At 41.7% G+C, this 144,179-nt stretch overlaps 1 protein-coding gene and 1 long non-coding RNA gene across 4 annotated transcripts in view; both read left to right on the forward strand.

Annotated features, from left to right (window-relative positions):
• The first annotated feature begins 23,991 nt into the window (after positions 1-23,991).
• Positions 23,992-90,692, forward strand: NDFIP2 (Nedd4 family interacting protein 2). 3 transcript variants are annotated; one of them, XM_084652563.1, is made up of 9 exons: positions 23,992-24,222; positions 49,634-49,787; positions 51,011-51,138; positions 52,000-52,059; positions 59,646-59,733; positions 77,131-77,255; positions 80,550-80,616; positions 85,879-85,984; positions 86,889-88,081. In XM_084652563.1, exons 1-8 carry the CDS (start codon positions 24,187-24,189, stop codon positions 85,980-85,982), a joined length of 762 nt encoding a protein of 253 aa, XP_084508689.1. In that variant the 5' UTR covers positions 23,992-24,186; the 3' UTR covers positions 85,983-85,984; positions 86,889-88,081. The 3 variants fall into 3 exon arrangements, with proteins under 3 accessions (XP_084508689.1, XP_084508688.1, XP_084508690.1); XM_084652562.1 differs by having other exon boundaries at positions 23,993-24,222; positions 88,041-90,692; XM_084652564.1 differs by lacking the exon at positions 52,000-52,059 and having other exon boundaries at positions 23,999-24,222; positions 88,041-90,692.
• Positions 90,693-116,499: 25,807 nt separating this feature from the next.
• LOC311521606 overlaps positions 116,500-144,179 on the forward strand; it is a 29,563-nt gene continuing 1,883 nt past the window's right edge. Inside the window, exons 1-2 of the long non-coding RNA XR_014711930.1 lie at positions 116,500-116,824; positions 119,730-119,862. This is a non-coding gene — a long non-coding RNA (uncharacterized lncRNA). The remainder of the gene's footprint in view (positions 116,825-119,729; positions 119,863-144,179) is intronic.

Consider the following 144,179-nt stretch of genomic DNA (forward strand, 5'->3'; position numbering starts at 1 on the left):
GAACAGAATGTTGGGAATCATTAAGACAGGGATAGATAATAAGACAGAAAATATCACATTGCCTCTATATAAATCCATGGTATGCCCATATCTTGAATACTGCCTGCAGATGTGGTCGCCCCATCTCAGAAAAGATATATTGAAATTGGAAAAGGTTCAGAAAAGGGCAACAAAAATTATTAGGGGTGTGGGACGGCTTCCGAACAGGGAGAGATTAATAAGACTGGGACTTTTCAGCTTGGAAAAGAAACGACTAAGGGGGGATATGATAGCGGTCTATAAAATCATGACTGTTTTGGAGAAAGTAAATAAAGAAGTGTTATTTACTTCTTCTCATAACATAAGAACTAGGGGTCACCAAATGAAATTAATAGGCAGCAGGTTTAAAACAAACAAAAGGAAGTATTTTTTTCACACAATGCACAGTCAACCTGTGGAACTCTTTGCCAGGGGATGTTGTGAAGGCCAAGACTATAACAGGATTCAAAAAAAACAACTAGCTAAGTTCATGGAGGATAGGTCCATCAATGGCTATGAGCCAGGATGGGCAGGGATGGTGTCCCTAGCCTCTGTTTGCCAGAAGATGGGAATGGGCAACAGGGAATGGATCACTTGATGATTACCTGTTCTGTTCATTCCCTGTGGGGTACCTGGCATTGGCCATTGTCGGAAGACAGGATACTGGGCTAGATGGACCTTTGGTCTGACCCAGTATGGCCATTCTCATGGTTTCCTCTTTCCACATCAATCAGCCACCTTATTTTCCTGTATTCTAGACAAACCCACATACAACCAGGAAGGAAGAACGTTTGCATACCTTGGACACCAGAATAGCCTTCATGTTTTACATGGACAGAATCAGTCACTTTTGTAAGTCCTCCCAGCAGTTGGTAGCAGTGATAGACAGAGGTGAATGAGTCTCCACCCAGAGAATGTCTTCTTGGATCTCATTCCTGCATGTATATGTGCTATGACTTGGTTAATGTCACTCCATCCAGCTGAGTCACAGCTCATTCAACTAGGTCACAATCGGCCTTCCAGCCTTTCTGGCACAAGTTCCAATTGCAGACATTTGTTGAGTGGCAGCCTGGTCCTCTATCCACACATTTGCCTCCCATTATGTTGTGGCTCAAGATTGCAGAGATGATGCCAGAGTGGAATGAGTTGTTTTCCAATCTTTATTGAAATGGACTCCAATCCTGCCTCCCGTCCTGTGGCTTGTGAATCACCAAGAGTGGAATGCACATGTGCAATCACTTGAAGAAAAAAACTGTTACTAGCCTGTTCCATAATGGTTGTTTTTTGAGGTGTGTTGCACATGTCCATTCAACAACTCATCCTCCTTCCCCTCTCTATCAGAGTTACAGCAAGAAGGAACTGAATGGGGGATAGAGGCAGCTCTGCTCTGCCCTTTATACCCATGCACAGTAGCAAGCAATAGCTGAGGGAACTCTAGCTGCCCAACAGGTACCACTGAGGGGAAAAGTTTCCAATGGCCATGCAGTGGGCACACCAACACCAAGAATGAAATGGACATGTGCAACAAATCTCAAACAACAGTTACAGAACCGGTTAGTAACCGTTTTCACTGGGGGACAGGGGTGGTTTGTTTGTATCTGACTGTCTGCCTGACTTGTACATTTCATTGCAGAAAGGTAGTCAGCTAAACTGAAGTGTATGTGCAGGGATCTACAGTAATCTAGTGTATATTAATGTTATTCCTACGATGCTACATGCGGGAGAAGTGGACGGGTTACGTTTTGATACAGGTGAGGTTTTTCTGCCATGTAGCGGGGTGGTCACCCGCTCGAGCCTTAAACCGCTTAAAACAGCCCAGGAGAGGGCTATGGCTGGGAGCAAGCAGTTCCCAGGCTGACTGGGAGGGAAGTAGGCTCAGCTGTGGCCATGCCCCAATCAGGGGTCAGCTGGCCCTTATAAGAGGGCAGTGGGCCAAGGGTAGAGAGTCTCCTCTAGCTTTGGAGGGAGACAGGCCTGGCTGCTGGGGAGCATACCAGAGTACCTGAGGTAGAGTAGGGCTGGGGGAAGGCTAGAGGAGCTGGGAAGCTCTGGCCTGGAAACCCCCAAGGCTGCAGGCCTAGTGTAAGGCTGGATAGGTACTGGAGTTGCAGGGGGCTGCCCAAAGGTAGGCAGAGGCAGCAGGTCCAAAGCCCCCCTTGTCTGTGATGAGTGGCTTATATACTGCAGTCTGCCCCAGTGTGCCAGGGCTCAATGGTGACTGGCAGTAGCCAAAGACTGAGGTGAGGTAGGGATAGTGGGTGGGGGTTCCCTGCAGAGGGGAGACCCAGAGACTGTGGGGGTATTGCCGGGGGCAGCCCCCTAGGTAAAGGGGCACTGGGGTCTGGGAGGGACACGGGGGGCCAGCAGTGAGCGGACACCAGCCTACAGAGGGTGCCCCAAGGCTGGAAAAGCTAATTCCTTGGATGACCAGCAGGAGGCGCTGCAGGGTAAGTCACTGCCCTGCTACACCCCCCTATTCTACATTTGGGAAAACACTTCAAAAATATTCCATTTGTATTTATTCAAATTTAAAAATACATTTGCTTTGTCCATGCTTGTGTGCCTTTTGTATTTGCTTGACACAAACATCTGAGCAATCATGTTTTACTGACATGAATGCTTGCAGAAAGAAGTTTTAAACCCAGATGTTAGTCTTAAGGATAGCAAATTTAAAACTTGCCCATCCATGTATTTATACATATCTGCAGTAGCAATTAATTCAGTACTAACTTCTCCCATCTCTACAATGGAATGCATACTACATTTTTTTTGCACTGTCGAAGCAAGATGCTAGGCACTGTACTACTGTTAAGCCCTTTTTCTTGTCCACTTCTAGAACATTCTGTGATACTCTGCATCAACAGCAACTTGCTCTTCCTTCTCATGTATAATAACCCTGAAATATGCCATCCTCAGATCAACCCTCTTCTCCAGACTGACATTATCTGCCTCAGACTTTAATTAGACAAACTGGACTATGTCCTGTGGATTCAAAAATGGTGCCTAGTCCCTGAAATTGTCAAAACATTGAATTCCCCATGGGACCTTGCTATGCTGTTTCTTGCAGAAATGCCAGACTGTAATGTAACTGGTGCTAATGTGAGGACTGGCTCCTTGCATTTTCCTGAAACCCAGCCATATCTGTTGGCAGACACATTTCTCCTTCCTGTTCTTCTATGATGATTTCTTTAAACTGTGTGCTGATGGTATATGGCTAGGGTCTCTCTCTCTTTTCATAAATAAAAATTTATTTTTTATAAATAAAAAATAAAAATTTATAATTTTTATTTATGAAAAGAGAGAGAGACCCTAGCCATATACCATCAGCACACAGTTTAAAGAAATCATCATTTCATAAATTTATGAACATTTATCTTTTCATAAATTAAATTGAAACCCTGCTAGTAAATCTTACAGTAGCCCAGCTTCCTAGCAATGATGGCTCTGGCAAGGTCTGTATGGCCTAGGGGGGAAATAAATATAAAACTTTCTAAAACAGTCTAGTCTTTATTTGTTTAATCTCTTCCTGAGAAATTCAAAGCCGCAGTTGCTTCTTCAAGTCCCCTTCCTGATAACAGTAGTTCTGATGTTCAAATCAGATACCAGAACCAATACAAGACTTGCATAACCAATGGCAAGTAGCTACCACAGCTCAAATTTCAAGTTAAAATATTTTTACAAATACATTCAAATAAGTACTTTCAGAGAAATCATGACCTGCTTTAAAACATTCCATGGGTAAATTAGTTAAATAGATCTAGCAAATTATTTATTTCTCAGTTGTATTACATATTTCAATAATAAGTCTGAATAGCAACATACTTAGGATGCAAAATGAAGCTATGAAGAATGGAATGTTTTTTCACCTTTATTTTTGTGATCGTTCAGTGTTTGGGGATGGAAGAAGAAATGTGTGTTGCTTTTTGCTCTCTCTAGGTACTTATATTGAGATGGTAAAAAAGTATAGTATTCTTTCTTTATTGGAAGAGAACTGATTTAGTTCTGCTCTCCAGCCATTTCAGAAGAGCTGTGATAAAACAGCATTAAAGATCTGAATTAAATTTACACAGACAAGGAAATGTAGACCTAAGGCTTTGAGCAGGGGGTTGGACTAGATAACCTCCTGAAGTCTCTTCCAACCCTGATCTTCCATGATTTTAAGGTTAGCATGTCTTTCTTTACTCACCATTGACATAGCAGTAGAGACCAAAGACATGTTTGCTGTTGGGAAAGAAAAGTATGTGGATAATGGAATTAAAGACTGTATCATACTGCATTTGCACAAGGGGGAGGAATTAAGGTTGCACAGGCAACCTTAATACTGGAATTTCCTAACTTTTGAGTGAGTCAGTTGGGTACTATAACTTTCTTTTAATGTAGGTGAGGTGTTTTTTTTTAAAGTAATAGTGAAATAGAATGAAAGCCCCAGATTGTTTCAGTGCACTTCCAATCTGCAAACAACAATTCTCCTTAGAGGTGACTTCCTGTTACAATCCAGTTTCTCTGCAGAATCAATGACATCACTTATAAAATTTTCCACTATATATTTCTGTTGCTACAGCAATATGCAAGGCACCAGAATGGTGTCCATAAGTCAACTGCATTTAGAACACACACCCCTCTTAACAGTAATACTGAATTTGCAATAACTATTTCTATCAATAGTCAGAAAAACATGCCAACCAATGAGTAAGAGCTAAGTTCAAAAGTAATAATCTTGCCAGCAAAAAGCAAAGTAAAATCTCCTTATTCTGTCCTAAAACAATCATAGGACTGGAAGGGACCTCAAAAGGTTATGTAGTCCAGTCCCCTGCACTTACGGCAGGACTAAGTATTATCTAGACAATCCCTGGTGGGTGTTTGTCTAACCTGCTCTTAAAAATCTCCAGTGATGGAGATTCCACAGCCTCCCTACACAAATTATTCCAGTGCTTAATTACCATGACAGTTAAGAAGTTTTTCCTAATGTCCAACCTAAACTACCCTTGCTGCAATTTAAGTCCATTGCTTCTTCTCCTATCCTAAGAGGTTAAGGAGACCATTTTTTTTCTCCCCCCTCCTTGTAACAACCTTTTATGTACTTGAAAACTAATATGACTCTCATTAAAATATATTGTTGACACTTTGTTTTAATTTTACGCTGAACACAAACAGATGTCTGCTTAAAGTAAACACTAATATGATCAAAAAGACAATGGTAACTCATGCTGGTAGTGTAGGCCCCTGATTCAGGAGTTTGTGACAATCAGCTGGTGTGGAATCACAGAGATCATCATGTAGAAAACAATAATTCCTCAATGTCCCTAACCATAATAGCAACCGATCGAAATGTGCCACCTCATCTACACCTACATTTAGCAATGATTTGTCTGTTTAATACAGTAAAAAATTTCCAATTGCAACATCAAATTGTGTCAGAAGATTGGAAAATCAATGCAAGTAACTATTACTCTGATGTCCACTGCAATTGTTTGACTGAGATGCAACAGGTATGTGGATTAACATGGTGGGGGGAAAAAGGAATCTCTTTTGCCCTGGGCACCTGGCATATTAAGTCACACACAAATAGTTAAGCCTTGAAAACAAAGTGACTTTAAAAAAATTGAACAAACATGATAAATTATTCTAGGAGAGAGAAAAACAAAAACAAACCACTAAAAATTATTTCATTTGTTTAAGAATTGAAGCATGATAGTCCTCTCACCTTCAGCATCTACTCAACTAATTATACATTAATATTATCATTAGTGCTTACCAATTATACATACCCCCAATGCGCTTAAGATCAGTACTTTCCAACCAGCTCTAGCACTAACATTACTGTGGGACTCTACATTGTCAGTCAAATCCCCACTAATAGAGGTTAATTTGGACCTATTGGAAGACCTATTCACAAGTGGAGCTACAACTGAGGGGTTAATTGGGGGGAAGCCAAGAGTCAGAATGGAGGGGGTAGGGGGATGGGCTCACTCCTCCACGCCATAATTGGAGGATGTGGTAGGGCCTTGTAAATAGCACTGCAGGTGGAGGCCTGCTGCAATAACAACATAAAACATGGTGGTGGTGAAGGAGACCTGAAGTGGTGTGGTCTGCAGTTAAGGCATGACAAGACTTAGCAGGGGACTAGCCCATTACATGCTGTAAAAATGTATGGAAGGGTAAAAAGCAAAAGCAAAGGGACATATAAACCAGACAGTGGTGCTCATATGTATAGACACAAAAATATTTTGAAAATAAAAGCTAACTTGGCAGAATCACATGACACTTCCTTTTACCCTTTAGGATATCAGTGCACTAAAAGGGCTAGCCAGCTGTACAGCCTTAAAATGGAAGAGCTCAGTATGTCAGAAGGACCAAGGGCTGAAAAGGAAGTTTTGCTTTTTGTTTTTTAAGAACCTGTCTGTGATTAAAATGCTGCAGTGGCACAGCTGTGCTGTGCTTCACCTATGCTGACAAGAAGGGTTCTCCTGTAATCCACCTTCCTGAGCGGTAGTGGCTAGCTCAATGGATGAATTCTTCTGTTGATTTAGTGCTGTCTAAATGGGGATGTAGTCCTCTTAATTGTACCACTGAGGGCTGGGGATTTTTCAACCCCCTGACATGTTGTTTAAACAGATATAATTGTCTAGTGTAGACCAGGCCTAACAGTTTGGAAGTCTTTAAAAGCACAGTGCATTGATTAAGGATCAATCACATAAATACATTGTTCTTCTTAATGGACAAAAGGATGAATTAGCTGTTTTTAGACGTGGCAATTAATTTCACTAGGATTAGGTTCAGAACCCCTATCTATTCAAAGGCGTTACAGATGTTTGCAACACTTTGCATCCGTCCACATCAGCTCTGGAGAGGTTTTGATAACAGTTAATTGTGCTGGTTGGCAGCAGTACCTGGGCCTATGGACCAGATCCTCAGATGGTATAGATGATTGTAGTGATGTTAACTTCAGTGGTGCTATCCTGGTTTACATTAGGTGAGGATCTGGCTGAAGTTCTTTTAAGAACAAGTTGGGCTGAACCATTGCAATATGTGATGACTTCTCAGTGGTGCTAGGAAACATCAGCATTACAGCGTCACTGGTTCCACGGGTCCTTCTGGTTCCATCCCATAATTCAGTCCCTCTCCTCTGGCAATTTTTTGAAAAATCCATGCTCCAAACAACACTCGGACTCTATGGCATAGCTGTGTCAGGAGTCTCAGAATGTGCCAGTATAACCATGGTTGTAAGACGTACTATGTAGGGAAGCAACAAAATCATTCTGGAAGGGGCAGAAATAGCTCTGTGGATCTGCAAAAACACTGAAAAGCCATTTAATATATGTCCGGGCAACTTGCTTCTTGCAGTGGAAAAACCCACACAGTATGTTACAGTAGTTGGATACAAAAGGTTAAGTGATTTACCAAGAAACAGCCTGGAGTTGAAGCTTTGACTCTGAATTTTCCTTGCTTTTGTAGCTTCACTAAAAACAAGTTGAATAATACTTTTTAAATAATCAAAACAAAAGAAGTCTCAGGGGAAAAACACCTTCCATGTTATAGATAACTTGCCTGAAAAAATTCTGTCACCTAACAAACATGGCTTGTACTACAAATGGTGACGGAGCCTTAATTAAAAAGCTTTAAGAGATACTACTTTGAGAACATAAATCCTTTATAATAATACTCAGTTGTCTGTTTGGTTTCTATGAGCAGCAGGTGCCTTCTACAATTTGGATCCAATCTAGAGGAGTGGCATGTCTTTTGTACTGCATTCCTCATAGCGTCCATAAAAATAAACAAATGTTGTAACCTAGTCTGGCAGCCCTGCTCCTTGTTTCTCAGTGACCTTCGCTAACATCCTCACAGCATCATAGAGAATTCTTTTTGTCCTTTTATTACTTGTTGTTACATGACTTGTACATACTCTTGACTCGGCATCCTCTGAAATTTAGGTACAATTTTCTTCCCTCTGGGGTGCCAAAAGGATAACTCTGTCACAAGTCATCACATCCAAATAGAGTTATCTTTAAGAGAAACAAAGTGTGTGGGAGGGGGCGGGGGGGTTGGCAGGCAGCAGAAACAAAAAAGAAAAATCAACACAGTAAACATTAAGCAGAGTGTAAACTTTAGTAGGGCAAATAATCCCTACTATAACTCAATATACTTCTCTGGAGTTACTCCTTAGCCCATCTCATTTAATGACTATGAAACATCTAGCTAGGTAAGCTATATGTTGAGTTACTTGGTATGGTATATATGAAAAGGGTTGGTTCTGACTCAATATACAGGCTATCTATGTGAGCCATGTACTTCTTTCTCCTCTCTTTGGCTATAGTCTCTTCCCTTTCTGATGCAATAATAGTCCAAAATTCAGTATACCACAGCATAAGTCACAACTCTTATTTTCCACTGCATGCATCCAATGAAGTGAGCTGTAGCTCACGAAAGCTTATCCTCAAATAAATTTGTTAGTATAGGTGCCACAAGTACTCCTTTTCTTTTTGCGAATACATACTAACACAGCTGCTACTCTGAAACCTGTGTTCTTTGAGTCAGTTCCCTTCTAGAATAATTTCCTCCTGTTTCATCCTAAATTAATTTTGAATGTAGTGGAGTTACATCAGAGGTTAATTTGGCTCTGTTGTGTAACAGCCACCTCTCATGAGTCAGCAGCAAGGTTTGAATTCAGGAACTTTGGTACTAATGCACAGAGCTAAAAGAGTAATGCCATTCTCTTCCATATTGGAAGAGAAGATTGAAGGTCTGGAGCAACAGATAACAACCCTGCGTTGCATACGAGAAACTGAGGATTTTCTGGACAAAACTCAGGATAGGCTTCTAGGGGCACAAAGCTCTACAGATATAGAGCATGTTGCACAGAGAAGCCAAGAGGCCAGTGAAGAAGCTTGGCAACATGTGACCTCCAGAAGAGGTAAGCAGAATGTCCGGGTTCCAGTAACACAGACACAGGTAACTAACCGCTTTCATGTTCTCTCCACAGGTATCGTTGCGGAGAGTGGACCAGAAGATATGTCTGGGGCGAGAAAGCAGAAGGAGACTCCGCTGGTTGGAAGGCATGAGATGCTATGTCCTGAGGTTGGGGGTTCCACGACCACCACTCCCAAGAGGAGAAGGCGGGTGGTGGTGGTCGGGGACTCTCTCCTCCGGGGGACTGAGTCATCTATCTGCCGCCCTGACCGGGAAAACTGAGAAGTCTGCTGCTTGCCAGGGGCTAAGATTCGCGATGTGACGGAGAGACTGCCGAGACTCATCAAGCCCTCGGATCGCTACCCCTTCCTGCTTCTTCACGTGGGCACCAATGATACTGCCAAGAATGACCTTGAGCGGATCACTGCGGACTATGTGGCTCTAGGAAGAAGGATAAAGGAGTTGGAGGCGCAAGTGGTGTTCTCGTCCATCCTCCCCGTGGAAGGAAAAGGCCTAGGTAGGGAGCGTCGAATCGTGGAAGTCAACGAATGGCTACGCAGGTGGTGTCGGAAACAAGGCTTTGGTTTCTTTGACCATGGGATGGTGTTCCATGAAGGAGGAGTGCTGGGCAGAGACGGGCTCCATCTCACGAAGAGAGAGGGAAGAGCATCTTTGCCAGCAGGCTGGCTAACCTAGTGAGGAGGGCTTTAAACTAGGTTCACCGGGGGAAGGAGACCAAAGCCCTGAGGTAAGTGGGAAAGCGGGATACCGGGAGGAAGCACAGGCAGCAATGTCTGTGAGGGGAGGGCTCCTGCCTCCTACTGGGAATGAGGGGCGATCAACAGGTTATCTCAAGTGCTTATATACAAATGCACAAAGCCTTGGAAACAAGCAGGGAGAACTGGAGGTCCTGGTGATGTCAAGGAACTATGACGTGATTGGAATAACAGAGACTTGGTGGGATAACTCACATGACTGGAGTACTGTCATGGATGGTTATAAACTGTTCAGGAAGGACAGGCAGGGCAGAAAAGGTGGGGGAGTAGCACTGTATGTAAGGGATCAGTATGACTGCTCAGAGCTCCGGTACGAAACTGCAGAAAAACCTGAGTGTCTCTGGATTAAGTTTAGAAGTGTGTGCAACAAGAGTGATGTAGTGGTGGGAGTCTGCTATAGACCACCAGACCAGGGGGATGAGGTGGATGAGGCTTTCTGCCGGCAGCTCACAGAAGCTACTAGATCGCATGCCCTGATTCTCATGGGTGACTTTAATTTTCCTGATATCTGCTGGGAGAGCAATACAGCGGTGCATAGACAATCCAGGAAGTTTTTGGAAAGCGTAGGGGACAATTTCCTGGCGCAGGTGCTAGAGGAGCCAACTAGGGGGGGCGCTTTTCTTGACCTGCTGCTCACAAACCGGGTAGGATTAGTGGGGGAAGCAAAAGTGGATGGGAATCTGGGAGGCAGTGACCATGAGTTGGTTGAGTTCAGGATCCTGACGCAGGGAAGAAAGGTAAGCAGCAGGATACGGACCCTGGACTTCAGGAAAGCAGACTTCGACTCGCTCAGGGGACGGATGGCCAGGATCCCCTGGGGGACTAACTTGAAGGGGAAAGGAGTCCAGGAGAGCTGGCTGTATTTCAAGGAATCCCTGTTGAGGTTACAGGGACAAACCATCCCAATGAGTCGAAAGAATAGTAAATATGGCAGGCGACCAGCTTGGCTTAATGGTGAAATCCTAGCGGATCTTAAACATAAAGAAGCTTACAAGAAGTGGAAGGTTGGACATATGACCAGGGAAGAGTATAAAAATATTGCGCGGGCATGTAGGAATGATATCAGGAGGGCCAAATCGCACCTGGAGCTGCAGCTAGCCAGAGATGTCAAGAGTAACAAGAAGGGTTTCTTCAGGTATGTTGGCAACAAGAAGAAAGCCAAGGAATGTGTGGGCCCCTTACTGAATGAGGGAGGCAACCTAGTGACAGAGGATGTGGAAAAAGCTAATGTACTCAATGCATTTTTTGCCTCTGTTTTCACTAACAAGGTCAGCTCCCAGACTGCTGCGCTGGGCATCACAAAATGGGGAAGAGATGGCCAGCCCTCTGTGGAGATACAGGTGGTTAGGGACTATTTAGAAAAGCTGGACGTGCACAAGTCCATGGGGCCGGACGAGTTGCATCCGAGAGTGCTGAAGGAATTGGCGGCTGTGATTGCAGAGCCATTGGCCATTATCTTTGAAAACTCGTGGCGAACCGGGGAAGTCCCGGATGACTGGAAAAAGGCTAATGTAGTGCCCATCTTTAAAAAAGGGAAGAAGGAGGATCCTGGGAACTACAGGCCAGTCAGCCTCACTTCAGTCCCTGGAAAAATCATGGAGCAGGTCCTCAAAGAATCAATCCTGAAGCACTTGCATGAGAGGAAAGTGATCAGGAACAGCCAGCATGGATTCACCAAGGGAAGGTCATGCCTGACTAATCTAATCGCCTTTTATGATGAGATTACTGGTTCTGTGGATGAAGGGAAAGCGGTGGATGTATTGTTTCTTGACTTTAGCAAAGCTTTTGACACGGTCTCCCACAGTATTCTTGTCAGCAAGTTAAGGAAGTATGGGCTGGATGAATGCACTACAAGGTGGGTAGAAAGCTGGCTAGATTGTCGGGCTCAACGGGTAGTGATCAATGGCTCCATATCTAGTTGGCAGCCGGTATCAAGTGGAGTACCCCAAGGGTCGGTCCTGGGGCCAGTTTTGTTCAATATCTTCATAAATGATCTGGAGGATGGTGTGGATTGCACTCTCAGCAAATTTGCGGATGATACTAAACTGGGAGGAGTGGTAGATACGCTGGAGGGGAGGGATAGGATACAGAAGGACCTAGACAAATTGGAGGATTGGGCCAAAAGAAATCTGATGAGGTTCAATAAGGATAAGTGCAGGACCCTGCACTTAGGACGGAAGAACCCAATGCACAGCTACAGACTAGGGACCGAATGGCTAGGCAGCAGTTCTGCGGAAAAGGACCTAGGGGTGACAGTGGACGAGAAGCTGGATATGAGTCAGCAGTGTGCCCTTGTTGCCAAGAAGGCCAATGGCATTTTGGGATGTATAAGTAGGGGCATAGCGAGCAGATCGAGGGACGTGATCGTTCCCCTCTATTCGACATTGGTGAGGCCTCATCTGGAGTACTGTGTCCAGTTTTGGGCCCCACACTACAAGAAGGATGTGGATAAATTGGAGAGAGTCCAGCGAAGGGCAACAAAAATGATTTAGGGGTCTAGAACACATGAGTTATGAGGAGAGGCTGAGGGAGCTGGGATTGTTTAGCCTGCAGAAGAGAAGAATGAGGGGGGATTTGATAGCTGCTTTCAACTACCTGAAAGGGGGTTCCAAAGAGGATGGCTCTAGACTGTTCTCAATGGTAGCAGATGACAGAACGAGGAGTAATGGTCTCAAGTTGCAGTGGGGGAGGTTTAGATTGGATATTAGGAAAAACTTTTTCACTAAGAGGGTGGTGAAACACTGGAATGCGTTACCTAGGGAGGTGGTAGAATCTCCTTCCTTAGAGGTTTTTAAGGTCAGGCTTGACAAAGCCCTGGCTGGGATGATTTAACTGGGAAATGGTCCTGCTTTGAGCAGGGGGTTGGACTAGATGACCTTCTGGGGTCCCTTCCAACCCTGATATTCTATGATTCTATGATTCTAACCCCCTGCTTGAAGCAGGACCAATTCCCAGTTAAATCATCCCAGCCAGGGCTTTGTCAAGCCTGACTTAAAAACCTCTAAGGAAGGAGATTCTACCACCTCGTCCACTGTCACCCCTAGGTCCTTTTCCGCAGAACTGCTGCCTAGCCATTCGGTCCCTAGTCTGTAGCTGTGCATTGGGTTCTTCCGTCCTAAGTGCAGGGTCCTGCACTTATCCTTATTGAACCTCATCAGATTTCTTTTGGCCCAATCCTCCAATTTGTCTAGGTCCTTCTGTATCCTATCCCTCCCCTCCAGCGTATCTACCACTCCTCCCAGTTTAGTATCATCCGCAAATTTGCTGAGAGTGCAATCCACACCATCCTCCAGATCATTTATGAAGATATTGAACAAAACTGGCCCCAGGACCGACCCTTGGGGTACTCCACTTGATACCGGCTGCCAACTAGATATGGAGCCATTGATCACTACCCGTTGAGCCCGACAATCTAGCCAGCTTTCTACCCACCTTGTAGTGCATTCATCCAGCCCATACTTCCTTAACTTGCTGACAAGAATACTGTGGGAGACCGTGTCAAAAGCTTTGCTAAAGTCAAGAAACAATACATCCACCGCTTTCCCTTCATCCACAGAACCAGTAATCTCATCATAAAAGGCGATTAGATTAGTCAGGCATGACCTTCCCTTGGTGAATCCATGCTGGCTGTTCCTGATCACTTTCCTCTCATGCAAGTGCTTCAGGATTGATTCTTTGAGGACCTGCTCCATGATTTTTCCAGGGACTGAAGTGAGGCTGACTGGCCTGTAGTTCCCAGGATCCTCCTTCTTCCCTTTTTTAAAGATGGGCACTACATTAGCCTTTTTCCAGTCATCCGGGACTTCCCCGGTTCGCCACGAGTTTTCAAAGATAATGGCCAATGGCTCTGCAATCACAGCCGCCAATTCCTTCAGCACTCTCGGATGCAACTCGTCCGGCCCCATGGACTTGTGCACGTCCAGCTTTTCTAAATAGTCCCTAACCACCTGTATCTCCACAGAGGGCTGGCCATCTCTTCCCCATTTTGTGATGCCCAGCGCAGCAGTCTGGGAGCTGACCTTGTTAGTGAAAACAGAGGCAAAAAATGCATTGAGTACATTAGCTTTTTCCACATCCTCTGTCACTAGGTTGCCTCCCTCATTCAGTAAGGGGCCCACACATTCCTTGGCTTTCTTCTTGTTGCCAACATACCTGAAGAAACCCTTCTTGTTACTCTTGACATCTCTGGCTAGCTGCAGCTCCAGGTGCGATTTGGCCCTCCTGATATCATTCCTACATGCCCGCGCAATATTTTTATACTCTTCCCTGGTCATATGTCCAACCTTCCACTTCTTGTAAGCTTCTTTATGTTTAAGATCCGCTAGGATTTCACCATTAAGCCAAGCTGGTCGCCTGCCATATTTACTATTCTTTCGACTCATTGGGATGGTTTGTCCCTGTAACCTCAACAGGGATTCCTTGAAATACAGCCAGCTCTCCTGGACTCCTTTCCCCTTCAAGTTAGTCCCCCAGGGGATCCTGGCCATCCGTCCCCTGAGCGAGTCGAAGTCTGCTTTCCTGAAGTCCAGGGTCCGTATCCTGCTGCTTACCTTTCTTCCCTGCGTCAGGATCCTGAACTCAACCAACTCATGGTCACTGCCTCCCAGATTCCCATCCACTTTTGCTTCCCCCACTAATCCTACCCGGTTTGTGAGCAGCAGGTCAAGAAAAGCGCCCCCCCTAGTTGGCTCCTCTAGCACCTGCGCCAGGAAATTGTCCCCTACGCTTTCCAAAAACTTCCTGGATTGTCTATGCACCGCTGTATTGCTCTCCCAGCAGATATCAGGAAAATTAAAGTCACCCATGAGAATCAGGGCATGCGATCTAGTAGCTTCTGTGAGCTGCCGGCAGAAAGCCTCATCCACCTCATCCCCCTGGTCTGGTGGTCTATAGCAGACTCCCACCACTACATCACTCTTGTTGCACACACTTCTAAACTTAATCCAGAGACACTCAGGTTTTTCTGCAGTTTCGTACCGGAGCTCTGAGCAGTCATACTGATCCCTTACATACAGTGCTACTCCCCCACCTTTTCTGCCCTGCCTGTCCTTCCTGAACAGTTTATAACCATCCATGACAGTACTCCAGTCATGTGAGTTATCCCACCAAGTCTCTGTTATTCCAATCACGTCATAGTTCCTTGACATCACCAGGACCTCCAGTTCTCCCTGCTTGTTTCCAAGGCTTTGTGCATTTGTATATAAGCACTTGAGATAACCTGTTGATCGCCCCTCATTCCCAGTAGGAGGCAGGAGCCCTCCCCTCACAGACATTGCTGCCTGTGCTTCCTCCCGGTATCCCGCTTTCCCACTTACCTCAGGGCTTTGGTCTCCTTCCCCCGGTGAACCTAGTTTAAAGCCCTCCTCACTAGGTTAGCCAGCCTGCTGGCAAAGATGCTCTTCCCTCTCTCTTCGTGAGATGGAGCCCGTCTCTGCCCAGCACTCCTCCTTCATGGAACACCATCCCATGGTCAAAGAAACCAAAGCCTTGTTTCCGACACCACCTGCGTAGCCATTCGTTGACTTCCACGATTCGACGCTCCCTACCTAGGCCTTTTCCTTCCACGGGGAGGATGGACGAGAACACCACTTGCGCCTCCAACTCCTTTATCCTTCTTCCTAGAGCCACATAGTCCGCAGTGATCCGCTCAAGGTCATTCTTGGCAGTATCATTGGTGCCCACGTGAAGAAGCAGGAAGGGGTAGCGATCCGAGGGCTTGATGAGTCTTGGCAGTCTCTCCGTCACATCGCGAATCTTAGCCCCTGGCAAGCAGCAGACTTCTCAGTTTTCCCGGTCAGGGCGGCAGATAGATGACTCAGTCCCCCGGAGGAGAGAGTCCCCGACCACCACCACCCGCCTTCTCCTCTTGGGAGTGGTGGTCGTGGAACTCCCAACCTCAGGACATCGCATCTCATGCCTTCCAACCAGCGGAGTCTCCTTCTGCTTTCTCGCCCCAGACATATCATCTGGTCCACTCTCCGCAACGATACCTGTGGAGAGAACATGAAAGCGGTTAGTTACCTGTGTCTGTGTTACTGGAACCTGGACATTCTGCTTACCTCTTCTGGAGGTCACATGTTGCCAAGCTTCTTCACTGGCCTCTTGGCTCCTCTGTGCAACCTGCTCTATATCTGTAGAGCTTTGTGCCCCTAGAAGCCTATCCTGAGTTTTGTCCAGGAAATCCTCAGTTTCCCGTATTGCACGCAGGGTTGTTATCTGTTGCTCCAGACCTTCAATCTTCTCTTCCAATATGGAGACCAGCTTGCACTTTGTACAGACAAAGTCGCTTCTGTCCTGTGGAAGAAAGACAAACATGGCACATCCAGTGCAGGTCACAACAGCTGAACCTCCCCCCCCCTTCCATATCACCTTCCTACTACGAGCTTCCTCAGAGCAGTTTGCAAGACATAAGCGTCACTGGGCTCACTCCAGGCGAACTCCCAGGCAAACTCCTGCTGTGAGCTGCTCTGCTGTCCCCGCTGCTCAGCTGGTTTGCGAAGCTCTGGCTATTTTTAAACAGCCAGGCTTCCTTGTTGCAAACAGACACCCTACTGCCCGCCCCCTGCAGGCTAGCAGCCAATCAGACACTCACTCAGGCTCTCACACTGCCCCCCAGGATACTTCCTCAGCAAGCAAACAAACACAGACTCGGATACTTACCAGTCCCAGGCAAACTCCTGCTGTGAGCTGCTCTGCTGTCCCCGCTGCTCAGCTGGTTCTCCGCCGCTCAGCTGGTTCGCGAAGCTCTGGCTATTTTTAAAACATCTGTGATCTCAGTGGTGGTGGGATAATGACACATCTCCCCCACAACAACAATCAGATTGGATCGATCACTCCATCTTCCTGGACATGTACGTAACAAGGTTGGGTGAGACCGGAGAGATTTGTCGATTTTTTTTTTCCATGCATCACCAGGTCCATAACTTGGGACAATACTGGGTCAAAGAGTTGCTTTCTTTATACATCCATCACTGCTACTCCAGTACTCTACTTGTTCAAATTAAAAAAAAAAATCCTTCTGGGCAATATCTTGATGTTTGACTGGCAAATGCAACCTTGAGAGACCATCTGCATTACCATGCAGAGTGGATTTCCGATATTTGATTTCATATGTGTGCATGGAAAGCAACAATGCCTAACGTTGCATACGATTAGCCACTAATGGAAGAATACCTGTGTGGGGTCCAAAAATTGAAGTCAGCGGTCGATGGTCTGTGAGAAGAGTAAACTTCCGTCTGAACAGGTACTGATGAAACTTAAGAAAACCATTCCCAATACCTCACATTCGATTTGGGCATAGTTAGTTTCTGCTTTGCTTGGAGTGCGTGAAGAAAAAGCAATAGGTCTCTCTTCTTCCGATGTGTGACACAACCGCTTCCATTACATAAGGGGAGGCATCGCAGGCCAACTGTAGGTAAGGATGGATCAAAGTGCATCAGAACTTCAGAATTTAGCAATGCACCTTAGCTTTGTTAAATGCAACATCACAGGCTTCAGTCCACTTCCAGGCCTTGTTCTGCCCAAGGAGTTCATGAAGTGATTTTAGCAGTGTGGCTAACTGTGAGATGAACTTTCCATAATAGTTCAATAGTCCTAGCAATGAGCGAAGCTGGCTAACATTTTGAGGAGGGGGAGCCTCCACAATAGCCTTAACTTTTGCAGGGGTCTTACGAAGACCTGTAGCATCAATGATGTATCCCAAATGTTCAACAGAGGGCTGAAAGAATTCACACTTGTCTTTACGGACTCGTAGGCCATACTCTTCCAGTCTTTGTAGGGTAGCCTCTAAATTCTTTAGGTGATCTTCCTGATTCCTTCCAGTGACCAGGATGTTGTCCAGATAGCACTGGACTCCTGGCAAGTCACACAAGATCTAGTCCATAGCCCTCTGGAACAAGGCAGGTGCAGACATTATTCCAAAGGGTAGGTGACAGTATCGATAAAGACGTTTATGCGTCACAATAGTCAACAGCTCTTGGGACTTTTCATCGACGTGCATCTGTAAATACGCTTGACTCAGATCAACCTTACTGAACTTTTGTCCCCCAGTCAGGCCCACAAAGAAGTCATGGATGCGGGGAAGTGAGTATTGCTCTGCACACAACACCAGGTTGACGGTAACTTTAAAATCACCGCAAATCCATAGGGAGCCATCTTTCTTCACTATTGGAATGATGGGAGTTGCCCATGGGCTATGGGTAACTGGTATTAGGACTCCATTTGTGACCAGGCAGTCCAGGTCCACTTCAACTTTTGGCCTGATGGCATATGGCACAGTTCTGGATTTCAGATATTTTGGTTGACTGTCAGGTTTAATGTTCAATGTGACCGTGATTACCTTCATACTTCCCAGATCCTCTCCAAAAACAGCAGCATGTTTCCTTTGTATAGCGGTCAGGCTGGTTTCTTCTTCAGTCATTAGGTGCACTTCTGCCCAGTTTAGCTGGATCTTCCTAAGCCAAGACCTACCCATTAAGGCTGAATAATTACCTCTCACCACAAACAGTGGCAATTTAGGAGCCTTTCCATTGAGCTCCTTAACATCAATAGTGCCCAATATGGGCACAGCTTCTCCCATATATGTCTTTAGAACAGTTTTTGTTGCCTGAAGCAGAAGATGCTGTAGCTTTTCTTTATGCACAATCCTGGAGACCAGCGAGACGGCTGCACCAGTGTCCAGTTCCATGCGTATAGGTTTGCCATCCAACAACAGGGTTACCCAGTATTCATTGCCAAAGACAAAATGTGGAGTGGCTCTTCCTCTTGTTCATCCTGGGTCTGCTCTAGGGTATGCAGATTTCCCTTTTTGGTCAGCCAGACAACAGGCCTCTTTTTCCTTTGTTTACAGGCACACTCAATGTGTCCCTTTTTGCCACAGGGTCGACACACCAGGTCCTTACACCAGCATTCTGATGAATGGTGACCTGGCTTACCACAGCGGTAACATTCCTGACTCCACACAGTTTTGTGGGTAGGTTCTTCTGACACCTTATGCACTCTAGGGGATGCACTGATGGATTGTGCCTCCTTTGTTGCCAGTTCCATGGAGACTGCAATATCAACAGCCTTCTGTAAGGTAAGCTGTGCCTCTGTCAATAGGTGCTTCTGTATAGCTTCACTGTGCAGGCCACACCCTAACCTGTTACGTAGGGCATCATTTAATATCTCCTTAAATTTACAGTGTTCCACAAGCTTTTTCAAAGTTGCTACAAATTGTACAACTGTTTTGTCGTCTTTTTGGTCTCTTTTGTGGAACCTATATCTTTCAGCAATTACCAATGGTTTTGGAGAAAAATGGGACCCCATGATTTCCACAATGTCACTGTAAAATTTGGTCTCGGGCTTAACAGGGTGTAGTAAGCTGCATAGCAGGGAGTAGGTCTTAGCCCCTACAACACTTAAGAATATTGGCACCTTCTTCTCTTCTGTAATGTCACTTGCAACAACAAAACGTTCAGTGTATATACGTGCCGTTGCACTACAGTCTCCTCAAAAGGTTCCAGTCGCCCTGTAAGTGTAGCCATGGTTTTAGTTTCAGTTTGCACAGTCAATGCAAACAAGCCAGTTCTCACCCCCTTCCAACAGCAAAAAGTTTGGTTTTTTGTACCTTGACTTCTTCTACCTTCTGTTGCTGGGGCAGCACAGGAATCCCACCCTTGTCGCCACTTTGTTGTATCCTTGGGGGCAGCAGTTTTAGAAAGAAATCACTTGAGACAGAGCTATGAACCTTAAAAGCAGCCATTTATTGCCACACATTGAACTGATCAAACCAGCCAAAACTGGCTGGGCTATCCCCTAATAATCGAACTCAGTTGCCAGAGCAACAAGATTCTATTACCATGACAACCAAATACACAACAAAATTTGGTTGTCTGAGCAATTGGCTGAACAAGAAGTAGGACTGAGTGTAGGCTCTAAAATTTTACATTGTTTTATTTTTGAATGCAGTTTTTTGGTACATAAGTCTACATTTGTAAGTTCAACTTTCATGATAAAGAGATTGTACTCAGTAGTTGTATTGGGTGAATTGAAAAATACTTTTTTTTTACAGTGCTAATACTTATAATCAAAAATAAATATAAAGTGAGCACTGTACACTTTGTATTCTGTGTTGTAATTGAAATAATTATATTTGAAAATGTAGAAAACGTCCACAAATATTTTAAATAAATGGTATTCTATTAAAAAAATCATGATTAATCACACTGTTACTCACTTGACAGGCTTACAAAAGAGTTAGAAAAAATGTCAAAAGCCAAGTTCAGATGCAATTTTCAAAACATCAGTTTAAAACTCCTCTTCTGTTTTTTATTTTTAAAATCAGACATCCCAGAAGAATCCTATGCTGGGGCAAGATGTAAAAGTTACAAATGTCTGGAACAGTGCTTTCTTTTAGAGAAGTTAAGGGAAACAAATCAACCCTATAATGGGAAGCTCGCTCTGATCTTCTCCATGGAGTGGCTATTGACATTCCATAATAAATTTAAACTACATATAAAATTAACCACAATATTTTTAAATATAAATACCCACCAAGTTAGTCTGATATCTTCCAGCCCAGATAAGAATTAAAGTTAGTTTAAGTTTGGTTGAAAAAATGTGTTGTAAAGAAAGGCCCTGATCAGCAAGTAGAAAGAAGGCCTTGAAAATAAGTGATGAGGCCAGAAGAAATGAATTGGGGATGATGTCTGGTTCAAAGAATAACTAATGAAATAAGGGGAAGTTTCTAAAAAAAAAAAAAAAAAAGGCCTTTGACTAATAGGGGTGACTGCAGATGATTTTCAATAAGACAAAAATTTTTATCTTTCTTAAAAGGAACCAACATGGATCTTCCCACCCCACAGACCAGTGTTATCTCCTATATGAAGCCAGGTGCAATAAAAAAGATGTTGGTCAGAAACAGGGAGGGGAAGAAATAAGGAGGAAAGGCATTGGGAAGAAAGGAGGTTGTAAATCTTATCTGGATTAAGACTAGAAATAAGGGTGAACCGTCTCAAATTGGTTTTTAGTTGAAGACAGTAATGGCAATTATATCTCTCTTTTTTTAAAGAGTATAAAAATTAAACTCTTAAAGAGCTCATTGTTAATACCTGCTTGAGTATGTTGGAGCTGACCAATATGGGTCTAAGTACCACTGCGTTTAGCCGTTTGTAAGTATCTTGATCAAATGTTTATAGATGTTTTTTGTTACTGTTTGGATGTAGTAAATTGCTTATTAGTTAAGGCATGTTTACAGCAAATTGCATAAAATACCATTTGGATTTAATAAATAAATTTATGGTTAAATTGGTGTTTGATTTCTTGTATTAATAATTTCAAACATTAATAATTCCAACCATGTTAAATTTCCCATTAGAACACGTAAAACTCCTTTCCATAAAGCGTGCTTCTAATGGCACAGAGGCAGGAGATATTGAACCTTAAACCTAAACTGAATAGCCCTTCCCTGTGACATTTGGTAGTGTAGTTCAGTGATTTGACAGTCAAATCACTAAACTCAAAACACTAGTCTGTATACACTATTCATAAAGTCAATAACATGACCTTTAGTACTAAATCTTTCTCTTAGGCTAGAGTAGTTAAACACAGAAATCCTCGTTACGCATGGAAGTCAAGAGGAAGGAGAAGAACATCCTGATAGGAAAATAAGCTCATTAGCCAATTTCTAAACTATACTCTAGTCTCAACTTCATTTTCATGCTGTTAAGGCCCCTGATGAATGACAAAGTTCCTGAATGAGGACTACCACAAACAATAGAATAGGTGGTAATAACTTGATGTGACAATGTAAGAGGAATTTATTTATGCACAGGTTCTTGGCCTGGAGATCACGATCACCCTCCATTTTCATTATGGCTGGATGGGAAAATTGTTTCAAAATATCTTCTGTTCTAACGTGCAGTCGTCATAGTATGGAAAAAGTTGAGAACTACTGCTTTATGGTGAGATTTTTTTTTAAAGGCATGAAGGGCAGATATGGCCTTGATTAAGACTCAATGGTAGTTGGGCATCTGTCCTTTTGTGTCTTTGCCCATGTCTACACTACCACTTATGTTGGCAAAATTTGTTGCTCGGGTGGGCAGGGGGTGTTTGGAAAAAAAACACCCCCCCTGAGCAACATAAGTTTCGTCGGCATAAGTGGTAGTGTGCACAGTGCTATATCAGCAGGAGAGCTTCTGCTGCTGGCATAGCTATCGCCGCTCATTGCAGGGTGGCTTATTATGTTGACAGGAGAGCTCGTCAGCATAGAATGGCTACATGAGAGATCTTACAGCGGTGCAGCTGCATTGATACAGCTGTGCTGCTGTAAGATCTCTAGTGTAGACATAACCTGTGAAAATCTCCCACTTAAAATATTAACATGGGCACCAAGTATTCGTGAGAGACAGTCCCTATTATTTTTCATCTCTGTCCCTCTATAGAGTCTTTAGACCAGTGCATAATACTAGAATTAAAAGGGAAGTCCCTATTTTTCTCCACTAATGTCCCAATATCTAACTTTCCAATTTGGTAGTTACGAATTTAGCTTTCCATAATTCAAGTTTAATGATTAAGGTCAGCAAGTGGCTGTAATTAAAAACAATGATTTTATGCAACTGGGCCTACACCATAAAAATTAATCATATTTGCCCAGGTCAGTCCAACATGTTTTCTCCACAACTGATATTAGAAATGGTTCTCGGTTGACATGGTCAAGGTGAATGCATGCGGGTATGTGCAAGAGAAATCTTTTCTCTACAAGAGGGAAAAGGCTTAATTTTCCATTGTTTCACACTTTGTGTAGTCATTTACCCCTGTGGGAAAAGGTGTTTGAATGTGGTAGGTAGCATCTGTGAATGGAAAATTCTGTTAGGATGGTGTTGTACAGGTGTGAATGACTACACAAGATCCAGGAGCCCATCTGCATGAGATATAGGGGTGTGAAAAAATGGTGAGTGCTGAGCACCCACTGTCAGCCCCCCTATTAGCTTTCCCTGACCCCCTCCCAATGCCTCCCACCTGCACGATCAGCTGTTTTGTGGCATGCAGGAGGCTCTAGGGCGGAGGAGCGAGGATGCAGCCGTGCTTGGGAGAGGGGGCGGAACTGGGAGTGAAGAGGCTGGGCGGGGGTGGGAAGAGGGGTGGGGTCTTGGGGGGAGGGGAGTGAGGGGCAGGACCTGGGGCAGAGCTGTGGCTCAAGTACTCCTCAGCACTTTAGAAAGTCAGCACCTGTGAAAAGTAGGGTTGCCACCTCTGAGGTTCCAAAAAATAGGACATCCATGCTGCTCCTGAGCCCATAAAACTGGACAGCTGGCAGTATGTACTGAGTACCTTTACAGATTTTACAGGACATCTCTTCCCCCTCCTCCCCAAAGCCTTGGAAAAGGTAGCAACCCTAGTTAAGAAGGGGGTGCCACATGGGTGTGACTGTTATGAAAAGGACTGGGGATGGCTGGGCTATAGGATGAGTCTCGGCATGCCATGCCGCATGACTCACAGTGCAGCACACGTATTTGCAACCTTGCCAACTCTAGCCATGACCGTCACAATAACTGGTGTCTTTCTTAAAGCCCCAGCACCCGTACGTGAACATCTCAGCTTTCATTTTTCTAAAAAAGGTATGCCCTCATGATTGCAGGAAATAAAAATTCAAGCAATCCCAGTATAAACCAAAGGCTCAGAAACCACAAAGCAAGTGTGTGTGTGTGACAGAGGGCTGGGTTTGTGTGTATATAGGCCACTGATGTATGTGAATAGGGTGACCAGATGTCCTGATTTTATAGGGACAGTCCCATTTTGGGAGCTTTTTCTTATATAGGCTCCTATTACCCCCTGCTGTCCTGATTTTTCACACTTGCTGTCTGGTCACCCTGTATGTGAAGGGTACAGATGTGTACATGTAGGGAGCTGGGCTGAGAAGCACAGTAAGGAGCTGGTCTGTGTGCCTGTGACACAGGTGTGTGTGTGTAAAGGGCTGGGCTGTGAGGGGCACTGATGTATGCATCTGTGTGGAGGGGGCTGGCCTCTGCAAGGGGCAGAGGGCTGTCTGTGCTTGAACAGGCGTGTGTAGGGAGCTGGCCTAAGGCCCAGCAGTGTGTGTGTGACAGGGGGGAACAGGGGTGTGTAGGGGACGGGGAGGGACACAGGGTGGGTGTGAGGGGCAGAGGTGTGTTGGTTTCAGAGTAGGTGGTGTGTAACACAGGAGGCCGGGGCCGACGTGCGTCCTTCCCCGCCCCCCTTTATTATGTGCGTCACGGAGGGGGGTGGCGGCGCTCTCACCGCCGTGCTCCTCCGCAGGGAAGTGGCTGTCGCGCCCCGCCCCCGGAAGGCGGGTGGGGCGGTGGTGACGGAGCGAGGGGGCCGGCTCCGCTTGAGAGGCAGCCGCAGCCGGAGGGGGAAGGCAGGGCCCGGCCGCAGGGAACCAGGGCGGTAGCCGCGAGGCGAGAGCGGGCGAGGAGGAGCCGGGTTGGGCCGCGCCGCCGCTCTGTCCCCGCGGGCGGCCGGGATGGATCACCACCAGCCCGCCAGCCGCTACCAAGTGGTGAGTGAGCGGCCCGGCTCCTTCCGCCGCGGCCCAGGCGGGTCTGCGGGGCCGGCGCGGGGGGCGGGGGGAGCTTGCAGCGGCCACTTCCCCGGCTGCGGGGCCTGTGGCCGGAGCCGGGGAACTCGGCCCCTGCCCGAGCCTCTCTCTGCCCCGGGTGTGGAGGGACGTGGAGCTCCCGCCCCATGCTGGGGGGAGCCGGCCGGGCGGGGTGGGGGAGCCGGCCCCGTGGGGGTGCCTGTCGCGGCGGAGCCGGCCTGGGTCAGTGTCGTTGATGTGCTGTCTGGCGGCCGGGGCGCTGCCGCGGGACGCGGCGAGGGGCGCCGGGGAGCCCGGCTTGTTGGGGGCGCTGTATGGGGCTCCGGGGGTGGGTAATCCGCAGCTTCCGCGAGGGTGGGGCCGCTCGGAGACCTCAGCGGAGCGGCTCCGCAGCGCTTAACCTTGATCCCCTCTCGTGCCCCGGCGGCCGAGTGCTTGGCACGTAGGTCGTCCTCGCCCAACGGAGCTGGGCCACCCTCCCCCTGGCTCCTGAACGGCCTCGATTTTGGAGACTTGGGAGGGTGGCTCCAGTGCTTCTGAAAGTTAAACTGCAGGCCGATGTCTCCAACGGTTGCTCGACAAAAGTTTATCCAAAGGGGGAGTGAATGTCAGATTAGTGATTTATTTTTACATCTGCCTGGCGTTGAAAACATGGAAGGGGAATGAAGAGGGATGGGGGAATTTCAACAGAGGCCTTGCATTTTGATCAACCTCGTTTATGAAAAGGAGAGAGGGTTGCTGGTAGAGCATTCTTCATATGGGCCTTTTCCTTTTGAAATGCCCCATTGCTCCAGGGTCTGAAATAGGCTTAATCTTCTCAGCATACTGTAATCTGAACAGAATTGGCAGAGGGCGGAAGTTGTTGAAAGTGTAATTCGTGTGGTAGGAGTTTGAAGTTGTACTATTCATTTGATAGATCTGCGTATGAATAAGGTGCCCCGATTTTTGGATGAGTCTCCTTTTGGGTGGAGTTTCTATGAGAGAAATTGAACTATGTCTTGTTTATTTCCAATAGCTCACGGCATAAATTATCTGAAAATGACTACATGAAGGTTAAGTAAATGAATTTTGTAATTATAGCAATATTTGCTATTAACTTCATTAAACTTTTTTACATTAAAAGAGTGTGCACTGAACTTGGATTAGGTCACAGTGAGAATAGCATGCTTAATTTGTAGTATATACTAACGAGATTATTTTGATAGTGCTATTGTAGTGTCCTAGGAAGAACCATGACTGTTTCAGTCATATTTTATCCTGTTCATCAGCACGCAGACCTGACACTATCAACTGGATTCTCATACAATTGTGTATATACTGTAATGGCTCCAAAGGGTGGAAGAACCAAAACTGTTTTAGATTCACTGTACAATATTCGCACCTTGCCATGAAAGCACATTATCTTATTTTTAAGATGGTAATAGGCTTTTCTAATACTTGGTTTTGTGAGCCTCCCACTCCTATTGGTAAGCTCATTAAATCCAACCAGTACCATAACTGCCTTTGTGTGTATTTTTTTTTTTCCTGGTATGTGAATAGTAAACATGGATTTCTTTTCTTTTCTCCCTTTCTAACTCTGAGCTGTTTTCTCCCCCACCTTTCCTCTTGCTGTGACTCCAGGATACCTTTTCTGATAAATACATTGGGATGATGAATTAATTCTGCTACTATTGTTGATTGAATAATTAATACTTATGTGGCTTTCGAGGACGTAGATCATCAACTCCCTGTAAAAAGTTTTTCAAAAAGATCATTTTTGTTCAGTCTAATGAACATTACGTTAAATTTTTAAGTCAACACACACTGTTCTGTGTAAGAACTTTGACTCCAACCATTTCCTTGCTTTATTTCTTTGACAGAAGAATTGATTGAAGATTCAAAATATTAAAAGAACAAAACTTTCTCCACCGTTTTTGGATAAAAATACAAATATATTTAAAAATGTTAAAAAATGCAGCTTTTTAATGGTTGTATTTGCAAATGTATCGGGAGGGTGAGATTTGCAAACCAAGTCCCATAAGTAGATCAGAGTGTTATGTAACTTTCTCTCCTATGTTTGGGAGTAGCAGTCGTGTTAGTCTGTATCCGCAAAAAGAACAGGGGTACTTGTGACATCTTAGAGACTACACATTTATTAGACCATAAGCTTTCGTGGACTACAGCTCACTTCGTTGGATGCATAGAATGGAAAATATAGTAAGAAGATAGGTGTGGGTGTGGGTGTAATTATATATAATATACACACACATATACAGATAAGTTGCCAGACAAACTGTGAGAGGCTAGTTAGTTAAGATGAGCTATTATCAGCAGGAGAAAGAAACTTTTGTAGTGATAATCAAGATGGCCCATTTAGACAGTTCACAAGAAGGTGTGAGGATACTTAACTTAGGGAAATAGATTCAATATGTGTAATGACCCAGCCACTCCAAGTCTCTATTCAGATCCCCAACCTGAAGCAAATACTCTCCAGCAACCACAGAACAAAAACACTAACCCAGGAACCTGTCCTTGCAACAAAGCCCGATGCCAACTCTGTCCACATATTTATTCAAGTGACACCATCATAGGACCTAATCACATTAGCCACGCCATCAGGGGCTCGTTCACCCGCACATCTACCAATGTGATATATGCCGTCATGTGCCAGCAATGCCCCTCTGCCATGTACATTGGCCAAACCAGACAGACTAAGCAAAAGAATAAATGGACACAAATCTGACATCAGGAATCATAACATTCTAAAACCGGTCGGAGAACACTACAACCTCTCTGGCCACTCAGTAAAAGATTTAAGGGTGGCAATTTTGCAACAGAAAAGCTTCAAAAACAGACTCCAAGGAGAAACTGCTGAGCTTGAATTAATATGCAAACTAGATACCATTAACTTGGGTTTGAATAGAGACTGTGAGTGGCTGGGTCATTACACATATTGAATCTATTTCTATAAGTTAAGTATCCTCACACCTTCTTGTCAACTGTCTAAATGGGCCATCTTGATAATCGCTACAAAAGTGTTTTTTCTCCTGCTGATAATAGCTCATCTTAACTAACTAGCCTCTCACAGTTTGTATGGAAACTTCCAATTTATCTGTGTGTGTGTGTGTGTGTTCTTACTATATGTTCCATTCTATGCATCCGATGAAGTGGGCTGTAGCCCACAAAAGCTTATGCTCTAATAAGTTTGTAAGTCTCTAAGGTGCCACAAAAAGAAAAGGAGTATTTGTGGCACCTTAGAGACTAACCAATTTATTTGAGCATAAGCTTACGTGAGCTACAGCTCACTTCATCGGATGCAAACTGTGGAAAATACAGAAGATGTTTTTATACACACAGACCATGAAAAAGTGTTTCTCTCCCCGCACCCCACTCTCCTGCTGATAATAGCTTATCTAAAGTGATCACTCTTCTTACAATGTGTATGATAATCAAGGTGGGCCATTTCCAGCACAAATCCAGGGTTTAATAAGAATGTCTGAGGAACAGTGGGGGGGAAAGGAATAAGCAAGGGGAAATAGGTTACTTTTTATAATGAATCAACCATTCCCAGTCTCTATTCAAACCTAAGTTAATTGTATCCAATTTGCAAATTAATTCCAATTCAGCAGTCTCTCGTTGGAGTCTGTTTTCAAAGGTTTTTTTTTTTTTTTGAAGGGTAGTTACTTTAAGATCAGAAATCGAGTGACCAGAGAGATTGAAGTGTTCTCCAACTGGTTTATGAATGTTATAATTCTTGACATCTGATTTGTGTCCATTTATTCTTTTACGTAGAGACTGTCCAGTTTGCCCAATGTACATGGCAGAGGGGCATTTCTGGCACATGATGGCATATATCACATTGGTAGATGTGCAGGTGAACGAGCCTCTGATAGTGTGGCTGATGTTTTTAGGCCCTGTGATGGTGTCGCCTGAATGATATGTGGGCACAGTTGGCAACGGGCTTTGTTGCAAGGATAGGTTCCTGGGTTAGTGGTTCTGTTGTGTGGTGTGTGGTTGCTGGTGAGTATTCGCTTCAGGTTGTGGGGCTGTCCGTAGGCAAGGACTGGCCTGTGTCCCAGGATTTGAAAGAGTGATGGGTCATCCTTCAGGATAGGTTGTAGATCCTTGATAATGCGTTGGAGGGGTTTTAGTTGGGGGCTAAAGGTGACGGCTAGTGGCGTTCTGTTATTTTCTTTGTTAGGCCTGTCCTGTAGTAGGTGACTTCTGGGAAGTCTTCTGGTTCTATCAATCTGTTTCTTCACTTCTGCAGGTGGGTATTGTAGTTGTAAGAATGCTTGATAGAAATCTTGTAGGTGTTTGTCTCTGTCTGAGGAGTTGGAGCAAATGCGGTTGTATCGCAGAGCTTGGCTGTAGACAATGGATCGTGTGATGTGGTCAGGCTGAAAGCTGGAGGCATGTAGGTAGGAATAGCGGTCAGTAGGTTTCCGGTATAGGGTGGTGTTTATATGGCCATCGTTTATTAGCACTGTAGTGTTCAGGAAGTGGATCTCTTGTGTGGACTGGTCCAGGCTGAGGTTGATGGTGGGATGGAAATTGTTGAAATCATGGTGGAATTCCTCAAGGGCTTCTTTTCCATGGGTCCAGATGATGAAGATGTCATCAATATAGTGCAAGTAGAGTAGGGGTGTTGGGGACGAGAGCTGAGGAAGCGTTGTTCTAAGTCAGCCATAAAAATGTTGGCATACTGTGGGGCCATGCGGGTACCCATAGCAGTGCCGCTGATCTGAAGGTATACATTGTCCCCAAATGTAAAATAGTTATGGGTAAGGACAAAGTCACAAAGTTCAGCCACCAGGTTAGCCGTGACATTATCGGGGATAGTGTTCTTGATGGCTTGTAGTCCATCTTTGTGTGGAATGTTGGTGTAGAGGGCTTCTACATCCATAGTGGCCAGGATGGTGTTATCAGGAAGATCACCGATGGATTGTAGTTTCCTCAGGAAGTCAGTGGTGTCTCGAAGGTAGTTGGGAGTGCTGGTAGCGCAGGGCCTGAGGAGGGAATCTACATACCAACAGGAGAGTGGGTTTTTGGTGGGGGGGGAAGAAAACCTGGATTTGTGCTGGAAATGGCCCACTTTGATTATCATACACATTGTAAGGAGAGTGATCACTTTAGATAAGCTATTACCAGCAGGAGAGTGGGGTGGGGGGAGAGAACCATTTTTTCATGGTCTGTGTGTATAAGAACATCTTCTGTATTTTCCACAGTATGCATCCGATGAAGTGAGCTGTAGCTCACAAAAGCTTATGCTCAAATAAATTGGTTAGTCTCTAAGGTGCCAGAAGTACTCCTTTTCTTTTTGCGAATACAGACTAACACGGCTGCTACTCTGAAACCTAGTGGAATTGTAACAGCAGAGAGACATTTCTTCAGTTTTCCCCCAACTTCTCATTTGTATGATCGTTTCCTTCTTTAATTTGGATACTATTATCCAGGTGTCTCATTGTTTGAAGTTTTTTTATTCAAGTATGTCTGCAGAAAAATGTTTTTTGTTTTTGTTTTTATTTTTTTAATGACATTTTGGTCCCTATTGCAGAAGAACAGTAGAAATAGAGTAGTTAACTGCAAATATATAGAAACTAGAGCTGTCAAGCAGTTAAAAAAATTAATTGCACGATTTAAAAAATTAATGGCATGATTAAACCATAATAGAATATCATTTAAATATTTCTGGATGTTTTCTACATTTTTTAAATATATTGATTTCAGTTACAACACAGAATACGAAATGTACAGGGCTCACTTTTTATATTTTTGATTGCAAGTATTTGCACTGTAAAAAATCTAAAGAAATAGTATTTTTTCAATTCACATAATACAAGTATTGTAGTGCAATCTCTTTATCATGAAAGTTGAACTTACAAATGTAGAATTATATAAAAAAAACCGCCTTCAAAAATAAAACAATGTGAAACATTAGACTCTGCAAGTCCACTCAGTGGGACATAAGTGCTTAAGTCTCTTGAGGAATCTTTAAAAATTTTACCCATAGTACTTGACTAAGTAAGGTCTTTGATTATCTTTGGGCAAGCAATGTTTTTTCACTACTGAAGAGTTGCCATCAGATCCAGAACAAGGTTATTGTGGGACCCAAGGCAAAGTAACGTGGTTCATTCTGTCTTCCTCTTCAGCTATAAGTAAATTGACCATGTTCATGTACAGTTACACCCCCCTACCTGCCCATGAGCACCCCTTAGTTATTATGAGGTTCAGTGGTCCCTGATGAGCATGCCTTCCCACTTGCAACACAGAGTGGGAAGCCAGGAGATTTAACCAAAGCAGAACCCTCTATTAGGAAAGTTCCATTTAGCTTATAAAACCTGTTGCAATCTGCCATCTCGGAGTCACATAAAACCATGTGTGGGAATTAGGGATGATGCTCTGCCTGCTAGGTCATGTGTGTGGGATGTCAGGCTCTAAGTACGGGATGCTATGCAGGGTGTAGGCTACTGATGATGGCTGTGTTTTACCCTAGTGGTAGACACATTCATTACTCTCTACATTTTCTAAATAACTTACCTATATTGATGAAAGTCATTGAATAAATGTAAGATCACTGTTCTGCAAGGTACATGCATCTGAACCTCTTAATGTTACAGTAGAGAGAGGTGTGATTTAGAAAACCTAACACCGTCCATAGTGCATTAAAAGATTAAAAAATGTCATTCTTTCGCTTTGCATGCAGTTGATATCGATCTAAACAAACTTTTTTTCCAACTTCTTCACATGCTAAATTTTCTCGGTCATCTTTTCCATTCCGTGAAATTGTGCATCTTTCTGTATCATTACAGTATGTTAAGTGCTTGTAGGGTTTTTGGTTTCTAAAACATGCTTCCAGTGCAAACTCTGGCTATATTTGCAACTAATTAAAATACCACATGTTAGAAATAATAAAATACATCAACGTTAGTTCAGCTTCTTCAGTTGTCAGCGTGCAGACACTGAAATGAAAGTGAACCTACTCAAGAAACTCGGGAGAAGGCTTAGTCAAGTCTCCTCTTCTTTGCCTCCCTCACCCCAGCACCTCATGGCACTGAGCCTAAAATTTGAGTGCCAGAGAAAGATATTGGCTTTCCATTTTTATTGCTTTATTTTAGAGAGACAGACAGACACACTGAGGTTGTTTTTACATTAGCAATTTTGATCCTGTCAGTCTTGGAGACCCTTCTGATGGCTGGTATAACTGAATAGATCAAACTAATTATATAATGATATTCCACTGGTTTTTTTTTTCCATTGACGCAGTTGTGATACAGTAGATACAAGGTGTTGCTGCAAACAAGCCAGAGCAACCACTGCTTACAAGCAACATTTCTCCTGGAAAGCTTTTCCCTACTGTTTCTTTGTGAGTTCTTGACATCCCCTCTCCTCCCTAGGAGCAACAGCCACTTAAGAGCAACATAATGAAAGGACACTGATATGTTGCTACTCTTGAGTGTCTGCTGTACCGTAAATTGAAGATAGTGGTTTGCTTTTAAACGCGTGTTTAAAAACAATGAAACATTGTCACATCCCAGTGACAACCTTTACTGTCTTCATTGTAATGCCTAAGATAGTCAGTCATACTGACATTTTTAATGAGTGTAAATCCACTGTCCATTGAAGGTGAAATTTTCTTCAGTGCAGTGGACTTGTGCAAGACTGTTGTCCCCCTTAAGTTTCATGTTGTATAGCACTGAAGAACTAATGCAGTGAGATGAGTTGTACCCTCAAAGAACAGGCCTCTTTCATACTAGCTCAGTCTGGAATTTAGTACTGTACTAAAAACTGAAATACCTAGAGTACCTTTTTAAAAATGAGAAAATTAGTTGGTGTAACCATGAATGGACAATACTTTCAGCTGCAAGTAAAAGCGTCTTTTTTGTTTAATGGCCTGAGTAGGTACATTTTTTGTTTTGAGAAACTTTAATCAGTTTTTTACCCCACAATTGAAAAAGACCCTCTCATTAGTGCATGGAGGAAGATAGCTATCAAATTTCCTCTTGATATAACCTCAGATGGGGCAGAGGGTGCTGTTTTAAATCTTTTTTAAAATATAAACAGCAGATTCTGTTTGACCTGCTGTTTAACTTTTGGATAATTTCATCTGTAAGCTAAAATTTAAAGTACGTTTTTATATGCATGGTAAACTTATTAGTTTATATTCTTGACGTAATGCATGTCTTAGCTTGACCATGTACACCTGACAGATCAGGCAAATGGAGTGGTACACTTCTACTTTGACTAATCCAGTAAATTGAGCAATATAAACCAAGAAGCAAAATAATTCTGAGTTCCTCCACTGTTCTGGGTTTCTCACCTTCATGTTCCCCAAAATTTTTATTATGAAATGCAAGTGCTCATTGACCTCCAGTTCCTTTTTGAATCACCAGTCTGTTCAATAACGAGCCAATGTATGCCTTGGGTCATTGTGAAAGATAAGGTCCACTACTTTCTAATGATTGCATTATACCTTATTTTTGGTGGTATCGTAGTGCCTAGAAGTCCCAGTCATAGACCGGGATCCCTTGTGCTGGATGTACAAATGCAGAACAAAAAGACAGTTCCTGTCCCAAAGAGCTTACAATCTAATATGTCACAATCAGGTATGAATGCACCTAAAAGAATAACACCAGCGATAATTGTGAAAGGCTTGAATTCTTCTTCTTCCAAATTATTTTCTGGTGATTAAGTATTCTTAATACTGACTGGCAAACCCGTTGGCTAAAAATGATAAAGTGTAACATTGTGACATACCATATATTTTCTCAATTATTAGTATCTTTTCAAAGGTGATGGTTCTATGCAGGATGGATTTGATTTAAATCACTAGTCAGGAAGACTTAATTTAATCATAGATTTCTACATAAAAGTGCATTCTTGTTGGTTGTTATAACCTTAACGCACATTCTTCACAACTCAGAGATGTAGGTTTCGTTTTCAGAAGGTACACACTATGCATTTTTAAAGTGATTTATTTTGAAAACTTTTCAGATTAGTTTTACAGCTATATCAGAAAATGAATGATTAGTTATTTCATTTACCAAAGGTAATTGACACAGTTCACCTTCCAATTACTTCATAAATATCTATCTCCAATTCAACAGGTTAATCATTAATATTTGGAGGATTTTCTTGTCATGTTGTATTAGGAGAACATCACCAGACAGACATTTAAATTGTTCTATTTAATTGAAACAACAATGTTATGTATTCTGGATTTTTTTCTTCAACAGCAAATATATAATTTAACAAAACAAGCATTTGAATTTAGTTAAACATTCAAGTTTTTTAACAAAAACCTGATTTTAAAATTAACTAAAATAGTTAATTGAAATATTAAAAAAAAAAATTAAATAGACTATGTCAGCCAGGTCAACATGAGAAACTTAAAATATTGGGTTCTGTAGCTAACTCAGTTGTCTTCACCTTCATTTTCCTGTTTGTTCTGGAAAAGAAAAACAAGCTTTCCTGCTTTTTCGGTTCCCAAATGATTTCTCCATTTGGAATGAATTAGTCCAAAGAAAGAAAATATTCTTTCTACACCAGCAGAAGAAGCTACTGCTGTTAAAAGTGAGATTATCTCTTCAACAGTCTCTGAATCCAAGTTCCGAAGTGACTTCCACCAGTTCACTGGTGTGACTTTCCCAATTCCATGATGAGATATCTTTGAGCTTTAATGATCTTATTTCAGAGTAACAGCCGTGTTAGTCTGTATTCGCAAAAAGAAAAGGAGTACTTGTGGCACCTTAGAGACTTGGCACCTTAGAGACTAACCAATTTATTTGAGCATGAGCTTTCGTGAGCTACAGCTCACTTCATCCGATGAAGTTTGCAATCTTCAGTGCTTGAAACAAATTTCATTTCTTTTATCATCTTATAAGTAAGATGATTAATTAAGGTACTCTAACATTTTTATTATTGGCTCATTTTATTATCCTTTTATTTTTAACTCCTTTAATAGAAATTTACATTAGAAGTATTCATGGATTGTGTGTCAAAGCAAAGAATCTTATATACAGAGCATGAATGACACCTCCAGTTAAGGTTGCACAAGCTTTTCCATTTTAATGGATGACTTTTAGCTGCTTAAACTTTGTCACTATTCTACCCTTGGGGCTAAAATTTAGCAGATATGTTCTTATTCCTGGGGGGGGGTGTTGTGTTTTATTTATGCAAAATCAGATGTTTTTGATGATGAAAAATTATTTTCCCAGTTTAAAAAATCAACAATATTTTTATACCAGCTTTAGGTGATAGATTTGAAATTTGGCGAGGAGACAGTTCTTAGGTTGTGGCAGAATCTTTTGAATAATCTAAGACCTCACCACAACCTGCACTTAGTGTGAAGCAGTCTTTTCTCTGTCTGCTGTGGATCAGCTCGCTGAAACCACCAGCCTCTGGCAGCACAAAGTTCTACTTTTCAGGCTCACTCTTTCTGTACTGGTAGCGATAGGCACGCACCAACCCCCGCGTTGTCGCAGTATTCTATACAGTGTCCAGTCCCTTGTCCCCTGAACACTCACAGAATTACCAGGCCTGCTATTCTCAAAGTAACAATATACACCAGCTTGTAAGATTCTCCCCATGACCAGCACTTTGCTTACCACAACAGCACTTAGGTATATTTGTAGGGAAAACAAGAATAAGTTTTGTTATCAGAGAGAGTCAAACAATAGTAAGTAAGAATATTGAAAATAAATGATTATATATAAAAATAAAATCATAACTTGATTTCTAGAGACTAAATTTAACACCTTTTGACACGAGAATAACTTAATATCACACAGTTCTCTTCCTTGTTTTCAACCAAGCCTGGTTCAGATCCCTTTTTCATGAAGCAAAAGTACTACCCCCCCGCCCAGCCCGTCCCGCCAAGTGAAGGGTTCCAGCATGTTGTCTTGCCTCCAGAAACTCAAGCAAACTTTTGGAGTGCACCCACCAGATAGGATTTTCTCTCCATGCTATTTTTTTCCCTTCCTTTTTGATTCTTTTGAAGTCTCCACAATTCTTCTTTTGCATTCAGTTCAGGTTTGTAATGCGAGACCTGTTGTGAATGAGTCAGTATTCAGTTTGCATGTACATTTCTTGTCTGATAGAACCTGTTTGGCACCTTTGGTGACTAATACCTTGAAACAGACTTTAAGATCATATTTTCAGTGTATATATAGATAATTCCTTACATAGTATCTGTACATACATTTCACAATAATATGAATAACCAGTGACACACTGGATTTCATTTGAGACTTCACATGACATTGTTTGGTGAACCTGAATGTACAAACCAAAATCAGAAGATTGCTGTAACCCCTTTGCCAGTTGGCAATAAGGTTCTTGGGACATGTGTGCATGTGCAGAGCCCACCATAGGAAGTTCATGGGCAGACCTGTGCATTTCTCTGTGCTGAGTGAAAGAGGCACCACTAGTATTGAGACTTGCATTTATGCCTTACATAAAGAGAGAGCATTGAGAGAACAAATCTAGGGAAAATGATTCTGCTCAGCTGCTTTCCCCACTAAAATGGCATGGAGGTAAGAAACTGCAATTGCAGCAGTATAAGGAAAGGTGTTCTCCTGGCTCAGAGCTTAGATCATGAGTTACAAAGGTAACTAGGTTTAATAAGGCCTGAATGCTCACAGCCCATATTTAGCAAGGCCTCACACCTCTAAAACAAATATTATCTGATCTACACTTTGCAGATGAATAACTGAGGATAGAGGTGGCCCAAGGTTAAAGGAAGTTTTTGTGAGAATTGAGATTAGACCTGGGGTTTCTGATGTGGTAGTTCCAAGTCTGCTCCATTATGCCCCCATATAGCAAACAAAAAAAAGATTGCATCTCTATGCATGGCCTTGATATCTGAAAGATGTGGCGGCTACTTTGTGCTCTCTGTTGTAAGGCACTTAAATCCTCAATTGAAAAAACACAATGTAAATTCAAACTGACATTAACTCTGTATTTTCCAGATTTGGTGGGGGGGAAACCAGGGATTGAGGATAAGAATTTAAAAAAATAAAGGTCTAAAGTTAGGCCCTTAAGTGAGATTTTTAGAAATGCCTAAGTCGTTTAGGTGTGCAAGTTCCAATGATTTTCTGACAAGATAATTAGGAGTTTCACAACCTACCCCTAAATCTGTACTGATCTTAAACAAGAAGTAAGACTGAGTGGACTTATAGGCTCGCAAGTTTTAGGTTGTTTTGTTTTTGAATACCATTATTTTTTTGTACATAATTGTACATTCGTAAGTTCAACTTTCATGATAGAGATTGCATTACATTACTTGTATTAAGTGAACTGAAAAATACTATTGTTTTTTACAGTGCAAGTATTTGTAATAAAAAATATAAAGAGCACTGTACACTTTGTATTCTGTTGTAATTGAAATCATTCCAAAATATATGTAGAAAACATTCCAAAATATATAAATAAATGGTATTCTGTTGTTGTTTAACAGCGTGCTTAAGTGCAATTAATTTTTTTAATCGCTTGACAGCCCTAGTTTCGACAGTTTAAGAAATTTTTTTGGAGCAATAATACTCTTCTGAAAGTTCCTGAGCTTAATTGACCAAGTTGATCTTTTTTCCCAGCCTGTTACATTTATTGAAAGCTGTCCTTTTTTTGGATCCACGTCAAGCTCTAAAACATTCAACTGACTTCCTATAGTTGGGTGTCATTCCAAGTTGAGTTAGGGCTGTATAGTTACACAATTTCACTTTCTGCAACATTGAAGACATGACAGTTGCACATTTTTGATGAAGAGAAGGCCTTTAAAGTTTCTTGATCTTGTAGTAGTTGTAAAGCAGTGTTTTCTCTCTCAAGTTTTAATAAAGAAAACATTGTTTCCTGACTAAAATCTTCACAAACGACAGAAGAGACCATATCTGATCCATTTGCATTTAATATGGAAAAAGTAGTGCTTTTTCAGTTTTCTGGTAAAGAGTTGTTACATCTGGTGACTCTTGCAGATGCAATCTCTCTAATGTATTTTTCTCCAAATGTCTTGAATGGTGGGCTCACTGTAGCTTTGTGTACTCTAATCCTGTAGTTCTTCGTATAAAATTAAGAAATTGGTGAGTATTTCAAAGGTCTCTAATATGCTCTTTAGTGTCTCAACACTTTTTTTTCTAAACTAACGTTATGGAATGTGGAATCAGTTCTTGAATATAATTTAATATTTTTAAACAAAGCCTTTTTTTTTAACTTATAGAATGGTCGAGTGAGATGTGGCTTTTAAAGTTAACATCGCAAACATTTATTGCATAGGCATTACAAAAGTTATCTCCATTAGTCTGTGTACTCCTAGCATTACTGATTATCACAGTTCCCAGGCTAACTGCACCTCTGACTGCTTTTGGTCTCCTTGAGTGCACCTCCTCAGGCTGGATAGAATCATGAGATTTCTCAGGATAGAATCATGAAATTTCTCCCACTCTTGTACTGGGTTCTGGGTGTAGCCCTCTGGGTATCAGTTGTGATTACCTTGACTGGTCTGATGTTGGCCCAGCACCTAAAATCTGTTGCCTCTGGCAGCAATGACAGTGGTAACTAGTGACCAAACAGCCTTCCTAAAGTAAAATATTATTTACTTGGAACAAAACTATCTCTGTGAAAACATTTTAATACAATAAACATTCTACGTGCATGCTTGCTTCTTTCTAAGGCTTACCATTCCCTGGAACTGGGGAAGGCTCAGGCTAGTTTACACTTCTGCAGGACATGTGGCTGTCTGAGGTCACTGACAACTTCCTAGCCAGCTCCTGGCAATCACCCCGCCTCTTGTCAGAGGGCTTTTAGCTGTTCAGTATCCTCTTGATCTCCAGGCTACCAGCCTGGAAATATTAAGACTTGTTTATTTGCTGGAGATAAAATATAGGATTGTGGAAGTTGGTAGTTTCACCCGTTGTCTTCCAAGTGTGTGCTGCAACAGTCTTATCTTACAGGTTTCAGAGTGGTAGCCGTGTTAATCTGTATCAGCAAAAATAATGAGGAGTCCTTGTGGCACCTTATGCACAAATAAATTTGTTAGTCTCTAAGTTTTTGTGGGTTAGAATCCACTTCATCAGATGCATGGAGTGAAAATACATGAAAGAATAGGTTCTAACCCACGAAAGCTTATGCCCAAATAAATGTTAGTCTCCACGGTGCCACAAGGACTCCTCATTATTCTTGTCTGAGGAGCAATTGATTTGCCTCCCTAAACAGTCCCCATTGCATTCAAGCATTATAGGTGAATAATAAACATATTGGGGCAGTAGAATAAGTTAGTCTATTTCAGTAACTAGGTTACAGATCTGATTTTAGACTATTTAAAAGCATCTCCATGTCATCACACTTCATTTCAGATTTATTTTGAGGAGGAGTCTCATCTTTGACTCACTGTTAGATATAATTATTCTGATCTAGGAAAGGGCTGTACTTTGTACAGGTCACACCAGACTCACAAAGCTACATGCAATGTAACTGCAGTCAACTACCTATTACTGATAGGGATTGAGCCAAGAAACACAGGTAATTGAATGGTGGAAGCTAATTCAGTTTGCCTTTTTTCCTTTAAGCAATAGCTTTATACAGTTATTTCTGTGTACATCAGCAAGCATACACAAAGCAGCTTCAGGAAGGTATCTTTTCTATAAGTAGTTTTCATTTCTAAGTTAGCATGTTAAATAATAGAATTTAAGATTTAAATGTTACAAATTTGCATGTGATTTAAGCTAATATATATGCACATCAAATTTAAAAGTAATAAAAGTACATTTTTATCACATATGTAATTTACATCTAATGTCTACCTTATTACTCTGTATACTGAAACTATAAAAATAGTGCCTCCTCCCTGTTAGTTTGGGTATGCAAAGATTAGCAAAAAGTTGAGCTGTGTGCATGCATGTATGAAGTGTTCTTATATATCATTGGTTCTCAACCTGTGGCCCGCGGGCCACTTGCAGCCCAATTAGCACACAGCTGCAGTCCATGTGACCTCATGGACATACAAGTAGTGTTTATATATATTGTGTGGATGCCGCTCATGTAACACAGTGAGAGCTGCATATGCAGTCCACAATGGTAAATAGGTTGAGAACCACTATTATATATGAACACACATGACCGCAGTAAGCTGGAGTTGGGAGTAGCAGGAAGTTCTGCTCAGGGAACCCAACCTTCAGACAGCAAAGATGATCCATTGAAGAGCATAAGGAGGATTTGTTTACAAATGTCTAAGGCTGTGTGTCTGTCATGAAGGTCACGGAAGTAACAGATTCCATGACTTCTGCAGGGGCTGGTGCTGGCTCAGGGGCCGCCTGAGCTGGGCAGGCTCTGGGCCAGCAGCAGCAGTTCGGGTGTGTGGGAGGGGGCTCAGTGCTAGAGCTGGGGGTTGGAGTGTGGGGCGTGAGGGCTCTGGCTGGGGGTGTGGGCTTTGGGGTGGGGCTGGGGATGAGGGGTTTGGGGTGTGGCAGGGGTCCTGGGACCACAGGGTTGAGGTGTGTGTGTGTGCGTGTGTGTGTGTGCAGCGGGGGGAAGATGAGGGCTCTGGCTCAGGGTGTGGGCTCTGGGGTGCAGGCTGCCCAGGGGCTGCTGTGGGGAGAGAGGACTCCACCTAGCCCCCTCTCATTGCAGCAGCCCGGGGCTGGGGGGGAGGTGCATCTGTGCAGTCTTTGATAGACTGCTATATGGCTGTGCAGCTTAGAGGGAACTGGGGAGAAGAGGGGAGTTGGCTTCTTACGTGGAGACCGATGCTGGAGACTACAGATCCCAATATTTTGTATTTCTCTGGGACTAACAGGTCTAATCTTCTGGTTCGTTTGGAGTGCGGTAAAACATTCAATACATATGTTTGAGTAGATGAACGTGAAGGCATGTGAGGGGACATGTGGAATAGAGAGAGTCTATAACAAGTTAAAAAGTGAAGTGTTGAGAGATTTGAGAGTGAAAAGTGGAGGGAAAAAATAGCTCCAAAGTAGACAATACAGGAAGATGGGGGGTGGTGGGGGGTGGGAGGGGCAAGACAGAGAAAGAAAAGAAGAAAGAGATTCTAAGGAGAAGAGAGGGGGAGAGATTCCAAGATCTGTTTCAGGAAAGAAGGGAATAGAGGAGTGAAGCCAGGATGGAAAAGGGAGGATAACAAAGATGAGAAATAAGTTACACTTTTAAGTTAATAAATAAAAAGTTTGACAGCATTAAATACAGTATACAACAGTGATTCTCAAATTTTTGTACTGGTGACCCCTTTCACATAGCAAGCCTCTGAGTGCAACCCCCCTTTCTTATATAAAAAAGTGTTTTTTAATTTGTAACACCATTGTAAATGCTGGAAGCAAAGCGGGATTTGGGGTGTACATCTCACAACCATCCTATGTAACAACCTTGTGACCCCCTGAGAGGTCCCAACCCCCAGTTTGAGAACCCCTGAAGAAATGGTGCACAATTTTATTCCTTTAAATTACAAGGGTCTTGACTGCTTAGATATTTTGCATCCTGGCCAGTAGGCACAGTTCTTGGGCCAACTAGGAGAGTCAGGTAAATTTCCAGACCTTGGTAATGCATACAAATGATGGGAAATCCTTAATAGGTTCTAAATTGGGCTGGCTAGAAACACACGCATTCTGTTTTTGTGAAAAACTTTGAAATTTTTACATTTGTTTCCATTCTGATGAAATTTTTGAGAGCTTGAGCCACTCTAGAATAGCCAGTAGCCTGTGCTTAAAGCTGTCATTTGGGAAGTGGAGGACTCAATTCCAGGTCCCTGCTCCAAATGCATGGAAGAGGCTGTAATGTACATGTACAGACTTACACATTTTAAAATGTTCATGAAATTTTAAAATAATGAACCAACTTTAATCAAACTTGGATTCTTCCTCCATCCTATGAGGAATATGAAATCAAATTTGACATCGACATCATCCCTCATTGTCTTAAGCAAAAGGTCACCTAGAAGATGTGGAAAAAAGTCTCCTGTGTATTTTTCCCACCATCTCTGGCTTCTGTAACTCAAATTATTTAAAATGTTTTGCTAGAACTGGATAAATATTTCACTTTTTGGCTGAGATCAGACACTGGAAACTTTCAGCCCAAATTAATTCTTTCAAAATTGTTTTTAGTCCAAAGTATCTGTGTTCCCCAGTCTTAAGCTACCATATCCCCCTGATTATACAAAAGTTTTGTCCCCTTCCCCCCCACCAAGATGCTTGATTTTACAAAAGTTTTGTTGTAATAGCCTAAGAAAAACTTTGAACCCCAGCACAATAAAGATGCTTATTGGCAAACATATTTAATTCTTAATGTGGAACTCCTGCATCTAAAATGAGTTGGTATTAAGAATCATTTTTCTTAATTTTATCCAGATTTTCTGCCTGTCAAAGGCATATGCTCTCATTGAGTTCCGACTAGGTGATGAATTTTGTGTTAACTGGCAAACATAAAATGCTTTTTTTTTTTAAAGTGAGCTTGTTTTTAACTGCAAACTTTTATTTGCAGCGTAACTCTACTTGATCTTGCACAAACTTACCAGAAATATTTCTTCAGACAGATTAAAATATGAGAAGCTTTAGCACAAACAACCTTTTTTAATATAAATGATTAAAAAGAGTGGTTTACTGTTTGACTCCGACAGATTTATTGATTATATGGTCATTGGAATGAATTTGCAGTAAGGAATAGTTTTGGTCTGACAATTATATTTTATAATTTCCTGCTGGATATCTAGCAACATATTGGTGATTGATACTTGAAAATTGGATTTTTGGTGCAATCCAGAGTTAACATTGGCTAACTATAATGCTTAGGGAAGAGACATTCTGAGTAAAGTGAAGGAGAAAAAAGGGAACAGTTAGAAAAGAGGAAAAAATAATGGTAACTAAAGATATTTGCCCTTGTCATTCAGACTAGAAATATTGTTTTCTGAAAAGCCATTTTGAATGTTGATATGCAGAAGTATTTGTGGGGAGGGATAAGTAACCTTAAGGGTGGTAGGAAAGGAATGTGTACATGACCTTTACTTCTAAATATTGACTTTTTCTCTTCTCCCCTCCTCCCCACTTCTATGGATGGATAAAGCCTGATATAAATTTAGTTGTTAGACGCACAGACATTGGAGTCTCCTTATTTGGCTATGTTTGAAATTTATTTTAATGGTCTCTGTCCCTATCTAAATGCTAATACATCCTGTGGATTTTAAGGACAGTGCATCACAATGTGACACCTGTTTGTGTGCAATTTACTTAATGGAAGTCTAATTTCAGCAGGAAAGCTTTTGTTGCAACATACTTTCAACCATATTCAATCAAATATCCCTTTGGAGTCTATAGAAAGGTTTCCATGGTACCTAATACTTACTTAGCTGACACACAGCTGTGGAATACCAGCACTGGCTTTCTGTTCTGTTTCCTTGCTTGTGTAGACATTGAACCTATGATGGTATAATGGTACTGGCTACTACTGATACTTCTCTGATGGAGGGTATCTAAAAAACAAAAAAAACGAACTATCAGTGCAGGCATACCAAATCCAGATACATGTTATGGCAAATACTTGTAGAATGATGGGGGAGGGGATCGGGGGAAACTTGCATCAACCATTTGAAGCTAGTAATTCTGCTCCCAGAACTAAAAGATTGTGTATCAGTTTTATGCATTTTGATACGCTTTGCAACTTTTTATTTAGTAATCATTTTGTTGCAGGATACATATGGACAAAGCAGTGAATGCACCACATTGGCAGGAGCCGATGTGCTTTTGTGAGGGTTTTTTCTGTACTTTTTGAAATGCTTTAGCTATAGAATATCTCTTTGATCAGTGTATTAGTAGGGAATTAATGCTTTGGAAAGGTCCAAGACCAACATCCCTGGATAGTGAATGGTTCTGTTTGGTAACAGAACAACTATGAGAATATAGGATTTGCCATAGTAGACTGGGGGTGTCTAACAGTAGACAGTACTAGATGTTTCAGAAGGAAGTGCATTGGACAGTTATGAAATAAACTGTCAAGGGGGGAGGGTTCTTCCTAACTCCTGTCCATCAGGGATTGTCTACGCTACAGCTGGAAGGGTGTTTCCCAGCATGGGTAGACAGACATGCTAGCTCTGCTCCAACTAGTATGCTGAGTACAGCATTGTGGCCATAGTGATACAAGCGGCAGCTCAGGTGAGCCATCTGGGTACAAACTCCCCCAATGTTATGGGTATGTACTTAAATAGTTAGCTGATGCTGCTGTGACCACGCTGCTATTTTTAGCACACTAGCTTGAGTGTGTCTGTCTGCTCATGCTGGGAAGTCAGTCCCAGTTTTTGTGTAGATGTACCCATAGTGCTTGAAACCATGAAGCTGAAGGATTTGTCTGTGTTGGGTGATACCATAGTAAAAGGAGGCAGTGCTTGATGGGAGGTAAGAATCTAAGTCCCTGTCAAGTTCTTATGGGAGTCCACAAGGAAGACGGCAGGACAGATGAACCCAGTTCTGTAGTTGCTGGTCTGGTTGATGTTGGCAGCTGTTGCTGTGGAGCTTCATGGATTTCAAGGCCAGAAGGGAGAATTATGATCATCTGCTCTAACCTCCTGTATAACACAGGCCATAGAACTGCCTGAATTACTTCCGATTTGAACTAAAATATGTCTCTAGAAAACAAATCCATTCTTGACTTAAAAGTGGCCAGTGATAGAGAATCGGTAAATTGTTTGTGGTTAACTGTCCTCACTGTTAAAAATGTACACCTTATTTCTAGTCTCAATTTATGTAGCTTCAACTTCCAGCTATTAGATCTTATTAAACCTTTGTCTGCTAGACCAAAGATCCCAAAAAGACTCTCGGAAAGACTGTTTTGTGGTGACTGTCTTGAAAGAGAATTATTTCTTATAAAGCGTTTCCTATGTGAAGGTCATTGGTACTGGTATATGGCACAGTATCCCTTAGGATAAAATTTATCTAGTGTAATAGGATATTTTATTTGTAATTGTTTGTATTTAGTAGTTCATTATGGCCCAAATGCACCAACAGATGGCCAATCCAATTTTAAGCCACTACTCCATGAGATTAGAAAAGGTGGTAAAATACAACATTACATTATGACTACAGCAAAATGTTTGAAATCGCATAAGCAGCAGATAGTTTGAGGAAAGGGTTGACAAGTGACAACCACATCCTGTATGGCTGCATGATTTGTTATGAAGATAGCCAAAGTATGTTAACTGACTGGAAACCAATAAATGTCAATGATGGAAATTCATCTCTGTAGTAACTACCAGCTCTAGTGAAGTAACAACAGGGATGAACTGGGCCGTATGTGTCACAGGATATGTCCAATTCTTTTGTGTAGTTACTTTGCATTTTTGGCTGTCATGGGATGTAACTGTGCTTAAAGAGATCTGCAAAATATCACCCCTATCTCAACAAGTTGAGAATTTGACATATTTGAATGAGATCCTTATTCAACTGCGTTGTTGTTCTTTCAGCAATCAGTCAGCATTACAACAGAGGAGAGGCAGACTCAGCTTACGCAAGTAATGAGATTTATGCAAAACACACAAAACCTTCTGAAGGTAAAATGAAAGTTACAGACAGTATACGATATAGATTTTTGGTTTGAATTTAGATTTAGAAATATAATGGGGGTGGGGGGAAGCAGGCCACCTGCAGCCAGCCATTTCCTTTTCTTCCTTCACCCCCCCGCACTCTGAAGACTTTTGCAGGAGTAAGCAGATGCCATATTGTGTGTTCAATGTTATATTTGAAGTCATAAAGCATTTGACATCACATCTGGTTGCTGTGGAAATGATGTGTCACAAGTAGAAAATGAGTACTTCAGTTAGGGAATAAACGATAGAAGGAGATGTGGTGTTGTCTTTTTGAAGGCACATGGTTATGGTAATCAGAAGTGAAGTGTGAGAATCGCAGGTAATGGTTCTATCATGAATTTTGTATATAGTGCCTTTCATCCTAAAAGATCGAAAAGAACAGAATGAATTGCAGATTCTGCCACTGAAAACAGCCTGTCCTGGAATTGAGTATGGCTGATAATTTTAAGTTGTCTGAAGTACAAATTCTTTATAACGTAACTTATAATTTTTCAGAAAAAAGAAACTATTCTATATGTAAACATTGTGTGATAGAAATGAATGATTTGGACTGTTTTGTTCTCCAGTGATCTCCATATGTCTCTGAACCTTTGATTTCAGAAGAATCATTTATACCTAACTCAAGATCAGTTTAGAAATCCAAAGTATTTAGTTCATGTAACATGACCATTGATGCCTCCTGAGCATGCAGCGTGTGGCAGCTTTGATAGGGGGATGGGAAATCAGGCAGCATATAGTCATGCATAAACAATTCAAGGGGAATCTAAACCCGCTAATAGAGGCATGCTCTGCTTTAACAGTAAATCTTTGTACAGTCGGCACGCTATCTTGATAAGTGTGTGACCTGCCATAGAATGTCAGTTAACTGCTGTCAAGCAGATTGTTTTGTACTGGAGACGGCAAACTGAATTAAGGTTAGGAAAACAAAAAGATATTCTATTATCTGCTGCCTTTAACTAACAGAAGATTGTAGACATGAAAAAAGGAATATACCACTGTTCGAAACCTGTACTTAAAATGCACTGGTAACTGAGAGTGTTCTTCAAGTTGGTCAGTTAGTCTTAGGAGACTCCTTGACACACAATGGTTAGCACAGAAAGTCTTCATAACTGCTTGGCAGCAATTCGCTTGTTATGATGGCAAAAATAAACAAAATCTGTTTCCTCTTAATGGAATGGCATAAATCAGATTACTGTTTTAAAGCAGTATTCCAATGTATTTTTTTGAAAATGTTACTATTAAATGTCAACTTCTCAGAATGTAGTGACTTAGCTGACAGAGCAATTGATATACCATGTCAGATCATTTAGTCCAGGAGGATACTGTGTCTGCCAATGATAGCATCATGTGCTTCAGAGAAGGCCCAACAAATCCTGTGGTCAAGGATCATGGGAAAACCTGTAGACTTCTTCCTAATCCTCAACAGTTAATGATTGGTTCATGTCTTGGAACATGGGGGCGGGTGTAGTTATATCCCTTCTGATTTTTCTGTCTAGTATAACTGGCTGATCTTTTTAATCATACTAAGCTCTGGTCTCCATCATATCTTGTGGCAATGAGTTCCATTGGCATTGCTTATTTAAGTGTTGCCTTATATAACTTGTTTTTCAATTTCCTAGAATGACCCCTTGTTTTTGTAATACAAGAGAAGTTAAATGTGTTGAATGAGACAAGAATTATTTTGTGTACCTCCTATTATGCTTCCTCACTACACTGAACGGCTGCAGTCTTTTTTCAATCTCTTCATATGGGAGTTTTTCCTTGTCTCCTTTGCCACCTTTCTTTGGATCTCTTCTGTTTTTGTTCCTTTTTGAGATAGGGTAGACAGAACTGCAGAGAGTATTCCAAATGAAGGTGTACAATCAGCTTCTATAAAACATATTTCCTGTATTCCCCATCCCTATTCCTCATGCATCCCAACACTTGAGCTGTCTCCAATAAAACACCCAAATGTTTCTTCTGAAGAGTTATAGTTAATTCAGAACCCCGCCATTTGCATTAGTGCAGTCTGTTTTTTTTGTTCCACTTTGCCTTGATAGTCCTGATTGACTTTTATGCCTAAATTGTTGGGTCGTCCTGAAGTTCTGTAGAGTTTTCTGTAGTCTTCACTAAGCTAAATAATTTTGTGTCATCTGTGTATTTTTCACATTAATGTTCATTCATCCACTTGTCTGGATCAGTAATAAGATACTACTGGTCCCGGAATATATCCTTGTGGTACCCCAGTATTAACCCTTTGTCATAATGAAAGTTGATCACTTATTCCTACTGATTTTCTGTTTTACCCACTTCCTAATTCATGATATTTTTACTTGTCATCTGATGCATACATAGTTCCTTGAGTAACATCTTGTGCGGGATTCTTAACCAAGACTTTTTTGAAAGTCCAAATAAACTATATTTGATCTGCTATTTTGTGAAACATTTAAAGATTTCTAATGGATCATAGAGAAACGTTTTTTCTTTACAGAAACCATGCTATCTTGTCCTAAAAATCATTTTTCTCAAGGTGTTTTATAATTACTTGGTAACTGTCTTTTCAAACAACGTATCTGCAATGGAACTAAGTTTTATTGGTCTGTAATTCCCACAATATCTCCTAGTACCTTTTGAAAAAAAGATAGGCACTGGAACAATATTTACAACTTTTCAGTCCTCTCTGGCATATTAGGTGATCTGTTTTATTTTTAAAGTTCCTCCACATGTTCGCTGTCTGTTTGCGGACTTTGTTATCCCTCACCAAATTTATTCAACAATCTCCTCTTTGGCATACCAGTCTCCAATAGCACTTTATCTTTCTTAATCAGAGTAAGATTGAGATAGGTATCTCACCAATATCTCTTACAGTGAAGGTTGATGTAAAGAAATAATTTATCTTTATCTTTATCTTCCTTAATTCAGTTAATCCAAAGAAACCACTAGTCGTCTTATGCTTAATTTCATATGTTTTATCTTTTTAGCTTTTTGCTCTTCAAATCTTTTAGCCCTCCTAATACCAGTACTTCCTCCTTGCCATAGTTTTGTGCTCTTTTCTGTTGAATTTGTTAGATTGGATTTTCGTTTTCTGAAGGATATTTGTTTTTGGCTCAAATAACCGCAAGGATTTTCTCTACTTAAGGGTGTTAGTACAGCATCATGGCCAAATAAGGTTTTGTTTTGTTTTTTGTTTTGTTTTTCCTTTTAAATCCGTATACTTGCCTACCCAAATTCTTCTCCTATAGATCATGTTTACTTGTATACTTCACTGTAAAATAGCTCTAAAACACAAAGTTTAAAAAATAAACCCTGCAATACCATAACTGATTACTGTAAATGTATGTGGGAAAGAGATTATTGGTAGAGGCAGGGGCTTTAATATAGGCTGTCTCAGAATTTGAGTTGAGAAGACCATAAAACAGATACGCATGGCTTCAAATAATGAGATAAACCGAATAGGGCAGCGGTTCTCAAACTTGGGGTCGGGAGCCCTCAGGAGCCGCGAGCTGTCAGCCTCCACCGCAAACCCCACTTTGCCTCCAGCATTTATATTGGTGTTTAAATATATAAGTGTTCTTAATTTATACGGGGGTCACACTCAGAGGCTTGCTATGTGAAAGGGGTCACCAGTACAAAAGTTTGAGAATCCCTGGAATAGGGTGTTTTTGGCATGTAGGCCACATCGGGGTTCCGAAACTGTATGGAGGGCCGGGTGTAGTGTATTAAATTGCTCCCTGAGGAATGTGCTACTTATGGTGTACTACTTACAGCTGCAGGTCCTGGTGCTCTGAGCGGCACGGTAAGGGGGTGGGGAGCGGGAGGGTTGGATAAGGGGCAGAGGGTTCTGGGGGGCAGTCGGGACAGGGAACAGGGGCAGTTGGATAGGTGTGGGAATCCCGGGGGGCCTGTCGGGGATGGGGTGTAGATAGGGGTCGGGGCAGTCTGGGGACAGGGAGTAGGGAGGGTTGGATAGGGGGTGGGGTCCAGGTTGGGGTGGGGGGTCCTGGGAGGAGGCAGTCAGAGGACAGGGAGCGGGGTGGGGGGGTTGGATGGGTTGGGGGTTCTGCAGGGAGCAGTCAGGGGGCAGGAAGTGGGAGGGGCGGATGGGGGTGGAGGGCCAGGGTGTTTGGGGAGGTGTGGTGTATTAAATTGCTCCCCATAAGAATGTGATGCTTACTGTGTACTACTTACTGCTGCCAGTCCTGGTGCTTAGTAAGTAGCACATTCCTATGGGGAGCAATTTAATACACTACACCCTGGTGGCTCTTGCAACCGTGCTGGTGCTGCGTAGCAGGAGCTCACAGCCCCACTGCCCACAGTACAGCTGGCATGGCAAGCTGAGGCTGTGGGGGAGGGGCAGGGGGCTAGCCTCCCAAGCCAGGAGCTCGAGGGCCGGGCAGGACAGTCCCATGGGCTGGATGTGGCCCACGGGCCATAGTTTGCCCACTTCTGGTTTAGAATCTTCAATGCTCTTTTAAGAAAACACTTTGCACTTTAGTGAAGCCCATTTTAAGCATCAGAAATCAGTTTGATAGCAGAGGAGGTTTTAAAATAGAATGGAATTGTACTGAACACTTTGATGTGCTTTTGAAGTGATTGCTTAAGAAAGGTTGCTGTTAGAAGTACTTGGATAAAGTCTCTTGTGTCTATTAAATCTTAACTGTTGGGTATATTAGCTTAGTCCCTGAATTTATTAGCAGAAGTTTTAAATTATTCCACTAACCTAAAAATAGTGCTAAATTTCTATTCTTCGGTAACATCTGAAGAGGTTAATGTCAATAACTTGTACTTGTACATAAAGTATTCCCTGAATGTGTTTTGAAATTTTTGTGTTGGCGGGTTTTTTTTAAGCTTCACAATGAAGATGATCCTCCAGAGTCAACTGTTGAAGAGCCATCCACTTCGACAGAGACTGCACAAAATTCTCAACCAGCAGCTTTATCTGAAGCAGATGTTTCTCCTCCACCTTATTGTAGTATTGCTGTAGAAGCAGCTGCAGCCTCAGGTATTTTCCCTTTATTATATAACAGCTCTAGGTAGTATTACTGTTGGAGAAGTACAAAGATCATGAGTCAGCTACTGATTTGGGGGCGTATGATGCAAACTCCCTCCCCCCTCCCCCCCCGCTTACTGTTATCTGATTAAAGGTGACCCACAGATGTATGTTTCTCTTTTTTGTGTGAGTTTTAACCAAAACCCAGGCAACTTTTTAGAATTGTGCTGACTGCCCAAATTACCAGACTCTGCAAGTAGCAAATTATTAGCTCAAGATAGTCCTTCTTTTTTTTTTTTTTTTGAAGTTCTGTGTACTTTAATTCCACAGTCCTTCTTTGGCTCTTATTCAGAATAGTCCGCGGGTGTGTAGGATCAAGGCCACAGTGCATACATTTCCCATGTGACTACCATGAATAAATGTTCACGCATATGAAGTATTTGCAAGAGAAGCACCTCTGCTGGCATCATTTAATCAGCTGCAGAATCCTGTTATATGCTGATGGGAAGCCAAGTACTAGACACTTGTTAATATTGCTTGGTTTTGCAATGTATTAATAATTTGTGCATTTGGTATATAAATAAAATGTCATAAAACGAAATTTGTTGTTCACGTTACTTTTTCAAAAGCAATACTTTACATACTAAATTGGCAAAATTGAGCCATTCCAAGAACAAGCAATTGTCTTGCCTCAGTAGACCAGCTGCAGTTTGCAACAGCGCTCTGCAGTTGATGAGATGTGACATGACCAGGATAGGCCTCAGTTCATTTTTTTTTTTTAAACACTAAGAACCTGAAACTCTTCTTTTAGGATGTTTCTTTGCACCCTTCTCTCACCCACTCATATGCAAATTATTGTATCTGATGAATGCTTGCATTTGCTTTTCAGCAGAATGTAATCTTAGTTCCAAACCTCTTCGCCCTTTTGCAGTATCTAGGTCAAACTTTAAATTAACTAGTTTTGAGTTGCAGCAGTAGGCATCTTTAAATTGTGATTCACTCTTTCCTGTTCATTAAAAAATAAAATAAACGAAAAAACTTCTCACAATGTCTGTAAGCACTTATAGGTCAAGTTGCTCTAGAACAAAGAGACTGAAATTTATGACTGGACAGTTTAAATGTCACCAGGCTTGCTGTTACTTTAGTGTGCGTTTTTTAAGATTGCTGTAGTCTATTGTTCTTGTTGATATTTTTCTGGGATACAAAACATGAATCTCATTTTTTGTTTTTAACAGAAACACCTAATGAATTTTACCCTGTACCACCTCCATATAGTGTAGCTACCTCTCTTCCTACTTATGATGAAGCAGAGAAAGCCAAAGCTGCAGCAATGGCAGCTGCTGCAGCAGAAGCTGCCCAAAGAGTAAGTGAAATATCTCTGTAAAAATCTTTTGGGGAATCTGTAAACGAAGTTGATTTTGATAATGTACAGTACTCTAAAGTAGTGTTTAAAAAGCATTTAGGCCCACACTTCAACGTTTTTTTAATAATCATTGTTATCAAGTGATGTCTTTTGGATGCTAAATAGCTTTTAAAATTTAGTTAGATATTTGCAAGACATTCTGAAGATGTGAAGTGCTATAGAACTGTAGAGCATTTCTTTGAAGTACAGCTGTTTGCTAAACACTTTAAAAAGCCACATTCTTGGTTAGATTTTGACTCTATAGCTAGTACATATCTGGAGGGAGGGGAAGATGCAGATTCACTGAGTTAACAATTCCAATTCCTGGGATAGTGCTGTGATATTATGAATGATTTCTGTTAGTAGCAAAGAGGTAACTTAAGTCAGAGAAGTATGTTGCTTTTTATTGCTGACAAAAAATAGATAAATTGAAACAAATATTTTTGATCTTTTTAGAGTGTTAAGGGTAATAATGTTGCCCTGGCAACCTTAATTATGGTATTTCCTAACTTTTGAGTGCTTGACTTTTCAACCTTACTGTTTTTTCATGTTGCGTTTTTTGTGTGTAATATTGGTATATGTGTGGTATTCCGCCCTCTCCACCCCCAAGTTTCCCCTCGCTAATTCATTCCTTTTGAAAGTGTAGAGTTTAAATGTCTAATGAAAACCGGGAAAGTGCAGTTAGAATCTAAGTGACATTTTAAAAGTCATTTAAGTGAAAACAGAATATTTAAAATAATTAAATGGTTTGTTTGTCTGTAATAACGTTCTCTTAACACTGTTCTTTAGTTCTTTTGTCTTATGTTTGTTTTACATGCTTAGCACGGCCAGTTTAGGGAGTCTAGGAGTCTGTTTGATGAAATATTCCTCAGTCCACCAGAGGTATGGTACAGTTCTATTTAGTTGAGACATTGCTGTGAATTTTCCTGCTGGTAAATAATGATGGGTTCCCTTACCCACTTCAGAATTATCTTATTGAAATCTCAGAATTGTTGCATCCGCTAAATACGTGCCATTTTAGAATCTGTATTTGAATTCTGCTAATATGTACGTCAACCCTTTTTTCAGGGGATTATAAATCCAATTAAAAAAAAAATATTCTGAAAACCATTTGCGTTTGTATAGAACTGCACCAGCTAACTGTCAAACGGGTTCCTTAAGAATCAGCTTTCTTAATTGACTGACCAGTTTTTCTCAGGGTAGACCCTACCTTCCAGGTTTCAGGTACAAGAAAGTTATAAACCCCTGAAAAACATTCACAATGGAGCTGATGGTAAAACCTTATTCATAGTGGCAATAAGAGGTGCCACTAAAATTGAAGATGCTGGAAAGTTAGTGCCTTTTTGTGTAGAGGATATGCTATCGTATTCGTGATACTTATCCAGATAGTTAATGTATTTTTACCTCCTTAAATGTTGCAATCCTTTAGTTCTGGTCTTAGAAACCAAATCAGTTGTATAGGCACAAGTATATCATAAGATCTGTAACAGTTACAAAAAATGTGTATGAATCTTTCGGGCGGCATAATCCACTATATGAACTGTACAATAAAAGGGGTTAAGTGAATTAAAGCTTTTGTTTAGAGCGCAAAAGACATCAGGAGTTTACAGTTGGGAAGCAGAGACATGTCTTTAATTTTTATAGAATGTTGTTGAATCAACATTATGCGTTCATAGCAGTTTCCACGTATTTGAAAAAAAAAATTTATGAAAAGATATTAAGCAATAATTGGGATTCAGTTCAGGTCACCACATGACCAAAAAATTAAATTCAGAGACCCCATTAAAAACACCAGTAAGAGGCTGGGGGTATTTACTTCTGCAGAAAGACTGAAACATCTAAAACAAAACTATACAAACCAAGATTTTATGTCCAGGGCAAACCTGTATTAGTGGAGGCATGACTACTGGCCTGAAAGGTGTCTTCAATCTGTCATTTCTATGATTATAAAACCTTATGCTGCCAGATGGCTTGTATAATCTGGGGTTACTTAAATTTTACATGCAGCTATAACATCTTGTTCTAAGATTAGTATAAAAGTGCCCAATTGCATTATTTTCAAGGTTATCAGAATTTAATATGAAAATGTTATGACACTGTTAGTACAGCCTGCTCTTGAATTGCACTATTCATACAATAAGAGCCCTCAAATTTTACAAAATAGATGAAAATTATTAGAATTATGTCAATTTCTGCACTCGGATTCCCCAGGAAAGATCTTGATTTCAGTGTGTAGCTTTCCATTCATATGTGGGACCTAGACATGTAAAGATAACAGAAATCTGAGTTTATAATGCTTTCATGGATCTACACAGAACTTTATCATTTAATTAAGATAAGAGGGAAGGTCTTCTCATGGATTGGTAACTGGTTAAAAGACAGGAAACAAAGGGTAGGAATAAATGGTCAGTTTTCAGAATGGAGAGAGTCAAATAGTAGTGTCCCACAGGGGTCTGTACTGGGACCAGTCCTATTCAACAGAATCATAAATGACCTGGAAAAAGGGGTAAACAGTGAAGTGGCAAAATTTGCAGATAATGCAAAACTACTCAAAATAATGAAGTCCCCGGCAGACTGCGAAGAGCTACAAAAGGATCTCTCAAAACTAGGTGACTGGGAAACAAAACGGCAGATAAAACTCATCGTTTATAAATGAAAAGTAATTCACATTGGAAAACAGAATCCCAACTATACATATAAAATGGTGGGTCTAAATTAGCTGTTATCACTCAAGAAAGATACCTTGGAGTCATTGTGAATAGTTCTCTGAAAACATCCACTCAGTGTGCAGGGCAGTCAAAAAAGCTAACGGAATGTTGGGCATCATTAAGAAAGGGATAGATATTAAGATAGAAAATATCATATTGCCTTTATATAAATCCATGGTACATCCACATCTTGACTACTGCATGCAGATGTGGTTGCCTGATCTCAAAGATATATTGTAATTGGAAAAGTTTCAGAAAAGAGCAACCAAAATGATTAGGGGTATGGATTGGCTTGCGTATTAGGAGAGAGTAATGAAACTGGGACTTTTCAGCTTGGAAACGAGATGGCTAAGGGGGATATGATGGAGGTCTACAAAATCATGACTGGTGTGAAGAAAGTAAATAATGAAATGTTACTTACTCCTTCTCATAACATAAGAACTAGGGGTCACCAAATGAAATTAATTGGCAGCAGGTTTAAAACAAACAAAAGGAAGTATTTCTTCACACAACGCACAGTCAACCTGTAAAACTTTTTGCCAAAGGATGTTGTGAAGGCCAAGACTATAACAGGGTTCAAAAAAGAACTAGATAACTTTATGAATGATAGGTCCATCAATGGCTATTAGCCAGGATGGGCAGGGATGGTGTTCCTAGCCTGTTTGCCAGAAGCTGGGAATCAGCGACAAGGAATAGATCACCTCTGATTACCTGTTCCGTTCATTCCCTCTGGGGCATCTGACATTGGCCATTGTCGGAAGACAGGATACTGGGCTAGATGGATCTTTGGTCTGACCCGGTATGGCTGTTCTAATGTTTGTATATAAAAATATTAGCAAATACTTTTTGCTGTTCAAAAAGTTGTAATCCATCTGTGACGGGTTGGATCACAGAAACCCCCTTGAGAATTGCTATCTGATGTGCTGGGACTGCCTCTGAGCCCGTTTTCCCTAGCAGCTTGAGACTTGAGAACCCTGCCTGGTTCAACCCAGACACGCTAGCCTGCTACAAACACAGACCCAGGTCTCCCACAAGTTGCAGGCTAAACTGAAAACAGCTTAAGAAGTGTTCCTGTCTCCAACACTCACGTACCCAGCTCCCAAAGTGTCCAAACCCCCAATAAATCAGTTTTTTACCCTGTATAAAGTTTATAAAGGGTAAACTCATAAATTGTTTGCCCTGTATAACAGTGATATAGAGAGCGATGCACAGCTGTTGGTGTCCGTGCTCTCCCCCTCCCCGCCCCCTCAGGTATTTAATACATACTCTGGGTTAATTAATAAGTAAAATGTGATTTTTATTAAATACAAAAAGTAGGATTTAAGTGGTTCCAGGTAATAACAGACAGAACAAAGTGAATTACCAAGCAAAATAAAATAAAACCCACAAATCTAAACTTAGTACTGTAGAAAATGACTACAGATGAACATCTCTGAGGGTGAGATTTCCAAGAAGTTTCTTTTACTGACTAGCCTCCTTCTAGTCTGGGTCCAGCAATCACTCACATCCCTGTGGTTACTGTCCTTTGTTCCAGTTTCTTCCAGGTAGCCTCTCCACCCCCAAAAGATCTATTGAGCCAGCTGAAGACAAAATGGAGGGGTCTCCCAGGGGCTTAAATAGACTTTCTCTTGTGGATGGAGACCCCTTCCTCTCTCCTATCCAGAATTCAGCTCCAAGATGGAGTTTTGGAGTCACCTGGGCAAGTCACATGTCTATGCATGACTGAGTTCCTCACTAGCCAGGCTACATTCCTGGGAAAGTTTAGATGTGGATTGGCGTCTCCAAGTTCATTCTTAGCTTAAGTGTTTCTTGATTGGGCACTTACTGAGAATAGTCTTTTCTCAGGAAACTGACCAACTGCTTCACTGAGGCTACTTAAAATTAAACAAGTACATAGCCAGTATTCATAACTTCAAGTACAAAAATAATGCATGCATACAAATAGAATGAATATATTCAGTAGCTCATAACCTTTACAGAGATGTTGTGTGGCATATGTAGCATAACTGGAATGTGTTTTATGTCGTATATACATTCATAAGAATATTCCCATAAAGCGTTATGGGGTGCAGCATCGCAACATCTATGTAGATACACCATGGTGCACTATGGTTAAATAATGAAGAATGTGATTCTCTTTCCACCTTTTCAAAAAATAAATAACTAAAGCAACATTAAAAGAAAAGGAATACCTGTGGCACCTTAGAGACTAACCAATTTATTTGAGCATAAGCTTTCGTGAACTACAGCTCACTTCATCGGATGCATGCAGTGGAAAATACAGTGGGGAGATTTTATGTACACAGACAACATGAAACAATGGGTGTTGCCATGCACACTATAAGGAGAGTGATCAGGTAAGGTGAGCTATTACCAGCAGGAGAGGGAAAAAAACTTTTTGTAGTGATAATCAAGGTTGGCCATTTCCAGCAGTTGACAAGAACATGTGAGGAATAGTGAGGGGTCGGGGGAATAAACACGGGGAAATAGTTTTGCTTTGTGTAATGACATATCCACTCCCAGTCTTTATTCAAGCCTAATTTAATGGTGTCCAGTTTGCAAATTAATTCCAATTCAGCAGTCTCTTGTTGGAGTCTGTTTTTGAAGTTTTTTTTGTTGAAGAATTGCCATATTTAGTTCTGCAATCAAGTGACCAGAGAGATTGAAACGTTCTCCAACTGGTTTTATAATTCTTGACGTCTGATTTGGGTAACATTTTTGATTGAAATAAAGAAGAATTCTATTTTGTGCCATCAAAGACTGAGAAAGTAAACTTCGGCACATGAATTTGAGAAATGTGCACATTGTATGAAAACTTTTATGTAATGTAACTTCAATAACATGACTCTTTTTTTTTTTTTTTTTTTTTAAAGCTATATCAGCAGTTGGGCTAAACGTTCAACGCTATATAGGTGCCGAAAGATGCACACAGGCCCCTAGGGCTTGTACCTAAACGGTGAGCCTATTTGGCATTTACAGAGATGCTACATTCTGCCTAAGTTCTCTAGGGTGCCTAATTTTCCAAGCTATGTTTTCAAAGCAGAGTGATTTTTCTGCGCCGAAGGGTTTTTTTTACCATGAATTTTAAAAAATGGCTTTGGGCACTTAGTGGCCATTAGGAGGCCATTGAAGTGAGCTGTAGCTCACGAAAGCTCATACTCAAATTGGTTAGTCTCTAAGGTGCCACAAGTACTCCTTTTCTTTTTAGTGGCCATTGTGCACGTTGAAGACTACCACCTTTTGCAAATGTGTCCCAGTTGTCTGTCCTTCCTTTTTGTAATAAAACTTACCGGGTAAAAATGAGTGCACCCAACCCTCTGTTAACAGGAGATGCATTAGTCAGATGTCTCATCTATAGATCACATAATGTTAATTTAAAACACTTTTAAAAAAAAAAGTGTGTTTTAGATATCATGGAAGATACAAAGCAAAGGTTAGAACAGCATCCGGGAAGTATTTTTGATCACAGAATATCAGGGTTGGAAGGGACCTCAAGAGGTCATCTAGTCCAACCCCCTGCTCAAAGCAGCACCAATTCCCAACTAAATCATCCCAGCCGGGGCTTTGTCAAGCCTGATCTTAAAAACTTCAAAGGAAGGAGATCATACCCTCTGAAATATTACTTCATTTGTAAAATTGATAAGTTTATATTTTGCTGTAGATAAGAACAGTAAATAAGCAAATTAATTTTGCTAGTTTGGTATTAATGTCTGTTTTCCCCTTAATGTAGATGAACTAAAATAATATTAGGGCTGATGGGTGGGGGGAGAGACTCTTTAAGAAGCTACAGGAATTTATATTTTCTCTCCTGACCATTATGCTATTTTCAGCTAGAGGAAGCTTGTCTTGCCACTGTTAAACAACTGCGTCATTATTTTTAGCTTTGCATCACTTTTTATTCACTTAGCCTTAAGTACAAATCTTAAATACTCATTTTCAAACCTTCTATTAAAATTCCTCTAACCAGATAATACAGATTTCACGTGTATGGACAAGAATTTTATTGTGTGAAAGTTGCTGTTTCTAGTTTAGCATTTGAGATTGGACCTGGAATAAGATCAAATAACAGTGAAAGGGTCAGTGTTTGGGTGCCCAAAGTTACATGAAGTGACTTTAAAATATGTATATTTTCTGTACTTTAAAGAGGACTGTTGTGTACTGTTCTTTTATTCAGTTACAACTTTGCAGTTTTGCCATGTAAATTAATAATTATCAAATTAAATGAATATTTTTTTCTTACTGTATCATTACACCTACAGTTCTAAGACAAATGCCAAACTGTGTATACATTTTATCTCTTATCAAAATCAAAGATTGAGAAGAGACATTTAAATCATTAAAACAAAGCAAGGATTAGGGATTTCAGTGTTTTAACATGAATTTTGTGGATCATTATCTTGTAGGTGTCTCCTTGTATGTGACTTGACTTCTTAAAGAAGTTAGAAAATAAACTGACAGGTTTCAGAGTAGCAGCTGTGTTAGTCTATATCCGCAAAAAGAAAGTTTAGCTTCTTAAGAAACTAGGTACTTCACTGTGTGCTATATTAAACTGATTTTTCTTTTTCCAGGTACTTAAATTTAGAAGCTTAAAAGATGGAACTTACCTTAGTTTAGTTACTTTGGTAGTGTAAAATGTTCTGTCAGTTGTCCCCCTTCTATCCCAACAACTGAAAACTATATGAAGATTTCACTTTAAAAAGATGAATTAAAATAGTTTCTTGCTTCTAGTATATAAATAAATATCTTAATACGTATTATGTCTTAGATTTTTGTAGGTCACACAACCTGTACAAATACAAACTTATTGCTAGTGCTGGGATCTGAGGCTTCCAATAGACCCTTAAAATCCAGTCTTCTGCGGTATTTAAATGTGATTGAACTGTCATTACATAAAAACTGTTTGGAAATAAGGAGCTAAAATGGTGGTCACAGCTATGGGAATTATTTTAAAATGTCTCTACAGTAGACATCCTTGTGTATGGTTTATAAAGTATGTTGTGATGAAAGATGACATTTTACTTAAACAAAAAACAACACCAACAAACAAAACCAGAAACCTCAGTGAATTTTGTGGTTCTGAAAATGTGGTGATCCCTTGAACTTTAGTAAGTCAAGGATTTCTAATATGGTAAATATTAGTCAACATACAGAATGTGAATTCCGTGGCAACTTAGTGATATCCTCTCAAGTTGGAAGAAAATAATTACGTGATATATGAGGATAAATGGCACAAACAGTGAAAATGGATATTAGCTATTATGTCTACATATTTGGTTGACAAGTACACTGAAATTATTTTCTTCTGTTTACAGTGAGTACATGAATAGGGTATGTTAAAATACATTGGGCTAAATTCATCCATGGTATAACTTAACTACTGAAGACAGTGGAGTTACATTGAGGATGGATTTTTTTTCTGCTCGGTGTTGAACATAATTTTTTGTCTCAAATAATGGTCTGTAGCTCAATTTAAATTGAATATTATTATTTCCTATGTACATGTTCCAGTTTCTTTCTTCAAAGTTCATTTGAGTTTCACTGATAACTGGGCTTTATCATAGTAAAACAATAAACTTCATTTTTCTGTAGCTTAATACATTTAATAGTATTTTGTTCTTTTGAGGTTCATTTATGTAGATCTGTCAACAAATGGCAGTCTGACGTTTTTAAAAACACAATTAACAGTTTAAATCTACAAGACAATGCATAAGCCTAAAGTTAACTTTCCTTCACTAAAACTTCTCCAACCTATAAATCCAGGAAGAAGAATATCCACCTCGGGATGACTTCAGTGATGCAGATCAACTTAGAGTTGGCAATGATGGCATCTTCATGTTGGCATTTTTCAGTGAGTTATTTTTACATCCCAGATCTTTGAGGTGTATAATTTAGATTTCCATTGGAACAGCAGACTATGAAAGATAGCCACAGTAAACTGCATGAACACACTGTAACAAATGGAATCTTTTTACTTATATACAGATGTAAAACAGTACCTGTTACTCAGAAAAAGCAAGTATGTTGTGTTTTTTTCAGTCACTTCTGAGAATGGTGTTAAAACTAACTTACACCTATCGCAGATAGGTCTGAACAAATCCTCAGTTGATAACCTCAGAAATATCAAGATTATATGGTGGACCGCATCATAAAGTTCTAACAGCTGCAGAACTGCTAACTTGAATTAAAAAATCTGGATGGCAGAAATGTGATTAATTACTCTTCTTAAAAGATCTGGAGGATGGCGTGGATTGCACCCTCAGCAAGTTTGCAGATGACACTAAACTGGGAGGAGAGGTAGATATGCTGGAGGGCAGGGATAGGATACAGAGGGCCCGAGACAAATTAGAGGATTGGGACAAAAGAAATCTGATGAGGTTCAACAAGGAGAAGTGCAGAGTCCTGCGCTTAGGACGGAAGAATCCCATGCACCGCTATAGACTAGGGACCGAATGGCTTGGCAGCAGTTCTGCAGAGAAGGACCTAGGGGTTACAGTGGACGAGAAGCTGGATATGAGTCAACGCCGTTCCCTTGTTGCCAAAAAGGCCAATGGCATTTTGGGATGTATAAGTAGGGGCATTGCCAGCAGATCAAGGGACGTGATTGTTCCCCTCTATTTGACATTGGTGAGGCCTCATCTGGAGTACTGTGTCCAATTTTGGGCCCCGCAGTACAAGAAGGATGTAGAAAAATTGGAAAACATCCAGTGGAGGGCAACAAAAATGATTAGGGGACTGGAACACATGATTTATGAGGAGAGGCTGAGGGAACTGGGATTGTTTAGTCTGCGGAAGAGGAGAATGAGGGGGGATTTGATAGCTGCTTTCAACTACCTGAGAGGGGGTTCCAAAGAGGATGGATCGAGACTGTTGTCAGTGGTAGCAGATGACAGAAAGAGGAGTGATGGTCTCAAGTTGCAGTGGGGGAGGTTTAGGTTGGATATTAGGAAAAACTTTTTCACTAGGAGGGTGGTGAAACAATGGAATGCGTTACCTAGGGAGGTGGTGGAATCTCCTTTCTTAAAGTTTTTAAGGTCAGGCTTGACAAAGCCCTGTCTGGGATGATTTAGTTGGGAATTGGCCCTGCTTTGAGCAGGGGGTTGGACTAGATGACCTCCTGAGGTCCCTTCAAACCCTGATATTCTATGATTCTATCTGAAAATCTACCTGTAATACACTTATATGGGCGACCTACTGGATTAAATAGCTATGGAGGGATTTGTTCAGACCTACATAGTATTAATTTTTTTCAGGTTGAACTAACTTAGGTATGTAAAATATAACTTTTTAAATTACAATAAATCAGTTTAATAACGTAAAGCACTCTGCCTCCAGATAATCTTTGGATTGCCACCAACACTGCCTTAGCACTTGCATTCACTGAAACTGTGTGCTGTGCACCATTTCTTTTCTATCAGATATACAGTAAAAGCTTTATCTGGCATGTTATGGGAATGGGGGTGCTGGTAAGTGGAAAAATTCCAGTTAACTAGGAGGGAGGGAGGTTGGATGTGGGAGGGGGAACGGGAGCGGGTGCAGGGTGTTGGATCCGGGTGGTGCTTACCTTGGGCAGCTCCCCGTAAGCAGCAACCTGTCCCTGCTGCTCCTAGGTCAGAGGCATGGCTAGGCGGCTCTGTGACTGCTTCTGCCTGCAGGCACCACCCCCAAACTCCCACTGGCTGTGGTTCCCAGCCAATGGGAGCTGCGGCGCCAGCGCTTGGGTTTAAACACCAACCCGAAGAAGGAAATGATTTAAAGTTCTGCAAGTGGTTATGTTAAAGAGGAATGGGGTGAAATAACGAAAGGGGTACTTCAGCATGGAAATAAAAACCAAACACTTTCCAGAAGGTGAGATCTGTAGGAGCTTGGAGGATTGTCCCCATTCCTTGGGGTACAGTAACTCCTCACTTAACATTGTCCTGGTTAATGTCGTTTTGTTGTTACATTGCTGATCTATTAGGGAACAAGCTCGTTTAAAGTTGCACAATGTTGCCTGCTTTGTCCACTGCTTGCAGAATTCTCTGGAAGAGCAGCCCCTCCTGGTGGGGATTAGATCCAGAGGGGGCCAGCAGCCCCTCCCCCCACCTGCTCCCCTAAATTCCCTGTAAGGTATGTGGCTTGGCAGCTGCCCAGCAGCAGTTCAGCTGTCCCTCTTTCCGCTGTGCTGCTCCTGCCCTGCCCTCTGCCTTGGAGCTGTTCCCGGGAGCTTCCTGCTTGCTGGGGGAGGGGTGCTGATATCAGGATGTCCCCCCTGCTCCTGCCCCCCCACTCCATACCCCCTCTCCACAAACCAGAGGAGGGGGACAGAGCTCAGGGACAGAAAGGAGGGAGCTTGCTCGAAGCTGTTGCTGCCTATCTGAACTGGCTGATCTGCTTAAAAGAGCAACATACTTGAAGTGGGGTCAGCATACTTAAAGGAGCAATGCACATCTTTCTTTCTCTCTCTCTCTCTCATATGCATGCGCCCCCCAGCACTTTGGAAAGTCAGCTCCTGTGCAGCCTTGCACGTGCTGTCAGAAGGAGGGAGTGGATAGCATGGGCTTATCATCATGTTCAGTTTTTGCAGGGAAGTGTTTGCAGCTACTGCCCTGCATCTGTTGTGTTTCCTCCCTCCTGCCTCAGTCCATGCTGCCTTGTAGACTGTGAGGCTACATTAACAGCAGCATATTAACCCTTGAGGGCTCAGCCGAGTGCTAGTTCATCATTTAGCAGTAAAGCATTCCCTGGGAAATAGTCCACATTCTTACTTCACCACCTCAATTAAGCATTACAATCATTCATTGCTGTGTACAGTATTAAACTGTTCGTTTAAAACGTATACTGTATATGTATATAATGTCTTTTGTCTGGTGAAAAAAATTTCCCTGGAACTAACCCCCCTATTTAAATTAATTCTTATGGGGAAATTGGATTCACTTAACATGATTTCGCATAAAGTCGCATTTTTCAGGAACATAACTATGTTAAGTGAGGAGTTACTGTATGTAAAACTAGATAATTCTGACTTATTCCCTACAGTACATTTTCTTGTGGCTTGCCCTAACAGGGACATAACTCATTTTCTGTTGCTATGTCTACACTGCACATCGCTGGCAGTGGTATGTAGGGTATGTTTTGGTACACACCACAGTGAAAAGTAGGTAGTGTCCACACTGCACTGTGGAGCTACATGCTTCTGTGAAAGGCCCTGGCAAGGGGTGGTAGCAAGAAAAGGCTTGGCAGTGGGGAGCTGTTTGAGCAGAGGGGAAACTACACTGCTAAAAATAGTGTTGATGTGGAGACGCTGCTTGAGCAAGTAGGGTTCAGATGTGTCCTTACCTGCCCTGCTATTGGTAGGGTTTGTGTAGTGCATGTGCTCTTCACGCTGCTGAAAGGAGTGTGCGGTGTAGACAGACCTTATGACTGACTGTAGTTTCCAGCATTAAGTTGTGATTTTTGAAACCAAAGATCCCCTAAAACCAGACTTTCTGCTTTTAGTTTTAGTTGTGTAAAACAGCAAAGGGATCATTCATTATCTACGCTTGTTTTAGCCCAGCTGAGCGAGAACCAAACATAAGCTTTTACTGTCAAGCTAGTGTTCAGAATCAGTTTATGATCTGTAGCTACCATCTAGTGGTAAAATTCTAAATTGCATTGAAAGTCATGTTTTCAAGCCATCTAGTGGCCATGTCTGTATTTTACAAATGGGGCCGGGGGGGGAACCTCAGTGCTAGTACCAAAAAAAAGTCATTTTATCTAGAGTTGTATACGAGCAAACATGTTTCCTCGTAGAAATATCAATACAGCATGTGCTGGAAATGATACATTGTAGGAGTAATACAGTGATTCATAAAAATTACAGTAGAATGAAAAGTAAATACATCTTAGAAGCTGCTGACGTTAGCTGCCTTTGCTTCATGTAAAAAATGAGACATGGGCATTCAGTAGCATCTTATTTTAATGCTGTAAAATATTTGTTTCAGAAGTGTTATAGCTGAACAGAAAATCTGGACATATTTTAAATGATTAAAAGTAAAAAATATTGAACATAACTTTTTTTTTCTTCATCCAAAATATATAGCAAAATTGTATGCATCTCTAGCTGAGCCCTTTTTAGGATCACATCTTAATGTAGACTGGTTATAATAATTTTAGGAGTTGATATCAAGAGTAGCAGATTCTCTTCATATCCCATTCGAAGGATCACAGGAGACTCAGCACAAATTGCTGGGTGTTTTTCACACGCCATCTTCAGCACAAGTAGCCCTTCCAGTAAACCAAGTTTTGTTAGATACTGCCAAGACAATTTGGTAGACAGCCCCCCCACCCCCACCCCCCCAATACTGACTCCCTGAACAGCTGAGAGAACAGACATAGTACTATTAGTCTGAACCACTAGCCATATCTTCCCATTCTGTCCCAAATTCCTTAGCTGTGGATTCAGCAAATGACTACAACAGGCAACACCATTCGCAAGCTGTCCCAAATGATAAAGATCAAAAGTGCAAAGACTTCGGTTGCAAAAGTTAGTTGTCTGCCACCCTGCAATACAAAATTGCTAATTGCCAGGCGATTTTGACAAAACATAACCACATTAACTATTCAAAATTTAATTCCTTTATTGAACACCACCTGCAAGAGCAGAGGGAACATCTTCAGGCTCTCATGACAGTGGGACAGCTTCTTGCAAGGACATCTTTGTGAGCTTCTCTTGGTTCTGCGACACAGCAGCCTACTCTGACTTCACAGCTGTAGTTCTGTGTCCAGTGTTGTGGCTGCAGTCTTCAAGATTTCCACATGAAGTCTAAAACACTGTAGAGGACCTCCCTTGTTGTGGTCATAACTTACTCGAGTCCACACTGATTCCCTGCATTTGTTGAAGGACTGTAGGGCCACCCTTTGATTGATGGGCATATATAAGCCTGTAAGCAAGGAGATTTAGTTTGGTTTCAGACAGCTCAGTTTCCCATCTCTACCATAGGGTGCTGGAGCCACCTAAAAAGAAATCTAGAATGTAGAGGTGAAAGTTCTCAATCATTGCACCTGAATTGATGTAACAGCCTTCATCTACAAAGTTTTCATTCTGACCACAAACATCTCCGTTACCCAGATCTGATGCTGTACATCCCTGCCCCCTCAATCCTCTCACTTTTGGGGATAATCAAATTACCTCCAGCAAATTGATTTTGGAGGTTATAACATCCATTTTTCAGGACCACTATCAGTATAGGCTCCTCTCTTGTATTCTCAACTGTCCCCACACAGCTTTGCCGTGGGGAGTAATATTCTTCTTTGAGTGCTTGCATGTGTCCATTCCAGTGTAGGGGGGTGTGTGTTCCTAGCATAGTTGCTGGAAATTTTTCCCTGAGTGGTATCCTTTTGGGTCTGCTCTAGCACCCCCTGGTGTCGCACACTCAGTGTCTGTATAAAGAGCCCTGCTGAGCCCACTCCTTCAGTTCCTTCTTACTGCCCATAATGGTTGCTGGCACCCTCACTGCTTAGGCAATTCTTCTCTTAGTGGATTTTTCTGTCAATTTTAGTGTAAATAGTTATTGTAGTTTTTAGTAAATAGTGTAGTTTTAGGAGTTCTATATACTTTTGGGCTTTTTGGGCTCCTCCGCTCTTAGATGGTAGAGTTGTCCGCTGTCCCGGTGCCGAGGCTTGCCTCGGTCACTGGGGTTCAAGCCTTGCGCGTCATGTGATAAGTCTATGCTTTTGAGCGACCTGCACTTGACCTGCCTCAAGTGCTTAGAGGAAGCTCATAGGAAAGGTCACTGCCACATTTGCAAGGATTTCAAGCCCTGGACCCAGAAGGACTGAGTTGCTCAATTTTGAAGGTCCTCCTCTTGGAGGCAGCCTTAAGACTGGCCTCGGAGCTGTGCTTGGAGTTGGCACCAAGTGCCTTGACCTCTGTGCAGAGCGCTCCTCCATAATCCTGTGTCTCCTGGCATTGATCATCTTTCCCAGTGCCCCAGAAAAAACGTGTTCAGTAGTCCTCCCTGATCCCTATTCAAAGCATAGAGTTCACGGGGGAGGGCAGTACTTGACTCGGTGCAAGCAAGGGCTCTACTTCTGGACAAATAGTTCCTCTTGATTGTGTCCCTGATCAGATCTCTCCAGGGTCATTGGATGATGACTGTGCAGAAGTGCCCGAGTCCCATAGGTTACATGGAGTCATGCACATACATAGTGCAACATGCAAGACTCAGACCTCTACAAGCCACAGTCTGTTTCCCCTCTCGCCATCACCTGGACTCTGTGCTCATGGTTCTGGTACAGGTCCTCGAGTTGCTGACATGGTGGCTGTACAGCCACATGGTATGTGCTGGTGTACCCTTCTCAAAACCCCAGCCATCCTTGTTGCTGGTATGTGACCCATCAGCCTTCGGCTGGAGAGCCCACATGGGGTTCATCAGATCTCTAGGTCTTTGGACTCCAAGAAGAGCTCTTCCTGCGCATCAATGTCAGGGAGTTCAGGGCCTGCCAGGCATTTCTACCCCACCTGTCACACACATCTGTTTCGATCCTCACGGACAATATGACTGCTATGTTCTACAAAAACAGGCAGAGCATCGTGTGCGTTCTCTCCCCCCCACTCCCAACCAGGAAGCAATAAGCCCGTGGGAGCTCTGTACCAGTCACTCTATCAATCTAGGGGTATCTTACTTTCCCAGGACTCAGCCTGCTGATGCAGTCTGCTAGCTGGTTCTTTCTCCTCTCACCACGAGTGGTCTGTCTAGACACTGAGGGACATCTTTCAAGGGGAGGGGAGGGGAGGGTTCTTTGATGCACTTTATTGCATGAGTCCAAATCAGCCCATGGGTCACTGCCAGTTCATGCCTGCAGCTCCTCAGGTGTATGGCAACATGAGTCTTTGTCACAGTACATACCTGTTTACATTTACTCTGCTTTCAGGATAGTTTATATCCTTAACAGAGACACTCTGAACAAGTTGCTCTCTATTCCCAGCCACGTGCTAATTTCTCTCAACTAGTGGAAGAATCGCAACAAGGTATGCTCAGGAGTTCCCTTCATCCATCGCCCTCCTGCTTTCACAATAGTTTTGGATGCATCACTCCTAGGATAGGGAGCTCATCTACAGGACCACACTGTCCAGGGCACGTGGTCCACCAAGGAGTTTTCCCTACATCTCAACTCTCTGGAGCTCAAGCCAGTAAGATGCTTTCACCATTTCTTCTCTAGTACAGATAATGGGATTTTTTGGCACAGTTCTGGACTCAACAACAGCCAGAGCTTTCCTACAATACAAAGCTTCATTCTAGACTTAAAGGCTCATCCGCTCACCGCAGTGAGAAACTGTTCAAGGGTACTCAGTAACCTGTCAGTGTGCACTTAGGTAGTCCAATACACTGGACTGCATTTCAGACCTCTGCAAGGCTGGTTGGCTGAGGTGCATTCATCAATGAGGCACCACAGAGACATGTTAGTGCACATACCAAATTGGATTCTATCCGCCTTACATTGGAGGATGGATCTGGCCCATGTCTACGAGGAATTTCCCTTTGTCCTGTCTCAGATATCTTTTACCTTAGTCACAGATGGCTCCGACCTGGGATGGGGAGCTCACTTGGGATCCCTGCAGATGCAAGGTTTCTGGTCTCTCCCAGACTTCTGTCTCTCAACTCTCTCTGATTAGTTTGCATGGCATTCCTTCTGTGCTTTAGTGGAAGGGACATGTTGATGCTGACTGACAATACCATGGTCATATTTTATGTAAACAGATGGTGGGATGTCCAGTCCTCATTACTTTGTCTCAGAGTTATTCTGCTTTGTCTTTCATGTCTTTAACTCAATTGTTCATTGCATTTGCAGACAGAATGCAGGCCAGACCTTTTTCCACTCAATGGATTTCTTCTTTGATATCCAGTTGAACTTGTCTGTGTTACCGGTAGGCTAACCTGAATCTGCCAGCTAGCATTGGGTCAATCAGCTAGGTCCCAAGCAACCTCTGTGGCTTTTCTGGCCAGCGAAGCAGCAATTGGTCGTCATGTCATGTTTTGGCTTTCACTACACTATCTCTCAACGACCTAGAAATGATGTTAAATTTGGACAAATGGTTCTCCAGTCCCTGTTTAAAATAGACTGTCAGCCCACTTCCTGTTGGGATTGCTTGTGAGCAGCTCCTTATAGTGGAATGGACATGTTCAGTCACTCAAAGAAGAAACTGTTACTAACCTTTCTGAAACTGTTTTTTGAGATGTGTTGCATATGTCCATTCTACAACCTGCCCTCCTTCCCCTTTCTATCAGAGTCTTCCACTAGAAAGGAACTGGGGCGGGGGGCGTTAGAGATGGCTGCACCCTTGGTGGCTTGTGCACCGAGCTCAGGCATAAGAGAGTGCTCGAGCCACCCTAACTGGTATCGCTAAAGGAAAAACTTCCTGAGAACTGTGAATTGGATTGTGCACACACTTGCAGTGGAATGGACATGTGTAACACATCTCGAAGAACAACTGTTGTGGGAGGGTGAGTAACTCTTTTGTTTTTTTTTCAAGGGAAACCTGTCTGATCTGTTTCTTTACCATTTCTCCAACCCTGCTGAAGTTGCTTAGGAAGATTGTTGTCCTAATTTGGGCCCCTACATTGTTTAGTAGTAATGAGAAGGAGTGGTTGGGAATCAGAATAATGGTGTATTTTCATGTGATTATTTCTCCTTGAGCAATTCTGTAAAGTCTCTTCATACAGCAACGATTTTTGTATAGGATACTGAAGTATACACAGAAGAGTAAAATGAAACAACTTCATGAAAAATTGCTGATATCCCTTTTCTCTTTTGACTGCCAGATGTGATCCCTTGATATTTTTAGCCTGGGCCTTGGCTCATAGGTTAATGCATCACTATTTAATCTAAACATATGGCCCACCTCCTGTGTAAATGTATACTAATGTAATATTTCAAAGAAAGATGCAGATACAAACGGCAATCTTAACCCATTGCCCTGTGTTGGGATATTTTTACATATAAATCTTTTACATCTTTTTTTGTGAGAATCTTCTCAGGATGGTTCAGTATTATCTACTACAATTTCATAAGCCTGGGTTTGGAACTAAGCGTGACTATATCATATGTTCAATAGGCAGTAGAGTGGAGTATCTTTTAGTTTTCATTCTGAAATCCAAAGACTTCGGTAAATGTTAATTTTGTAGGAGCTTTTAGTGGAAGTTCTAGTTGTTACTTATCTATTTGTTCTAAAGATAAAAAGATCTACCATTCAAAAATTTAAACAATATCAAAAGTTAATGTATACACCTGCCAAGTATCAACTCCTGGATGTAAATACTGGAATAATATATTTGTATGTATTAACAGTGGGCATGCCAGCATGTGAATTGGCTAAATGAAAACCTTAAATGTCAGATATGCAGGAAGGCAGCTTTAGATTTGCTTCAGCTCTTCAGTGTTGAATGAAGCACAGGTACATGGTAGTGATGCATCATACTTCTTGAAGGCTTCTGCTCTTGGTTAAGGTTTCAAGAACAAACTGGATTCCAGTGTTGTCATTGCAAGTAAATTCAAAAATGTTTAATTCTGAGAGCGTGACTTTAATGAAAGCTAAGAAATTGATCAAATATGACCGGCAATCTGTACTTAACTTTAATGTTACAGAGGGGTGTCTGCAGGAGTGAGGGATATATATCTGCAAGTTCAGAGGATATTAACATGCAGCTATGTCTTGAAGTTAGCTGAGTGCTGCCTTGCCACTTGCTATTTGGGTAATTCAGCAAATTACTCTGAAGTCTAATGGTGTTCTTACCCTACTTACAGACAAGTTTTAAACATTAATACAAATTTTTTTCTTTGAACCTTTTTTTATAGTGCAAGTTTAGTAGACAATTAGACCTTTAATGTTTTTTTTTCGTGTTTTATAAATAACTAAAAACTATTTTTGGGGAAAATGGCTTTAAAACTGCTGCAGAGACCTTAGCTAAAGTAATAGTTTTAAGGCCTGGAGAGAACCCAGATCATCTAATCTGACTTCCTGTATATCACAGGCCACCAAAACCATCCTGAACCCTCTCACTAAACCCAACAAACAAAACTAGACCAAAGTGTTACAGCTCAAAAGAGACTAAAATATTGTATGCCCAATGAAGAGACTAGGAGGGACCACGGTGCACCAGTGCCTGAGCTCCCTGCGATGGCAGGAATTAATTGAGATATACCCAGATGATCGGAATAAACAATCCAAATGCCATGCTACAAGAAGAAGGTGAAAACCCTCCAAGGTCACTGCCAGTCCTGCATATGGTGATCAGCTAGACCCTGAACATGTGGGCAAGAACCAGTCAGCTAAGCCCAAGCGGTGTGAGGGTGGGGGAAAAGAACTGGCATCACTTCAGAGCACTCATCCATTCTGTAGAGTGTCCTGTCTCCACCTGTTGCAAGCTCTGATCCCTCAGAGCAAGGAGACTAAAACAGAATATACTGGCAGTGGGGATAGGAATCTCTTCCTTACCCTGCAGCTGACTGGCTGAAGCCCTGAAGCACAAGATTTTGGCACCGCTGAACCCTGTGCCACGTTCTCACAAGCAACCCAGTGATATGACCTTGCTCATAAATTTGTTCATCTCTCTTAAAAGTAATTACGTTGTTTGTCCCCACAGCTTCTAGTGGAAGGCTGTTCCAAATCACATTTGCCTCTTTTGCAGCTGCATCCCATTGGTGGCTCAACATCCTATGATCGACCAATACCCCCAATCTCTACTCCATTATTTCCAAATGATGAGCCCCCACTCGTAGCAGAAATTATTAGGCACTAAGTGCATAATCTTGCACTTTATGCTATTGAATTTCAATCCATTTCTGTTACTCCCATCTTCATGGTCATCCACTTTCTGTCTAATATTTTGATACTGCTCCGTATCGACAATGCTTCCCAACTTTGTACCATCAGCAAATTTCATTAGGACATTCCAACTTTGTGACAATAATAAAAATATTAAATCACATTGGTCCTTGAGGAACTCTGCTAGTAACTTCCCTCCAGTCGGATGGTTTACCTTTTAGCACAACCTTTGCCTTCTCTTTAAGCAGTAACTTACCCAGCTTTACTGTTCTTTTACTAAACCCCATTTTTCTAATTTAATTAATAATTTCCCATACGGTACTGTCAAATTCTTCACTGAAGTCCAAGTATTTTGAATCTGCTATATTTCTCTCTCAAAATTTAAAAAAAAAATCAGTTTTACCTTCTCAGAGGTACTCTCTACTTTCAGGAAACTAATGTTGCATTACATCTGCTCTTCCATTTGCCTCCATGAAGTTTTTTCTTTTCATCATTTGTTTAAAGCTTTGCATACTACTGAGGTCAGACTAACAGGTCTGTAACTCTCTGGATGACTCTTTCTGCCTTTCTTAAATATAGATACAAGGTTAGTTCAGTATGACTGGAGAATAACTAACCCCAAGTAGATAGAATTTATTTAAAATCCTTGCTAATGAACTAGCAATCTCGTGCCAGTTTTTTCAATATTCTGGGTTGAAAAATATTAGGTGTCTCCTGTTCCATCCCGTCCCATCTCCACTCCCAAACCCGGATTTGAGTGCATTAAACTGTTTGAGTTTTTCTTCTACCTCAAATGTGGTAATTTCCATTTCTATACACATGTTGCCATCAGCCGTCTTGCCTTCATATCCATGTTCCATCTTATAATTATTGAAAACAGAGGCAATATATTTATTTTTAAACTCTTCCCTGTCCACAGTGCACAGCAGCCTAGCCATATCCATCCTTCCTTTTTATTTATATAACAATCTTACTTTTGTTACTTCATTTTAATTTCTTTGACAAGAGCTAAGTCAACTTGACTTTTGGCAGTTCTTACTTCATTCATACATTTTCTAAGCTCCATGATGTAGCTTTCTTGGCTGATTGGTCCCTTTTTTTTCCATTCCCTAAAGGCTTTCTGCTGACTCCTGATAACTTTTTTGAGGTGATTATTCATCCAGTTGGGTCTGGAGACTTTCCCTACAAGTTTTTTCCCCCCAACTTGGGGTACAAATTTCAGATTGTAACAATAATTCTTCAAGTTGTGTATCCCTATGGGTGCTCCACTCCCCTCTATTTGGGGGTTCTCATTTGTCACTCTCTGGTAGAGAAGGAACTGATGGGGGTTAGCCTAGGCATGCTGGCTAGCCTTGTAGCGCAGCACAAAGACAGCGCATGCGCGGGCCCAACAGACACTGCTACTGAAGTTCTCCAATCAGTAGCATAGGGACGCAAATGCACCTACAGTGGAGTACCCATAGGGACACGCATCAAAGAACCATCGTTCCTGCACAACATGAGTAACTTCATCTGAGTAAGAGGGGCAGGGGGAACCCCGGTCTGTGGCCTTCCTTGTTTTCTACTAAGTTTTTATGTACTACTTTTTTTTTTCTTCAACCTTTTTCTCCCTTTCATTTTCAGTGGCTGATCTGTCTCCTTATTTCAACTGTCATAGTATCCCTACCATTTCTGTATTACTGTAAAATTTGTCCATCCAATATTCATAAAGCCAGTATGCATTTCTTTATAAATCATGACTTTTGGATTATGTATACTCATCTGAATATGAATCCAGAAATCATTTTCGAAGTAGACTTTGGGCCTTCAATACAAGCTCCTGAATATGCACTAAAGGTATAAATATTTATAAGTGTTCTGCAGTTGTATATCACTTAATCTCACTTCTTGTGTTGTACTCTAGAAGTGTTATTGCCATTTAGATTGTGCTTGTGTATATTCTTTTAAAGCTTAACATTTAAGTGCTTGATATTACTCTTGGTTCTTTAAGTAGTTAATGTTTTTGCAGTTCAAATCATTGAATTGTTTTTTAATTTTTAGTTTTCTTTGATATATTAGATTTGTCTTCAAAATGTGACCCTAAACGTAGACAAAAGTTAAGTTGTGTCAAAGCTGTTCTAAAGATGTGAGGGATAATCATACCACTAATGCTTGCAAATCTTACTCTTGCTTGATTCTCTCAAAATCTATATTAGAGAGAGCGACTACATTATGTGATTACATTTGTTATGAATTTTTAGGAGCTTCTGAGCCTCAGTTTCTCAGAGCAACAGCCAAACTTTTTTAAAGAGCAAAAGCCGAGTTTTATTGTTAGTATTGATAAATACAAGTTCCAGCTTCTTCTCGGCCATTGAGTCTAATGACAGCTTCGCCACCAGAATCCATCTCACTTCTCTCTTCTGTCAATTTTGATGATGATGAGATTTGAGCGTGTGCAGTTTTTAAAACAAACAAAACCCCAAAACCACAACCCTACCAATCAAAACACTAAACCCACAATTCTCCCCCTGGGAAGAGGATATGAGAGAGAGAATAAATATGTATCAGATTTTGTTAATCTGGTCATTTAGTGTACTGCTGAGAGAGACGCAGATGGTGGTGGGGGCAGTATAACGACCTGTGCCGGACAGAATGGAAAGGGTAGAGTGCCTTTGGCACTGAAAATATTAATGGTATTTTAACTGCGTAGACTTTCTTTGAGACTTAGGATTTTTTTTTAACCTTCTGCATCCTCTGTTGCATGCAGTTCTTCAGAGCGAAGTTATCCTGTTTCCCCTGCTCTTAAGGCTTACAACACAGAAGGCCATGTCTTAAGGACACAGAAGGCCATGTTTGATCCAAATAGGATCATAATAGGAGGTGGCAAAAAAGTGTCTTCATAATTTTTCTTGAGTGCCAGAGATGTTACTTGTAAGGGTTTTTTTAAATGTGGCAACTTATGTTGCTGACTCTGAGTTCTTAAGGTATATTCAGCTGTTTCAATACTGAGTGAAGTGGTAATGTTTTTGGCAGATCCTAGATGGACAGTCCTGGAGACTGAAATCTCTCCATGGTACGGTACAGTACAGTATGAGCAGCAGCAGTGACAGCTGCTCTGGAATAGGCTTCAATTGTATTTTGGAACAATCCTTCTACTGAAAGCAAAGAATCTAGAACTCCTTTTTGTCCCTTACACAGTGGTGCCTGCTAGCCCCACAAGATGGTGTATTGTATACAGAGGACCAAAGAGGGGCTGCATTGCAGCCTGTCTCCAGGTTGGCAGAGGGTAGAGTAATTCCATCCTCCCGTCAACTTAATTCTGTGCACAAATCCTTTTTGTGCAAGACAGTTGGGAGGTACAACCCTAGAGGGTAACTAAACTGTAAGTGAGAAACAGCATGGGCTTTATATAGCACTAGTAATGCCAGACAAACTTACTCTTTTTTTAAAATCAAACTACAGAATTATTGGAAGAAAGGCAACAGATGTTGCTGAATTTCAGAAATCCATCTTATATCTTTCTTTAAAATTTCATATTAGCTGGGGTCTGGGAGGAATGTCATTTAGAAATGAAAGCTGGCAAGAAGTAAAGACTACAAAGGTAAAAAGAAAATTGCACTTAGTCAGTAAATGTATGCTGAACACTGTCTCTAATCAGGAGAGGGCTTTGGGTGCAGAAATAGGTTTGGTGGGTTTTTTTTTTAACTTACAAGTTTTTAAAGGGTAATCATGTACATTGAAAACTGTTTCCACAGCCTTGTTATAAGCTTGGTAAAGACTTGAGGGCTTTCAGGACAAATTTCTGGCTTGAATTCAATTTCATTTCATGTGTGCGCTTCACATATAAAGTAAACAAAATGTAATGATAGATACAGGTTCCACTACAGTAGATAGCAAGAGTGCTTTATATAATAAAATTAAGGTCCCCCCCCCACTCATTGGTATGCTTGGGAGATTCTTTAACCTTGATGCATGTTTGATAAAATAACTTTGGATTTCTGTCATTTTCCCCTCAGATATTTAGGCGGTTCTATATCACAAAGAAATTTTGTCATACTTAATTTTCACTTGAATTTTCCCAAGTGAGTGCAGAGAAGTTTGTAATAGCTTGAAAGTAAACTCTATATTTTGAAGTAAAACATCCACAACTTAGTGTTGTTTTTTTTTGTCAAACTATAAAAATCTCTACAGGAAAAATACACTTCTTTAGACCATTTAAAAAAAAATGCTTTTAAGAATTCCAGGATGTACTGATATCTAGCTCTATTGTACCATACTATAGAAGTGCTATTTATTATTTATTGTTAACTATTGAGTGAAAGCGTCTGCACTTAATATCAAATAATTTGCTGTCTGAATAATTCCTCCCATTGAAAAACCTATTATTTTCAAGAATGAGTAATAAAGTAAAAGGGCTTTGATCAATGTAGTTGTAAGAGTGGGTGTCAAAAGTATTTATTTATTTTATTTTGTAAAGCACCTTTCATGTTTCACAATTTTGAGTACAAATTGCAGCAAACTAATGAGATTGACTGCAGAAGTGATATAGTGCTAAAATGAATGGCACCAGCCTATAAAGAAAGCAGGATATAAGTGCATTAGTTAGAGAGTAGCTGGATTAACTGAAACAGGGGGTGGTCTGTATTGTAGAGTTACTTGATTTTTCAATGAGAGCACCCAGCGCAGGAACACATGGGCAATGTTCCTGAAGCCCAAGGCCTTGTGAGAAGGAGCATACAGCAGCTGCTCTATCAACTTTTGCCTGTCTGTCTCGATACTGTCATGGACCCACTACTGTACTTTGATGTGCCAAAGAGAGCAGTGCGACTGGCAGGCAAGGAGGTGTCAATAGGGCCTGTTGTGCTGGTGGGGAGAGCTGGTCCCTTGACAGTGGGGCCTGGCATATGTCTGGTCAGTACCCACAACAGGCACTCCCATTGCACAGCATAATGGGGCAGCCGTATTTCTCATTGTCCAGCACATGGCCCAGACATGCTCTTCTAGCTGTATCCCTTTATTGCCCTGGGGGGGTTCTGTGGGGAAGAGTCACCCTGATGTGTTTTTACACTATCCTGCCAATAAAGTTACTGCAGTTGTAACTTACATCTGTGTCAGCAAATACTTGAAAGAATTGTCTTTAACAAAGATAGCACCTGCGACTCAGCTTTGCCTTGTGACCATGCCCTGTTCAGGGCAGAATCCTCCTTTCCTGTTGTCCCTATGCAGGAGGTTGATTTAACCCTTGCAGGACAAGAGCCAGTGTTGCCGCTGAATCTGTTTGAGAGGAGGAGGAGCAAATATTAAGGGGGGACTGGAGAGGGAAAGGGGCACAGACTGTCCACCCAGGTACATGCCCAAGGGGGTAGGCAGGTTTGTATTTGGGCAAATAGCTTATGCTGCACCATCCGCACTGTTCTTTTTCACACACAATCTCGAGCAGAGGTTGCATGTATCTGTCTACCCAGGCTGGGAAATTATGCTCCCAGCTGCAGTGTAGCCAGTATCTTTTGATCTCTTCAGTTTCCCACTGTCTCGTCTACTCCAGAACTCTTCAAGCTTTCTTCTCCTACTTCTCTCTCCAAACTGTTCTGGTCCCTCTAAAAAAAGAAAAAGGCACAAAGCTTCCAGTTATTCCCCTGCTTGAAGACCAGTTTATTGAGAATTCTTGCACTTTGTCCATCATGTACAAGCTGATGTCAGTACAGACATTATCATTCTCACTTGCTGACTGCTGCTAAAAATGTTAAAGGCCAATCATTGAGAACTTCTATGAAGAATGAGGTTGGTCTGTTAGTGAGAGCAGTATGAAAACTTTGGTTGACTTCCCATGAAAATAAGAGATATTTTGAAAATGTATCCCATTTACCTGAATAATATATTGCAGATTGTATTATACCACCAGGTCCTGGTATCAGATTTCATTGACACCAAATCATGGTCATCAGAGTCCTGTTCTTGTAATATGTCAGCCTCCCAATAGATTAGCAAAATAAATATATTTTTTTTTATCCAGACTAGGCAAATCTCTGCATAGAATCAGTCAAGTGTTTGTTATTGCATTTTCCTTATGGTTAATCTTGCTACGCTTTTCGTAGTTCTAAGACAAATGTATCACTTCATGTATTTATCCAATTCATAGTGCTTATTTGATGTTCATTCCTGTGGTTCTGTAGCTTCCAGTCAGAATTCTGTGGCAGTTATAACACTTTTTTTTAAAAGAGGGAATCTACTTTTATTTGGTTTTCTTCTCTGTTTAAAATAGCTGGCTGATGGATGTTAGCTAGTGTACTTTCTAAGGTTTATATACCATTAGGAATACCTACATTTCTGAAGGATACTATTTTTATCTGAAATACCAATAGGGATCTCTAATCTTGTGAATATACTTGCTTATTAGTTCATTAAAGTAAATTAGTTATATTTATTTTATATGGCTAAACAAGAGTCTGTCACTAACACAACTACTGTTTCTCTTGGTCTTAGTGGCATTTATTTTCAACTGGATTGGATTTTGTTTATCCTTCTGTATAACTAACACCATAGCAGGAAGGTATGGTGCAATCTGTGGATTTGGCCTATCGCTGATCAAATGGATTCTCATTGTACGGGTAAGGTTCTTGATGCACATATTGTTCCTGTGTCTCTGTGGAATGAAACTAGAAAAATGATTCATGGTGTCTAGTTTCTTTAAAATACTTTTTAAACTGGTGTATTGACTTTTATTAGATGTTCTAATATTTTAAGTTAATGAAATATTTACTAAAGTGGAAATTGCAATGTTTTATCAGTGAACTTGCTTGTTTTTATTCCTTTAACAGCTTTTACTGTCTTCTAATATGTAGATTCTTGAATGTTACTTTTTATCTGCTGTAATATTTGATTTTTGGGTGTGTGTGTGTAAAGGTGCATAATAAACTTAGGTTCTTATCTGCCATCAAATCTATCAGTACAAGAGCCTATGTAGAATATAATAGAGGACTTTTAAAAATGGTTCAGGGCCTCCTTTGACCTTTTGGGAGGTGAAGGCATCTTAAGGCTCTGTCCCCTTTCTGAATAGCTCCATTTCTGTGACATTCCCCAAATCTATCAACACAGTGACTCCACCAGCAGACCTTTGTTTTCCCAGTAGGATGCTTGCTTATACGTCTGTCTTTTTAGATTTCCCCCAGGGATTATGTATATTAGAAGAAAATAGACTAAGAGGAGACAATATGGTGAAGTATAGAAAATAATGAATAATAAAGAGGAGATAATATAAGAACAAGAAGGCGTTAAATGAAACTGAAAAGTGGAAAATTTAAAACTAAAAAGAGAAACACTTCTTGGAAAAAAAAAAAAAAAAAAACTATGGAACTCATTACCACAGTCTGCTGTTGAAGCCAAGAATTTGTCAAGATTTGAAAAGGATTTGGGCATATATATGGATAACAAGAATATCTAGAGTGATTCTGGAATACAGTATCCAGTTCTATTGTCAACATTTTAAAAAGGATTTTGAAAAATTCAAGTGTATGCAAAAAAGAGCTTCAAAAAATGATTCATGGACTGGAGAAAATGCCTTACAGTGAGAGACTTAAAGAGCTTACTCTGTTTAGTTTATCAAAAAGAAGATGAGAGGTTACTTGATTAGTGTATAAATATCTTCATGGGGAGAAAATAACACACATGAAAAGTCTTTTTAATGTAATGGGAAAAGGCATAACAAGAATCTGGAAGCTGAAGCCCCCTACAAATAATTTAAATTAGAAAAAAGGCACGTTTTTAACAGTGAGGATTATTCACCACTGGAACAAACTACCAAAGGAAATGATAGATTCTCCTTCTCTTGATGTCTTCTCTGGATGCCGTTCTAGGGGAGATGCTTTATCACGCCACAAGTTACCAGGCTCGATACAGGGTTAACTGGGAGCAATTTAATATCTGGTGATCTACAGGGCAGACTAGATGACCTAACAGTCAATTCTGGGCTTAAACTCTATGAATCTGTGAAACTGCAGCACCTCTTCAGAGGCACAGCACAGAACTTTCAGCCCAATCCAAGGAAGCTGGAGGCTAAGGTATTAAGCTATCTTTTGTGCCCTCCCAATTCTGGGCTGTTCCAGGGGCTACAGCAGCTATTGGTGTAATTCAGCCCTGGAGGATTGTCTAATTTGTGACCTCATTTGGCTGCCTTGAATCTCTGTAGCACTATGTGCTGTGGCCTCTCCCTAATATGTCCCACCCCTCCCAGCCATGCCTCCTCTCCAGTACTTGTGAGCAGCTTCTTAGAAAGACCACCTATAGCTGTTTCCTCAGTTTCTATGCCAGGGGAACTTTCTCTTGGCTGATTTGGGACTTTGAGTCCCTTTGTGCTACTTTTGTACACTAGGTAAAAAGGACCAAAGCCAGAGGGTGGCGGTGCGGTGGTGGTGGTGGGGGGGGGTCAGAATCCCACCCTTGTTAGAAATTAGGAAGAGGCTCTCCTGAGATTATACAAACTAAGCCTACTATGGGGTTTCTTGCATGCAATGGTCTGTTTACGTGGTCCTGCCTCAGTGCAGGGGGCTGGATTTGTGACCTCTTAAGGTCCTTTCCTGTCTGCATTTCTGTGATTCTGTGTGTCTGAAGCAACTGATGCTAACGATCTAGGAATCCATGAGAGATCGATTTGATAACTGAAACAATTATAAAAATGTCTCCACTCCCAATTCCAACACTGACTCTTCCGTACATGAATACTTGATTTTTTATTTTTTTAAAGAAGTTGCTTGGAGTGAGTGAATGCTGTTAGAAACAGAAACCTTTTGTAATTAACTTTAAATAAAGAATGAAAATTTTCACTCTGGGAAAAAAAATTAATGAGGATCATAAATCAAATCATCACTGGTCTAAATTTATAGACCTCGGTTGATTTACATCAAGTGAGGATCTGAGCACATATCTTCATTTTAATATAAGTGATGTCTGAACTTAAACATTAATTAGCTACTTTACAAAATGTGCTGGAAATGACGATATAGGCAAACTCTGTGACAGTATGCATCAAGCATGCTGAGTAGTGGTAGGACAGGAAATGTACAGAAAATTATAGAACTGCTACAACACACTATTTTTGTTCGTTCTAATAATCATTAGAAAAGAGTTGAAAGTGTAGGAGTAGCAAGAGATCTGAAGTGAGCTCTGGAGGCATTTGATTAGCCTTTTTTATCAGTGAAGCATGCAGTCTGGTAAAGGAAAAGATTCCGGTCTCCAATACCATCGCACCCTACCCTCCAGCTGCCTGTTCATATTCCCACATCACAGAGAGGACAAGACTGTCTGTCTACCATGGTCACTAACAGGAACAGATGAAATGCCACTTCAAGGTTCATTTAGCTGTGTTCGGTTCACTGCTGGGAACTGAATGCTGGAGCATCGAGTTTGAAAATGAAAAGACTTTTTAATGAGTTGGGGGTCTTCATGGGACTGGTATTCTTGGCAGCGATTAACAGTTGGGGGTGTACAGAAGGTCAAAAGCTCTTCTTTTGAAGGGTCAGCAGAACATCCCCGTCTGATAAGATTAAACTAATGTGGCTTTTAGTCTTAATATCTAAAGCAGCAGGCTGCTGCAGTGTGTTTTGGATGGCAGACGTTGAAAAAGAGCTGACAGTAATTCATTATAATAGAAAATGTCAGATGATTCAAATGAGTAATATATTTTTTCACAAGAGAGCTTGGAAATTCTTTGTTTAAAAAACACAACACTGAAGCTATTTGTATATTTTACAGCTTCTCGAAAGACGTATTTGCTTATCTACTCCAGTACATTTTATATTTAAATGTGCTAGTTTCACTGTTTTTTTTTTCTTTTGTTCTAGATGCATTTAAAATATTAAATGTAATTTATATTGTGTGTGACTTTGGTTATTCCTTGTCTGTTCTAGTTCTCAGACTACTTTACTGGATATTTCAATGGACAGTACTGGCTTTGGTGGATATTTCTTGTACTTGGTGAGTTATAATTCAAAACGCATCTTATTTTGATGGAGAATTTCTTAAAGATGAGTTGGGTATATGTTTAAAAAAATCAAAACATTGCAATAAATACTTGAAAGCTGTATGTTTGTTTTTTCTCTATCGAAAATCTTTTGTACTTTATTTCCAAAGTCTTGGTTGCCATCCTATTCCTGTGTGAATTTCTGATTACTTTATTAATCTTCAGTTCAGAGTTGTATGCTGGAAATATTATAATTATGCAGATGTCTGTGATTTGTAATTTGTGTTTTAAAACAAAAATAAACAAAAATGACTTAAGAGTGTAGCGTTATACAATTAAAGCTATAAACTTAAATTAAAAAACACATGTTAGCTGTAGGTGTTAATTTTCAATATCTAATGACTGAATACGTACAAGTTACACATGTAAAGTTCTCAGAAGATTTTAATGGATATGACAGATACTACTATTCAAAATCAGTCTTTATTTGAGTCATGAAAGTATCCTTTTTTGCCTTTGAAATGCATATTACATTAATCATTACTCACTCAGTCAAGGGGAAAGGCGTCATGCTTTTTGATCACAGTACTTCCTTTCAATCTGTTTTTTTCTTTGAGCATGAAGCTAAACTTTTGAGAAGTTTTCATAGATTTCTAATTTTTGCTCCTCTTGTCTCTGCTTTAGTTAAATAATTATGATGTATAAACATACTACCATTGTAGCTTTTTCCTTATGTGAGAGTTCAGCCTATACCATTAATTTATTTTAATTCCTGCCATTTTCTAACTCGAGAAATGCACTAAAATGTGATGTTGCTGCATCAGTAGATGGCAGTCTTTCCTCTGAGATGTAAGGGACCTGGCAACAGTATGTTAGGGGCCTTACGCTGTTGGGCGAGATGTAGAACCCAGTTATTGACTGTTTATGATCATTAAAGATCCTTGGAACACACTAACGTTTCCCCTTTTGTTTTCAGTCAGATATGAGGGGTATTCTTCACTTTTTATCCTCAACTTGCTTTTGTTCTGTTGCGGTGTACTGTTGGGGCCAGAAATCAATGGGAATCACAATTGCTGAAAACCTCGTAGCACCAGGCCTTTAAATAGCTTTCATGTTTCATCCCAGGGGTGACTGTATTTCAGGAGTGGATGAAATGATTCCCTGCATAGATATAAAATTTTAAATCAAAATGTTCAAACTTGGATGCCTAAAGTAAGGATTCTTAACTCCTCTTTGCCCACCTATATAAAAGGAGGGTGCTTTTCAGAGGTTCTGTGCACCTGCAGCTCCCATTAATTTCAGTAACATCTTGTGGGTACTCAGGACCTCCAAAAAAAATAAAAATAAAAAAAAAAAATCGGGCCACTTTTGTTTAGATGCCAGATACAAATTAAGAAGCTTAACTTCAGTCTCACAAGTTTGAAAATGTTGACCTTAATTTGTAAACTTTATAATATTTTTTGGAATCCTTTTGGGATGAAAGGTACTACCTGGCATTTAGATGTATTGAATAATTATCATTCTCACTTTCTAAAGATCGCTTTGTCAGTCCAAACGTTTGTTTATGTGTGAATATTTTAAAATTACAGTCTTTAACATCTTGGGCTATGTATTTCAGTGACAAAAATCACAGTGTCAGAATTTAACTAAGTAGAGACTTAACAGAACGTGGAAAAAAATACTCTGAGCTTGAAGGGACAGAATTATTATTTTTTTTTACTACTTTAAAAAAACCACAACTTTCTGGTTGGAACACCATTTAAAGGGCATGATCTGTCCTTTTTTTAAAAAAATCCTTTTAAAAAAGGAAAAACAACTAAAAGTTTTTCTGCTGTCTTGCTTATGTTCAGAAGGATCTTTTGGACAATACTTTGAGTGGCACCATCAAACATGTTCAGGCTCACCCATCATCTCCCTTTTCTTTTTTTCATTGTTAAATGCCTACTGCATACTTACTTCCCTTTTTTAGAGCCTGAAGAGAGGGGTGCACTACCCACAAAAGAGTCAGACTGGCTGCTCGTGAAGTACTGTCAAATGCACAAAGTAAACACACTGGGGGGGGGAGAAAATACTAATTTTAAAAAAAGGTGCTTTGTTTCTTAAATAAAAAAATGCACTGCTGGCTGAGTTTCCCATCTGGGAGAAATGCAGAAAGTTGATTGACCTTGGATCTGCTGCTCAATATACATGCTATGCAAAAAAGAGCTTTCATTTGTGGGTCCTTGAAAGCCACCTGGACATGGAAGCAGTTTGTGTGCATGGTTGCAGGTTCATGCAGTAGAATGCAGTCTAAACTTCTCTATTCCCACAGCTTTCAGCTTAGTCACAAAAACCTATGACTTGCTCTTAGGTAGAGCTGGGTGAAATGGTTTGGCTAAAACTTTTTTCATCAAAAAATGCCGAACCAGGTCAACTGAAATATTTCATGAATTCATGTTGATTTTGGTGAATTGTTTCACTTGAAAAAATTAAATGTTCATTGGACCAGAAAGGGTAAGTGAGTTTTTTTTTTAGTCCAGTTAACAAAGCACACACTTTAGGGATTGGTGGGGAGACACCAATGTTCCAGTCCCTGCTCAAATGAATATTTAATTTATACAAAGCAGAACAGCTGCAATGGGGGAGAGAAACCCACCACTCACCTGGGAGGTGGGAGACCTGGTTTCAAGTCCCTGCTCTAGAATGGGGATTTGAATCTGGATCTCCCACATCTTAGGTGAGTGCCCTGACAACTGGTTTATTAGGCATGTGGAGAGCATCTCTGTCTACTCAGTCTTGTGAATGGCACCAAAGTTCCCTTGTGAATCTAGCCCTTTGTTTCAAATTTCCTTTGTTTTTGTTTTAAAAGGTTAAAAATGCCCAGAAATGACACATTTAATTTCAGGTCAAACAAATGTTTAATTTGACCCTAAACTCCCCCATTTGCTGAAAACTCACGAAAATTTTGCTTTGGGTTGATCTGACATTAATTTTTTTCCACAAGTTTTTGGAACTGCCAATGAACCAAACAACAAGTTATTCACATAACTCTACTCTCAAAGTCAACAATCTGCAAAACTTTCCCTAGCCCCTGGCACCATTTATTGGTGGCTGGGTGAATGAGTTTAGTTTTTTAGCAGGGTGATTTCTACACAACAAAAAGCAAAAAAAGAGTTCAATAGGGGAAAAAACACACAGGAAAGAAATCACAGTGAAAAGAAAACAAAAGTCCTTGGCCAGCATAGTGTGGGGGCGGGGATGAACAAAAGCAGGGCAATTACAGTAACTGTATTGGGACATAGCCTGTTGGGATACAGGGGAGGGGAGAAAGTGTGCCATTCCCATAGCAAGAAGTGGTTTTGACTAACACACAAGAAAGTTTGGGATCCACTAGTATAAACTTCAAGACAACTGTAAAATATTCAGTTCTCAGATGAGCATACAGCTCTAATTATGACCTGGTCTACACTTCAGAGTTAGGTTGATGTAAGGCAGCTTACGTCTACCTAACTCTGTAAGCATCTACACTAAAACGTAGCTCCGACTGATGTAATTCTCCCACGACACCAACTTAATAACTCCACCTCTGCGAGAGACATAGCGCTTAAATTGATGTAGTTTGTGTCAACTCAATGTCATTGTAATCACTGTGTTGCTTACATCAACTGCTCCCTTTCAGAAACACTCCCGCAATGCCCTACGCCAGCAGTTAAATTGGTGCAAACGTTCCTGGTGGGGATGTGCACCACTAACACAAGGCATAGTGTGGATGTGTAAAAGCGATGGAATTACTGCGGTGGCAGTACGTTGATGTAACTTAGGCTGACTTAATTTTATAGTGTAGACTTGCCCTATGTAAGCTTAGCTATAGTAGTGAGAAACACATACATGGGCTGGTGAAATTAATTTTTCAGTATTCTAAAAGAAGCTTGCTAATCCTAAAGGGGCACCATCATCTCAAACATAGGAGTTGCTGTGCTCGATCAGACCGAGAATCCATCTAGTCCGTTATACTGTCTCTGACAATGGCCAGCAGCATGGAAGAAAGTGCAAAATACCTCACAATAGGCAGATGGAGTATTAGTGTCCTCTTAATGCCTAAAAGTTAAGAGATTATAAAACCATAAATCGTGAAGTGCGATTCTTCTACAACTACTTTTTTCCCTATTTACTATAATAATAATAATTAATAATAAATTAATACGACCTAGCTCTTAAATAGCCCTTTTCATCAGTAGATTTCAAAATGTTTTACTTACCTCCTTTATATCGTTATCCACATCTTACAGATGGGGAAATTGAAGCACAGGGAGGTAAAGTGACTTGCCCAAGGTCACCCAGCAGGGGAATAGCAGAGCTGGGAATAGAACTAAGGTTTCCTGAGTCCCATTATACTTTCTGCCCTAGGCCATATTACTAGCCTTATACTCATTGATAGTCTTTTTGTTTAAAAAAAAAAAAAAAAAAAAAAAGTCCAGTCTGTCATTGAATTGCTAAATTGTCATCAACATCATATGAAAGTGAGTTCATTTAATTATACATTGAAACTTGAAAAATAACTTCCATTTGACCAGTTTTTGTACCTATTGTTATAAGTAACTCCCTCATCTTTCAGCTCTAATAATTTAGAGAAAGTGTGGTGTTACTTTCTAAGTGACTTACACCAAAAAAAAAGCATGTATTTACAACTAATGCTCAACAAATCTTGTGTTAATCAGTCAATACTCTGCCTCTTCTTTTAGCCAGCCAAAAAACTTCACCAGTCCAAACATCAAGCAGTCATCTACTGCCATTTATCATCTTCCTGCTAGCGCTTTTATTTTTATTTTATTTGTTTGTCTGGAAGTACCTTTATTCTCCTACATCTATATATTTCTGGTTATGTTTTAGAATTCAGATGGTCTTCTGACACAACAGCAGTTTTATTGTTCTGAGTTAGAAGCTATATTTTTTTTTAAAAAAGGAAGAAACGGAGCAATGTTGTAAAACTGTATAGCAAACATTCTTTTGTACTTCAAAAACAATTGTTTTGTATGTTTGTTTAGTAACCTAAAACCCTGATGTTCATTGTAAAATCTTTCCTGATGTTGGAACTATATATCTAGATACATAAATTTATATAGATATGAATGGGACAAGACACTAAAGGCTCACAACTCATGGTTGGTTTGTGGAAGATCAGGGTTATACAAATAATACTGACTTTTTCCATTATTTTAATACAGCTAATAATCTAACCTATTAATATGACTGGCTACCTTAGCACTTCTCATGATATCTATTTTAAATATTTTCAGGTCTCCTCCTGTTCTTCCGAGGATTTGTCAATTACCTTAAAGTCCGAAACATGTCTGAAAGCATGGCAGCTGCTCATAGAACAAGATTTTTCTTCTTGTATTAGAGGTAAGCAATTTTGTAAATATTTAATATTAAAACTTAAGTCTCTAGAGCAGTGGTTCTCAACCTGCAGCCTAGTCAGCACACAGCTGTACAGTAGTATTGCATGTGGACCATAATGGTAAATAGGTTGAGAACCACTGTTCTAGAGGTAAATGCTGAGCACAGAGGAGCTGAAATCAAGATTTATTTTAAGGAACTTTAGATCTTGGCCACCAAAAAAAGAATTGTGTTGTGCCATGCATTCTGAAGGTACTTTAGAAGTATGATGCTTTTTATAACGCTACATTCTGAAAGTAAAAATGTTGTGTTCTTTTGAAACTAGCATTCTAAATCTAAAACCAACTTAGAAATTAAGGTGAAAATTGTTCATCTTGTATAATCAATCTGCAGCCAATCAGGATAGTCATTAGCAAATGTGAACTGATCAGTCAGATCAGTGCTTCCTCACTGGCGATCTGAATATTAAGTTTGATTGATATTGCTCTGAAGAGATAAGAAAGACAGACTAACACAGCTGCTACTCTGAAACCAGACATATATTGACTCTGTACATGACTCTTTTAAGCCAGTTGTGAGCCACGATTTTTATGATGTATCTAACAGTGTGCTCTGTATAACCTTAAGCTATCTGACTAATCTGTTTGGCACATGTCCACTTTTTTGCTTCTATAGACTTTTTATCCATTAGGTAGATCTTTTGGATTTTGCTACATAACTTAATACAGGGAGACTCGGTTGCTTTTAGCGTTACTAACCACTATCTTCATGTCCACAAGTAACTGTTGTAGCATTTTCCTTATTTCATGAGCAACTTGAAATGTTTGGTATTGGTTCTTAATCTGATTTCATTTAGAAGCTATATTTAACTTCATAAAGATGATTTTCTTAACTTTTTTTTTTCTTCAAGATTGGCCTCAGGATCAGTATGAAGTAACCAGCAACACAATATTGGAAGTCTGGGGGGAAAAAAACAGAGACACTTAGTCTAGAAATGATGGGTCTCTTATTTAAGATGGTGACATCCACTTAGACACCTACTCATTTAAAATATGGAAAATAATTACTTATGCTATGCTTTACAGATCTTGATCAAGAAATAAATCTAAGTGAGCGAAATTGCAATGTACTGTGTGTTTACTTTGTGCCATTTTGTCAAAACTGTGCAGTAAGGTAAACTTTTAGGCTGATTTTTAAATGCCATATATTACTAAGTTAGTGGTCTCCACACTGCAGTATTTTATTCTTTTCATAGGAATAACATCTTTCATTTTCTGAGCAGTACAGTGGCCTCTACATAGTAAGGAAAAGTATAGTAAACACTGCATGAAAACATCTAGTATCTATTTTGCTAAATAATTTATGGTGATGAATAAAATACATGTGCAGGCATAAAACTTTTAAAATTCAGGGTTCTAAAAATTAACTGCATACATTGTATCTGAACACAGTGGCTTTAAGGAAAACCTAAGAGAATCTGTGATGGTTTGGTCGGTGAGTCTTTCATCTGAGATGGAAATCTGGTATAGGATCAAAGATTCGGGATTTATGCAGCACCCACTAAAGTCAACTCATTGACTTCGGTGGGTGCTGGGTAGGTCCCCAGACTTCTGACCTCATCACAGTGAGGGCTATGGGGAAAAAAAGCTCTCCAGCTCTTGAAGAGACTTAATATTTGTTCCAAAGGTTTTAAGTATTAAATTGAAATAATACAGTCAAAGCAAATGCCAACAAGCATAAATGAATGAATTTTATTCATTTAATACAAGGAATAAATGCACTGAACAGAAAGTTACTTACTTGTCAATGTTAGCAGCTCTAAAATATCATGAAACATACAAATCGTTCAAGAGAAAAACTATAGAATATTTTTGAAAGTTAAGGGTTGTTTTTTTAATCCTGTCACTTTCTGTTATCCTGTTATCCTGATTTGGGGAGTAGCTACTTTTTTTTTTTTTTTTTCCCCTTCCTCCCCCCAGCTGTAAATCTTAACTCAGTTATCAGTGTTGCTTACAGGTAATCAGTCTGAAGAACTGAAGTATGATTCTTTCTTTATCTCCAGACTGCATCAACCAGACATTCCTTTCCTTTACCAATGTGAAATTTCCAGATGATCGGTAACCCTCCAAGTAAATAGGATAGAAGACTACTAAAAACAGAAGACAAATTTGTGAAGAAAAGATACAGCTTCTAAAACGAATGACAGGGTGGTTTTTGCTTAAGTGCCAGTTCTGTTCATTCTAGTAAATATTTATATTAAGTATTGCCTTTTTGTTTTTGCACATTTGCATATGTGCTAACTAGAGGATAGGATTGAACTGAGAACAAACCATACATACAGTCTGATGATAGAGATTAAGTACAGTCAGATTGGTTAATCTGTGCTTGTTGTTTGTGAAAGATTTAAATGGTGGTTTGTCTCAGCATGTATGTACCACTGTCTTGTTGATCTGAAGTTAAATTGAGAGTAAAAATGGGATATACTAAATGATTCAGATTAACCAGGTCAGGTTATAGTTAGTTTTTTATGTCATTTAGGTTCATCGAATGATTGCGCAACATACAACATTTTTGTTATAAAGTTTTTACTAAAACCTGCAGCTCCTGATTATTATAAACCTGTATTGATCAGCTTTTATCAAACTCTCTGACCAAAATATGTATTGATTTAAAAATGAAATATCCCTTCCAGCTAGCTCCTGTGTAAATAACTATGCATAGATTACTGTTTAGATTGCTTCTTAGGAATTATGTCAAAATATATTTGTAACCACAGTATTTTCTCATTCACTGTAAATTATGTTTACTCTTCATATGGACAGTATATATATACACACTATTTTTTGGCTAATTTGGATGTTAAAGTATAATTTTATTTTAGATATAATTCTAAAAGAGAGCAAAAGCTTTTAAATGTCCATCGGAACAATTTAGTTTCTTTGCAGTATGATTTGAATAACTAATTTGGGCTTGATCCTGGAAACCCATACGCATATGGAAAGTCCCATTAAAAGGGATGGCGCTACTCTCACAAGCAAGCACTGGGCCATTGAGCCCTGATTCTGCAATTAGATCCATGTAGTTGGGCCTGGGCTTCTGCATAGGTGCAATTGCAGATCAGTTCCTTGGTTTGTAACACTGATCATCTTAATTAAGAAGGTTTGTGTTTATATAAACACAATCTGTTTTATTTAAATTTCTCAAAAGGGCTTTTGTAGCTGTCTTACCACGCTTGTTTAGAATAAATACTTCAGTGTTACATAAGAATGAAGCTGATGAGTACATTTTTATTGTCACTTTGGAAATAACATTTTTTTCTTCATGGGTGTTTTATTTTTTTAAGGCTCTACTAGCAAAAATAGGAAATGGGTTCTTGATTGTATTTACTTAAAAGTAGCAGTATTACTCTTCAAAATATATCATCTCTAGAAGGTGCATTCTCCTGTTCATAAACATACGTAACTCCCACTAATGTCTGAGACTTACGATTCTGACACAATGGGAGAATAGACCTCTTAATTCTTTACTACAACTGGAATCTCAGTTGCAACCAGTAATCGATATATTTTGCATCTTTGAAACACATTTATTTTCTTTCTCTTTTTTATTGGAGCTTTGCTTTAATACTAACATTAAAAGAATGAGATTTGTTGTCTTAACTTAGTGCTATATTTTGTATCTATACTGAATGTTTTAAAAAATGCATATGTAAACTGGTCACATTGTTCATTATTCTTAATCTTTCAAAACTACCAGAAAGGTAAATGATCATAGACTAACACTTCAGGGGAAAACTCCTCTTTCCAGCCTTTCTTGAAAAAATAAAATAAAATTCATTGTTTAATAGTTGATTTGCATTTCCCTTTGAAGTTCATCTGTTTTTTTTTCATTCATTGTCCTTATGAGAGAGAGAGAAAATAAAACATTACATTTTGTTTTGCTAATTATGATGTTTGCTTTTGGATTTTGCACCTTACATTAGAGAATTACCCATTTGCAGTATTCACGCATGTCAGTTAGCATGTAATTACATGTAAATTTCTGGCTAAATGAGTACAAATCCCAGACTCCTGTACTACTTCTTCCCTTCATTCCATGCTTTATTACTTAAAACTTACTATATTGACATTTCTTTTCACTACTTAGTACAAACATGAAAAGCATGTAATGCTGATTTCCTTTTTAAATTTACCTTGGTCACCTAGTACAGTAAATACCAATTTTCCCAAGTTAAATATCAACCTTCCAGTTCATTTATCTGTTTACGCCAGTACATTTCACAATATTCTTTCTTCTGAATCAGGATGTTTGTTTTTTCCGGGCTAGCTTGAAAAATTTCTCCTTTGTTCTGACAAAAAGAATGGGTAGAGCTAAAGCCTACATGTTATCTAATCCTCTGTAGTTGATGTAGCACTTTAGTAGCCTGAAATATCATCAGCAGGAGGAAAGGAATTAGGACAGTATTTTCAAAGACTATGCAATCTCTTCCAGATGTGTCAAATGCTGTGTACTTTTCTTGCTATTTCCTGTGAACTTGGATAGGAGCAGCTGCCTCCATGGTTTGGAGAAATTTGGCCAGCTTTGCTTTTTGCCTTAAAGTTAGAAAACAAACTAATACGAGGTTGACTGTAAACAGTTTTTGTTTGAATGCAGAATAGAGCTTTGAAGTTTGAGGAAAAAACATTAAATTTTTAAGTAACTTGCACAAACCCTATTTATAGCTTTTTTCTTGCCTGTTTCCTTTGTCCAAGACACCAGGAATGTGGTTCAGCTAGGCCACAGTTTATTAATGCATCTGGGAAACAATCTGGCAATAACTTGCCTGATGCAGGTCATCCTTTTGTAATTTGTACCACCTGGTGAGGGCTCCCTTCACCCATCCTTCTCAACCCATTTAAGCTGGTCCCACCACTGTTGCTGGGACCATTAACTTGTATACATGGGAAGGGCAGTACAGGAAGTGGGGGAAGAGGGGTTGAACCCTCGTTGTACCAGTCATTAGGAGCCCCAGCCCCATTCTCCACATTCTTTTGGACATGCTGTCCTCTAATCCAGTTCTGGTTTATCGAGGAACCAGACTTGTTCTGGACATCTACCAGTTTGCAAGAACATGAATTTTACGACTGACCCTAGCCACTGGATCCTGGGTTGCTGCAGGCCAATCAGGCAGTGAGGGAAGTATTCTTTCCAGGCCAAAAGCAACTAGTGTGATGCCCATTGTAAGGACCCGAAACAGCTAATCTCAAAGAGGGAAGGATGGTAGCTATTGCTCCTGACTGCAGAATGGTCCCCAAGCAGGAGAAAGGGCTTATAAAAACAAACAAAAAAACCCACCCTCCTGGATGTATAGGAGTCAGTCGGCTTCTGATGTTCCCTTCCATGCAGCCAGTTCATTAGGAACCCCCAGATGCCCATAACGAAGCTGAGCTCCCACAAGGAGTGGAAGGGGAAGGGAGCAATCCTTAAAGGTGCACCAGTGTTTTCTTTCCCTACTGACTCAGTTTCCCCACCCCTGAAGTTTGGAGTGGGGAACATTTTAGCCATATGGCATATCTATCTTGGATAATACTTAAGGTGTTCTGATAATGTAACTGCAGAAAGACCCTACTGACTGTCAACCATTTTGCTGCATTGTTTTGATATTTGTAAATGGCTGGATTGGTGTTTTTTTTGTTTTCTATCAATTTCTAGCTGATTTGGTTTTAATACATATTTAAGCTAATACTAAATATGGGTAGTTAAAGTTAGTCTCGTACAGTTGAAAAGCAGACTACTTACTTAGGGGGCTACATATGTATTGGGAGCTTAATTTTAACTTAATTCTACTCCTGAAAATCTTGCCTGAGCTTTTAAGGGGGTAACCCTTCACACAACTGAACTCTGGTCCACAACCTGTTGTGTGGGTTTTTTTTAATTATTTATTGGATGTTTCTTTTGACCTGAAGTATAACAGACTATATTACTCCACAACGTAATCTAGGAAGTTCTTGTTGCATGTTTTTGTATTTTTCACTATAGAAAGTTAAACCCTTTTAAATATATTAGTCAAACACTAATATATCTATTCCTGGCTTGACACTAGTCTAATGGATCTCAGTTCTATAATACCAACAGAAAGCAGTTGTCAGCTAGCAATGTCAGGCTTGTATCTATGTAGAGATTTTCAAACATAATTTATGTGATGGTACATGGGTAGGAGTAGTATAGTGGTTGAAGTTAAACATTTTTCCACCAGTTTGATAGTTTTTACTAACATTATTGCTATTGCTTATTCTTTGTGTAGATCCTTATTTATAAAGGGAGCTCTCTCAAACCAGTGACTTTTTTGAATTAGTGGAAATTTTACATATAGCCACCATGTGGTTGCCATTCTCCACCTCCTAGAATTGATGCAGTGTTGTGTGGTCACTCACAGATGTAAGTCACTACTGGCTTGAGAATTATGGTTTGGGTGGGTTTTTCTTTGCTTCCACTGCATGGTCAACCTCATGCCTTCTGATATCACACAAGGAAGAACAATTAAACAGTGACAATGTTCTACTCCTTTTCTGTATCTTGTGCTCTGTAACCTCTTTCTAGACTAGCAAACTAGTTACCAGTGAGATTTAAACTTTTACAAATAGCAAAGGCTGTGCAGCAGTGGTTAGTTAATATTAGGGCTGGTGATTAATCACAGGTAACTTACGCGATTAACTCAAAAGAAAATCACAAAAAAATGAATCACAGTTTTAATCACACAGTTAAACAATAGAATACCAATTGAAATTTATTAAATAGTTTGGATGTTTTTCTATATTTTCATACATTGTATTCTGTGTTGTAATTGAAATCAAAGTGTATATTTTTGATTACAAATATTTGCACTGTAAAAATGGTAAACAAAAGAAATAGTATTTTTCAATTCACCGCATACAAGTACTGTAGTGCAAACTCTTTGCCATGAAAGTGCAACTTACAAATGTAGAATTTTGTTTCACAGCTGCACTCAAAAACAAAACAATGTAAAACTTCAGAGCCTACAAGTCTACTCAGTTCTACTTCTTGTTCAGCCAATCGCTAAGACAAACAAGTTTGTTTACATTTACAGGACATAATGCTATCCTCTTCTTATTTACATCACTAGAAAGTGAGACCAGGCATTTGCATGGCACTGTTGTAGCTGGCGTTGCAAGATATTTATGTGCCAGATGCACTAAAGATTCGTATGCCCCTTTGTGCTTCGGTCACCATTCCAGGGGACATACCATGCTGATGACACTATATATATTTTGCCATATATTTCATGTTATAGCAGTCTTGGATGATGAGCCAGCACATCTTCATTTTAAGAACGCTTTCACTACAGATTTGACAAAACGCAAGGAGCGTACCGGTGGAGATTTCTAAAGATAACTACAGTATTGGACCCAAGGTTTAAGAATCTGAAGTGCCTCCCAAAATCTGAGAGGGATGAGGTGTGGAGCATGCTTTCAGAGGTCTTAAAAGAGCAGCACTCCAATACAGAAACTATAAAATCCAAACCACCGAAAAAGAAAATCAACCTTCTGCTGGTGGCATCTGACTCGGGTAATGAAAATGAACATGTGTCAGTCCATACTGCTTTGGATTGTTATCAAGCAGAACCCGTCATCAGCATGGACTCATCCTCTGGAATGGTGGTTGAAGCATCAAGGGACATATGAATCTTTAGTGCATCTGGCATGTAAGTATCTTGCAACGCCGGCTACAACAGTGCCATGAGAATGCCTGTTCTCACTTTTGGTGTGTAAACAAGCGGCAAATGTAAGCAAACATGTTTGTTTGAATGATTCGCTGAACAAGAAGTAGGACTGAGTGGACTTGGAGGCTCTAAAATTTTATATAGTTTTATTTTTGAGTGCTGTTTTTGTACATAATTCTACATTAGTGCAACCTTCATGATAGAGATTGCACTACAGTACTTGTATTAGTTGAATTGAAATACTATTTTATATTTTACAGTGCAAATACTAGTAATCAAAAATAAATATAAAGTGAGCACTGTACACTTCGTAATTGAAATCAATATATTTGAAAATGTAGAAAACCTCCAAAAGTACTTAAATAAATGGTATTTGTATTGTTTAATAGTGTAATTAATTGTGAATAATTTTTTAATGGCTTGACAGCCCCAGTTAATATCCATCTCTTATTTAAAATGAGAATGGACACCTGATTAAAGAACACATTTTAAAGTATTTTTGGTTGGATATAGCAAATATAATGTAATGGGATCCGATTATCCCAACCTTATACCTCTTCTTCTATCTGCCTGTCTTTGTTGTTGGTTTTTTCTTTTTCTGTGGTCTAAAAAACTCTCTTGGGTGGGACTCTTAAACAAATGAGCAGTTACTCTTTGGTTCCTCATTATACATGACTACAGACGGATGTCCCTTTTGCTTGTAGTTTTGTAGATTGGTATCGTACTGTGATTTGCAAATGTCCAGATGTGGTCATAAATACAGACTGCTGCTGGCATAATTTGTTCTGTTTAAAAATAACACAGCTATAAAGCAAATTGGCACATGTACACATTCATCTGCAATACTCATTTGGCATCTCCCAGTTGCTCACTTTGTTAAATGTGCTCTCCTTCCTTCTGTCTGCTGTAGTATCAGTCAGCTGCTGCTGCAGCCACTGTAGTGTTCTTGGCAGCTTCACAATCCACATTCGGAAGGGTGTATTACATTTTTCTATCAGTGGTGTCTGGGTGTTGCAGAGTTAAGTTGGCAGGCCTTTCTGGGGCATCTATTGGAAGAAGTCACTGCTTAACTATTGTAAGACTACTGATGGCAATGTCTGTGGGATCAGTCTGCAGCTAGTTTGTCTTCCAAGTTTTTTTTCTTTAAATTACTTACCTCTGCATTTGAGAATGTCTCCTGCAATTTTCTTAGAAGCTTAATGTGCAGATTTATTTTATAATCGACATCCGGGATGGGCAATAATTTTTGCAGGGGGGAAATTTGGCAAGTCGTTATGGGCCACACATTTCTACCATATTAACGGAGGGGATGCAGGGTCTGGGAGGGAATTTTGGGTGCAGGAGGGGGTTTGACCTGGGACAGGTGATTGGGGTGCAGGAGGGGGTGTGAGGTGCAGGCTCTGGCCAGGAGGTGCTCACCACAGGTGGCTCCCAGCTGTTGGTGCAGCAGGGGCTCAGGCAGGCTCCCTGCATGCCGTGGCCCCATGGTTGGGGGAGTGGCTGCGGCCAGCTGCTGCTGGCATGTCTCTGCGCACTCCTTAGGAGGAGGGGGGCAGCGGGTCTCTGTGTGCGGCCCGTGCCCACAACCACCATCCCCGCAGCTCCCATTGCCTGGTTTGTGGCCACTGTGAGGATGGATTGCTCGGGGCAGAGTCCAGGTGGATCACCCTCAACGCCGACCAGACTGGCTGGGTTCTGTCTGGCCGGGACTCACGGCACCGCTTGTCCTAAAGGAGTGAATATTGGCAGGACTGTGGTGGGCGTCGCCATTGGTCCTAGTCTCGGAGAGGGTACCACAGTCAATCACGGCATGGTCGTCGACGCAGTTCCCACTCGGACTCCCGCTCCAAGTCTCCTCCAAGACATCGCAGCTCTGGGGTCAATTGCCAGCGTTTCGCCGTTGCGGGTCTGCCCATCGAGGCCATTCACGGAGCAGCTGTTACTGCCGGTACCAGTCCTCCATGTCGAGATCGCTGTCCCTTGGCCGTCATTAGATACCAGCACCGCCGCTCCTCCCAGTCCAGAGATAGCAGCAGATCTTGCTCCAGCCTGGTCTCCATTCATAGTCAACCCGAACAGCTGGCCCCGCCGGTGTCACAGCAGGTGCAGTGGTACCGAGTGTCGTGGCCAGCCCAATGGTACCAGTGGGCACCGTGGCCTGCGGCACAGCCCCGGTGGGAGCTCGCTCTGTGGCCGAAGTTTTGGAGGCAGTCTCGGCCTCCCTCTCCAGACCCCTGAGAAAGGAAGCGGTGGGACGTGTGTCCTCAGCACTGTGCCCAGAGTCCGACCAGGAGGTGGCCTCTCTAGTGCTGGCTGACACCCAGAGCACCGCACCGGCCTCTTCACCCCGCCCAGAGGAGGCGATTGCGGGACGGAGGGGGGGGCGGGGCCGCAGGAGGACTTCAGGGCCCACCAAGAACTCTTAAAGAGGGTGACAGCAAGCCTCCATTTCCAGGCAGGGGAGATGGAGGAGCCCTCAGACTCCCTGTTTAACGTGTTGTCCCCATCGGCACCGGGTCGGGTGGCCTTGTCTTTCCATGAAGTGGTGGCTAAGCTTTCAAATACCCTGTGGCAAACACCGGCCTCATTGGTCCCCATCTTTAAAAAGGCAGAACGCATGTACTTTGTGCCCGCTAAGGGGCATGAGTACTTGTATACCCACCCAGCGCCCAAGTCCCTGGTGGTCGAGTTGGTCAACTACAGGGAACGGCAGGATCAGCCAGCCCTGACCCCAAAGAACAAAGACTCTCGGAGACTGGACTCTTTCGGAAGGAAAGTTTATTCATCTTCAAGCTTCCAGTTACGAATGGCAAACCATCAGGCCCTCTTGGGCCGGTATGAATTCAGTCCCTGCCCGAGTTTGAGGACTCCCTTCAGGAGCGCAATAGGAAGGAGTTCAAGGTGCTAGTGGAGAAAGGGGCAGCGGCTGCAAGGGCGCCCCTGCGCGCAACCTCAGATGCTGCAGACACAGCCACATGATCCATGGCCTCTGTGGTGTCCGTGAGACGGGCGTCATGGCTCCTGCTCTCTAGGCTGTCCAACGAGGCGCAGTCTTCCATGCAGGATCTCTCATTTGACAGGAAAGCTCTGTTTGCGGAAGAAACAGATACAAGGCTGCATGGCATGAAAGACCTGCACGACCCTCTAGACTCTGGGCCTCTATGTCCTGGCTCCGGCAAACCCTAAGTTCAAGCCGCAGCAGACTCCCGCCCCAGCTGCCCTTCTGAAGTACAAGGTCGCCCATAAGAAGCAGTGGGACTATAAGAGATGCCCTCCAAGGCAATCTCAGCCTGCCTTCCAGCTTGGGTCCTCCAAGGGCAAGTAGGCGGGGACGCTCGGGGGCACCCCACCAGTCCTCATCGGGGATCCACCCCCCAATAAAGCTTCCCTTCTCCAACTGGTGGTGTGCTTTCCTCCCGGAATGGTCGCGGCTAACCTCCAACCAATGGGTCCTCAACACTATCTCCCAGAGTTGCACCCGCCAGTTTACTTCCTCAACGCCCAACCACCCCCTGCCCCCATCCCCCTTGGGGGACCCTGCGCACTAAGCTCTGCTCAAGCAGGAGATGGGGCGGCTCCTAGGTCTAGGAGCGATAGAGGTGGTGCCCGAGGAGTTTATGGGCAAGGGGTATTACTCCTGTTATTTCCTTATCCCAAAGGCTAAAGGGGGGCTCAGGCCCATCCTAGACCTCAGAGATCTGAACCAGTACATGGTGAATCTCAAGTTCCACATGGTCTCCCTGGCTTCCATCATCCCCTCCCTGGATCTCAGGGACTGGTATACTGCCCTCTATCTACAGGATGCGTACTTCCACATACACATATTCGAGGGGCACAGGCATGTCCTCAATTTCATGGTGGGACAGAATCATTACCAATTCACGATCCTCCTATTTGGTCTGTCCACTGCCCCCAGGGTGTTTATAAAATGCAGGTTGGTACTAGTGGCCTACCTCAGACGGCAGCCGGGGGATCCAGATATTTCCCTATCTGGACAATTGGCTTGTCAAGGACACCTGCCGATTGCAGGTGAGGGATCACATGGCGCTCCTTCTGTCCACTTGCACCGCCTTGGGCCTGTTGGTAAACAACACCAAGTCCATGTTAGTCCCCGTCCAACGCATAGAGTTTATCAGGGCGCTCCTGGACGCAGTGTCAACCAGGGCCTCTCTCCCGCCAGACAGATTTGAGACCCTGAAAGGTCTCATTGACTCGGTCACAAGGTTCCCAGTGACAACACCCAGGGTTTGCCTACAACTCTTAGGTAACATGTCGGCGTGCACGTACATGGTCCATTACACCATGAAGCCCCTCCAGCTCTAGTTGGCCTCGAAGTTCTCCCAGGCTACAGACAGGATGGACAAGGTCTTCACCATGCTGGACTCTGTGATCACCTCCTTACGGTGGTGGTCCGCCCCAAACAACCTGCTCCAAGGGGTCCCATTCAGGGACAGGGCCCTGTTGTTTGAGCTGGTGTCTGATGCGTCATACGTGGGTTGGGGGGCCCATGTGAGGAACTTTCAGACCCAAGGCCTGTGGTCGGCTCAAGACCTGACCTTACATATAAACGTCAAGGAGCTCAGGGCGGTGCAGCTGATGTGTAAATGGCCTTCTGCTTGCAGCTGGAGGGCAAGGTAGTCAGGGTCCTCACAGACAACACTGCCTCAATGTTCTATATCAACAGGCAAGGTGGGGCCTGGTCCTCTGCCGCGAAGCCCTCAGGCTGTGGAACTTCTGTATAGCCTTCCAACTACTGGGCGCCCAGAACGAGAGGGCGGATCGCTTGAGCAGGGACTTTTCCTCGCAACACGAGTGGTCCTTCCACCTGGAAGTGGCCCACCAGCTCTTCTGAAGGTGGGGAACTCCCCAGGTGGACCTGTTCGTGACTCGACCAAACCGGCAATGGCCCAGTTCTGCTCCGGGGAGAGGGGCTCAGGAGGGGTGCTATCACCGATGCCTTTTTCTTGTCCTGGTCTGGCCAGCTTCTCTATGCCTGTCCCCTGTTCCCTCTAATCAGCAGGGTCCTGGAGAAGTTAAAGACGGACAAGGCCCGGGTCCTCCTCATTGCCCTGGCGTGGCCCAGGTAGCATTGGTACAGGACCCTCACTGGCCTCGGGGTAGCTCCGTCGTGGCCGTTGCTCCCCTTCCCTCTCAGGACCAGGGCCACCTCTTCCACCCCAACCTGGCGGCTCTTCACGTCGCGATGTGGCTGCTCAGTTGTTAGGTGGAGAGGAAAGGACTTGCTCAGAGCAGGTTCAGCATGCCCTCCTCACAAGTAGATGGCCCTCCACTCTCCGTGCTTATTTGGTGAAGTGGTCCCGGTTTTCTAAGTGGGTGGCAGACCAGGGTGTCTCTCCGGTGACCGCCCCGATCCAGCTTATCCTTGATTACCTCTTCCACCTAAGGGCCCAGGGCCTGGTGCCCTCATCAGTCAAGGTGCACCTGGCAGCCATATCAGCCTTCCATCCGCCGGTGCAAAGGCGCGCAGTATTTTCCCATGCTATGACTGGCTGGTTCCTTAAGGGTTTGGACTGTCTCTTTCCATATGCTAGACCCGCGGTCCTGCAGTGGGACCTAAACCTGGTGTTGGTTCTTCTCATGGGGCCCCCGTTTGTACCACTGGCCACGTGCTCCTGGTTTCTCCTCTCATGGAAGGTGCCCTTCCTGGTTGCAATCATGTCGGCCAGGCGAGTTTCAGAGCTCAGGGCTCTGAGCTGCCTTACACGGTCTTTCATAAAGACAAGATCCAGCTCCACCCATGCCCCACTTTCCTCCTGAAGGTGATCTCCGCCTACCACATGGCTCAGGACATTTTTCTACCAGTGCTCTGCCCCAAGCTTCATGCGTCCAGTGAGGAGTGATGTCTCCACATGCTCGATGTGCAGCGGGCTCTGGCTTTCTACCTTGAGCGGACCAAGCCGTTCAGAAAGTCCTCGCAACTGTTCTTCGCCTCAGCTGAGCGCGCTGGGCCCAGCCGATTTCCACTCAGTTGCTTTCCAATCGGATCATTTCATGTATCCATTCCTGTTATGAGCTGGCGGGTGTCCCCCTGCTACCCATTGTGAGGACACACTCGACTCGGCCGCAGGCCTCGTTGGCTGCCTCCGTGGCCCACGTCCCGATCCAGGACATTTGTAGGGCTGCCGTGTGGTCTTTGGTTCACATGTTCACCTTGCACTATGCAATCGTCTCCAAAACCAGGGATGACGCCGGGTTCAGCAGGGATGCCCTCTGTCCTGGGAACTTGTGAACTCCTACCCACCTCCAACAGATATAGCTTGGAATTACCACCCTCCTTCCCCTCTGTCGGAGTTGTCTGGCAAGAAGGAACTGAGGGTCGGGGGAGCGCGTAGTTCCCCTTATACCATGCCAGGCAGGAGCCACTCCGGGGGTCGTGGCGGGCACTTCACCCCCCGCCCTCCCACGGGTACTGCTAGGAGAAAAACTTCCAGCACTGGTGCACGTGGCAAACACGCACACCTATTGTAGAATAGACATGAGCAACACATCTCGAAGAACACCAGTTAAGGAAAAGGTAACTGTCTTTTACTAGCTAGGTAACTTTCTATTTCCCTACATTTTTGAAGTGGTTAACATGCTGGAGAGTCAAGTGTTCAAATTTGCTGATTAGAGCATCCATTCAAAGTATCTATCCATGTTTCTAAAGCTGGTGCTCAGCACTGTAACATTGTTTAACGAAGTCCATAACATTTAGACTTACTTTTTCATTTAATACATACTTTTGTAATGCTAACGTAATGCCATGGTTGAGGAATCCAAGTATAGGTGTTCAGGAAACTCACTTAAGGGACCAAATTCAGACCTGGTGGAATTACATCGGGTCTGAATTTGGCACATTGTTTCTCATGTAGTGTTAAGTTTGCCACATTACACATCCTAGATATGTTATGGCGGGGTCCCCAACATGGTACCTGTGGGCGCAGTGGCTCTTGCCGGAGAGTTGTGTGCGCCTGCAGGACACCGCGCCGCGGAAAGGCCGCTGCCGAGTGCGACTGCCGGTGAACCACCTGCTGAAATGCCGCCGAGAAGTGTTGCCATTTGTCGGCGGGATTTCGGCGGCGATGTTTCTTGCCGCTGCCGCTTCTCACCGGTATTTCAGCGGCGGGGTGTCTGGCAACTGCTACAGTCTTCTGGGAATAGGAATATGCTATTCCTACAGAAAGGTTGGAGACCACTGTGTAGGGTATTGCAAACCTGATTAGTTGCTGTTTAGTTTATTTTCCACTATTTTGTACCAGAGAAGTGTGCAAAATAAATAACTAGCAATTTTGACTTGCCGGAGCCCAGCACAACAACCTTCCCTGCATTCTGGACGCTGAGGGAGGCCTCCCATTTGTTGCCCAGTAATACTCTGAGGCTCTGTATACACTAGAAAGCGTTTGCTGGTTACAGAGACAACCCAGGCCTGCGGATAGTGGGGCAGCAGAGTGAAGGCAGCTGGCTTCAGCAATGTTACTGAGCATGCTCAGTACAAACCAAGCAGCAAATCTGGGGCACACGTGATCCCGCATGTTCCCCTACACGTTGCCTCTGCTAGTATAGATACACAAGTATAACTATATTAGCAAACTTTCCTAGTGAAAACCCAGCGTGTAGTGCCAAAAGCACTGTTTTGCTGGTATAGGTCGCGCTGGTTCCTGAATGAAATAGTAGCAAAAGGACTCTGCCAGTATAATCTCTCTAACCCAGAGCTTTTGTTCACATAGGTGTTGGGTAGGGTGTAATTCTTTTTCTTCCCCCCAACCAACATAGCTACGCTGGCAAAAGTTTTAGAGGTAGGCCAGGCCTCAGTCAGTTGTTAGCTTGACCAGTGGGAACTATGTTGCTGTACCACTTCCTCAGGCCTCTCCCAGCCCCGCCAGTTGCAATGTAATTTGCAGTGCTATATTCAACTAGAAAATCTGCAAATTATACCATAGTCCTCCTTTTCAACTTTTGCAATATTAGGTTTACATTAAATAGTGTTGCCATTTCTTATGACTGTCACAAATATCACAACCTGGTGATTGTCTTCTCAATTTCCGGAGTCTGGTGGTTACATGAGAATCTCAGGTTTGTTTGTTTATTTTTATGTTTCTGGTCCAGTCATAGTTGTCAAGAGAAGCATGGAAACATGAAGTCTAGAGGCTTAAAAAGCAGAAGACGAATGCCCCACTTTTCCTCCTCCTTCCTCAATTTTTTTTATTTTACTTTTAAAAATTTTATGATTCGGGGGGACCTGACTAGACTTTTTTTTTTTTTTTATTTTGAACATTTGGAGCAGGAACCATTTATTTGTTCTGTGTTTGTACAGTGCCTAGCACAGAGGTGGCCAACCTGAGCCAGAATTTACCAACGTACGTTGCCAAAGAGCCACAGTAATACGTCAGCAGCCCCTCCCATTAGCTCCACCCACCCCTGCTCCAAGCACCTCCCACCCACCGGCAGCCCTGCCCATCAGCGCCTCCCCACACCTCCCAATCAGCTGTTTTGTGGCATGCAGGAGGCTCCGGGGAGGGGGAGGAGCGAGGGCCTGGCAGGCTCAGGGGAGGGGGCGGGAAGGGGTGGAGTGGGGGCAGGGCCTGTGGCAGAGCCAGGGGTTGAGCAGAGAGCGCCCCCCGGCACATGGAAGGTTAGCGCCTGTAGCTCCAGCCCCGGAGTCTGTGCCAATAGAAGGAGCCGCGTGTGGCTCCGGAGTCATAGGTTGGCCACTCCTGGCCTAGCATAACAGGGTCCTGGTCCATGACTGGGGCTCCGGGCTCTATGGGAATCCAACTGATGTGTGATTTGGTTGAGATAATGTTGCAGCAGATACGTCAATTTTATGAATTTCCTGACGTTTGAGTGCTTGTCTACTCCGCATTAACTTAATTTTTTTGCATTTAGTTTCCCTGAGGTTTTTCAGGGAAGAAATACTGAAGGGTGAATTTACACCTTTTCTCCTGAAGTGATGTCACTTAAATGTTTTAAAATGTGGCAGTTCTTTGAAATGTGAATGTAAAGATGGCGGGGAGGGGGGAGGGGTGTCCATATTATGAGTCTCAGTGATTTTTAAAAATCATATTTGCTCAATGATGCATTAAAAAAGAGCTTTTTTTCTAGAGTTGCCAGCCCTGCAAAACCCACCTGAGTTTCATAGATATTAAGGTCAGAAGGGACCATTATGATCATCTAGTCTGACCTCCTGCACAGCGCAGGCCACAGAATTTCACCCACCCACTCCTGCGAAAAACCTCTCACCTATGTCTGAGCTATTGAAGTCCTCAAATCGTGGTTTAAAGACCTCAAGGAGCAGAGAATCCTCCAGTAAGTGACCCATGCCCCATGCTACAGAGGAAGGCAAAAAACTTGCAGGCCCTCTTCCAATCTGCCCTGGAGGAAAATTCCTACCCGACCCCAAATATGGCGATCAGCTAAACCCTGAGCATATGGGCAAGATTCACCTGCCAGATACTACAGAAAATTCTTTCCTGGGTAACTCAGATCCCACCCCATCTAATATCCCATCACAGGCCATTAGTTCTGCAACTTGAGTTCTTATCTTGCACGTCATCATTAGTAATAAAGGTTCTGCTGGCCAATGTATGCTCCCAGTTACACTTGTACAGCTCAGTTGTGTTCAAATTCTTCCCACAGTTAACACCTGTACAACCTGTTATAGTCCAAAGAACTATACTGATAATTTTGTAACTGAGGGAAGAATTCTGCCCTGCAATAGGAACTAACAATTCTGCATCATTCTCAATTGTTGAGAAACTCTTTTAATTACTTTTTATTCCTCGAGAGAGCTTTTGTTAGGGGACAGGTTGAGTGGGTGGAATCCCTAAAAATATAGGCATGTGTGACAGGTCTGCCAAATCTGAGAGTGTCTTACGAGATGCTACCTAGCATCCCTAATTCTTTTGACAATGCGGAAGAAGAAATAGAACCCAGCTATCTCACCTTTAGCTGTGCTGACTGCACCATAGAGTAAAAAGGTGCTGTTTTAAAAAAAGAATGCAACACAAAAGACAAACTTTTGTCACAAAGACCCTAATATAACTCTGAATACACATAAAGAACAGATCTCTTGAGCAGGAAGGTGTCTTTTACATAGTCACTTCTCTAAATACAAGCACACTCCAAGGTCTTAAGTAGTTAAGATTAAACTTCAGTTAAAGTGACTCAGTGCATATCTACCATTCTAGACTTTAGAAAACCTGCCTCATCTTGATAAGCTAAATAGCTTCATGAGCCTAACAGAGACAAGGATAAGGGGTTGACTTGATTAATCAGTAAAATACCTATATGGGGAACAAATAATAATGTGCTATTCCATCTATAACAGGATGGAAAGGTATAACAGGATCCAGTGGGTGGAAGCTGAATCTAGACAAATTCAGACTGGAAATAAGGTGTTCATTTTTAATAAAGTAATTAACAATTGGAAAAACTTACCAAGGGTCATGATTAGGGCCCTGCCAAATTCATGGCATGGACTGTGAAATCGGGTCTTCTGTGTACTTTTAACCTAAACTATACAGATTTAATGAGGGAGACCAGTGTTTCTCAAAGTGGGGGTCCTAACCCAAACGGGAGTTGCAAGGGGTAGGGACGTTACAGTATTGCCACCATTACTTCTGCACTGCCTTCAGAGCTGGGTGGCCAGAGAGCGGCGGCTGCTGGCCAAGGGCCTAACTCTGAAGGGAGTGCACAAGTAAAGGTGACAATACCTCAACCCCGCCACAATCATCTTGCGACCCCCCCCTCTCCCCCGAACCGTCTTTTGGGTCAAGACCCCTACAGTTACAACACCATGAAATTTCAGGTTTAAGTATCTGAAATCATGAAATTTACAGTTTTTAAAAATCCTATGACCATGAAATTGACCAAGATGGACCGTGAATTTGGTAGGGCTCTAGTCATGGTGGATTCTCCATCATTTGCTATTTTCAAATCAAGATTAGATGGTTTTTCTACAAGATCTGCTCTAGGAATTATTTTGGGGAAGTTCTGTGACCTATGTTCTACAAAAGTCAGAGTAGATTATCACAGTAGTCCCTTCTGGCCTTGGAAAATATGAATCTGAATTCCAGGGCACCCCAACCACAAAATGTTTCCTGATTTCAATGTGAAGATCTGGGGATTGCACTAAAAGAAGCCCACTTTCTGTCCCAAAGCATAGAAAATTTTGGCTGAGAAGGAGATCGTAACTGCAGAATAGAATCGAAGAACTCAAAATTAATGTGTGTGTTTGTTTGGAAATGATATCAACAGAAAAATCAAGTATTCTATGAACTAGAGAAACTATAAAAATGAATAATTTCTCTCTATATTGGGGTAGAGGTGCCAAAGCTCTCTTGCTTATACAGTAGGTCACCTCGTAAACCTATACTGTATTTTAAATCAGTATTTAGGTATGTTACTCTTGGTATCATAAACTTTGACGGTTGCAATATAATTTCAGTGAAACAGAATTGTAGCTAAGAGCCTTCATTTTTCAGTTTTTATTAGGGTTGCCAATCACCGTTAACACAGGCGATTAACTCAAAACAAATTAAAGCATTTTTTTTAATGAGCATTAATTGCATGCCAGGTTGCTGGGCTCCCACCTCCTCCTCCCCTGCCCCCCACCCCCTAGCAAAGCTGCTCCAGACTGGGATCCTGCCTCCTCTGGGTGTGTGGGCGGCGGAGGCTGACCCCTCCTCCTGCCCATGTTCCTGATCATCGCTGACTCTAAGCTGGGGTTGGGGAACAGCAGGTCCTGTGTGCTGCTGCTGGCTCAGGAGCAGGGTCTCAACCTCAGTCCAAGTGTAGATGTTTTTAATATATAAGGCAACACCACCTCCCTTTTTTCCCCTTGCCTGTCCTTCCTGAGCAAGCTGTACCCTTCTATACCAGTATTCCAGTTATGTGTATTATCCCACATCAAGTCTCCATGATGCCAACTATGTCATAGTTGTGTTTATTTACTAGCATTTACTAACTTGACTGTGAACCACTGATAACTACTCTGATGCTCAGATTCCACTAAGAATTTGCCATCTCATAAGACTCCTACCCAATTTTTGGACGGTATTTGTAATTAGGGCTGTCAAGCAGTTTAAAAAATTAATCGTGCGATTAATCACACTGTTTAACAATAATAGAATACCATTTATTTAAATATTTGTGGATGTTTTCTACATTTTCAAATATATTGATTTCAATTATAACACAGAATACAAAGTGTAGAGTGCTCACTTTATATTTATATTTATTACAAATATTTGCACTCTAAAAAACAAAAGAAATAGTATATTTCAATTCACCTAATACAAATACTGTAGTGCAATCTCGTTATCATGAAAGTTGAACTTACAAATTTAGAATTATGTACAAAAAATAACTGCATTCAAAAATAAAACAATGTAAAACTTTAGAGCCTGCAAATCCACTCAGTCCTACTTCAGCTAATCGCTTAGACAAACAAGTTTGGGTACAATTTGCAGGAGATAATGGTGCCTGCTTCTTGTTTACAATGTCACCTGAAAGTGAGAACAGGTGTTCGCATGGCACTGTTGTAGCTGGCAATGGAAGGTATTTACGTGCCAGATGCGCTAAAGACTCATATGTCCCTTCATGCTTCAACAACCATTCCAGAGGACATGAGTCGATGCTAATAACTGGTTCCGCTTGATAACAATCCAAAGGACTGCAGACTGACGCATGTTCATTTTCATCATCTGAGTCAGATGCCACCAGCAGAAGGTTGATTTTCTTTTTTGGTGGTTCAGGTTTTGTAGTTTCCGCATCTGAGTGTTGGTCTTTTAAGATTTCTGAAAGCATGCTCCACACCTCATCCCTCTCAGATTTTGGACGGCACTTCAGATTCTTAAACCTTTGGTCGAGTGCTGTGGCTATTTTTAGAAATCTCAGATTGGTACTTTTTTTACGTTTTTGTCAAATCTGCTGTGAAAGTGTTCTTAAAAGGAACACTGGGTCATCATCTGAGACTGCTATAACATGAAATATATGGCAGAATGTGGGTAAAACAGAACAGAAGACATATAGTTCTACCCCAAGGAGTTCAGTCACAGCTTTAATTAACGTGCATCATCAGCATGGAAGCATGTCCTCTGGAATGGTAGTTGAAGCATGAAGGGGTATACGAATATTTAGCATATCTGGCACATAAATACCTTGCAACGCTGGCTGCAAAAGTGTCATGTGATCTCCTGTTTTCACTTTCAGGTGACGTAAATAAGAAGCAGGCAGCAGTATCTCCCGTAAATGTAAACAAACTTGCTTCTCTTAGCAATTGGCTGAACAAGAAGCAGGACTGAGTGGACTTGCAGGCTCTAAAGTTTTACATTGTTTTGTTTTTGAGTGCAGTTATGTAACAAAAAAAATTACATTTTTAAGTTACACTTTCACGATAAAGAGATTGCACTACAGTACTTGTATGAGGTGAATTGAATAATACTATTTCTTTTGTTTATCATTTTTACAGTGCAAATATTTGTAATAAAAAATAATATAAAGCGAGCACTGTACACTTTGTACTCTGTGTTGGAATAGAAATCAATATATTTGAAAATGTAGAAAAACATCCAAAAATATTTAATAAATTTCAATGGGTGTTCTGTTGTTTAATAGTGCGATTAATCACAATTAATTTTTTTAATCACAGTTAATTTTTTTGAATTAATCACATGAGTTAACTGTGATTACTTGACAGCCCTATTTGTAATATATTAATTTACCAGTTGATCACTTGCTGGATAAATTTAAGATCTAAAATGATTCAAGTCCTTGAGATGCTGCAGGTCCCTTAGATTCCTGAATTAATCTCACTGCAAAAAAAGGGCAAGGGCTCTGCCAGTGATGAGTCCTAATGTTCAGCTTGTCATACAGGGATTGCTGAATCCCAGTGAAAAAGGATTGCTCTGGAAATATTAGCAAACAGTGTATGGACAAGGTTTAGGAAGGTATGAGATGTTCTGTTTGTTACGAGTGAAACTAGTTTTTGCATGTGTTCTGGGGGACGTTTTTTAGACCCTTGTCTACTTATTGTAAATTTATTCTGTGAATTTACTCTATTGCAAGTTCAGGCAGGTAATCCTGGAGCAAGGCCATACATGCATTAAATAGGTAACAATAAAACTCTTAAACCTGTCTCTCTGAGCTACTGGGAGCCAATTCAGTGTCAAGTTGAATACAACCTGCACTAATAAGAGAGAGATTTCTTTAAGGTATTTCTTCAGATTCTTTTGTGTATTTTAATGACTAAATCTGAACATTTTAATCCTTTACGTGAAATGAGAACAAGTTTAAGGAGAATGAAGACCGAAATTACTAGTACTGTAATAAAGTATGGAGATATGTCAAGCACTACTCCACAAAGGTCAGTATGGTATGGGATCCAGGATTATAGAATATTTTAAAACCTTCGAAACCATTAAGGTTGCAAAATGCAAGTCAGGTAGCAGGAGATGCACATTGTGCAGTCTAGATTGACAGGCATTCTCGTTTAATTTACCATCAGGCCCCAAATCTTTTTCTGTAGCCTCAATTTCTAACTCGTATTCTTGGTGTAGAACTTTAGGTGGTGTAAATTTGTCATAGTCCCATTGAAGTCAATGGGGCAACACTATTACTTGGGCCTTTGTTTTGGGGAGTTTGGAGAATAACTTGTTTTGATTGTTTTCAAATTCCACTGTGAGACTATATAGCTAGTTTCACAAATTCTAAGGCCCCCATCCTGCAAACACTTACATGCATGCTTAGCTTTATACGTGCAAGTAGTTCTTCTGATGTCAGTGTGTGCACAGAGTTAAGCACAAGGGTAAGCAATTGTAGGATTGGGGCCTAATTTGTTAGGGTCATTCCTTTGTTTTTCAGGTTGTTTGATAACATTACCTTATTGGTAAGAAGCAGCATGAAGGTGACTTGTTTAATATTGTAGCCAAGTTTTACTACTTAAGGTTTCCCTAAAGAGGAACAAAAATGATTACTGAGTTGTTTGCATAAGGGTAAATAATAACTGAATGCTTACTGAGTGGCTAGATAAGTATCTGAAAGGTAATGTTTTATGTAAGCTTTGGATTCTGCCTGATGGTTGTGCCCACCCAGAAGGCTCAATAAAACCCTTTTTTCTTTACGGTTGTTCAGCTTAGAGGTGGCCTTCCTGAATTCAGCTATATAAACTTTTAATGAGTGACCTATTTGCGAAACTCTTTTCCGGATTGGCAAATAAGAGTTGATATGGAACTTCTAATGCCTTTTGTTTTGTAACCTCCCTTTCCTCTCTTTCCCTTCTGGCTGGAACATGACCAAGGCAGGAATAGCATAAAGTAAACTTAACAGCAATGAAATATAGTGCTGACAACAGCTGTCCACAGCATTTCTGCACTTTGCTCTCACTGTGCAGCAAATTAGGCACATTGTATTGATCCTGATGTTGTGTGTGCTGTCTGCTTCGGTCTATGTGGAAGTTTTTAGGCTAAAAGTAAATTGCTCTTGCTAAATGCTAGGCCCTGTGCAATTGTTGATATAACGATAAAGCAGCATTCATAGAGTACAGTGTTTTCTTTCAGTGCTCTATTCCTTTTTTTAAAAAAAGGTGGAATGACTCCTGGAACTAAAAGAGCAATGGATTTGGAGCTGGAATGTGTTCTTTAAAAGGAAAGCACTAGTGTTCATCTTGATAGGGATAACAATGTTTAAAAACAGCGTCTTTCTTTTTCTTGCTGCAAACATAGGAAACTTTTTTTACTTTGTCCGAACAAAGAAAAGGCTCTTTACCTGTGGTACTGTTTACTGTACACTTACATTCTTCAGGTGTACTATATTAATTGCTTAAATGGGTATTGTGGACCATAAATTAAAAAAAAAAAAAGATTAGACTAATGGATAAAAAGTGACTTTTAAAAAATAGTTGAGTTGCCCTGGCTGCAGGCTATACAGGAAAACATGGTAGAAGTAGTTTCTTATGGAACAGCCAACATATACTATGGCACTCCAGCAAATATTGCAAGAAGAGCATCACTGCACAAGTACTTGCAATTAAGTGCTTTGATACCCTGGGTGGGAAATAGGGAAGAAGACATCCAGACTTGCCTTGAGGTTCTACTTACACAATTGAGAGTAAAGTGCCTGCTTTAACTATCCACTGAGACACTGTCTTAGTATCTAGTTTCCTCCAGTCAGCAGCTCTGTGTGTACCTCAGCAGTTCAGTAAATACGATATAAAAATATTTACTCTGGGCGTATGAAATGATGATTTGCACGCACAGTTGATTGTGTCTGAATATTCCTTCAGCAGTTGACTTCAGAGACAAAATTAGATTGTTTTTGAAAGTTTGGCCCCAAAACGCCAACGTTTTGGTCACTATGTAATGCTGGGGTTTGCGTAGCTGTCACCTTGAAACTTGAGTTAAAATAGTAGTTCGGTCACATGTCAGAAAGAGTTCGCTGGTTTAGTTGTGTGCCTCTCAAAACCACTGCATAATTTGGCACCGGTCATGAATAGCTGAGATTTTGCAGGTCAAGAATCGAGGTCAATTGGCAGAGCTGTGAGGAAGCTTGCACAATACCTCCCCACAGCGTTTCTGGCTCTAGCCAGTACCAATAGTCCCTTACTTCCATGAACAAGAAATTCTGCACCCACAAATAAAAAACAAAAAACAAAATAAAGAAAACCTCAACAACTTTATAAATGTTTATATGAAACTGCAAAGCAAGATGCGGTTTATCAATCATCTGGGGATTAGAGGGGGAGAGACTCAGCCTTTTCCGTCCCTTTCTGTCCTGCTGTGTGCATGTATTTGGACTCCGGTAAGGTCTTCTGGAGCTTTGCTGTCAAAAGCCTTTGTGAAGTTCTCTGCAGGAACGTGAGGTAATAGAACGGAGGTTCAGTGAGAAAATTGAGGGGACAGAGCTAGGTTTATAGAGCTGGCCCGGCAGACCCTTCTTCCATATGTTGTTAGCATTAGCTGGCTGGAGAAATTAACTGTTGCTCCCTGTCCGTATTTTGATCCAATGTAACTTGAAAACAGCTTATAATAAATGGAAAAGGTAAAATGAGGCTTTTTGTCAAGTGAGAACTGATGGCAACTTTCCAGGCTCAAAAAGTCAGAGCAAAACTTACCATGATCAGGGGCCTGTGCACTGTATGACATGATGGGACCACGTTCCGCTGCAGGAACTCCTAAATTATACAACAACATTAGTTCATCACCTTGACCTATTTTTTGTAACCATCCTCCCTCCCACAGAAGCATTCACAGATATGGCTTATAGCTGAAAACACTCATGGGACATAAAATTCCTTGATGACTTTTTGCAACAATGCTTTCTATTGTGGATGGTTCCCCACCACGCCCCCCCCCCCAGCTGCCCCCCATTCTCCAGTGGCTCTGACTCCCCAGGAGGGAGCAGTAATGTAGTCCAGACAGAACAGCTCAGATGCTCTTTTCCCTTCATGTCAGGGAGCTTGTAGTTGGCTTCAGCAGCTCATCTTCCCAGCATCCTGGACCTCAGCAGGCCAGCCTACACTTCTGGCTTCCTCCACGCACTGGTTACGAACTGGAGACGAGAGTAGCTTTGGTTCCCCAGACCCCTACTGCCTGGCTCCATGGAACAATGCAGTGAGCACACAGTGTAATCCCTTGTGGGGAAGCTGGAGAGTGAGAGGCAGCTTCAGGCATTTCTCCATGAGAAAGGGAGATTGAAAATTAAATATTGTGAACTGGGCTGCAGCAAATTGGTGAATTCCTTGAGGTCTTGGAAAAATGCCAAGTGTCGTGGTTGTAGAATCACAGACCCAATGTGACCCTGAAGGAGCTGAGTGGAACAGTTCATATGTCTAAGAGCTATTGTTTTAGGCTGTCTGCAGACACGGGCAGACATCACTGCAGCACTTTTGCACCAAGTTCATGTTTTCAAGCTTATCTCTGGCACCAGAAAGGCTAGAAAAATAATGTTGTTTTCAATGTAATCTGAGGTTCTGGAGCATAGTTCTGCAGCAAAGGGTGAATTCTGGGGACTCATGGAATGCACGAAGCCTTGAGTAGAACTCCTGTTTGCCAACAACTGGGCTCTCATTTGGTCTACATCTGCCACAAGTTAAGTAAGCATACACCACTTTGAAGCCTCAACAAAATGATGCGGACTTAGAGAAGAAGACTGAAATGTTGCACCAACCAGCACCAGTGGACTTAATAATTACTATAAACAAACTTACTCATGATTCCAGTGTGTATCTGTCTAATCTACAATTTTACTTGGCTCTCCACAGTGTAGTATCTGAACTTCTCAGGAACAAATTATCCAGTCATGTAACAACGGGCCAGGAAGTTGGTTGTTTATGCTAAAAAGTCTTTCTTTCATCAGACAAAAGAAATGAGCATGGATGAAGCATAATATTTGTCTCAAGATGGAGATCAAAATTTACCATGCAGACATGATGATCTTCCATGATCTGAGGAAAGTAGGACTCAGGTGGTGCCTCCCCTCCCTCAGCCATGTGGTCTTGGAGTAAAACTTCAGCAATGACCCAGCCAGTAGGACCAGATGCAGCCAAAGAAGAGACCTCTGACAGTCTGAGCACTTTCTACAGTTTTGACTGGACCCTCTCTGCCTTTTCCTGATTGACTGTTTTGCTCTAGCCCCCCCTTCTGTGCCACAATGTCTTCTCAGCTTTACTCCACACCTGCCCCTTTGCCCTTTTCTGCGCTGCGCTGCCCTGCCCTGCTCAGCCCCTTCCCCTCTCTATTCTTTTCATTTAGCATATCCCTTCCTAACTAGCCTCCCCACCCCAACCTAGAAATTGTGGAACAAATATGTTTGCTGCCATCACATTGAACACTCTGCTTGTACGTTTGACCCCTTCCCACACCCTTTGTGTCCATCTTGTCTATTTAGATTGACATACAGATATATTTGGGTAAGGATTCATAGCACATTGAGTGGATGTTTTCAGAGAGCTATCCACAGTGACTCCAATATCTTTCTTGAGTGGTAACCACTAATTTAGACCCCATCATTTTATATGTATAATTGGGATTACGTTTTCCAGTGTGCATTACTTTGCATTTATCAACACTGAATTCATCTGCCATTTTGTTGCCCACTTACCCTGTTTTGTGAGATCCCTTTGTAACTCTTCACAGTCTGCTTTGGACTTAAATATTGAGTATTTTTTTACTACTGAAAATTTTACTATCTCACTGTTTTACCCCTTTTTCCAGATCATTTATGAATACGCTGAACCGTACTGGTCCCAGTACAGATTCCTGGGGGACATCACTATTTACCTCTCTCCATTTTGAAAACTGACCATTAATTCCTACCCTTTGTTTCCTATCTTTTAACCAGTTATTGATCCATGGGAGGACCTTCCCTCTTATCCCATGACAGCTAACTTTGCTTAAGAGCCTTTGGTGAGGGACCTTGTCAAAAGCTTTCTGAAAATCTAAGTACACTATATCCACTGGATCCCCCTTGTCCACATGCTTGTTGACCACCTCAAAGAATTCTAGTAGTTTTGGTGAGGCATGATTTCCCTTTACAAAAACCATGTTGACTCTTCCCCAACAATCATGTTAATCTATATGTGTCTGATAATTCTGTTCTTTATTATAGTTTCAACCAATTTGACTGGTACTTAAGTTAGGTTTACCAGCCTGTAATTGCCAGGATCACTTCCAGAGACTTTTTTAAAAATTGGCATTACATTAGCTATCCTCCAGTCAGCTGGTACAGAAGCTGATTTAAATGATACCACAATTATTAGTTCTGCAAATTCACATTTGAGTTCCTTTAGAATTCTAGGGTAAATACCATCTGGTCCTGGTGACTTATAACTCTTTAATTTATCAGTTTGTTCCAAAACTTCCTCTAATGACACCTCAATCTGGGACAGTTCCTCAGATTTGTCACCTAAAAAGGGTGGCTCAGGTTTGGAAATCTCCCTCACATGTTCAGGCATGAAGACTGATGCAAAGAATTCATTTAGTTTCTCCATAATGGCCGTATTGTCCTTGAGGGCTCCTTTAGCATCTCAGTCATCCATTGCACTGGTTGTGTAGCAGGCTTCCTGGTTCTGATGTACTTTAAAAAAAATCTGTTACTTTTTAAGTCTTTGAGTAGTTCTTCAAATTCTTTTTTGACCTTCAAAATTTTATGTTTACACTTCACTTGCTAGAGTTTATGCTCCTTTCTATTTTCCTCACTAGGATTTAACTTCCACTTTTTAAAGGATGCCTTTTTGCCTGTAACTGCTTCTTTTACTTTGTTGTTTAGCTGTGATGGCACTTTTTTGGTTCTCTTACTATGTTTTTTTAATTTGGTGTATACATTTAAATTGAGTCTTTGCTGTGGTGCCTTTAAAAAGTTTCCATGTAGCTTGTAGGGATTTCACTTTTTGGCACTGCAACTTTTAATTTCTGTTTAACTAACTCCCTCATTTTTGTATAGTTCCCCTTTCTGAAATTAAATGTTACCATGGTGGGCTGCTTTGGTGTCCTGTCCCCCGCAGGGATGTTAAATTTTATTATGTTATGATCGCTATTACCAGGTGGTATTCACCTCTTGGACCAGATCGTACGCTCCACTTGGGACTAAATCAAGAATTGCATCTCCTCTTGTGGTTCCAGGACTAGCTGCTCCAAGAAGCTGTCATTTAAGGTGTCAAGAAACTTTCTCTGCATCCTGTCCTGGGGTGACATACCCAGTCAGTATGTGGAGAGTTAAAATCCCCCATTATTATTATTTTTATAGCCTCTCTAATCTCCCTGAGCATTTCACAGTCACTATCACCATCCTGGGCAGGTGGGTGGTAGTATATCCCTACTGCTATATTCTTATTATTCAAGCATGGAATTACTACACATAGATATTCTATGGTGCAGCTTGGTTTATTTAAGATTTTTACTTCAGTTGAGTACGCTTTCTTTCACATATAGTGCCACCCCCCCACCAGTACATCCCATTCTGTCCTTCCAATATATTTTGTACCTGGTATTACTGTGTCCCATTGATTATCTTCTTTCTGTCAAGTTTCTGTGATGCTTATTATATGTGTAACCCTTCTGCCCGTCATAGTTAGCAGCCAGGTTCAGTATCTAGGGGTTCTGTTTCAATAACACAACGCAAAACAGGCTCGAGCCCCCACCCAGTTACCTGGGACAATTACATACCACCCCCCTGGGCGCCTCTAAGAGGCAATACTTCCCCTTTCGCAAGCACAGAGTCTGAGTGTAGCAAAAAACCCCTTTTAATAAAGGAGGGAAACAATGCGGCATTATGTTAGGGAAACACCACAACTAGGGTTCATAAACACAAACCATGAACCAGAAGACCCACCCCCAAACAGATTGGCCTATATCCTTTCCCTTTGGTTCTTGAGTCCAGCAACCCAAAAGTCACAAAGTCCCAAAAGTCCAGCGCAGCCCCAGAGTTCAAAAGTTCATCTGCAGAGTTTACCTCCCAGCCTGGGTGGAAAAGGGGGGAGGTATGGGGGTACCTTACGTGCTCCACTGCTTGTGTTGACGGCTGAATGCCCAGCCTTTCCACAGGGGTCTGCTGCAGCCTTCATCGCGAGCTGCTCCGGCAGCCATCCCAAGAGCCGCTCATCTCCAGCAGACATCCCGGTAGTCGCTCACCAATATATCTTCAGCCCCTTCCACTACTTAACAGCACTCAGTGACTTCAGCTTATAGTAGGGGAGTCTCAGTACTGGTGCAATATTGGCCCAAAGTGAATTCAGCTCAGCAGCCTGTAACCAGACTCCTAATGGAATCAAAATTAGCTCTGATGTTACACAGTGGAGAGGGTGAAATTGGTGTTTAGGGCCCTAAACACCACCAGATACACATACCTGTCCCCAACTTCTCTCAACTCACTGGGTTCTAGAACCCATGTCCCTTGCCTAGCAAGTGCTACTTCGTTGAGGGCAAGTCTCCCTGTCATAAAATGCCAGATCCAGTTCTACTGTCCTTGATTCACATAACCAGGATGACACTTTATTACTCCTGCCCCAATAACAAAGAGACTGAGGATCCCACAGCAGCCAAAGTGACCATTTTGGCAAGCAATCCCATCATGCTAGGTGGGGTGGGTGTGCTCATGCAAACGAGATCAGCCCTTGAAGTCCTTTTCCACAGCTCACCACCAGATGTCAGGGTAGAGCTCATTCTGACTCTGCTTACATATGAATATCCTCATTTAATACGAGGCACTCTAGTTCACCCATCTTAGTATTTAGACTTCAACCATTTGTATTTTCGCACTTAAAAATGTCATTTTTTAGTTGTTTGACATTATGTGATGTAACTGAATGGGACTCTTTCATTTGACTGTTTCTCAACAGATCCTACCTGTATTTTATCATCTTCCATCCTTTCCTCCTTACTAGGATATAGAGAAACTCCATTAATAGATTCTCCCCTAAGGGATGTTTCTGTCGGAACCGTGTGCTCTTCTGCTCCTGTCAGCTTTCCCCCAGCCCTTCATTTAAAAACTGCTCTATGACTGTTTTAATTTTATGTGCCAGCAATCCAGTTGGTGTAAGTGGATCCCATCCTTCCTATATAGGCTCCCCCTTTCCCAAAAGGTTTCCCAGTTCCTAATAAACCTACATGTACCACAACACTGGCTCCTCTCCAGCACTACACATAAGTCTGTCTAGATGTCTCAAGATATCCGCAACCTTCGCACCCAGCAGGCAAGTCACCATGTGGTTTTTCTGGTCATTGCAAACCCAGCTATCTATGTTTCTAATGATCAAATCCACCATTACTATTACCATTCCTATCACCTGTCTTCCTAATAACTGGAATTTCCTCCCCCAGAGATGTATCCTTAGAGTGAGAGGATACCATGACATCATCTGGAAGGAGGGTCCCAGTTAGGGGATCATTTCCCTCTGCTCCGGTTTGATGTTGTTCTTCCCTGAGACTTTCATCCTCCTCAACAGCACAGAAGCTGTCAGATGCGGGTGGAGGGTGGGACCGTTCTGCTGTGTCCCGGAAAGTCTTATCTATGTGTATCTCTGTCACCCTTAGATCCTCCAGTTCAGCCACTCTGGTCTCCAAAGCCCGTATGCAGTCTGAGGGCCAGCAGCTCCTTGCAATGAATGCACACACATGCCACCCACCCATAAGGTAGGTAATCATACATGCTGCATATTTTGTCTGGGGATAGGCTATCTATAGCGGTAATTTTCAAACTGTTTTTCTGGGGACCCAGTTGAAGAAAATTGTTGATGCCCTCAACCCAACGGAGCTGGGGATGAGGGGTTTCAGGTGTGGGAGGGGCTCAGGGCTTGGGCAGAGGGTTGGGGTGAGGGGTTCAGGGTGTGGGAGGGGTGCTGGGCTGGGGCAAGGGGTTGGGGTATGGGAGGGGGTGTGGACTTACAGCGGCTCCTGGTCTGTGGCGCAGCTGGGGTGCACCGCAGACCACGCTGCACCCTTGAAGTGGCCAGCAGTGGGTTTGGCTTCTTGGCAGAGGCACACAAGCACCACCCTGCCAGTTCCCGTCAGCCGGCAGCCAGCCAGCCAATGGGAGTGGGGAGCCGGTGCTCGGGGCGAGGGCAGCACGTGGAGCCCCATGACCCACCTGCCTAAAAGCTGGACCTCCTGCTATCCACTTCCAGGATGCAGTGCAGTGTCGGAAAAGGGAGGCACTAGCCTGCCTTAGCTGGGCAGCACCGCTGACGGGACTTTTAACATCCCAGTCAGTAGTGCTGACCAGAGCAAGGTGACCCAGCGCCTTACAAGCCACGACCCAGTAGTGGGTTGCAACCAATGGTTTGAAAAACACTGATCTATAGCAGTGCTGGGCAACCCGTGGGCCGCTTCCCACAGCTCCCATTGGCTGGGAACAGCGAACTACAGCCACTGGGAGCTCTGGCCGGCTGTGCAAATGTAAACAAACTGTCTGGCGGCCCACCAGCAGATCACCCTGATGGGCCACAGGTTGCCCACCAAGATCTATAGGAATTCATCATTATAGCTCCCCGTATGCTGGTTACCTAACCACCGCCAGTGATACAAATAGGCTGCAGTTTGCCTTCACTTATGAATTCTTTTCTATCTGAATAAAGGCTGCTTAAGTTACAAGTCCAATGCAGTGAGTGTTCCATAGAGGACTGAGGGAGATTGCATTGTTGCACAACTGTGTTTGGTCTTTGTGGTTTCTTACAGTGGGGAAAGGAGAGTTTGTTTATTGTAAGTAGCGCTTACTGGAGAAACTTCAATGGATCCACATTCCATTGAATGCCTGAGTCCGTTAAAATCAAAACACTACATTAAATCAGAACGATTTTGCTGGAATTTCATTTCAGAAGAAAACTGGGTAGGGAAACCTCTGACATTGTCTCACTTTGACATTTTTTTTTAATGGGAATGTTTTAATTGTTTCTTTTTAAATGACTGTGTTTTGAGTTTTTTAAAGTTTGTATTAAAACACAAAATAAAAAAGTCAAAATGAAAATTTGTTTGAAATGTTTTTTCACAGAGAACTTAGAAATGTTAGGGTTTTGATCCAGTTCAGAATGAACCCAAATTTTGAAATCTCAATCTCAGAATCCTTCTCAAAAGAGAACTTCCATTCTCTGCACAGCTCTGAATGGAATTATTCAGGGTAGGAGCAGTCCTATGGCTGACCCAGAGCTGCAGTGACTTTGCAGCAGTGAAGAAGCTCATCTGACTGTATATAGTTTGGTTACATTGAACTACAAATGGATATTATTATTATTTGCATAGCATATAAGACCTTAGTTGTGGACTAGGACTCCATTGTGCTGGGTGCTGTCCTTGCCCCAAAGAGCTTCCAACCTAAGTATAAGATAAGAGACAACATATGGATATAGACAAACAGGGTAGTACAAGGGGGAAAAATGGAAAATGTGGTCAGCATGGTAGGATGTGGTCTCAGCATACCAGCAGTTTAGCCATTGTCAGTGTTTTTGTAGGTTTCATGGCAAAGCAGGGTTTAGAAGGACGATAATGAGTTAGTTTTGTGGGAAGCTTGTCCCAGGTGTGAGAGGCAGCATAGAAGAAAGCAGGAAGGTGTTTATTTGAAAATGTATCAAGTGGACAATATAATCTGATATCATGGGCTGATTGGAGGCAGGAGCTGACCTTTCAATACTGAATGGTAGATGATAGGTAAGGTGGGGTTAGGTCATGAAACTTCTGTTTGCCAGAAGCTGGGAATGGGGAACAGGGGATGGATCACTTGGTGATTACCTGTTCTGTTCATTCCCTGTGGGGCACCTGGCATTGGCCACTGTCGGAAGACAGGATACTGGGCTAGATGGAGCTTTGGTCTGACCCGGTATGGCTGTTCTTATGTGCTTGAAAGTGAAGAAAAGTAGCTTATGTTTGATACATTAGAGAAGAGGGAGCTAGTGGAGGGATGCAAAGAGAGGGGTGATGTGGTCAAAGTGATGGGCTTGGAAAATGATCTTTGCAGCAGTATTTTGAATGGATATAAGTGGGTCAAGACTGCATTTGTCAAGCCCAGAAAAAAGGATGTTATAGTAAATGAGATGTGAGAGTAACACTTTTGAAGGTGCCTTTGAAAATTTTATCCCAAGTCTTACTAAAGCAGTGTCTTAATCACCGGAAGCTGCTGTCTGCTGTTCTCTGCTGGAAAGCTGTTCTCTTTGAATTAAAACATGGCACTTCTACTTCATGTAAAGGGGTCAGAGCAGGGATGAGTATTTCTCTCTGTAGGCCACTCTTTCCATTTTTCTTTAATGAGTAATAAATGTTGGGAATCCAGCAGTAAATAGTAATCTAACTATGTGAAGTTATTAGTGAGATGGATAGTACAGATATTTTCCTTTCACCTGCTCCTGAAGAGCTTCTGAGTTCTTTTCTTTTCTGTTTTACTGAGAGCTATTTGACCATATAGTTTTCCCTCACCACATGACAGGCACAAGGACACAACTAATAGTTTGGTGTCAAGGGCTGTAAGATCTCCCTGCTCACACTTGTTTTCTACAGTGCTTTCTCCACTTTGTTCAGAAGCATATTCTTTCTCCATTGCATCTGAAAACAGGTTTTCCCAGAATGAGTCAGAAAGAAGATAAACTGAGGTCAAAACATACAGAGGAGAACTTCAGCCTACTCTGTGGAGCCTCTGCCTACATTGTCCCCAGGATTCCATACCATTAAGTGAAGCATTCTTGGAGGTACCTATTAACCCAATACTCTATGCCTAAGAAGTAACTCAGAAAAGGCCCATAGCAGTAGGTTGAACTGGTTCTTTGCAGCACAGAGAGGTAAGAAACAGTCTTTTCTATTCTTAACTTCTCTGTGGGGAGGTAGTACTGTTATTGGGGCCACCCTTGGCTTACATTGGTAGCCTATGGCAAGCTAGTGCTTAAGGTGATCTTAATTTGTGAACTTGTAGTATAGTATATTATGGTTGGTTTCATAGAGGGTATCAAATATTGCATAGTACTTGTGTTTTCCCATCATGCCTTCCTCTTTCCCTTAGGCCACACCTCCATTAGATTTTTTTTTTCAGATCTTCTATAGTGGCATCACCATCTCTAGGTTTGATTTGGGGGCCCATCTTATGGTACAGGTATGGAAACATTGAGAGTAATTTAGAAATAAGCTGCACATAAGCCACAGGAAAATATGAAAACAAATAATTCGTTCTGCAGCCCTCAAATGGTTGTGGAACCTGACTTTCTATATTTAGGATATTATCAATATTTTACTTTTCATCTGGGGAGAGGCTGTGTGGACCAGTGGATAAGACACCTGGGAGTAGAATACCTGGGTTTTATTCCTGGGTCTACCACTAACCTGCTGTCTGATTATGGGCAAGTCACTTCATCTTTTTCTTTTTCTGTCCTGTCTATTTAGATTGTGAGTAATTTGAGGCAAGGTGTGCCTTTTGCTAGGCTTCTGTAGAACAATGGTACCCAGATCTTGGTTGGGCCCTCTGTCACAGTTACAAGGCAGCTGTGCCTAAGTTTTCTTTGTGGTCTCTTTGAATGGATCCTCTCAGGTGTCAGGCCTCGTGCCTTTACCTCTCTTGATGTGGAATTCTCTCACTCCTAGACCGATCCCTGGACTACAGTATCCTTCAAGTATATCAATCTTGCTTACCCAGCAGATTGGACTGAGTGCAGGCACCTGCATCTCTTCCCTTTTGTGGAGTGTGGCCAGTGGTGTGTATAGTGATCAGACAGCCTTCTCAAACCAAAGTATTTGTTTATTTAACAGTAGGAACAAAGCATTTCGAGAAAAAGGATTTTAAAACAACAGTAAACACATCTGTCTTAACTAATGGCTTGTCCTTCCCTGCTGATAACCTGAGTGTTGACAGCTACAATATTGTTTTCACAAATGACATAATTTTGGCTGAGCCCAGTCTTAGGATGACCCAAGAAGCTCCAGCCCTCCAGTGAATGGCTGTCTGCCCCATTAAGCAGCCTCCTAGGCTGAGCAACCAATCAGAGCTGCTTAGAGACCAGGCTCTCTTTCCCCACTTCCGACCTCTCAGCAAGCGACCTGCAGTCATTCTCACAGGAGGGGAGGAGAGAGTTAAAGACACCGAGCAGCTCAAGGTGTTTCCACTCCCTCCTTCCCTTCCCTTCATGGGAGTAATGGGGACAAGATGATTCTGCTCTTCCCCCACTCCCTGCAGCATCCAGTCTGGGGAAGGGGCAGAGCCAGGTGCAAAGAGCCCTTGGAGGTGCCTCCTCCAGCCTGGGGAGGAGAAGAAAGGATTCTGCTGTAGCCACTCCAGGCTTAAAGGAGGCTGAAGAACCTCAGCAAGAGCAGAGGGGGAGGCTTGGGGGCTGAACTGATGGGTGCTGGGTTGGGGTCAAATTGGGGCTGCTGGAGGATTAAATTGATGAGAGGCTAAATGGAGGAGGCAGAGGTTGGATGGAGGCAGAATTAATTGCTGAGCAGGGGATGGGTAGATGTGCGGGGTTGAGAACTCCTTCAGCAGGGAACCAAAATAACCCTACCCAATACATTTGGGAGAGTGGGCATAAGTCTCTCTCCTCTCCCCTCCCCCCACGCACACAGAGGAGTTCAAAAATACTAATAAAAATACAGTCTTTGGCAAAAAAAATCATGTTTTTATTAATCTCATGATTTTGGGGAGTTCAACTCATGATTTTTTATCTTGAAGTTGGCGATATAACCTTGGCAATCCCAACTTCTGCCGTCACCCATGTCAGGTCTCTGCGTCTGTCTAGTTTTCCCCAAACACTCCCCCTCCCCCCACCCCTGGAGTGAGTGTTCCTTTTTAAGCCTGCCATGGTTTTTTAAAATTTCCTGTGAGTGTGGCCCTCTTCATGTCCTGGTTCAAATCAGTTTTGTAGGTTAGCTGCACAGGAGGCAAAATCTCCAAAGTTAATCGTCCTGGTATTGTCCCTTAACATCCCTCAAGTGTTTGCTGAGGGTGGCTTATTTTGAGCTATTATTTCTTTCTTGCTTGTTTTTCTTGACCACCCTCCCACCTTAAACTAAATCAATATATTCATACAGTAAAACAGCCCTATAACCAGGTCAATATGAGGTATTCACTTTCAGAGCAGCTCCACATCTGTCATAACCTCTAGGTGCTACTGTAATACAAATAATAAAGAATAATTTAGAGATGAGCCCAGGCTGCAAGATCTAGAGATTGAAAAACCCTAATTTTAAAAATGTGGATGTACTCCTAGCTGGGGAGTTCAGCCCATTGTGGAGGGTGCCCTATTCCACTAATTGCACAGCACTGAAATACAGATTTGAATACAAATCTAGGTTCACTTTGAGAAACCCTTGGAAACTTTAGAGGGAGGAATTAGTTGTATCTGGGATTTCAGTATTACATTTGGTTATGAACGTTTTGACTCAGTCTCTTGCTGCTCTGCAATGTTTAGATGTAGCCCTCTGCAATGGTTCGTTTTGTACTTTGAATTAGTCATGAGAAGAAAAAAGTGACATTTTCCAGTGTACAGTCTTTTCATGCATTACTCTGCATCTTTTCTAACTGTTAAAATAGCTATAATGACAGAGGCGGCATCAGGCATAATAAGCTTCAAGCTGTCCAACTCAGAACTCCTTTCTCACGCGATTTCCTGCAGAGTGAGATTGTATGGATAGCCGCAAATATCTAAACATAGGGCAGTGTTTTTGAACATCCCTATTACCTTTCTGAGCTTTTGAGCCAGCTCTTTGATTTGTTCTCTCAAGCTCCTTAAAGCTACTTCTCTGCCAGTTTGGATGGTATGTAGGAGTCTGTGATGAATACATTCATTATCTAATACAAAGTGGCATAGAACACTCATGCCATGAACCCCACCACACAACTCTACCCTGTTGCAATTCTCTGATTCATGCTGCACGAGATTAATAGCATTTATGTTATTCATATATCTTGGTTGACCTTGATCTGCTAGAAACTCCCTCCTTTTTATCTCTGTCCCATACTGGGGAGGTTTTGTCCCACATTAACAATAGATCTTTTGTACTTCAAAGCACATTCCCCCCACACCCAACATGCTGAGTTTTAATTTTCCTTACATATATATCTGTTCCTTTCTCTTTCTCTCTCATAGTCTTACCTATGTTTTGCAGACTGATAATATCTCGGGAGCTGAGAGCTTTTAGTTTAGTTTTTTTTTTTTTTAAAAAGCATTGATGTTAACCCTTCAGAAGCTAACTGTGAAAAGAGACTTAGATCCCTTTTTCTTTTTCCACTTAAAGAAATGTGCACATCCTTTCTGAAGAAAAGAATACTTGCTGAGTTTCCTTCCGGTAGTTTTTCGGACTGTATATTATGTCAGGTGGTAAAATGTACAGTGAGGTGTATGTGTGTGGGGTGGGAGAGAATGCCATACGTATCATTTCTCATGTGGCTCCTGGGGCAAGTTACAAAACTCTGGTATGTTTGTGTGTGGTGTTTTCCACCTACACTGAGAACTGAATTATTCTCCACACTCATTCAGCTTTCACCCTCTCCCATTCCAGTATGCTATCCTCACGTCCACCACAGGCGAAACTCTCTACCCTGCACATAGAATGTGAAGCAGCTCTCACTCCAATCTGGCGCATGAGATAATAATTTGGGGACCCTCACAGGGTCTCTCCACTGCTGCTGCACCAGGAAAAGGTCCAGGCTCTGGAGGATTCCAGCAGGGCCTCAGGAGTCACTTGGGGAGGGCTGGGGGGCAGAAAGGAGAAAGAAGGTCAGATGGGATCAGTGGCTTTCTTCTTGAATGCTCAGAGGGAGACAGATAGCAGGCCTAGATAGCATAACAGTGCTGAGATTCCAGTGCAATTGCTGTTACTAGAAATAGGTAGACAGACAAACCGACTACTGGGCCTGGTATTCGGGAGTGTGCCTTTAAGGACAGAGCTTCCCAGATTGAGAGTTTGGGCAGGACGCTGTGAAGCACTTGTTATGCCCAGCCAGCAACTTGAAACCAGAAACAGAGTAAAGCAGATCTCTTGCAAGCACATTAAGCACTGAGTAATCACTGACCACTGCAGTTGGCAGGAGCTGCTGAATGGGGACTGAGACTGGGGACCGTGTTGAGTTGCATAGAATTGGACAGAAACAGACAAAGAAGGATGGGGAAGGAACAGAACAAAGGGCAGAAGTAGTGCTGGTCCTAAAGGTCAGCATATCTTCTCAGCAAGGTATCATATGACAATGAAGTACAGTGTAAACAATAAAAATTGAACATTTAGTTAAAGGCCAGATTCAACACTTGATATTTGTGTAAACCTCCCATTGTTGCCAGTGGGGGCTCAGCTTTGCATTGAAGATACTATGCAATCCTGCATGAGTACTGGCCACTGACCATAATTAAAAATGGAACGCCACTCCTTCCACTGAATGAGCTTTACACCCCTCATCTAAAGCAATTGCTGTAAAATCAGCTTTGGTTCAATTAGGAATTGTAGTTCCTGTCTCCTTTCTCTTCTCCTCCTCAGCATATGCCTGCATTTGCAGCTGTCAAAAACAAACAGGTATACTCCTGCATCCAAAAAATGTAAAATTGGCTCTAGGCATGTATCATTTCATTCTTGACCTGAAGTTATAACAAATGGGAAGATCAGCTTTCCACTTTATTTATTTATTTCTCTGGGCCCTCTGGCTTACGATCAATGGCTCATTAATTTTTATTTCCCACATACTTTCTAAGAGGTTGGAGCTGTTAGAAGAATTATGACAATCCAGAAAGTCTGATCCTGTATATCTTGTTTTGTAAGAGATTGGCTGAAAAACAAGAACTGTTCCTAGCAATTAATACAGCTCCTGCTAGTATTTCACTGCAGTGAATAAAGGAAGTTTTGCAAATGTGCCTTGTTGTCTTCTGGTAATTTACAGTGACCAATGATTCCAAAGCAGATAGGATTTTTGATATAATTTAGGGTCATCATATTTGTTGTCCCTCAGGGCTGCCAGCATATTAACGTTAAGTGTCATCTACACTGTATCCTGTAAATTAAGTTGAAAGAGAGAGAACCCAATTCAACATACTGTTTTTTTTTAAACATGCGTTTTAATTCTGCAAAGGAAACATGACCCTTTCTGAAAAAAATTCCTGGGTGATAACCTTATCAGTGTTAGACAAATAGTTTAACTGTGCTGTGTCTGTTAAGGGAAAACACTGTTGACTCTGGATTTGAAAACAGAGCATGTATTACTTTCACTGGATTAGAAACCCATATACGTAGGTCTTGTGGAATTGTTTTGCTTTCTGTGCATGTTCCAACTGATTGGGGAAGTGAAGGACTTCCCCTGTGAAAGACTCTGCTGACTTCATTTCTTTGTGCTTCAAGTTTCTTAGAAGATCTGTTCTTTGTTCATTTTACATTTATTTATATTTTTTTATCACACATTTGTGTTTGCTCCTTATTTTGACTGCATTTTTTTAAACTTTCTCATATTTCCACAGAGCCAGACTCTCAAATCCTTCCCCAGGGCTGGACTATTTCTTTAAGGTGCAGTTCTTCAGTAAGTTAAGTTAAGGGAGTGCAGAGGGAACTACTTGCCAGAAAGGACCCCAAGAAGTGTGCTGATTGACTCAACCACCATCCTTCTGGGGCTCTTAAGGAGTTCTGCTACCCTCCCCCTCCTCTCCCGAGTGCGGCATGCGCTGCCCTTTGAGCCTTGCCTCAGATTGGACAAATGTTTCCTAAGTCTGTGATCCACCAAAACTCAATTCACTTTAGGCCTGATCAGTGGGTTTGGGATCAGGCCCTTTAAACCCTGTATGTCTTGGTTGAACCAGTGGCTCAGTTGTGAAGAATTCCTGCAAAACTGTTCATTCTCTTGCAGTTAGACTGAATTCAGAGCCTAATTATAATACTTAGCAGTGACATAGCATCTTACATTTTCAAAGCAGTGCAAAAGCAGTAATTAAGCCTCAAAAGTCTCTGAAAGGTAGGTACATAAAATGTGTGGCCATTGATATGAGGCTGAGTCAAACAGCTCTAGTTTTGCCCAAGTTAAGAACACAAATAGGAAAAAAGAGAGCATTAAGAGAACTTATTAATATTGTCACCCATCTGCTGAATGGTAGCAAGGCACTGCAAGTTGGCTTCCCATTCAAGGAGCAATCAGGGATACAGAGTCTGGGTCTTTGCTTAGCATAAGTTGTTTTATTTACAACTATACAACAGTCCTGGAACACAGGTGGCCCCAAAAGGGAATGCAGGCAAATCCTCCCTTTCATAACTCAGAGCCAGATACCATGCCTGGTTCCCAGGAAGAACTGAGTCTTGTTAGAGAGAGAAAGGCAGAGAGCAGACTATCTTGCTGGCTTGCAACAGCTCCCCAGAAGATTCTTCTTCATCAAAACTATCAACACCAGAGGATTCCTTCCAAAACTGAACACAGCACACTAAAATAAACTTAAAGATCTATATATCACCACCATTGGTGAACCCCTTCACGCCAATATATTGTAAAACAACCAACATATTCATCTTTCTTGAATAGTTTTAAACAAAGAAAATTGAGGGGAAAATGCACATGCACATTCCATCCCAGCAAGGACAATCTAGTTTACGATCCTCTTTCCAGGACATTGCTTTTCTGAACAGCAACAGTTGTGTAATTCAGTTGGTTGGTCATTCCTTGGCATTCTCTGTTTCCAAAAGAAAAGATGGTTTATAGTATTGGTAAATGTTAAGAACTGACAGGGGATTCTAGTCTAGGAGTACTGATGTAAGTATTTTCCCAAAATTTGCTCCAGGGTACTTAGAATGGATTGTTTATAATATATTCAGCAACATTATTTCAGAAAGCAAGAATAAACATAACTGGGTGTGACAATATGTGTATCTGCAAGATGTGTATCAGAAGTGAATACTATAGACGTCTTTGGGCAGGGTTTTCAAAAGCACTTGGCTTTGGCCTAATTCTGGTCCTTTAGAAGTGAATGGTTTAGCTCCCATTGACTTCAAGAGGAGCAAAGGCAGGTCAATTCTAAGCATTCTTGAAAACTCCATCCTTTTTGTTCAATTGAAAGAGCAGAGATAGGCTGATGTCTGGAACCAGGTGCTACTAAAATAAGAATTCAGTAGGGTTAATTTTTATCTGAATCCTGACAGTGGGCCAGTTTCAAATGCAGGTCTAGCATGTGAACCAAAACGGTGAAAAATTTATGAGAACACATTTTTTCTGATGAGATCTCCCTTATTTCTGCTTTCCCTCAGTACCCTCTTTATCCCTTGTTCCCTCATCCTCATCTTTGTTGTCTTTTGAGGGTCAGGTCCACAGCCATCTATCAACCGTCTGGGTATCTCAAGAGGTGCCCTTTCCAACTGGTTGTTCAGTTGGACTTTCCATTCAGACCTTCCCATCTCCTAATTCAAAGAAGGGCTTTCATGGGTGTCAGTAACTCCTGCATGCACTTATGGGTAGGGCTATGTTTAAGTCATGGGTTTTTTTAGTAAAAGTCATGGACAAGTCATGCGCAGTAAACAAAAATTCACTTGTGGGCAGAGGTCACAGACTAAGCCCCAAAAGAGAATTCTTCACAAAACTGAGTGAGTGAAAATGGGGGTTATAATGGAAGTCTGAATCACCACTGTGTTACTTATTATTCAGTGGAGTTACATGGCATAAAACTGGAGTAATGCACTGGTGAGCCAGGCCCTTTGAGGTGCAAACTGTAGTATTCCTTGGTGCCAGCTCTATAATATAAATCATTTAGAAAGAATGTAAAATATTTTTATAAGAAATTTGAGGAAATGAGTTGAAGTGGATCAGTTGCTATTTCCATGAAACCAAAGGATTGTATTCATTGTTGTGGTGTTTAGATGTTGCTTGTTATTATTAGAACTGGGAGCACGGGCTGTTGGGAGTCTGAAAGGACAGGAAACAGGAAGGAGGGGGGAGGAGTTGAAGAGGCTGAGGGAGAGGTACTGAGGGTGCAGCAGCAGCTTGGAAAAGAGGTTTCCACTTTAAAAAATAAAGTCCTGTTGAAGTTTGTTAGTACCTTGCCTGGCTACTACAACAGTGTGTGTATGTGTATACGTTCCTGTAGCCCTGCAACTGAGCCCTATACAACCATCTGTGATTGTGGCATGCTTTGTTTGGAATCTGGACACTGGCTGTATTTTTGTCCTTGATTTCAAATGTTGTCAGTGCTTGACTCCAAATTGCACAGGCTCTTGAGATTGCCAATATTCATTGTTTGTGACTGAAGAGTCTTATGTAACATTGATTTGGAACGTACAGTACATGGGTAGATTTGAGCTTCCCTGGTGCCTAGTCTCTGCAGTCATAATAATTATCTGATTTATACCTACCTGGTCATAGTGATCTCGGTGAAGCCAAAATCCCTCCCAATATGACCTGTGACAAGCAGGGGGAAATTTCTTACTGCCCCAGGTGTTATTTTATTCTACCGTATTACTGTGAGCAAAAATCCCTGAAATTAAATATCAAATCATATATATAGATTATAGAATTTTCCTGCTTAAGATCTAGATATCTGAGGTTCTGTTGTGTCCAAGTTATTGTCCATTTTTTATTGAATCCAATTAAGATGGGTTCTGACAAAACTGCTTAAGCGGGAAATTTCTAACACTTTTGAGGAGGCAGGGAGCCTTTGTTAAGTATCTAACTCATCTTCAGGAGCTTCAGGAGCTCAATCCTTCACCACGGAAGTCAATGGGAGTTTTGCTATTGAATTGTATTGGAGTTGGATCAGACCCTCACTCAATAGCATGCTTTGCAGAACACTATGAAATAGGCCTCAGCCACTTCTGTAGAAATCTGGAAATTTGGTAATGTACTATGCACTCACATGTACTGTAGGAATTGATAATTTGTAAACAGAAATCTAATCAATTGTTGCTCTTGATAGAGCGGTGAACAGTATTATAAATCTCGTATTATGTGTTTACTTTCAATTTATATTGTTAGCACTGTTTATTGCCTTTCATTAAAGCTCATTAACATGATTGGTTTAAGGGCCTGTTATGAGAAGAGAGACTAACACTAGAATGTAGAATGACCACAAAATAAACTAAAAGTGGTTGAAATCTTCTATACTCAAAAGTACTATATTTGTGTTTCCTGTGTGGGAGTATTTACTTGCGAAAGACAGGAAATTGATGATCAAACATGCAATTAACTGGAAGGGTTCTGTACATCTTGTATTAGAGCATAAATATATTGCACAAAGACTCCAGTGGTGGTTTTTTTTACTTATTCTAATATTTTCTGAGTTGCTCATATAAATAAATTTAACACTAGGTGGTGTTGCAATATGTTATAATAAAGTTGAATAAACTGACAGGCAAATTTGGGAAAGCATTAGATTCTGTGGAATCTTTTAGGTAAACGGCTACTTCCTCATCTGTATGAGCAAATCTATCCTTTCAGAATAATTTATACCTGGGTTATTCATAGATTTTTCAGGTGATTATGATCCTTCCCGCTGACTGGCTGTGTAACACAGGCCATAGAACATCACCAATTTGTTCTTGCACCAGGCCCATGGTCTCTAAATGAGCTAGAGCACATCTTTTAGCAAAACATCCAGGCTTGACTGACACTTTTTCAATGCAGTACACTATTACTTTCATTTTAACCATTCCACTGTGTTTCAGAAGTGTTGATTATGGCACCATTCTCTTCCATTGCTGGGCATTCTAGTACCCTGGTGTATTGCTTTATGCTTCTCACAGTATGTTACAGACATGCATAGTTTTTATTTTTGCTCATTTGCCTATTTGTGCTTTGCTTCCTGCTGCTTTTCTGGACTGCACCACTGTAATCTCAGTCTTTCCCTCCTTCTGTTCAGTTGTCATTTCTATCATACCCTTTACTACCAGATAGCTTTGTATTATCAACATCTCTAGCAGATGTCTTTGTCTGACCTGTGTGCTCCTCAGCACCTGTCAGCTTTTCCCCAGGTCCTAGTCTTAGTATTCCCCCTAAAAGTTGTCAGTGTTCTGGACCAGCAGCCTGGCTCCACTATGTTTAGAACCACCCTTCTCTTTACAATGTCTTCCTATCCACACACTAGTGCCAGGTCTACATTAGAGGTTTTTGTTGGTATAACAATGTTGGTTGTGGGGGATTATTTTTGGCGGCCTTTCTGCACTGCCAAGAGCCCCAGAGTCGACACAGTTATACTAGCAAAAAAAAAAAGCCTTTTGACAGTATAACTTGTTTGATTCAGGGAACTGAAATAAGCTATACCAGCAAACGAACAAAATTGCCAGTGTAAGCTGTGTCTCCACAAGAAGGGTTTGTCAGTACAGCGATATCAGCAAACCCTTTCTAATGTAGATGAGGCCCAAGACCCTGAAGTTCCCGCCGTCCAGTTGATCCTGCATGGGGATCTTGAAGGATCGAAGAAGAAATGGCTCCAGAGATCCTGGACTTAAGCCTTTCTCCTAATAATCTAAGTGTAGCTTCCATGACCTCTCTTTTATGCCTCCCTATGTCACTGGCACCAATGTGTATCATGACCACAGACTCCTTTCTACCTGAAGCCATTGTTTCAAATATCAGTGTGATGTCAATTTAGGAAACAAGAAATACCTGAAAACATTCTTCAATACAAACTATAACCATGGGGCTAATATTTTTGTGGTCAGCATTTTAGTATACTTTTATCATTGTGTTAAATCTCACAGCATAGTTATCAGACAAACAGGAAAAGAGTAAGTATACGCTAACGCTCATTTTGGACACTCTGTATCAACAGTGGTTTAGCACATAGAATAAAACAGTATTCTATTTAAAGCTGAAGATGACTTTTCTCTTTGCACCTATTGTTGTGAAATTTCTTAAGAAAATGTTTTTCTTCTTACTCAAAAAAAGAATGCAATTAACGCAAGAAAAACTGAAAACCACTTGACCAACCAGCCTACAACAAATTCTTCTTCATGTTTGCATGTGGAAATATGACCTATGCAAGCAGATCTAGTAATTGGATTTAAATGTTAACAGGACATCTCACCATTTTTTAACAATACAATGACGTAGTACAACTGTTTGAATTAAAAGGTGTTTTGGAGCTCAGGCTCAGGCACCATTTGTGTGATTGGTGCCCATTCTGCTCCCAGTCACTTTCACAGCCACTGCAAAGAAGGGCAAGATTTTGCCCTTAGTTTTAAGACATGGAATATTTTTCTTCACACAATGACTTCATCTGGACATTGGCCCTTGTTCAGCAATAAGTTGTGCATGTGGGCTTTTTTGTTTGTTTTGCTATGGTTTCTTAATGAAGTATAGAAATACATGGAAGACGTTGGAAAGGAAGGAGGCAAATACTCACATGAGTGGCACCATTGATCTACCAATGTTTTTAACCTTACTTGGATCCTACAGCCACTTCTCCATATTATTTAGCAGATGTAGAGCACATCTGTTCAGGGCCTGCAGCTGCATTGACCTTTGGATTATGACATCAAGAATGGCATTTGTACAATTAAAAATGTTATCACTCAGGGCAACCCCTGTTGCCCTCTGCCACCTTTTGGTAAATTGTGTTGTAAGAAAGGTTAAAAAAAAGTTGCTGGAACTGATTCTTTTGCTGAAATATCTAACAAGTATGTCAACTTTCTCTGATCTTGGCCATGGTAGAATATTGCTCTAGTTAACATCCTGTGCTTTAACTCACTGTCTGAGATCCTCTTTCCTGCAGTGTGTTTTCTTCATCAGTTTGTATTTCTGCCAGTCAGTGTCACAAAGCACTTCCTGTTTCATCCCCACTTGACAAGGTTAAGCCATGCTGATGATCTGCAGTTGTGTGCAGCTTCATTTTTCATAGATTATTTCTGATAACCATAACATGAACTCTGGAGTATGTGTTAGGAACTGAAAACAGGCCAAGTGTTTTGTATTAGTCTGTATTCCCACATTCACCAATTCTCTAAGGGATGAAACTCAACCAATGACATGTATGAGAAAAAAGGATCAAGGCTAAAAACAATTTTCTCCCCTCTAGTTTACATTAAACAAAATCAAAAGCACAAAGAGCCTTATTCTCTTTTCACTCACATTGGTTTCACACTGGTAAAACTCCACTGAATTCAATAAAGCTACTCTTGATTTACACCAGTCTAACTGGGAGGAGAGTCCGGCCCAATACTGCAGCCATCTGTGGTATGAAAGCAAATTTATATACAATAGATCAATCTTTTTTTTAAAAAAAACAACAAACGTTTATTTAGTCTTCCTATCTTTACACATTTGTACAGACACTGGGAAATCAGATTAATGGAATCTTTAACCCCCAAAATAAACCATTGATACTATTTATACATGATTGCCTTTGAATATAGTAATGACTGCAACACAGAAGAGTATGCATGGTGCTAAATTGTTAATTTTAAAACTATAATAGACACAAAGCATAAGTGCATAAGATTTAAAAATACAGCTGTACATAACAAAGCCCTTTCTTATCTCCAGTTAGCATTTTCTGTATAGCTGGTTTCTTTGCATTATACAGCCCTTATTTCTGTTGACAAAAAAGGGACTTGAAACCACAGTGGTTCTTTAAACAAAGTGGAAAAACTATTTTTGTGTGTGCACTATTAATAGATGTCTGTTCCTAGAAAATGATCATTAACTGTGTGTGTTCCCTACAATGCACATCCCTCTTGCAGAGCCACATTAACAATTCTGCATCACTTGGCTTTCAGGTGGATTTCCTGTGGCCCATTTTTGGCTGTGCACACAGTCAATTAGTGTATATTAGTAACATCTTTTAAAAATCAACAGCCTCTATAATCCAGAAGCATACGTTAACCTGTGTTTTGTGGGAATTTTGATTTTCTTGGCATGTAGCCTATTGCTAGCAGTGGTCTATTCCAAGATGGGGAGTGCCAAAGAATTGGACATAATCAAGGGTGGTTGGCTGTCAGGGAAAAAAAAGAAAAATATCATGATGTTCTTTGTGCCGTTTAAGCACGGGAAAGGAGATGGAAGGCCATTGGATTTCCCTGGGTGATGGGGAGTCCCGATCTGGCTGCTAGTTGTCTGTGCCATCTCCTCGTGCAGTCCCTTGGTGCAAGAAATGTGTTAGGGTATGAATGCAGTGCTACCAAACCATCTCCCCACTTCAACTATGCCAAGCATTGAATGGTTTCAGCTGAGAATCTAGCCTAGTATTTGAATTAATATTAGGTTGCATAGCATGGCTATTATGAGAGAAATCCAATTAATATCATTTATATTGCAATAAAAAGTGATTCCCATTTTTTGTCATGTGACAAGCATACAAACGTAGGTCGAATGAATGTGTAGAAAGAGGCTGAAATGCATTTTTGCAAGCAGCAGTAAACATTTGTGCCAGAATGTTTTGGATTTCTCAAAGAAGTTAATCTGAACAGAGGCAAGTGAGATATCTGGCACTGGCAAAGTGAATGTTGTTTAAGCCACACTTTGATGATGTAGGATAAAAAGTTACCACAGCCAGAAATACAATAAAAGCAAGAACATCTGAGAGACTGGAGTCAGGGCTAATGTTCAAGTGCTGCAGTAATGGCTTTCAGGCTTTTCCTGCCAATTGTTTTGGCCATCAGAGACCGGACTGAAAATCTTCTACATGCTCCAAACATTTTAGAGAAGGACAAAGAATCAGGAAGATTTAATTTATTAGGGGAGATTTCTACCATTGTATCTGTGCCTGTGGAGTCAAGCCTGCTTCCATTACTGTCAGTGGCAAAACTCGAGTGGATTACAAAGGGAGCAGGATGGGGCCCTACATGGATACTTCTTACATTTTAAGCCTGTATTTTCAAAAGGATTTAATGATTTTGGGTGCCTCAAGTTTTGGGTGCCAGACTTGAGACACCTTACAATTTCCTGATTTGTAGAAAGCGCTGAACACCTGCCTTCTGAAAATCTGCCCCTTTAAAGTGTCACAGTTAGATGCCCTAAAATGGCAGTGCCCCAAATCATTAGTCACCTTATAAAATGTAGGCCTAATTAGTGAATGTAATGCTCTGGAAAGAAACTAGCTCGATGGCCATGATGACTGAATTCTTCTATTTATTTACAGAACAGGTACAGCATTGGCAAGGTCAATAAACACTTCATCATTCTGCTCTGCTATTGCATATCAACCTTCTTCAGAAAGGACAATCTGTGTGGGAAAGGGGGTATTTCAGTCTCCATATTCATTCAGTTCTTGAGTCCTCTGCTGAAAATACCAGCAAAGACGCTAATCAGTATCCAACGTGACAGTAGTAGTTTACTGACGGGAACACCTGTGAGCTGATTCTGCTCACACATAAGTTTTTCACCATTGTAACTCCAGTGATCCCAGCAGATCCATTCCTGATTTAGGCTGGTGTAAATCAGATCAGTATCAGGCCCCTTGTGGAATCAAGCCTTCCATGGACCTGCTGCCACTTCCATGCATTTTCTTTCAAACTTTCATTTTATTCCTGTTCAATTTAAATAGCAAGCTCTTTGGGGCAGGTACAATGTTTAAATATGTGTTTGTAATGTGACCTAAGTAATAAGTAATGCCCTATTCAGTAGGATCTGTACATAAATTCTCAATTTATTTCACATAAGCCTGCAGATGGCAAGCATTTTTTTTCCTAGGGCCTAGTGTTTTTCTATGATTTCTGTGGCTGTGGATTTGATGCTAGTGATCACGTCACAGTTATGGACTTTTTGATTTTCATGGATATCAGGCTAGTCTTTGTACATGTTATGTGAAAACACATTAGCCCAGTTCTGCTGTTACGCTTGCGATACCCGATTGATTCCAGTTCCAGCCTTGATTGCCCGTGCACATGATAACCAGCTACCTGTCCGTTTGAAACTACTTGTGCCTTGCTGTAGCTGCCTACCAAGTTCATTGATATTGTGTCTCAATGTACGTCCAAACAGCCTGATCCTTCATGCAGGTGACAGATGGGGAGGGCATCTTTCACATCATGCTTGCTCCTCTCACACATTTACTTTGGTTAGAGTCAGATGCAGAGGATGCTATGGTTTTGTCATTATTCGGGCTGATTCAATCCACTTGACTTTTCAAGATATTGAACATTTTTCACTTACGTTATGAGTAAACTAAGGAGTGAAAGTTCATTCTGCTTGGAGGCACCAGCAGAAATGCTCAGGGTAGAAATTTTATCAATGCTGATTAGCTGAATCTGAGCTCTGCTCTGAACCCCAGGTTACACTATGTGGTGATAAACGGCTAATCCTTCTCCAGCCATTTCTGTTATCCAGTTTGAGATTTTGGAAGTATCCCAATAAAGTGGAAATTACTTCCTATTCAATAAATTTCAGGGTGTGGATTCTTGGCCATGTCTTTCATTTAACCTAACACCTACATAAGTGTGTCTTGTTTAAGAGGCTTTGACTGTAATTACAAATGGTAAGGGTGCCTCAGTAGTTCCGTGCTTCAAAACCAGCTGTCTATCCGGAAAGTGGCTTTTATCATTGTTTGTTATTTGTACAGTACCAACAGTCTGATGGGCTCTGTCATAAATATAAAGGGAAGGGTAAAACCCTTTGAAATCCCTCCTGGCCAGGGGAAAGCTCCTCTCACCTGTAAAGGGTTAAGAAGCTAAAGGTAACCTCGCTGGCACCTGACCAAAATGACCAATGAGGAGACAAGATACTTTCAAAAGCTGGGAGGAGGGAGAGAAACAAAGGGTTTGTGTGTCTGTCTGTAGTCGTCTTGGCCAGGGACAGAACAGGAATGGAGTCTTAGAACTTTTAGTAAGTAATCTAGCTAGGTATGTGTTAGATTATGATTTCTTTAAATGGCTGAGAAAAGAATTGTGCTGAATAGAATAACTATTTCTGTCTGTGTATCTTTTTTGTAACTTAAGGTTTTGCCTAGAGGGGTTCTCTATGTTTTTTTAATCTAATTACCCTGTAAGATATATACCATCCTGATTTTACAGGGGGAATTTCTTTATTTCTATTTACTTCTATTTTTTATTAAAAGTCTTCTTGTAAAACACTGAATGCTTTTTCATTGTTCTCAGATCCAAGGGTTTGGGTTTGTGGTCACCTATGCAAATTGGTGAGGCTTTTTATCCAACATTTCCCAGGAAAGGGGGGGTGCAAGTGTTGGGAGGATTGTTCATTGTTCTTAAGATCCAAGGGTCTGGGTCTGTAGTCACCTAGGCAAATTGGTGAGGCTTTTTACCAAACCTTGTCCAGGAAGTGGGGTGCAAGGTTTTGGGAAGTATTTTGGGGGGAAGGACGCGTCCAAACAGCTCTTCCCCAGTAACCAGTATTAGTTTGGTGGTGGTAGCGGCCTGTCCAAGGGGTAATATTTTGTACCTTGGGGAAGTTTTGACCTAAGCTGGTAAAGATAAGCTTAGGAGGTTTTTCATGCAGGTCCCCACATCTGCACCCTAGAGTTCAGAGTGGGGGAGGAACCTTGACAGGCTCCTTAAAAGCAAGTTTCTTCCTGCCCTGAAGAGTTTGCAGTCCAACTAGATAGTGCAGGAGAGAGAAGAGCCACAGATTCACTACTTAGCAAACTCATCACTCTACCCTCTGCTCACCTTGGGCTGCTCAGCAAAGTCATGGCTGAAATAAGATAGTGGCCAAAGAGCGAAGGAAACTGAAGGGGCGGAGGTAGAAAGGACAGAAGCGTATTGGGCAGGAAGAATGAGGCAGAGCCATTGCTGTGATAGGCGAGAGGCAGGATGGACGGTGAACAACAGTCAAGGGCAATAAAGTAAATGAGAGCACTGCATCCAGATCTGAGTGAATGAAGATTCCAGGTGGCTGTGAAGGCCCCTCCCGGTGGCTGCTGCTGTCATGCCCCATGTGGAGGTGGAAGGGCTGCCACTGTGCCTGGTGGCTAAAATTGACCCTTAGCACGTCATGGTAGCTGTATGCAGCAGAGTGTGGCCCTCAGTCTACGAAAAGGACATGATTGCCAAACAACCTACTGCCCCAGAAAAGCTTTAAAATGCATAAGGCTGAAATGAAGCATAAAAACAACTAACAAATACATTGCTGATTACCACAGCGGTCTCTACTTTTGATTCTTTTTATTTTTTTAGGGGAGTGAAAAATATATTCTAAAAAATAAGGTCACTGAGAGAAGCTTTCTTTGGCAAAAAAGAAAAAGCATTTTAAAAGCAGCAGGAGCCCAAATACCAAGGCAGCTCTTGGACAGCAGTTACTATGGTAATCGTAACACAGAACTTTCCTTAGGTGCATACAGGACATTTTGGGTGTAAGGGGACTGTTGCCCCCTTACTAACATTCAGTGGGGGTGTTTTAATTGCTAGCTCCCAGTACTAAAAAGGGGGAAGGGTTGATGGGGAATCAGGACCCTGAGACTGACAGCCCCCAGGAACAATGGGGAGAGGCCAATGTTCCAGGTCAGCCTGAATGACAGGGCGGGCAGACTATTCAGAGAGCCAGGAGGCCAGGGAGGTCCAGTCCTCCGTGTGAGCTGGATTTGCCCGGGTCAGACAGGGTGGGGCCAAGCTAAGGAGAAAGCAGGGGCCCAAGCTAAGCTGGGGAGCAGAGCTGTGCCAGATCCAGAGAGAGCAGACCCTGTCCTGGGAGCAGAGCTGCAGCCCCAAAGCCAGAGGCACAGCCCAGAGAGAGCAGACTTGCCCTGGGAGCAGAGCTGCAGCAACCAGAGCCAGAGGGGCCAGAAAAGCAGCCCACGAAGCAGGTCAGTGCTGGGAGGAGAGTCACAGAAGCAGCCTGCAGAGCAGACCTGTCCTGGGAGCAGAGCTGTAGCAACCAGAGGCAGAGGGGCCAAGGGAGCAGCCCAGGGAGCTGGAGGCAGAGCAGCAGCAGCAGTGTAGAGACAGAGTGGTGGAGCTGGGTGCGGTGAGTGAGGGGGACCCTGGGCAGCGGGCCCAGCACAGGGAGACACCTCAGCCAAGGGGCTCTGCAGGCCAGGCTTGGATCCTAACCCCGACAGGGCGGGGGCGACACTGGGAAGACGTGTCCTACCACTTAGAGCCTGAGAGCATGTGGCCACCACCAGAGCAAGTGTCCAACCCACAGCATCCCTGCAGCCCAGCCAGGGCCTGAGAAGGCGGCCTGGGACTTACAAGGAACAGATTGTGAACTGCCCTGACATTCCAGAGACACTGTTTGTGATGTTCCCTGCCACAGAGCGGGGTGATGTGTTTCCTTTAACCTTTCCCATTTTTCCTTATTCTTTTTAAAATTAATTGTTGATTAAATAACTTGCATTTGCTTTAACTTGTATGTAATGGTCAGTGGGTCAGAGAAGTGCCCAGTGCAGAGAGAGTACCCTGGAGTGGGGACACCCTAGCCCCTGTTCTAGGTGACCGCAGCAGGGTTGGGGGTCGAGCCCCCCAGGAATCCTGGGCCCAGCCTTGTCAGGGTTACGAGGACTCTGCCAGACAGGAGAGTGGAAGGGGAGCCCTCATGGGCAGGGAGGACTCTGGGTAAAGGAGGTGGGAGCAAGGACTCAGATCCTTTTGCTAGTCCACTTCACCGGGGTAGTGCAGAAGCCAGGAAAGTTCCCCACAATAGCGGGACTATTCCCCCGCTTACATGGGTATAAGTGTGCAGGTCATAGGGTGGAGAACAGCTTGTGTTTTGGGGAAATTTTCAAAACCTTGAAATAATGGAAGATCTGTCCCTTTAAGGGACAATACAGTCAACGATCTCCCTCCGCAACGTAGAACATGGAACAAAAAGCATGTGGACACTTACACAAAAGGGGGGAGGGGTTGGAGAGGTTGTTTTAAGAAAATATTTGGCACTGCTTTCTCAGATGATATATGAAGCAGAGGCTGAATTTTTAAAACACGATACTCAGAGACATTGAAAAATAGTACTCGTTTTCTAACTGCTGCCCAGTAGCAAGGTTCCATCTTAGGTGCTTGGAGAGCAGTGCCATGGTCTCTGAGAGTCCCACATCTTTAATGTATCTAACCTCACACCCCTCCTGTGAGGCAAGGACATACTGTCCTCCACGTTTTACAACTGGGGTGCTGAAACACAGAGGGGTGAAGTGACTTGCCCAAATTCACACAGGAAATTTGTGTCAGATCAGGACCCCAGGCCTTGGCCACTAACCTAACCACTGGACCATCCTCCTTCTCTATTACAGACATAGAGGTTAGAAGACATTAACTAAATTTTTATTTTAAATGTGCTTTATTTCTAAATCTGGGGTTCTGTTAGTACTGTGGTGAACTCACCAATAGGTGATTCTTTTGTGACTGAGCCCTGAATGAGCTAATACGCAAACTTAACTCTGAGAAAGGGCTCCTGGGACTCACCTTGCATGTCATTAATGACTGTCCTTAAAAATGAAGAACAGAATTTAAGGCCATAAGGGGGCCAGCAGATCATCCTGTCTGACCTGCATATCACAGGCCAACACCCCGCAACCAACCCACACGCTAAACCAAACAGCTGAAATTACACCGAAGTAGTAGAACTCTCAACAGGCTAAGCTAAGGTGTATTGCTGTAGCAAAGCTTTTAGTGTTTTTGGGGGACTCTGGAAGGGTTTTGTGTCATTGTTCGGAAAGTAATCAGAAATAGATCAATGACAACTGTAACCATATGGGCTGTGAGTAGGGGCTGCTACAGAAGTACTGTTATTTAATGATGGCTACTATGTATGCAACCTTGAAACAGACTATTGGGACCTAAATAAAGTCCATTCTGCTATTGATTAAATCTGTCTGAATTATTCCCTATAGAGACCATTCTGATGAACCAATATTTATTGCACTAGCAAAGTATTTTGAAATTAGGAAAGAGCTGCATTTAGGGTTAAACATTGAATTCAATGACTAAGCTAATTTTGAAACCAGTTGCTTTGACCGGGGCTTAGGCTCCATGCTTATTGGAAGAGTGGTCTAGATTAAAGAGAGAAATCAGTGGTTTTAATCGTGGATTTTTTAAAAAATAATTAAGAGATGACAAATATAGTGGGACAAGGAAGCCTACCTGCCCTTAGCTGAACCTGCATAGCAGGGAAAGAAAGGCCTCCCACAGGCCTGAACACCTTGTCTTTTTCCCTCTATTAAACATGGATGTAGTTAAAGGTTTTTGAGGTTTTTTTTAATTGTGAATAAAAGTGAATAAGACATAAACTGTCCTCTGGAGTTAAGTGTCAGTTGCTACTTTAGCTACTGGACTATGCCATAGAATGCATAGAAAAGCAGCATGGCCTACTGAAGTGGTCCCAAAACTTTTTACCTCACACTCCCCATTACCCCTCTCCACACCCCCTCCACACACTCTGACTTCAATAGCTCAGACATAGGTGAGGTTTTTCGCAGGAGTGGGTAGGTGAGATACTGTGGCCGGCGTTGTGCAGGAGGTCAGACTAGATGATCATAATGGTCCCTTCTGACCTTAGTATCTATGAATCTATTAAAAAGAGAGGGCCAAAATTCTCCTCCCTATGTGCCAAAGCAGTAAAGCTATGGAACTGGTGTGTAGTCAATCACATTCTCATTTCAGCCTCTTCACTTCCAGGCATACGGAATATCATGGCCTATGATCTGAGCTGACATTCTCTGGACAGCTCTCTGGACAAGTGGGACTGAACCTTTAAATCCTCAGACAGATATTCCTGATGTGGGGGGTTCCATAAATGGACCTTTTCATGACTGCCATCAACAGGAAAAGCAAAGGGTTCTGTTTGAGAGGAGGTCTGGGTCCTCAGTCCTTGGGAGAAGCCTTTCTCATCCCTTGGACCAGGAGCCTTCTGTATGCATATCCTCTGACACCACTGATTTTGTTTTGAACAAGATCAAATAATTCAGAGCCAAGCTCATTCTAGTGGTACCAACTTGGCTGAGGCAGGTCTGGTACCCTTACCTGATTCACCTTTTTGCTTGTCCAGCAAAGCAGCTCCTGCCTATTCCCCATCTGCTGTCCCAGGATTCCAGTTTGTCTCTCCACACTGACATGGCCATCCTCTGACTCTGAGCATGGCTCCTTGATGGTTCTTGGGAATAGAGGATTCCTGTTCATCAGAAGTAAAACAAACCTTATTAATCAGCAGAAAGATCTCTATTAAAATATTTACCTTCAGAAATGGAAGGGATTTCACCATTGCTGTTCTCAGCATCAGTTTTCACCTGTTCATTTTCCCCTCTCAGCTGTTCTTGATTACCAGTTGGTAATCAGGTCTTTCTGTGAGTTAAATCAGAGTTCACTTGGTGGCTATTACAGCCTTTCATTCCCCTATACAGGTATTTTCAGTTTGTTCTCATCCCACAACAGCAAGATTCATCAAGGGTGTTAGGATATAGATATTCAGGCCTGTCTGTAAAGGCCTATACTCTAAGAATTTAAGTGTATTCTTATCACTTGGCTAGTTATAGAGGTACAAAAGAGAATCAAAATCACTGTCTGCCGGTGTAAGGGCCTTCTCTTACTGTGACAGACTGAGGCCCTGTTCTTAGGCTAAGGCCTTTGGCTAAGCAACAGAGGCAGCCATAAGCTGGGAAGCGAATGGTCACATCCTCACATTCCAAACTAGTCACATTGAAAGAAGGTGCTATTGGGCTGTTAGGAATACGATCCTGTCCTGATAGTGCCTATCACCTCCAGAGAAAGGGAAGTGCCTAGAAAATGTAAAAGGAAACTTAGTTTGATAGCATCCTGTCTGGCAAGAACTCACTTATCAATAGCTGGGATGTGAAATCCTCACTTCTGTATTGTTTTGTCATTATAGTTCCCACTTTGCTATTGTTTGTCTGTATAATCTCTGTCTGGTTCTGTGATTGTTTGTCTGCTGTATAATTAATTTTGCTGGGTGTAAACTAATTAAGGTGGTGGGATATAATTGGGTACATAATCATGTTACAATATGTTAGGATTGGCTAGTTAAATTTCAGGAACATGATTGGTTAAGGTATAGCAAAGCAGAACTCAAGTTTTACTATATAGTCTGCAGATAATCAAGGAAGTAGGGGGGTGGAGGAAATGGAAACAGGGAATGGGGGTAAGGAAATTGGAATCCTGTTTGGCTAAGGGCAGGAATGGGAACAGGGACACAGGTGTAAGGCTCTGTGGTGTCAGAGCTGGGAAGGAGGATACTGAGGAAGGAAACTGGAATCATGCTTGCTGGAAGTTTACCTCAGTAAACATCGAATTGTTTGCACCTTTGGACTTCGGGTATCGTTGCTCTCTGTTCATGCGAGAAGGACCAGGGAAGTGAGTGGGTGAAAGAATAAGCCCCCTAACAAAGGGTTTGGGTAACTTTTTCCCCCCACAAATGAGTGAGCTACTCCGATATGGGATCTGAACATGGTCCTTAATGGTCCTATGAAACCTCCCTTTGAGCTATTAGCTATGTACTCTGTTGCATTTATCTGTGAAAAGCATTTTTAGTGGCTATCAGCTCTTCCTGCAGTGAATCAGATCCAGTGGTCCAGGGAGAAACTAAGGGTCTTGTACTAGTCTTGTTCTGTGCATGCCATTTCTATCAGCAGGATTCTGTGCACAGATCAGTCGAAATGTATGATCTTAATGTCATAAAGGGGCACTTACTTCTACACTTAAGTATTTTATCGTATTGGATCTCTTTCTATCTGAAAGAAGGAAAGCTGTCTAGTACAAAGTTAAAGGAATTAAAGATATCATCCAAATTTTCAAACAGGCCAGACTTGAGGTCATTACTCACTTCTTCAAGTAAAAGTGCTCTTGGTCTTGGGGAATGGGAGACTTGCCAGAGGAAGGATAGAGTGAGGGGTGGAGGATGAGGCCCTTTTACATTACACTAGCTCTGTTTGTAAAATGGGATGGCTTGTGTTTGTTGTACTTAAATTAGAACTGTGCGAAAGGACGGGTACTTTTAGTGAAAAATGTCTCTCTTCCTAAACAGGAGGTTTCATGCCTCCTGGCATTCTGCGTGTTTTGTGATATTTCAGGGCAGTGGCTATTGTTCAAGTTAAAAAGTCACTTTTAGGCAAAATGGGCTTGTGAAACAGGCTATGAGCTGCAGAAGTGGCAAGTAAAACTGGGATGTAAGCAACCTTTGCCACCTCTTTTTGGAGACGAGAGACAGAGTAACATCCTATATACATGGTTTTTTTTTAATGGAAGGGTCATATAGGAGGATGGGGCGGAGAACAGCAGGGGAGGAAAGGTATACATAAAGCCATAGAGGAGGTAAAGGAATACTTTACCTTGGATGAGGAACAGACCTTGCAATGTTTTACTAAATGCACTGTACGAAGGCCGGAGGTGAGCCCTTAGCCTGAGTCAGGCATAGGAACTACAGCAATGGGCATATGCTTTAAGACCCTTCCCAGAAACGAGAGGTTGAACTTTTCTTTCCCTCTTTAGGATGTGGAGAACATTCCTTTGTGAAGCCTACATAATTAATACAATTCAATTCCAGTAAAAATTGAGAGGCGTATGAAAGAACACTGCATGCTGTAAATTTTCTTCATCGTGTGACCTTGACATGTTTCATTGTTCTATTTAAAACCTTTTTTAATCATCCAGTTCTCTAGAGGAATAGTTATGGTTTTACACAACACTCCTACGTTGGCTCTTCAGCGATTATTGAGAAAATCCTGTGAAATACTATATTAGAGAACCATTATATGGGTTAGTTATAGTATAACGACTATTGTATATATTTGCTAGCTTACTGTTCCTTCATAACTTTGATACTTTTCATAATTAGTGGACCATGATGTTCTTTTGAGGAATGTCCCTGGGGAAAGCAGATACTTTTAGAGGCAACCGTCAGCAATGATAGTTCAACTCGTTCAAAACCAGTTCACCACCATGTTTAAAATAGGAAACTGTAGTTCTGTGGAATTAATAAAGGAATTGTATAGCAACACAGCCCAAAAATGGTACTGCTCCATTTATCCAGTTTTGCAACCATAATAGCAACCAATTATTAATTATATTATGGTAGCATCTGCAGGTCCCAATCGATATCAGAGACCTTTTGTTTTGGATGCTATGAAAATATTTCTGTAGTATTTTAATGTTAATTTAGTAATGTAGGAGTATTAACTGTATCATAAAGCTCTCAGTCCTTCTTGTGACCATGTATGATGCCTAACAACTTTATCTCTTGTTGAAG

This window comes from Lepidochelys olivacea (genome assembly GCF_965140295.1).
Source record: "Lepidochelys olivacea isolate rLepOli2 genome assembly, chromosome: 1".
In the NCBI taxonomy this organism is placed as follows: domain Eukaryota; kingdom Metazoa; phylum Chordata; order Testudines; family Cheloniidae; genus Lepidochelys; species Lepidochelys olivacea.

Excerpts from the sequence above, each read along its gene's own strand:
- NDFIP2 (XM_084652563.1), top strand. The coding sequence starts at position 24,187 with ATGGATCACCACCAGCCCGCCAGCCGCTACCAAGTG. Across the intron at positions 49,788-51,010 it reads AGAAGCAGCTGCAGCCTCAG|AAACACCTAATGAATTTTAC; the intron begins GTATTTTCCCTT and ends TGTTTTTAACAG. Across the intron at positions 77,256-80,549 it reads AATGGATTCTCATTGTACGG|TTCTCAGACTACTTTACTGG; the intron begins GTAAGGTTCTTG and ends TGTCTGTTCTAG.